We start from the raw sequence: 143,666 nt of genomic DNA on the forward strand, positions 1-143,666 counted from the left end.
AGTAATATAAGAAATGAAGTGTATTCCTATAGGGCAGTCTTACTTCAGACAGGTATTTGCAAGCAGAATTAAAAACAAATGAGAGAAACATTTTCAGTTGTCCTCACTTCACCCCCAGTTTCAGCAACAAAGCTGATATATTGCCAGTTACCCACTGGTAATCCCACTACCTGGGATTTGTCCATGTTGAGAACCTATTAGTGTTCTCATGTGAAGACAGGCTAAGCGAGTTGGGGTTGTTCAGTTTGGACAAGAGAGGGCTCTGGGGAGACCTTATAGCATGCTTCCAGTACCTAAAGGGGGCCTACAAGAAAGCTGGAGAGGGACTTTTTACAAGGGCATGTAGTGAAAGGACAAGGGGTAATGGCTTTAAACTGAAAGAGGGTAGATTTAGATTAGATGTAAGGAAGAAATTCTTCACTGTGAGGGTGGTGAGGCACTGGAAGAGGTTGCCCGGAGATGTTGTGGATGCCCCATCCCTGGAAGTGTTCAAGGCCAGGTTGGGTGGGCCTTTGAGCAACCTGGTCTGGTGGAAGGTGTCCCTGCCTATGGCAAGGGGGTTGGAACTAGATGATCTTTAAGGTCCTTTCCAACTCAAACCATTCTATGATTCGATGATTTGATGATTCTTATTTGAGGGAAGAGGGGGAGAAAGAGAGAACACAGCTTGTATAAATGAGATTAAAGTATTGACAACTCCTAAGCAATGCTCGTTCCAGGAACAAGCTCACTATGTGATAACGCTACTGCTATAAAAGAAGTGCATTTTGAATGCATGCCACTTTGCAAATACCTGGTGGGTCATGAGTTCTTGAGGCTTAGTTCCTAGAAGAGAAAACAGGATTGCTGGAAAAGTTAAATACTCTAGATGGAGATTATCCAAATTACTTACTTAATTAACAGAGAGTTAACAGCCACTGGACTTTGCTTTGATGATTCAGAACCATCTTGGGTCAGAGTAGAGTAGAAATTGTTACAGCTGATACAGACTAAATGAAAAAATCAGGGTCTTGACCCAGGCCTAGTAAGCAAAGAACTCCACCGTGTGCCATGATTAGTCTTGTCTTTGCACATTCAGTGGGAAGGGCATGGTTAAATGCGAACCTAGAAGAACAAAATCCTGTCTCTCCTCTCAGTGTGGTTGCTGGACGTCAGGACCATGAAATATTAATAGTGTGTGTTAAGAGTCCACCTCTCTGCCTGATCCACAGATGATGTGCATCTGTCTCTGCTTTCAGCCACAGAGCTCAGCTCAAGCTGCGGACGCTGGTGCTTTTCGCTTGGGAGCCCTCAATGCACCCAGCAGGAGGGCAGCTTTGCCACCGGTGTTGAGTCTGGGCTTGGCAGATGGCTCCAGCTTCCTGACTGTCACCCTGGCATCTTGCATCAGCACTAAAAACCCCTGTGTTATTTTTATTTGATACATTAGTCTTTTTTTTTTTTTTTTTTTTGCCGCAAAGCAGAACATGAGCAAAGGGTTGGAGGCGATGTGAGATGACCAGAGGAGGGATGGATAGCAGGGTACTAGGAAGGAAAGGGAAGAGCTACAGTTGCAAGCAGAGAGACCTTCAGTGGCTCTGCCAGTATCCCATCCCCTTTCCTCATCCCTCTTTCACATACACACACACACACACACACAGAGGGAGTAAAGCAGTGGCAGATGGGGAAAGAAAATAGATAAATAAAAGTGTCAGTAGGATGGATTGGTTTGCACTTCGTCTCCTCTCATCTCTCTGCATATGTCTGCTGGTATGTAAAGATCACACAACCAAGGGACTTGGCACTGACCCGGAAAATTTATACTACTGAACATAAAAATGAATCAAAAAGAAAAATGTAGGAAGGAGGTGGTCAGGGAAGAGAACAAAAGGAGATTAATTTTTTTTCCTGTATACATCAGGATTTTGTTGGGACAGCAATTTTGTGGGAGTACATATTGCCAATGCCACCGCAGGAGCAGCTCTGCCTCAAAGAAAAGAGACTGGGTGGGCAGTTTCCTGTGCTGAGATCCCTCATGTTTTTGATCCTTATCTGCCTAAACGAGGGCTCCCCAAAGGGCATCAGAGGTGGACAGGAGTGAGCTCAGCAGGAGAGACCCAACACATGACAACTTCAGACAGAAGGGATTCCACCTCCCTCTTCAAGGTCTTCTGATACCACACACTCAAACCACATCAGGGAGGGCAGGAGGAGGTTATATCTCAGGCTACTCTGGGCCAATACTCCTGTGATTTTCCAGTTTTCCAGTAAGCTGGTCTGTCCAGAGGAAACTCTTCCCCTCTGTGTAGTGCCACCATGTAACTGAAAAAGCAGCATCCCAAGGAAGAAATTGTTGGTCTACCTGCTTTGCCTTTTGCCTGGATGATCAGGACTCCAGCCACGGGCTTCATGTAGCATATGTCAGCAGCAGCTCCTCATTGTCATAATATGCATAAGCACAGTCATTCCTGCAGTCCTGCCAGCTTGTGATCTTCCTCCGGGTCTCATCAGACCCAGGCCCATTCCCAGAGTTACCATGAGTACCGGAACACCATGCCCTGCAGGTGGCAGAAGCTGGTCCTGCACTAGGCTAAGCCCACCTTACCCCATGCACCCTCCTGTGCAGGGAGCCTGGGCAGAGACCCATGACATGGCCACTGTGCTGGGGTAGGGTGATGGTTGGGAGCAGGGGAAACAATGGCCACCAGCTCCTCTGATGGGGCCACGGCAAGCCTGAATGCCGCACCCTGCTCCTCCAGGGGTAGGTGAGGATGATCTGGGGCACCATGCTGCCAGCTCTCCTGGCCTGTATGCCCAGCATAGGAGCCTTACCCAGGACCACAGGCCAGTTCAAGAGTTGGATGAGGTTGGAATTTGGCCTGTATGTGGAAACCTTCCTTTTTAGAACATGCTGGAAACTTTTTTCCTAAGGCACTATCTATCCTCCAGGGCACCCTTTCCTCCTTCTCATTGCTAGTTTCTACACAAATACAGGATCTTTGGTGCTTAGTCACTCTACCGTTCCTGCTGTTTATTGTCTCCAACGGGTGTAATTCTCTGCTTGGGAGACCTTTGCAAGTTGCTGTGGAGGAGCGGTGGGCTGTTGTCATCCTGTTTCCAGGGGGCAATAAACAGCAGCAGTCAAACTTCCATGGAACAAAGATTGTGTGATTATTCAGTCATAAAGAGAGGGAAGAAAACCAGATATATATTGTGTGTGTGCTTATTTGCACATCACACAAGGATGTGCAAATTGCTCTCAGAAGAGAGTCTTGCTATGAGGTAAAATAGGTCCCCATGTAGCACTTCACTGCTGACTGGAATAAGGGAATTCTCCTGCCTGTGCCTCAGTTTCCCTATGCAGATCAAAGGGCTTGTAGCTCTTCCCACGTAGCCTAAGTGCTTTCAGGGCCAGGACTTTATTTATGCCCTTACAGGGCAGGTCAGAAAGGCAGGGATGTGAAGTCAGGGGTGTTGCAGGGAGGGAAGTGTTTCCTGGGGTTAACAGGTTCTGTTTTCCCCCTCTTCTTGAATGAGAGCAAGCGTTTGTCTGGGAGGAAGATTCAGAGAAACCACATTAGTCTTAAGATGGAAAGGTCTGATATTAGAGCCAGCCCATCACAACAGTCACCTGCATCTGACGTGAGGGTTAAAAAACAATCACCACAGAGAGCTAAAGCCTATTAGGAAGGAAAAGCCCCTTTAACAGCAGGGAATTGCTGCCTGCATGCAGACACTGGCTCAGAAGCAAGTGCTTTTGAGGGTTTCCTTTAGGGGGCTGTGGGACTGAATGTTCTAGTGGTACTAAGTCATTAAGAGCTGCATGACCCCAAGGACCAGAGGGGATTTCCAGCTCATCAACAGTGAGGGTTCAGCCCATTGGGAAACCCATGCACTCAGCACGTTCGTGGAGATGTTTGGCACCTGGCAGCATCCATCCCTAAAATGCTGCCCCCACCATAAAATGTAATTAACAAAACCCTTTAACTACATAAACTTCTAAATCAATTAATTATCTTGGCAAGAAAATGTATATGGTTTTAAAATCTCCCTTTAATTAACATAAAGTCCGTTAGGAAGCAGTAGATCTAGGCCATTACTTTGACGTAACAGTCTCTCACTTCACATGCTCCTGAGGCCCTGGTAGTGCGTGTAAACATAACGCTCAAACTCCCTTCCAAATACTATGTCTGGGCCACATGCAAGGTCAAGACCTCCCTTTCAGAACAAAGTTTCCATTCTGAGGTACTATTGGGGGACCCTCCTTAGAAGCGCAACAGTCGAAAATCAACTCCTGTTTCCACTGCTGTAAATCCATTAACTTTTCCCACTCACTGCTCTTCCATTTCTCTCTGCTTTCATTGCCGGCAGCACTCCATCTCCGACAGCTCTGCCTTTAAATCCACACTTATCCTCTTATCTCTGTCTTATCTCTTCCTGAGAGAGCCCTCAGTTCTTTCACAGACAGACACTGTGCTTGTCCTTTGTGCAAAGGTGTGGGGAGAAGTCATCAAGGAGAGTGATACTTGCCAGTGAAATCTTCGCGCGCTTATTAGTGACAATTGTGAGCTTTCCTGTATTTCTGATGTGCATAGGAGCATATTCAGGGCAAGAGAGAGAGGCAACACAGTATCTTAACAGGCTGTAGGTTAGCCCAGTGTTTTGTAGCTGATATTTCCAGGCAGATCTCTGGAAACCTACTGACTGCTCCTGCTGTGAAAATGATGTGGAGCTGGTGCATGTGGTGGGTGCTTCTTCAGCACAAGGGAGAAACTAGGATGTCCTCCTATGGTGTTCTTCACTGTGTGCCTTTCTCTGATCTCCAGTGTCCCCTCCCTTCTCAAGACCCACTATATGCAATGAGGGTCACTTAGGAGGCAACTAAAATGGTCTTCTCCTCATGTCTGGACCTTGGCCTCTGCCAACATGGAAACTCATCTACTACTGATGAAACCAAGATTATCTGTCTGGCTTGTAAGTGACTTCACTGCCTGCATTGTATTTATGCAGTATGTGTATATTTGCCTGCTGATCCAGAAACAAGCTGCTGTAGCTGAGGAAGTTATCTGGGCAGCCTAAGATGTTAAATCCTAAAATACAGATTTGTAAGAATTGGAGGAAACAGTCTCAAGTGTTCAAAATGTTTATTATACTGAAGCAGAGTTGTAGCTCAGGAGGAATCTCAGCTCAGCACAGGATTCACCTCCTGAACATCCTGGCATGGGGTCACCATACATGGGTCCTCCTGAGGACAGATATTCAGTCTTCCCATACAAAGCTACTCCTGCTTCCTTAAGCTGAATATGGCAGTGTTGTGCCACAGTATAATCATGATGGTCCTAAGGGGAATATCATCAGTGTTACTGTGTCAGATCATGAATCCTGGTAGCTAAGCAAATGCCTGATGACATGCTAGATCCTCTCATTTCACCTTGGTTTGGAGAACACAGCATATCTCTCAGGATCAGCCCCTAATTGGCTTGTTTAACAACATTGTTTTCCTCTAAATCCCATGTCAGACAAGTGAGAGCTAGTTCTAGGACTGTTGCATGTCGCTAAAATAACATACATCCGAGAATGCAATTAGAGACTTGAAACAAATTTGACTTGACTCAGGAGAGTAGTGGAAATATCCAAGGGACCTGTGATTACATACTTTCTCTCTTTTTTTTTTTTTTTTTTTTTTTTAATGTCTAAATTCCAGGTCCTTTTAGGTTTGGTATTTCATGACAATTACTACATTCCTGGATAGTTAAGACTACTCAGCATTTGGCTAAATGCCTTCTGAAGATATCCTGAAATGCACCATCTATTGCAGCTGCTCTATTCAAGTCACAGTTCTGACTAGTCACCCAAGGGGACAAGGAATTCCTTTTGTAGGAGTTAGTGTAGGACTTGTTACCAGGAAAGCTCTATGTTTGCGGTTGTCTAGTCCTGAAGAGAAGTGCTGTGGCTTTGCAAGTTTGAATTTGAAATCCAAATCCTAAAGGAAGAAAGGTGGGGGCTGTCTTCATCAGCAATTGTATTGTCTCTCTCACATACTCCTGTAAATTGACTGGCCTCAAGACTGCTTGTAGACAAAGCTCAATAAAACAAAGACCTAGATTTCTTCCTAAACCCATGGAAAAAGATGTGCAGTTGTACTTCTTTGCTTGGGCACCTGTTGTGGGACATGCCTGATTTTTCAAAAAAGAACAATTCCTTCTCTTCCCTTAGCAGAGAGCAAGCTGCCATGGAAGCAGAAAAATTTGCTGTGTATCAACTCAGAGGCAGACTGTGATCCTCGCAGGAAGAGAGTGAGTGGAAGTTCAGTCCCTGCTTGGTGAGAAAGCAATAGCACAGGGACTCCCTGTGTGCAGAGTAACATGCTTTTTGCTCCAGCCCACTGCAGCAGATATACCAAGGCACAGCACTCCGGAAATTATTTTTGATCTCCTTTGATCATTCCAATCAATACATAGATTATTTCTGGATGCTTGGGGGATGCATAACCCCCACCTGCTGATCCCAGCTTCCCAGCAGCAGTGTCCTTTGCATCAGCACATTTGCAACTGCCCAGAAAGAAAGAAAGACCAAAGAAAATGTGACAGAGCTCCCTCCAGCCCCTGGCTGTGTCTGCCCACAAGCTTCATCAACTGAGTTATGATAATTACATCACTTGAGATTTATTTAATATCTCCATCCGGGAAAAAGAACCAGGAAGTCTGGCTGTGACAAGCAATCAGAGGGTACTCAACTGATGAGCAGCTCCCCATCACTAAGAGAGCAGTAGGAACCTTCAATGGATTGGATTTAAGTAATGGTTTGCCAGAGGGATGAGGCCCACACCACAGCAATCAAAGCTCCTCTGCACCATTAAGGAGATGCAAGTGGAGCAGGAGGCGCAGTGCAGCTATTGACCAAGTAGGTGGGCATGAAAATGGGTTTAGGTAACTGTTTACTTCCTGAGAGATGGAAAACACAAAGGGGTATTCCTCTGGCAGCTTTCTGGCTCTCTGATCCTGGCTGTCCACATCAGCATTTATATTGTCGGTCTCTTACATACTCATGCACAATGACCAGTATGCTGTGTTCAAGCTGTTCCGCAGCAGTCCACACAGAGCTTTCCTGCTTGCCTTCTTACTATCTCTTCCATTTTTTAAATCTCTGACCTAACAATATTTTTAAAAAAAAAAATTCTGATACGATTTTATATCAGACCACTATACAGGCAGATCAAGTATTGCTGCAGCTCCAGCCACCCTCTTTCTTCCTTCTTCCACCCCCTCTGCACTGAGCAATGGCTTGTACAGAGAGGTGAAGAGGAGACACATAAACAGCAATACTTTTTTTCCTCCTGGTTGAGGTGGTAGCTAAGGGCCAATGGGACCGCACTTTGTTCTAGAAGACCAGAGTTAGAATATCTGCCCTGAGAATGACCGGCAGCCTGACACCTGAGTCCATCCTGAGGCAGGATCTATAATAAACAGGCATGCAGGTCTGTGCTGAGATGCCTAGGCATTTCCCCTTCTGATTTCCCAGTCAGTAGCTCAGGAACCAGTTCTCCACTCTCAGCTGATGAATCCATGTTTTTTTCTTCCTCTTTCTGTACCTGAGGAGGGCAGGTTTAGTGTGTGCCAGAGCTGATGCCTCCCGTATGTTTCCTCCCTATGTTAACTGCATGACTATTAGTGGGCTCAAGAGACACGCCATCAGAACTCTCAGAGACAGGCCCTTCTGCAAAATGAGAAGGTATTGCCCAGCATTTGCTACACATTGCTTCCTGTGGAGTAAAGTTTGGAAGGCTGCATTGGCCTCCTGACAGCCCCCTGCTCTCACTGGGATCTCACCAAAGTGTCACGGGCCAGCTCTTTCCAGTGTGAGCATTTTAAGCAAGGCACCTTGATCCATACCAAGGGACCTGAATGCAGCATCCAAGTGTGAAAACATTGGCCGCTGTCCCATTTACCAAAAGAGGAATAATAGTACCCACTCACCTCTGGGAAGCATATGGAGCACCTCCGATTTATTATTTGTTTTATTTATTTTGTCACATTTATCAGCCATTCAACACTCTGGGCACACAGCCCATACATTAAAACCCAGAGTATAATACAAAGATCTCCTCTACCCTGAGCATATCCTTGCTGTAAAACCAGGCATGGGCAGGAGGGAAGGATGAAAGATGCTTTACACAAGCAAAGAATGACAACAATATATTTTTCTCCAGTTCCGTTATTGATGGAACCATTCTAAAAATGTTGGCGACATCAAGACAAGAAGATGAGGGCAATAAAAAGCAGGGGGGGTGGAAAGCCATCCTGGAGCACGGGCAGAGAGACTCAGCCTCTAGCCAGCCTGTCTCATGCTCAGGAAGTCCCTAAAATGCTTTTTTCCATTATTATTTCTCTAATGACCCCATTAAACACATGTGAAATTCTGAGAAGCCTAAAATATGTTGTAGAGAGCCACACTGGCAAATCTGCCCAGCTTTTCTGAGAAACGGCAGGCTGCTGTGATGAATGTTTTAGCTTTAGAGCATCCCGATGTGTAATTTATTTGCTGGAAATTAATTGCATGTGCTGGTTTCATTTTCCTGTAGCGAATAATCAGTTTTGCTCCCTTTTTAATTAGGTAACAACACAGATTCCTCTGCTGATCATGGCACAGTAGTTTATGCATGTCACGTCTTATTCTAAGAGAGACAATTTCAAATCGTTGTCTAGGGCCCAGCACAACTTTCGAGTGACATTAGATTGTCTATCAGCTGTAACTCCTGGGTCACTGCCAATGAAGTCCTCATGCACAAGACTGGCTAGAGAACCCAGCCTGGGCACTGGTGGATGCTATATCCTACTGAAGTAGGAGTTTGAGGAAACCCTATGGAGAAAGCAAATTAAGGAGCCTGAAATTTCAATGGCATTGACATGATGTCAGACCCAGGCCCAGCTTTGTGTCACCAAGAGGTGTCCCCCATCTGGCGGGTGTTCAGTGGTCCCTGAGCTGAGACACTGCACTGCCATTAGCTGGACTGCATAGACTAGAAGCCTTCAGATCATCTGTATCATTAGTACTTCAGGTCCACATCAGCACCTTTGTCAGCTGTTCCAGCCGGGGTGGCAAAGACAAAGTCCTAGTGGAGAGCTCACTTTCCCCTTGTATTTGGAGGCCGGATGGGGCTGCGTGGACACACACGGCGGGACAATGCGGAGAAAGCCACCCCTGCTGATGTTTGCAGAGAAAACCTAATGGACTCCAGCAGCTGCTACTTAAAATTTTCAGATAGGCTGAAGAGTGTAAGGACCATCAGCTTTGGCTGCCATTGGTTACTTTAGCAAATCTCTAATTAAGCCAGTGTTTGGTCATATTTACCCTTCACTGGGCTACAAGGAACCCATATTTCTACTGAAACACATGCTACTGAAACGAAACAAATCTATCAGCGAGCAAACGCTGCTGGAGTGAAATGAAAAAATATTGATTATCATAGCTATTAAGCCATGAAATCCTCTGCAGCTAATTAATCTGGTAGGGGAAAGTTTGTTAGTGGGATTTCGGCTTCCTGCTGGGAACCTGTAAAGCAGGCACCATTGCCCGAGAAATCACCAAACACTCGATCGCTGCCACCTGCCCCTGAAAGTTTCCTCCTTTCATAGGTCCCCGCAGCGGCTGGTGGGAGGTGAAAACCGGCCTGAAAACACGCCGGAGCGCAGAGCCTTCGCCTTCAGCAGGCTGCGGAGCCTCGCTGCCTTCCGGCTCCTCCGAGGCGGCGGGGCCGCCTCCGGCAGTGCCCGCGCTCGGCAGGGCCGGCTGCGGGGCCGCCCCCGGGGCCTGCCCGGCGGCGGGGGGCGGCGGGCCGGGGGCGCGCAGCGCAGCGCGGAGCAGCGCGGAGCCGCCGCGCCCCGCCCGCGCCCGGCGGAGCTGTCCGCGGCTCGTGGTGCTGAAGCCGCAGCGGCCGCCCCGCCCCTTCCCCCGCCCCTCCTCCCTTCCTCCCCGGCGTGGGCTCTTGCAGGCAGCCGGCAGCCCGGGGCATCAAAGCTCGGGGAGGGCCCCATTTCTCCCTTTGATTCTCCCCCCACCTCCCCCCCCCCCCCCTGCCTTTTTGCTTCTTTTTTTTTTTTCTTTTTTTTTCCTTTTTCCTTTTTTTTTTTTTTTTTAATGCCGGGGGAGGGAGGAGAGCGCGGCCACGTTACACCCCTCCCTTCCTGCAAATCCCCGCTTGCACTGCAAACAATCTGCCTTCCCCATTGCATCCAAGGGAGATAGCAACAGCAACATCATCACGGCAAGCCGGATGGGAGAGCGGAGAGGAGGCTGCTGCTGAGGGAGAAAGGCACACACGCACACACCAGCTCGATGTTGTCAAAGCGGTAGGAGCCGCACGAAAAATAAGCCATGCTGCCCCATGTGTCTGGCGCATTGTGCTCCATCCGAGCCTTTTAGGAGGAAGAAGAGAATTATCTGCTCCGATTTTTTTTTTTTTTTTTTCCTGCCAGCGAGAGTGCGACAGACTTGCGATGGTTGAATGTCAATGCCTGTGAGAGAGAACAACAGTCAGAGGAGGAGGAGGACAGAAGGGGAGGAAAATGAAGGTGGGGACGGTGGTGGAGAGAAAGAAGGAGTCTCGTCCAATGCATCAAAAGGAGGTCCCTGCAATTGCTGATAGAGCCCTGGCCGCCTCGCCATCCACAATGGTCTGTACAAGCTGCCAATGCGTTTGATGACGTTCCTGTTTTGTGAAAGGAGGAAAGGAAACGTGACCATGTAAGATCCACGTTTCCCCGGTCAATTACATGCGAAGAATAGATCCGATTTCGACGGGTTTTTTTGGTCCAGAGTGGTAACAGCTTAGGGAATAATACAGCCACCTTCCCTCACCAATTTTGCTCTGATTTTTTTGGTGTGGTCCAGACAGCTGCTGGAATAGAGAAGGTCAGAATATATAAATATATATAAAATATATATATTATATATATATAAATATATTTATCTCAGTACATCTGGGATTAAGCTCATTGAATGCTAATTATTTCTTTCAGGACTTTTAATATTTACAATGAAATCTTTTAAAGGCAACGGGGAAATCTGAAGCCACCTGGGAGTACAGTGTTGGAAACGTAGGGTGTTTTCCCACAAACAATGTGAAGGTCTTTTTTGTCAAAGAGGCAATTTTGATAATAACAACAGCTACCAATTTTGCATTTTAATAGCCAGACCGGCTGCTATTTTGTCTGGGTGCACACCGGGTCTCGTGCGATCGGGTTTTATTTTTTAATTGAAAAAAAAATTATTAAAAAATAGAAGAAAAAGGAAAATTACTTGAGATGCCAAATACTGTCGAGAGAACCATATTCTCCCTCCTCCCCACACCCACCGGAGACGTGGACCCTTCTTTTTTCCAGGCTTAGGAGTTGCGAGAGCCGACCAGGGGCTTTCTCCCGAGCCCGCCGCCCGCGCCCCCGGACCCTCGGGCGTGGGAGATTTATTTCCTCCTCCCGCTGATTTCTACACAAACTTGTGGAGGGGGGTTAAGAATCCCCCAGGAGCGCAGAGTCGGGTTTGGTTCGGGGCTTTTTTTTTTGGTGGTTTCTTTCTTTTTTTTTTTTCTTTTAATTGTCACCCTCGCCGGCTTTCACCGGGCTGCCGGGGATTTCACCCCCTCGCCCTCCGGCTCAGCTTTTGTCCCTTCCCCGCCGGCCAGCGCAGCCCCCCCCCCCCCCCCCCCCCCCCCCAGGCACTGAGGCCGCAGCGGAGCCCCCCCGGCCGCGGGGCGCCCGGCTCCTGCCCTTTTCTTTCCCACCCCGTCCCCGCCTGCCAAGGAAAGGCACATGTTAATACCACCCGGCGCGGTCATTTTCTGCTACTGCTGCTGCGGGCTCCTCCGTCCGAGACAGATGTTGCGAAACCAAGGCCTCCTCAAGTGCCGCTGCCGCATGCTCTTCAATGACCTGAAGGTCTTCCTGCTGCGGAGACCCCCCGCGCCGCCGCCGCCCTCCCCGCCGCCGCCGCTCCCCATGCCCGGCGGCGCAGAGGCGGCGGCGGCGGGCGGCCCGCCGGGGGCCGCACCGACCGGGGGGCGCGGGCCCGGCTGGCGGGCGGCGGCGGCGGCGGCGGCGGCGGCGGCGGCGGCGGGCGGCGGCGGCGGCGGCGGAGCGGGCAGCCCGGCCGCCGAGGAGTGGGGCAGCCCCGCCGGGGAGCCGCCCGCCTCCCTGCCCAGCAGCACCTCCTCGGATGACTTCGGCAAGGGCAAGGCCGAGGACCGCTACTCGCTGGGCAGCAGCGTCGACAGCGGCATCCGCACCCCGCTCTGCAGGATCTGCTTCCAGGGGCCCGAGCAGGTGAGCCCGCGGGGGGCGGGGGGCGCTGGGGCGGGGGGTCGGCTCGCCCGGTGGCAGCGGTGCTCCAGCCTGCGGGAACTGGGGCCTGCTGCTGGCCGGCGTCTCGGAACGGGACCCCAAAGGCCGAGGGGCTCTGCCCTCTGCCCGGGGCCCTGGGCTCCAGGATTTTGCGCCTCGGTGGTGTTTCCCGGGGAAAAGTGGGGTGGAGGCCAGCTCCGTCTTTCTCTGCCGGCCGGCAGGCAGCCTTGCCCCAGGCACCCGTGCCCGGCCTCAGAGCCGTGCAGCCGTGGCAAGGCAGGGACCCGCGGACCCCTTCGTGGAGCAGAGCGCATCTGGGCGAGGGGGGCTTTTTGTCGCCTCGTGGGTACCCAGTTGCCGTGATCCCAGAAGTGATGCAAAGGATGCGTTTAATGTGCTGTTTGCTTGTAAAAATACAACTTCAGTCTGTATAAACACGTGGCAGGAGGCAGCCCCACCTCATCGGTGGTTCCCAGGGGACGGCTAGTAGGAGCTCTGCGGGTTTGCCACCGCTCCCATGCTCCCAGTTGCACTGCTCCCATGCTCCCAGTTGCACTAGCTAGAGGAGGAAAACCGCTGGTTACAATTGTACCTGCTGGAGCTGCAGCCCTGAGATGGTCCTTGGTACAGACCGAGAGGTTAGGCCAGGGAAGTTTCCCGCCACCACACAGGAGAATGAAACAAACGCAACCTCTCTAGAACATAAGGTGCCACCCTGGGGCATTATTCTCCCTATTTAATGACAATTAAAAGCAGTTCGCGTATTTTCAGGATGGCAACTTCCTTACAGTGATATACACAGCAATATTTGTAGCTAACGTGACACAGCTGCAGGCGGCAAGGAAAGCTGCAGACCTCTGCTTGTGAGATCAAGCCCAGATACGCAGATAACCTTTATTACTCGGGGTGGTCCTGTTACCTGTGATAATAAGGGATCCTTGCATGAGAAAGGGTTGCGAGGTTCGACTTGGCCGGTACCCATTTCCATTTTAGGCAGAGATCCTGGCACGAAAGACGATACGTGGAAATCTTGAGCAAAACGGGTTTTGCCCCATGTCACCTTTCCCCTTCATGGACCTGTGTGCTCTGCTGAGGAAAGCCAGTGCTCATCTGAGAGTGGCCACGCTCTGGCAGATGTCCCGCCTGTCCCAAGGCTGCCCACGTCTGTAATGCAGTGATCGTGCCTTCCCTTGTGTCGGTCCGAGGACGGTGGTGATGGGGGTGGGGAGGTGGGGAATGGGCTCCCATTCTTCTCTGGGAGAAGCAGGGCCTGCCACCAACTCATCTAAAATACCCACAGCCCTGCTGGTTGTGTCATACCAAGGGTTTCATAGATCAGAGCTGGGTGCTCAATGGACTGTAGCCTTCTGTAATGGTTTATGCAGCTGACTGATAGCTGTGAGACACAATTTTCACCACAGGCTTTTAGGTTGGGGGTGGGGGAAATCATTCTTTTTCGGAGATGCTGTATGCCTTCCTCACTTGACTGTCTCCTCCCTGTCTTTTCTAAAAGTTGGAAGTCATGCAACTCTCTCCCTGGGAATTTGCATTATTCCACATTTCTAGTACTCTTCCCTGGCTTGCCATTCTGTCTGTGTACACAAGACGTAGTGCCTGCAAGATTGGCTTACGTGTGTGAGAAAATAGAGCCTGAGCAGAAATAAAATAGAGGTAACTTGCTTCCCTTGGAGAACATTAATGCTCAAAAATAATTGGATGCTAATTTTCACACTGAAAACCTGTGTAGGTTGCATTGTAAAAGTGAGACTATTTGCTGACCATCTGCCAGCCTACCTGAGTGAGAAGCTGAGCAGACGTGACTGGCATCTAATAGAGTTTCACCAGGATTTCTCTTTTTTGCTTCTCACGGTTTCTGACCAATATAATAAGACACTTACAGCTGGATTCTGCCACTCATCCTTGAGCAGTACCTTATTCCACAAATAATGTTTTCATCACCAGCATGGCTTGAGGAGTATCTGAAACCCTTTGCCCCGCAGCAGCTGGGAAGCACAAGTCATTATGGAGGCCCAAATCGTGGGGTTTTAAAGCACAGCCAGATCCTGACACAGCTTCCTAGAAGTACAGTTCAGAATAACTGAGAGCTGAATCAGTGCAGCTGATGTCAAGACCTGCAGTTTGGTTTATTTGGCCCTTACGTCAATAAAACTCCAACAGGGCTAAATCCCAAATTCCGTGTTCTTTTTTATTATGGTGGTTATTACTGGTTTAGCCTTTATTTCCCATTCGTTTTCCAACTCAACAGCTGAGCAAAGACCCTTCATGTTTTGGACCCTCACAACTATAAAAGTCATAGATGCACATTATTCTATACCACCCCTGCCAAGATCATCATGAAAATTTATCCACTTGGAAACAAAATGTAATTGCTAGTTCTTTACTCTGTGGATTAATAACAATGAGAGATATAAACAGTGTTTTATTTACCTGTCAAAAACATCTAAAACTGCTGCAGCTGTGGGCAAATTTGCAGGGCTGCATCACGGTACCAAGAACAAAAGCCTTCATTATAAATTGACTGTTAGGCGCTCTAAGCTTGTTTACCCAGATAAAATGACAGCAAGTCTCCAAAAGATGTTTTAATCCTGTTTTGATTTTAAAAAAAAAATAAAAAATTACAACAGCCAAAAAGATTTCTTACTAATCTGGCTTCGCAAGTAGGTTTTATTTAATATCTAATGCAAAACAAAATCAGTAGGGATTTTCACTTTAAATTTATGATTGCCCTACACACATGATACTTCGGGCTACTGAATTGCTTATATCTTAAGCTCCTCATGTTTTTTTGTGGCTCTTATGGGTAAGCTGATTCTTTCATTTAAAAATGTGCTGAGGACCGTAGGAAGGAGTAAAGCTCGTTATTGTAAAACTGTTCTGATCCTTGCATGTTACTCGAGAGAAACCAGTGGTGCGGACGAGAAAGATGGCCAGGTGATCACAGCATCTGGACTCCCGTTTTGAGGGCATGAAGAGCAAGCTTTGCTCAGGTCTGGCAGTTGAAAAAGTCAACTGCTTTTATTGAAAACAAGGGCTTAACATTGTGAAAGCTGATGAGCTGAACTCTGAGCTTGGTAGTGGCATTGCCTTTTGGGGGCTTGCTTGGCATTTTCAAAAGTTTCACTGAGTGAGCGTTCTGCACCATTGTGTCAGCTAATTCTGAGACCCTGGATTGAATGGCAAAGCTCTGGGGAGAAAGTGAGAAAGGAAGATGCTGGAGTATTTTCTTCTGTTTTGGTTAATGCTCAGCATTGGCAGAATTTTGTCTGCTTTCCTGGATCTCTGACAATGTTCTGCAAGAGAAAGAAACTGAGATGAGCTCCACTCTCACAAATGTTTCACAGTGCTTGGTATGGATCCAAGTTGAAAGCAAGTCTTGGAGAGCAGCAGGAAAAGGCATGGGTTAAAAGTCCTTTCACAACAGCAGATCAACTGTTTGCCCATGTCACAAGGTGTTAGCAGTACGGCAGGGTTTAGGAGCTCTGAGTTGGTGCTAGCTGTGCTGAAAATAAATAGAAAAGTGTTCTTAAATGAAACTGAGATAATTTGGAAATCAGTGTGTCTCAAGGATTGCTTGTTATATTGTCAGTTAGAGCATGCGTACATCTTTTCTTACCTGTCAGTTTCTGTCTGCGTTTTTCTATTTCTCTGTTCTGGGGAAAAATACTGTAAAGATGGAGATTTGAAAAGTCAGTGCAGATAGGATTGGTTGGCTCAGGAGGATCAGAGAGAACAGACTGTGGACTCTTTTGCCTGCAGGCTGCTGGCTTGGACTTAGTTCGGTATTCAATCGAAATGTTTGAAAATAGACTATTCTTCCCACTGAAGCCTCCTCCAGACTTTAGGGACACTAACTCAGTAATATGAGAACGTGAAGACCTTCAAGGAAATTGGAAGGGAAGACAACTTATAATGGATATTAGGACATGCATTTCCCTGTGATCTGTCATGAGGCTGTGGAGCTCCTTGTTGCAGGATGTTAGCAGGACAAAGAAGTTGACTAAGTTTAATAAAGGATTGCAAAGCCATGTGTTTATTAAGGATATCTAGAGTCATCACAATTAATGATAACTTTTCTGAAAGTAAAATTCATGCTTCAGGTCTGAAGCCAATCTAGAGATCAGGGTAACACTGAAGAGGAGCAAAGCCCTGGGGCTGGTCCCACAGCTCACCAGCCCCTGTGCATGGCCTGTGAGATCTGCCTCTCCAGGGGCATGTCTGGATTTCATCCACATGTATTGTAATGTCTTCAACATGTAGGCATCTGCCATGCTCAGGGCCTCTCTAATGCTAAGGTGGCCCTAAATTACTTGGATTAACACACCACTCTTGGCCACCCTATGTAGGCTCAGTGTATGGTTAGTACCATCAAATGGCTGGTCATTAGTGTGCGTTGCTTGAAAAAGCATGTCAGAATCTCAACTCCATTCCTGTTATAAATACAGAAACAGGCAAAAGCTGTCATTAGCTTCCTGCCCGGTAGTGTCTGCGGAGAAGGCATGAACTAAGCCAGGAAATACCGCCACTCTACAGATTGGTCTCTCAGCAGCAGGGGAGTGGAGGAAGTCTCTGGGATGCTTCATTTCTGATTTACAACGTCGTAGAATAGAGCAGAATCAGGTACCTCTTTTCTAGAGTGAGACAAAGAGGGAACGAGGTAGCCTGTGGCAGAATTCAGGGCACGAGCGTGACAATGAATGAGTGGAAGAAGAAACAACTGTGCAGCCAGCATCACAAGCACGTCCAGAGCCAGGGAAACTCAGGAAGGGAGATGCTGGTGTTTGGCGGGGTCTGACCAAATTGGCTAGACCATCAGCACACTGTTTTCAACCATATTGAATCACATAATGACAGTGCAGGCTTCCCATCCATGTACTTTTCATAGGTGTGTTCCCACAGGATTCATTTACTTGGTGTTAGAAGGAGAATCATTCATTGGAAAACAGCCAGTCCTGCTAAAACTGAAGAGTAAGAGATGCTGGGATGCAGCCCTTTAGATTTTAATCTGTATATTGTGATTTATGACAGAAAGGAAGGGAAGATGCTTCCTGTGACATTTGCAGTCTACCTCTCTGCCTTCCCATCTTTGAATCTTAACACCTCTATACCTAACTCTATCGTTTCATCTGTCCCAGGATCAAGTCTATACTGTGGAGGCAGAACATTTTTGGCTTCAGCAGAAGCTCTGCTTGAGCCATCAACTGAATGGAGCCTAGGATGTCATCTATTTTAGATTTAGACTCTGTTGCCACAGACTTGATTGGCAAAGTTCCCATTAACTTCAACAGCAAAAGGGTAGGCATCCAGTAGCAGAGACTTGACCCCTGTATTTCAATAATGTTGTGCACACAGCGGGTTTTCTATAAATAATAGTGAAGGCCACTAATCCCATTGACTTCTAATTGCTCCAGGAGACGGGGTTTTCACCTTTTGTGCCTGCTGAAACTCTGATGCCTGACCCATTTATTTCAGTGCCACTAGCTAGCCTGAGGAGCAGTTTTTCTTTTCTTTCACTTTTCCTCATGTAAAAGGCTTCATGAAGGAACTTGTCTGTGTTTGTCTCACTGTTTCTTAAATATACATTTCAGGCCATGATTAACAGTGGCTGATGTCAGTTAGTGACAGAACAAGCAATGCAAAAGCATGTAGCTCCATTGTTTGCATCTGTAGAGTCACTGTTCTTTCCACAAAGGCAACACTTGCTCCTGGAAGGGCTCTGTTTGTACAAAACTGACGTGCATTCAGGTTGTCTTTCAAGCAAAAATTCATTCCCTGCAAGGGCCTCCTCTGTGGCAGCCTTTTGCTCACATTCGTATTTTTCCATCTAAGGCTGACCCAGTCAAGAAGTCAGAAATATAGTTGTGCCAAAAATCTATGATGCTGTGTGTCCTATGTATGCGCTGCACATGTTTTCATCACTCCTAGGCCTGGAGTAAGATAATAAGATAGACTATAATTGTTATTGGTCCATATCTATGGCCACCCCATCCCTTTTATTGATGATTCTAAAGGAATAAAGCCATGTGACAGTGTTAGCTGTTAGAGTTGATGCTCATCCGCCCTCCTCTAAACCTATTGGCCAATTTCAGCCAGATTTGGCAGAAAATGGAGATCTGAAAGGCATTACATTTCTGCAAGTTTCATGAAAACTAGCTGGATGAAGAAGAGGAAACCTAAAAATGTCCTGTTGTGGGAGAGATCATAGCATTGGCTGTGCTACGCTCTGTAGAGTCCATGCATGACAGAACTTCAGCTGGAGCAAAAGCTTTAACAGGAATGTGTGTCCCATCAGATAAAAAAAACCCAAACCAACATGATATGGTTTCCATGGGAAACCAGACTCAAATAATACTCACAGAATAGCTTGTTAACTTTTTATCTTTCTCCTTTTCCTTTGTTAATCAGGGTTACTTGCCTAAAATGAATTGCTTGATGCTGAAGACTTTCTTAGCTTCCCCCATCTTTTCACAACTGACCTTTTATCCTTTTCTGATTTATCACTGGTTACAGTAGAACAGATTACATTGTTGGCAGTGGAGAGTGATGAGTGATAACTTTCTTCTGGTGAGTTAAAAAACAGCAAGACCTGGAAACCTATGTAGATAATAAATGGCTGTCCCCATGCCCTTCTGTGAAAAGTGATGAGATAAGGCAAAATGTTGGTGGGCAGACTGGTTCCAGTGACAGAGCCCAGATCCTGAAATCCTTACACATCTTTTCTTCTGTTGTGTCATTTCTTCTTCTTTATGCTATTTGGTGGTTTTCTCTCACCTCCTCTTCCTTCTGTTCTTCTTGGCCAAAGTCAAGTGACACATCAGACCTTGGTCCCACCCAGCCTATCTAGCTGTACTCTGCACAGGTTCTCCTATGGCCTGTGTACCATCTTATCCAAGCATCCTCTGTTTGCAGCTTGAACACTGGTGGCATCACTCACAACAGCCACATGAGTTTAAGCTACTTCCCTGGGTGGGAGTGAAGGAAGGGATGGTACAGAATGGGAGAATAATAAGCAAAAATATGCTTTACATGTTGTTTTATTCTTTCCTACATCTGGTGTGTTGTGTTTGGTGGAGAAAGCAGGCTTCCTTGGGGAAAACTGTGTGAACTCCATGGAGGATGGGGTAGTTCAATCTTGAACAGACTTCTGAGAAAGTTTTCTGTCCTCTGTAGAAGAACTTTGTGGGGAGCTCCGTTATGGTTGGAGAATAGGACTGTCAGCCGTACTTTTTACCATGGAGTCACAGACATTTTAGACCAGCAGGTCCACATACAGAACAACATTGCAGAACAGGAGAGAGAAAATGAATTTGATATTCTACCAGTTTGGGAGGCCAAAGACTGCTGCTATCTTTGTGGTGTCCGATTGTGTTATGTCACTCTTAGCAGAAGTTTATCAAGGGTTGCTTGATTGACAGGGTATTTATGTTTAAGGTAAGGCCATGAGGTCACCTTTTCCATGCAAAAAGTATGTGTCATTAGGTAAGAGATCCATGTAAGAAGCACCTTTAAAGTTTGTAGTGCATTGAGCACTTAGAGGTGTTTGCCCTCACTGGATGCAGACAGCCCCATAGCTGCAGCCTCTGTCAAGTTGTTCCCTGTGACCACCATGGTAACCTCTGGTACTATGTGGGTTTAGCTTCTGTTACTTAATCCATGCACTTATCACGCCCAAGCACTGGGCAATGTCCAGGTCTCAAGAGATCAATTATTCCACCCATCCAAAATCCTGACAGAGGCTGATCTAACCAGTTCTTAACGGTGATCATGGTTGGAGGCTCCATCTTTCCTGCTGCAGCCCATTTCTTCTTGCCCTGCCCATTAGGAGGACGGGAGGTTATTTTTACTGTTTCCTTTTATCCAAGCAGTAAGTAATTGAAGGTATTATCCAGTAGTTGCATGTAAATATAGCGAAAATTCATCCTCTAAGGAGTTTACAAGTTCAAGTGACAACTGAAGCCGTGACATTCCCTGTTCTTCTCTAGGCCAAACAATCCCAATTCTACCTTTGCTCTTATGACATGTTTTCTAGACCTCTAATCATCCTTGGTGTTATCCTCTGGACTTTCACCAAATGGTCCATATTTTGCTTTAAATGCACTGTCTAAAGTTGGAAACAATTATCCAGGTGAGTCCTTGTCAGTGCTGAGCAGTGCAGAAAGGTTTGAATCCTGCTTAACAGATAACAGATGCCATCCATTCCAGGGTGATGTTTGCCCTATTTATTTATTTATTTATGGAACAACAGAAAATTATTGATTGTTACTCAACTCATGATCCCATACAATCTCCATGTCCTTCAGAACTGCTTTCTGGCCAGTCCTCCTCCATCTTGGCTCTGTGCAGTTGGTGTTACTGCCTTGGTGGAGGAGCAGTACTTGGCCCTGCTGAATTGCATCCTTTTTTCCTCAGACCTCTCCTCCGCAGTAGCAGGCCCTTCCAGATGGGTCTGCAGATGCAGTGAGCATTAACTCTATTGAATCTTCCGTGTCATTAATGACTTGAGCTCTTCTGCCTTGATTTCTGAGGAGAGTTGGGAGGAAAAGGCTGAAGAAGCAGCTGTGCTTTTCTTTAAGGATCCCTTGGTGGCCAGAGATGAGACTTATGGCTGGGGCTGGTCCTGTCACTGCTCACTTACAGCCATGTGGAGGAGGAGAGAATGGATCCTGATTACTTCAGGTGTCTGCTCTTTGCCCCCAATTAAAGCTTCTCTCAGCAATGCTGAATATGACCTTTCCTGACAGATGCAGGCCTCCAGCCAGTCCTGCTTGAAATATTGCCCCTCCATCCCCCATTTCTCTCCTGCTTCTCCAATCACTTTATCATTGATGGGGTGGATCACATTTCCTCCACAATCCCCTAATGGTGTCCCACAAAGCTCCTTTCTCCTTGTCCTTCCCATCTTTCCCCAGCTCATCCACTTCCTCCGTTATGTCAGCCCTTAAGGCTGTTTCTGCAAGGTTGATTTTCTTCAGTCCAACCCCAGATCTCCTGTCTCCTAGGCATCTGTTACTGAATGCTCTGGCATCAGCTCAGATTTCTTGTATTCAACATTTTCCTCCATGTCCATCTTTTTTCTGCCTTCCTGTGCTACCACTGTCATTTGGGGCATTAACCCTACCGTCAACTTGAGCTTCTTTCCTCTCACTTCCCAGCTGTGTATTCGTGTTGTGCCCAGATCTTCATTTGCTTTCTTTTGGGTTGCACAGATACTTGCTCAGATCCTCATTTCTTGCCTTCATTTCTGTCATTCCTTCTTCTCCGCCTTCCCAGGACAGGCATTGCCCTGCTTCAGTTGAGTCAAAACCAAGGTGTGAAGATCAATTCTTGGAATGCTGTTTTGATGGAAGAAGTGGTTTCCCTGAGAACTTCGCCATGCATCTCCCCTCCCATCAGTGAGTGTTCCCTGTCCTTGCCCAGGTAGATCCTGGATAGCTTTTTACTCCAATACCCAGTCTTTGGGAGAGCCAAGAAAGCACTGTGGATGAATCTGATGAAGACAAAACACACAGCATTGGCATGCAGGATTCCTGCTGACACTTCACCCACATCACATCAGCACCTACCCTGGCAATTTCATGCAGGTGGTGAACTAAAGCTCAAAGGATGGTTTGCACTGTCTGCAAGTACAGGGCCATGGGCTAAACCTGCCCCTCCAAACACCCCAACACTTTTAGTTGTGTCAGGACTTTCCAGCCTGTCTGATACCCTGCATGACCTTGCCCTGTCTGATGAATGAAGCACTTTCCTTTTCTCCTTGTTGAGTGCACTAGGACCTGCTAGGATTAAAGGTACTGGAGAAGTACAAGCAGATTATTATCCCATTCCAACTGATATTAAAAGAACATTAAGACAGATCAGATGAGCATTCAAGAAAAGTAGGTAATAATAAAATACTATCTCAGAGAGAAATAGCAGTTAAGTAATTAAAGAGAGGGTTTGCACAAGAGACAGAAGTAAAGTTATGGGTGCTTCTGGCCTCTAGACCATTCTTTATTTTAATACTGTGGTAACCTTTAAAGGATGTCAGTATGTCAAGCATTGCACCAAGAAGTGAAGCAAAGGCTTTTCTTGCCCTAAAGAGTTCACATTTTAGGACATAAAACCCCAACATTTCCTTAACATTGAAGAGAGGTGAATTCTTACAAGATTTAGGGCCAGAGGGGGTTATTGGGCTAGTCTAGTCTGAACCTCTATAATAACAGTGAAATAAGTTCCCTCAATGAAATTCCCGCTTGAAGGTTAATAGCTGTGCAAGGACTGGAGAAGAAATATCCCATCTTGATTTTAAAATCTCCAACAATGGGAAATTGTTGCAGTGCCCAAGGAGAACGTCTGGGGAAACAAGGAACTGAAACTGTCTTTGCATATGAACTTTTGTCTTTTTTGTCACAGAAAGGACTGTGTACCGTGTGCATCCTTAGAAACCAGCTTCAGAAACCCTTGGGCTGGCTGGCAGAGAAGATTTCCCTCATGGAAAAAGTTCTGTGTTGAATACTGTTTTATTCCACATCAGATTGAAAGCAAGAAACTTTCAGCCTGGGAAAACATGCATGGGATTCAGCTAGTTAGGAAAAACCAGTTCATAGCCTCCTCTGACATATGAGAGAAGAAGTGCTGTCACCTACATTTAACCCACATTTGGAAAATTTTCTTCATAGACAGGATAGCTACAGCATTTCTAAGAAAAACATTTCTACAGCCCCAAAAGCCTGCAGTGAGGAGGACTCCTACATAAAATCCAGCTTGCTAAGCTGCCATAACCTGGCCCAGCTGCCATCGTTATTCTCTTTCCCAGTCCTTATGGATTCATTTCTTGCCCTTCTTGCAGACATGCGAAAATCTGCAGGAAAGCCCGTGGCCTTCCCATCCTGCAGCTATTCAAGAGATTTCTCTCACCTTTGTCTTGGTGTTGCCAGACAAGAACTTCATCTCTTTGGAGGTGTGCTCAGGCATGCGATGCAAATGTCAGGTGAAGGTGACAGTTCTGAGTGTTATAGGTCAGGTCAAACAAAATCACACAACCCCAGAATAATTTAGAATGCAAGGACCTCTGGAGGTCATCTTGTCCAACCCCTTACACAGGCAGATCCGACCAGATCAGGTTGCTCTGGGCCTTGCGCAGCTAAGAGCTGGATATCTCTAAGGACAGTTATTGCACTCACCTCTCTGGACCCCTGGTCCAATATTTGACCTCCCTTATGGTGAAAATGTTTTTTTTTTCTGATTTCTAATCAGAATTTCTTGTGTTCCAGATTGTGTCTGTTGCCTCTTGTCTTATAACCATGCATCTTTCAGAAGAGTCTGGCTCTCTTTGCTGTACCTTTCCATGAGGTGACTGAAGACAGCAATAAGCTCTCCCCTTAGCCTTTACAGTGATTTTAGGAGGAGCTATGCAAAAGACAGGATTAAATGTCTGCTCTAGCTCCCCAGAGTGGATTTGGACAGGGGCTGAGATTTTTGTAATAGTAGTCAGATAAATACCAAGGGAAAATAGCCGCCCAGCCATAGAGTGAAGAATGAGAACGAACATCGCTAATAATAGCAAAGGCTTAGATATTTCTGTTTGTCATAGCCAAGACACTTCTTGATCCAATAATCACTAAACCTCCAAGAGGTGATACTATTTCAAATCTGAGTCTTATAGAAATACTGGTTGTAGAAAAGCTTGATTGAACAAGAACTGTTTCTTTTTAAATTGAACAGAAGGATAAGCAAAAAGAGGTCTGTAACTAAGGTTTTGAACTTTGCAAAAGCAGATTTTGAAAAATTAGGAATCTTTAAAAATATGCAACATAGCAGAAATTTATTATATGTTGTCTAATGACTACCAAAACAGCCATTAGTCTCTTTATAACAAACAAAAGCATTCTGTTACAATTGCTGCTTTCTGGAAGCTCACAGTAATTCTCTCTTCTACAGGCTATTTTTGCTTTCTGCCTTCAATTAATTTGTCTAGAAAGCTGTTCACAACCTGTCCCAAGATGTACTTTAATAAAAATTGAAAATATTCTTTTCTCTCTTTCTAGCTTGCTTTCCTAAGCAACAGTACTTGTCCATGTAAGTTCTGTTTCTAAGTCCATGAGATACACTCAGTGACATTTAAACTTCTTTGCCAAATTCAGCCACCGTTGCTAAATAAATGCTGCAGAATTCTTAAGCTTTTGTGAGTTGCATGAAAATAAGTGGCCAAGTGGGGCATACTGCCCACATTGGGTTTGTGATGCCATGGAGGAGAACTGTCATAAGAGGTCCACCCCTGTTAGACATCAAAGAAGCCACCTTACTCCCAGGTACAAATAGGGGAAACCTAACTTTGTTTGGCTCCGTTGCTCTGAGAACTTCTGGTTTTTATTTTTTTGTTCTCTATTCTGTTTAAAAAAGGCAAGAAAAAGATCCATCTGCCAGCAGAGGCTGAGCCTAGCAAGTTCGAATGCAATACTAAGTATTTCAGAAAATTACACATTTAGGAAAACTGAGGAACCACATAGTAAAAGTTTTGGAGTCTTCTCCACTGATCACAGTGCAGGATCTGTTACTTCAGGCAGCCTCCTCCAAGGGCACTTCACAGCAGGGCAGTCACACCCAGCCAGAGGATGGTGTTTGCCCTTTAGGGAGTACGGGCATGGAGGGAGTTGATGTAGGGCTGTCCTAGGATGGCCTGAAAGCCTGAACCAACATCTTTTGTAGTTGGCTGATGGCAGCACCTCTTTCCCAAACCTGCAGAGCCCTGCTTGTCACCCTGTGTTTCATCTGATAGCTATAGTAAACCAGACTGGAGTGGAGAGCCAGGTGATTGCGGGAGCGATTGTAGACAGTTAAGTGAGCATGAACGGTGGGGAGAATATCAGAAATAATTCTGTGCAACTTAACGAGAGGAGGAGCTTCGATCAGAGGCAGCCAGAGTGCGTCGGTCAGTGGGAAAGCAAACTAAGCTGCTGGGACTCTTCAGAAGCTGTTAACTGTCATGGTAAGCCAAGGGGGATGCAGAGACAGCTACAGGCTTATGGATTTCCACAGAGCAGCCTCAGAGGCTCCACATCAGAGATTATTTGCAAACGCAAGGTGTACAAATGTGTGTGTGCATGTAACTGAGCTGCTCTGTCTGTGTTTAGGAGGATCAGAAACATGCCGGGCAAATGTTGCAATCTCTGAAGCTGGCAGGAGGTTTCCTACCATAGCATGTCTCTGTTTTCTGTTTGGGTTGGATCCACTTATTTTTCCCTGTAATGGATGCAAGAAGGCCACTGAGATAGGGTTTCTCTGATGAAACAGAAAGTGCAGTGGGATAATCTTGGGAGAGATGAAGCTGGAAAACACGTGCTTTGCTTCTGTGATCAGCACAAGGTTGTGTTGCACCTGATGGAGCCTGACTCGTTTGTTCCTGCAGGCGATCCCACCACCACCAAAAGAGCCCAATGACATTCATCTGCTTCTTGCTTCTTTGCATCACTCCCAGTTCTGCCTTTCCTCGCTTGTGTATCTCCTTCCATAGGATTTATAATTTCATCCCTCTCCAGATGATGTCTCTCCAATGGGAGAATGTAACTCTCTGCCTTTTCTCACCAGATAATCAATCCTCTGCCCCTAAACGCTGTGATTGGAGCAGCAGTACCAGCCCTCTTAGGCTACAGGGGAGGTTTTCACCTTCTCTAACTACATCCTGAATGTTCCCAGTTTTTCAGCATGCTCTGCATTTTGGCCTGATTAGGCTACTTGTTCTGTTGTATTGCAGAGACAAGGAGTGGTGCTTAGGCACAAGACAGTATGTTCTCTCTGTATCCTGTAAAATAAGAGAAAATTTGCTCAGCTGGAAATGAAGCAACCTGGAGTTCAAAACTCACTTCCACTGACAGCTGTTTTGCATTTTCATACACTTACCAGCCATCAGTACTGGCCAAGGTCTCTACCCCTAGGTAAATGTTCCTAAGGCGCTTAGCTATTTGTATGCTGGAAATGCTGATGACTCAAAAAGAGGCTGTACAAACACATGGAGATTGGGAAAAACATCCAGATCCCTGCCATTCAGCCTGCCTTAACCATGTATGGGACAAATATGCACCCCCTGAGTCCCCTTTCTCAGACTGCCCTGTGGTATTTGGTTCCCAGGGGTAAGATTAAAACCCATGAGTCCTCCTGGTTGACACTGTTTGGTAACCCTCTGACATAGCTTCAGGTATAATGGGTGAGCAGCAGGATGAATAATAGCCCTTCCCATGATTTATAACCTGTCAGGGCAGGGGGTGGGGGTGGGGGTGGTTTTGCCAGATATCTCTCTACCTATAAATGCATATGGCATAACTGCTGGGACACAGCTGCACTCACGTGTCTGTCTTTAATCCGTTTCCTTTTAAATCACTGTGTCTACATTGCCTTGAGCTGTTTTTCTTCCCTCCTGAAATGTGCATAGCAGCATTGGAGATAGGTATCTTCATTGCATTGCTCCACTCGGGGACTGCACACCCTCTGGGGCTTTCATGAGAGAGTTGGAGGACCACGGAGGTCAAGGACCTAGGTTCCCACTAACACACTCCCTGGCCCCACTGTCTTTGGAGGATTGGCATGATTTCCAAGCAACAGCCAGCCATCACACACTGCCGCAGCGTGCGCTGATCCCAACGCTCACTATTAGTCAGGGATCGGCTGTGCGCGTATCTGCTGCAGTGTGGTGGAAAGCAGGTGGCACGTGGCTGAGCCAAATTGGATAGAGAAGGAGATTAAGTGGTTACTTGTGGGTCAGCTTTTCCTGCGGAGAGCAGCTTGATGCCGTGGTGCACATCTGGACTGTTGAGCAGATGCAGCAGTTTCAGGCTGCTGCAAGGCGCTTTCCTGGAGGTCTCTCCTGAGCTCACTGCAGGGTTGGAGACACAACACAACAACCAAGAGCTCTCCCAGCCAGGGATGTTCCCGTGCAGAAAGTGGTCTTTGAAAGGTAACTACTCTTCACTGTTACTGGTATGTTTGTACTCACAGATGAGCACTTTGGCTGTTTCTCCCAGTCGCATGTGCATGGCATATCCAGCGCAGCATGGTGATTCGCAGGGTGTCAATGACTGGGCTGAATCACAGTGGCCCACAGATCAGGCCTGTGTGTCTTTTGTTTTTTCAATCCCCATACAAGTGCTCTGTGTCCACCCACTGAAAAAGATCTTTCCATCTGTCTGGTCAGCTATGAGGCTCACCAGGTGATGAAAGCAGGCTGACCTGGAAAGATCCAAGATATGAGGATGTTTCAGAAAGTCTTGGTTTAGGCTTGAGCACTTTAGATACTGGGATGTCAGGACTGTGACTGTGAAACAGTAGTGAGCCCTTGCTGGACAACACAAGTGGTAAAGAAAACTTCCTGGTCAGGGCAGTATTTAACCCATGTTAGAAGACCTCTGAGCAAACAGCATACTGTGATATGGAGGAAAATGACATGGCCTGCCTCCATGAATGCCTGGAGAGGGGCACTTCTGCTTTCTGCAGAGCCAGGGTTTGCCTTTCCGGCAGAGAAGAAGAAATAGGCTGAAGGATGCGGGGAACTGAGCAGCAAACACTGTCTTCTGAGATGAGAGTTATCCTAGAGATCAGTTTTAGCAAAACCCAGGTTTTAGAGTCAAGGTGACAGCTTGGTCACTGGATAACAAACGGGTCCCAACCCAGGCAGAAGGTTGCTCACTGGCCTTAAGGGAACACATTTAGAGTAGTTCCCCCATGGTGACAGCTTGACTAGAGGAGGTTCGTCTTCCAGTTCAAGTGGACGAAGGAGGATGAACAGCAACCCAGGGATCTCAGCTTCTCCTCTGAAACAACTGTGATCCTGGGTACATCCCTGAGGCGGAACGCAGCTGCGGATTGCAGACACCTCAATGCGAGTGTTGCAGCGTAGGTGTCTGCATGTGGACTGGGTGTCTAGGCAGTGAAAAATCAAGAGCTTGACTCATGCCCACACAATGATTTCTTAGTGGAAAACATCTCGAGGTAGGTAATCGTGCCCCTAGTCAATACAGTCAGTGGAGCTGGAGAGCTAGACACCTACATTTGCTCAGCTGACTCACTCTGGGGCTCCGCTGTCAACATTGACCAGACCTCCATCGATGATGTGGGAACACAGATACCCAAGTGTGCATATAGCTGCTACATCCAGATATAGTCTGTCTGGATCTGGATTCACCTGTAGTGATACATAGGGCCCTTTCATGCCACCATAAAGCAGGACTAGAATTCTTCCCTTCCTTCTAGGAAAGCTGTAAGGGATCCTTGCTCGACTATAAAACACCTAAACCACTTCAAAGCTAGGTGCTCTGCAAATGCCGAGTGTTCACATTATTATAACTAAACAGCAATTTGGAAATGCACGCACAACATTGCAGAGTAGTAAACAGATGGGAGAAGTTGCCAAGTAAGGCCACGCTGAAGCAGCAAGCAAAAATAAGTGTTAGAGACAGTCTGACGTTTTTATAGCAAGACAGACGCAGCCAGGATTTGAAGCATATAGCAATGAAATGGGGTCAAGGAGGTGAGCTGCCTTTTCTTGGCCAAGTTCTTCTCCTGTCGTGCAGTCCCTTCTGTGCTCAGACAGCAAACGCTCCTCGTTGCTGGCCTGGCTGGGAGTTTTCAAGATAATCACGGCACAACACAGTTGCAGTGGACAAGGCAGGAAAAGCAATATTGTTTATGATGAACTGCTGTGTAGGAGAAAAGAGGTTTTAAACACAGCCTTGAAGTCACTGGGTTACACCAGCACTGGGCTGAGTTGAACTAACAACTACTAATTACTGAGAGAAAAGTGACTCACTAAAACCCAATAATAATTGTCTTACATCTAATTAACATGGTTGATTTACAGTCAAATAGAAAACTACAGTCTTGGCATGGGGCAGATGCAGAATTTGATGGACAGCCTGCAGCCCCTCATATCTCTCATAAAAATAGAGTTCAAAAGTTGTGCAAGACATACTGTATTTTAATTAACCAAAGCCCAGAGAAGCTGTTCTGCAAACCTAGGCAGAAACTGCACAAGGACACCATTCTCCTGGCAAAACACTGAAAGTTCAGCCTGATGCTGCTAGCAGCAAAACTCGTCTGGCTTTCAAGGAGTCAATATTTTCCCCTTTCCAGTATCCAGGTGGAGCTGCTGCTGGAAACTCTCCTATGGGGAGGGGAGAGCATTGGTAGGGAGGGTCTCCTCAGAGAAACAGTGAGAGGGAGCAATTCTTGTGGACTGACATAGTAAACATGTGACAGGCACTTCTGAAAATTCTTATGTCTGTCAGAGACGTTAAAGCTATTTCCTGTTGGTGTGATAAAAATGTATGAAATATTTGTCGGGGTTTATACAAGCGTGGATTATAAGGAAAGCTCTTGTATTTTAGGGGATTACATACTTTATTACAGTATATGCTACCTAAGTAGAACTGAGAACTGTTCTCGTGTGTGTGTGCTACAAAGGAACAGTAAGCAAAAGGCAAATGGTTGTTGGTGGTCTCAGGTGTAATTTGGATGGACAGGCATGGTTTTCCTCTTTTTGGCATCCAGAATGATCTTTGCAACTCCATAAAGGGACCTGAAGTCAGTCTGAAATCTGAGCTGGTGTTGAGATGTTCCTCATTGGGGTGTACATGGGTCCACCACGCTTCTTGGGCATCAGAGCTCAGGGGATCTGTTTCTGGTTCCCAGCTCACTTTTTAACGGTAAGCAGGTTGTTTCTAATCTTTGTTTTGGGAGCGACAGCTCAGCAGACCTTGGTTCTGAATTTCAAGCTGCTGGGCCTACTTAGCAGACGGAGATGTCTGCTGGGGAACAAGGCAGTCAGCATCTCTGGATACAGCACTGTCAGTGCAATTTCATTTTTATTTAAGAAAAAGTTGGCTTGGTCGGCCTTTGCATTCCTGTTGCCTTCCCATGCATATGTTGATAATTCCTTGTTAATGGGTCATTTCTGTTTGTAAAGCACTTTAAGTACAGTTCCACACCAGTGTGGGACATGCTATTACCTAAGACAGCGGTGGCCTCCTGTTCGCCTCCCCTTCTCTTTTTCTCTCTCTCTTGCAATAGCTTGAAAGTTCCCTTGAGCCCTTGCTTAGCTGGTTCACCCTGGACTCAAAATAGTAACAGCCTTAATCCAGGGGACTTCTCTAATCCTGGGGTCGGGGTGGGAGGCATGAGTGATTGCTCTAAGCAGCAAACCCATTTATGCAAAGTGTTTCATTCTCTGAGCAGCATCGTTGAGGAAGGATGAGATTAGAAGGATATCACTGGCAAAGTGACTAAGAGATTTATCTTATTCATAGGCTTGGCTTGTATTTAAGGAATTTACATTATTGGGATTTTTCAAAATCTGAGCTGGCTGAATCTATCCTTCTTCCAGCAGTGTCACAGCTATCGAAGGCTTGTTGTTTCCTTTCTAGTTCATAACTTCCAGCACCAACACATTGCTCCCTTTGCTTTCTCTGTTGCTTTTCCACACTTGTTTTCAAATGCCAGGAGTACCACAGTCTCCCTCAAGTCCCTAAGAGTTTATCATAAGGTGATTCAAGCCATTTCAGCCTGGGGATTTTTTTGTTTAATTAATTTCTTCCTGATTTGTCTAGTTAATACCATTGGGAAGGATAAAGAGGGATGCATCTCCCTCTGACACTGACATGTCCAGATATTTATAATAAAGAAGAGTTAGATCTCCTTGAAACTTCCAGGTCAGAGATCCCCTCTAGAGAGGGAGCTGGGCCAGACTGTAGGATGGAGATAGATATTTCTGTATGTCTGTCCTGAGAGAAAGCCCTTGGGAGGACAGACCCCAGGGAGCCCTTACCCCAGCTGAGGCCGGGGATGCCAACACGAGGCCCCCAGCTCGCAACACTGAGGGACGTCCTGGAGTGCCTTTGCTCCACGAGGACTGTGTATTCAGCCAGACTGCTTGGGAAATGATATCAGCAAAACCCCACACTCCTTTGCTAATGAGGACTGACACCTTGCTGGGGGCTTCAGAGAGGTGACATGGCTGGGCTGGATGAGGAGTGGGGATGGCTGCGCTGGGCTAGCACAAACGAGTTGCTCTGGGGAAAGGCTGTGTGGAACAAGACAGGCTGTGCCAGAAGGCAAAACATCCATGATGAGAAAAGTCAGGCTAAAGTCAGTTCAGAAACTGTGTCCTCCCAGCACGGTATCTCTGTGCTCAGCAATTGAGCCAGGAGCAGCAGGGACATTCCCAAGGGGGAAAAAAAAAGGTGTCACTGAAAGAAGGCAAAGTCTAATCTACAGACCTTTCCTCAGTGTAAGGATGACTTTCCAGTCTCTTGGTGGTGTATGTTCATGAGCAAACTGAGCCAATCTAAGCCCATGCAGCTATAGCGAGCAGCAACCGCAACTCTGCATTTCCACCCTTTTCAAGCTCTAGCACCAGTGACCATGCAGCCAGGGACTTGATCCAACAGGAATCAACTTTTTAAAAATTTTGATTATCTTTCAGTTGGATCAGTTCCCTGATCTGACCACCCGGTCACCAACACAGCACCGGTGAAGGGGAAGGCAGCACACCCGGGAGGGCAAGGGGAAGGGGGAGATGGCAGCACAGACTTAGGCATAAACTGTGCATGGAATTGCATCCTGATACCAAGAATTTAGCAACTCCCTTCTAGCAACAATGAAGTATAAGGCATTTGAAGAGACACCACAGCAGTTTCAAAGGGATTATTCTAAATTCAGCCCACTGAGATAAAGCATACTTTGGGCTCAGCTCTTCAAGAAAACAAGCTCCCTGCCTGGCGTGACATGTGAGTATCTGTCCCAGGAGAGAGTCCCCTTCACCTCTGTAAAAGGAAAAAGAAAACCAGTGGCACTTTTAGGCACGGAGCCATGCCATTTTCATTCTCATACTCTGCAGTTTTTCCCAAGTGACACTGAAGTTGTTCACAGATTAGGGATGCAATGTCTTCTGGCCAACCTAGGAAGAAGGGCTGTACTAGGTCTGTATTAGGTGGTTGCAGGCTGCAATTTCAGAGATTTCTTTCTTAGTGCCCAAAGACCGCCCAGTACAAAAGAGAGATTGATGATCCAGGCTAGTCCAGTGGGGGCTGCTAAAATGGTGAAGGGGCAGAAGCACGTTATGTGTGAGGAGAGGTGGAGGGAGTTGGACTTGTTCAGTCTGGCAGCAAGAAGATGAAAGGGGAAATCTGTGTCTTCTGCTACTTAAAGTTGGATTATAGACACCAGAGAGCCAGAGGGACACAGCAAAGGACAAGAGGCAATGGCAGAAGTTGCAGCAAGGGAAATGCTCATTGGATATACAGAAACAAACCATCACAGTGAGAACAGTGCAGCCCTGAAACTAGGGCCCAGAGATATGGTAGGATCTCAGTCCTCAAAGATCTTCAGGGTTCAGCTAGATGAAGCCCTGAGCAACCTTGAAGCTAGCCCTGGTTTGAGCAGGAGGTTGGACTAAAGAAATCCAGCGACCTTTCCCAACATAAATTCTGCAACCCTATGAAAACCACAGAGTGAGAGGACTGAGAAGTGGTTGCAATGTCACTGCTCATACTTGTTCGGGGGGTGGGGGGGGTGGGGGGTGGAATTTTTATACACACAGAGATGTGCACCCACCCACTTGCTTGCCTGCCGACGCAAATGTGCCTGCAGCTGTCTCGGTGGTGTCCCAACTTCTGTCTTATTGACCTTTAAACAACGGAGCTGGCCCAGCATGAGAACCTGCCCTAATGAGCACAGCAAAGCCACGGCCTCTTGAACCGGTGGCAGCAGTCGGTGCATCACTCGTGCCTAGGAAGTGCCTGAGCCCAGCTTCCCACTCACGTCGGGAGGATTGCTAATGCCAGCCTTCACCTGCTGCACTTTTAAGATCAAATTAATGTAGAACCAGTGAAAACTGGAGCTGGAAAGGGCTGGATAGAACACTACCTGCCTTACCTGTACCTCTAACATGGCCCCTGCCCTATCGCCTGCGTAACTCAGGATCTCCTCTATCATCCTGCTTCTTTCCATGCCATGGCCCCCAGCTGATTCCCCACTAGTCACTTTTCTCCTTGTTTCCAAGCATGGCTCTCCTGCCTTTTTCCTCCTCTCTCCCTCAGACCTGGTGCTCTGACCTGGAAGGAAGGTCCCTTCTGTCCCTGGGGACGACAGCAGAGTGAGACTGGTGATGGAGCCACACTCTGAGGTCCGCTTAGCTCCTATGGTGAGACCACCCTCTGGTGAGCGTGAATCTGGGCTTGGTGCCTCTCTCTCCCGATCCCCTGCCTCCCAGCAGAGGTGGCAATAGTTTCCTCCAAGCCTGTCTCACTTAGGGGAACCTGGAGTGCCTGGAAAAACTGTGTGCCCATGCCCACCCCAGCACTGCTGCTGCCCTTTCTCCGTCAGGGAGCAAGGAGGGGAAAGCAGCCAGGAATGAGAAAGCGCTGCTTTGACCAACCTGGTTTACTGCAGGTTACGCCAGGTCCCTCCAGTGTAACAACAGACCCCTGATCCCCACATCATCAAGCCCTTTACTTTCAGTATTATTCCCCAGCCCATCGTGCTGGGGCATCCCAGTACCCCATCCCCAGTGACTGTCACCTGAGAGCCACACTTAGCAGCACCTCTCTTACACCCCTGTTTCCCAGAGCCCTTCCAAGCTCAGTAGTGCCAACTCATCACACCTGTGACTGTCCTCACAGATGGCTCTTTCCCTTCTGGCACATCCTCATCACTTTCACATCACCCTGCCTCTCCCAGTAGCTCTTCCAGCCCAGCCTCCAGAAATGGTCCTTCCAGGTACCCTCCATCTTCACCTTCCTCCCTGGCAGGAGTATGGAAGGAGAAGGCAGGCAAAACCTCTCCCCATAGAGTGGGCGTGCTTAATTTGGTGTTTGTTTTCAGTGCCGTCTGCTCAGTCACTGCTTAATGGAGTTCATTTGTGATGTTCAAAAAAAGAAAATTAAGAGTTAGATCCCTGCCTCACTGCAGCACCTTTTTTGAAGGGAAAATACCTTCCCTGTTTGCCCATGGATGCTGGTTTCTGTCTGTGACGTTCAGCTACCAAAAGGCTTGAGTGTAGTCACCTGAAGCATGCTTTGAAATGCTGTTTATTTTCTCCCTCAAGGGAGCAGGTGAAGGTTTTAAATCTGGTCGTGTTCTGCCAAGGGAGAAAGTGATGCCAAAATGCAGCCTGCCCCAGTGGAGGAGCTGGATGGAGAGGATGGCTCTGGAAAGGCAGCGTGGGCTCACCTGGCCAGGTCTGGCCATCACAGGCAACCTCAGTATCTCCTGAGCATACCCAGCACCAGAAGACAGGGAGTTTCTTCCCTACCTGCTTTTGCTGGGGACAGACCCCGAGCATCCTTGCGCTGGGGTGGGGCAGGAAATCTCGACTGATTTCTAGCCTGCCTGCAAGTCCAGGCTAATTGAGACCTATTTGGTTTTGTGTCCACAAAGTCCTTTATTTAACCAAAGTCAGGGCTTCAGCCTCCAGAAGTGTGAAATAGTTGATTCATATGCCTTTAAATTGCTATTAATTTCCTCTTTTAAAATTTCTCTCCCATTCTCCTACACTATCTGAGTTTGGATTAGGTGCCACAAGCAGCCTGTCTGTCCCTGGGCAGGGGCAGCTTTCCTGGCCTCCGCATGGGGTTTGGTACCAGACCACTGATTTGCAGAGGAGCCATTTTCCTGATTGTGGCATGGGCTTTGACCGACTCAAGCTGCTGTGAAAGGAGAGGCACTAGGGAATGGCTATGAGGTCTCCAGAGAGCCAGACCCAAGCAGAAGTGTGAAATGTTACTGTGCCGGCGGGTGAGAAGGAAGAAAGCGTGTTAATGCTTTCAAGAAGCACCGTCAGGCCACAGATTCATTTCTCAGCCATCCACCTCACTGCCCTATTCAGCAAACCGCAAATAGTAACACCTCCCTCGATCCCTTCTCCCTCCCAGGACCCGGGAGGCAAAATTAACTATTGCAAAGCCCACTGGGTGCATGAAACAGAGTCCAAAGTGTCCATGAAAAAGCCTTTCCACGATATAAATTCTAACTCGTGATGTATTTTAGGCTTTTCATAGAATTAAAAATAAAGCGAGATAAGCCTCCTCCCAGCGCTCAGAGCTGGGTATGTGTGCAAGGTGGATTTTGGCTGAGAGCAGGCGCTGCTCTCCACAGTGCGAGTGACTTGAAGGAGCAAGCCTGGCCTCGCATTGTGCTTTTAGCACAAAAGGATGGGGTTTGAGGCTTACTGCAAAGAAGTAGCACTGCCTTCCCCTGCCACCATGCTCCCACCTTCATTGCAGCAGAGCACGCTGCCAGGAGCAATTAGGCAGAACGAGTTTTGTTCTCTCTGAGAGCAAGAGCTCTCTGGTGGCGAGGTCGCTTCTCGCTGCTATAACGTGGCTTAGCTCAGGAATTTGCCGTGGTTTTTGAAGGGGTGTTGCCAGGCAGGGTAGGACCAACACATTTCATTAGAAAGAGGATGAATGCAAAGCCAGGGTGGGGCATACAGGCTGGCTAAAGGAAGGAAGGATGGATGGTGCTGAGATGAAACCTCTCACATGGCACTTGGAAGCCTGTGGTGTAAATCCCTGCTCCGCTGGAGACCTCCCAGCAAGTCTCTGCCTACACACCGGCTCCCACCCGGGCGCAGGAGACACCATGCTGTCCCTTCTCCCCAGGGAGACCATCAAGGTAAAGGCATCGACAATTACACAGCCCTCAGACAGTATGAAAAAAGGAGACACACATGCACATGCCCAAGATAGCCACTATTAACCTTGCCTCGTTTTATATATTTTTACAGCTGCAGCAGATGTCTCTGTCTCCCTGGAGGGACGTTAGGTACTTACAGCCCTTTCAGCGCAGACAGAGTTGCCTAGAGGAGCTGACGGCTTTGGCCCCGGCTCTGCGTGGCTCCCCTCCTCACAGGCAGGCTGATTGAAGTCGGTCAAATCGTCCCAGCCCTGAAAGGGACTTTTCTGCGAGAGCACGGCTGGGTTTCAGCAGCTGGGTCAGTGCCGGTAGCCGCTCGCCCAGATCTAATTGCAAGCTTGGGACATAAATAAGACAGAGGATAAATAAGAAAGGATGTGCTGGGAAGCCCCACAAGAGGAAATAAGGATATTATTATTGATTAATAAAGATAATAACAATAGTAGTTATCGACTCGATCTTGCAGCATCGGGCACACCAGCCATGTTGTGCTAATGCAGGAGAAGTGAGAGGTGCAGCAACCCCTGCACGCCAGTCACGCAGCTCGTTTGCCCTCACCGAGCTGAACCGGAGAGAGCACGTTTGTAAAATGTAGCCTGAATATCATAAGCTAAAGTGACCTGTAGGATTTTCCCACTACAATCACCTGGGGAGCTGTTGGCAACAGTAGTCCAGAAATATTTTTCCTTGGCATCAGCCCAGAGGGCATTGGCATTGCTGGGAAATGTGCTGAATTTGAGGAGCTGTGGAGCTGGCTGGAAGAGTCTTGCAGAAGACAGAGAGGAATTGGGTTTTGGTGTCAGGAAGTGCTGTCTCCCAGTCCCAGGCTCTGTAGCAAACTGGTCTCCCCCTTTAAGCACCCCACAAGGGAGTGCTGGGTGCAGAGAAACCTACCACCCACCTTCCTGGTGAGCTCTGCACATACTCATGGGGTGGAAGAAAACACCTGTGATTTTCACTTGTGATGTAGCCATCTCTGCTGTGGCCCAAAGTGATTATTTTTTCCCATCAAAGATTATTTACCTGTTCCTTCCTAGCTGCCTGCTGCTTGCCCGGCCCTGGCCAGGGTTCTCCCTCTACAGCACAGAGGTGATGTCTGAGCATTGCGTCTCTGGGCACCCTGGATGGTGGGTTAGCCTGGTTTTGAGTAGGGACTTGAAGCAGGCAGGAGCAGGACACCCTGATGGGCAGCTCCATCACCCCCTTGCCCTGCTCTCCATCCCACGCACAGCCCCAGCACAGGCTGCCCAGCCCAGTCCTGCCTCTCTGCTCTGCCTCCCCGTGTCCTCCCTGGCTTGGCTTGCAAATCGCTGGTAGCTACATGGAGATCCTCTGGTAAAGGGGCATTTCCCAGCTTCTGGAGTTGCTTAATAGGGCAGGTTTGGTTGCTGGAGGGCCAGTGTCCCTGGCACATCCTATCTCCCTGCAGTTTCCAGCTGCTCCCTTTGCCCTGCTTCTGCCTCATTTTCCCCATATATGAAGTTAAATGAGAGTAGCCAGTTCTGTCAGGTACTAGAATGCTTAATGTATTAAAGATCGCATGGCACCTGGATGAAAGCACATGGAAAACTGCTCCACATTTTTGTTAAATGCATTTTCTACCACTCATTCTGTGCTGCCTCCCCAAAGCCACTGAGTCCCCTGCAGGTGAGGCAGAAATTTCATACCGAGCAGCCAAGCCAGATACAGGGACCTGCTGGTGACAGGGCTGTCCCTGGGCTCCCCATAGCTCCCTGGGCTCAGGGCTGGCACAGCCATCCCTGGAAATGCTGTGTGGTGGGATGTATCCCTCCTGCCCCAGCTCAGCGTGCATAGCTGGATCCCCGGCCTTAGTGGCGAGGCAGGGGATGCTCTCCACGGAGCTAAACACTAAACGCATTGCTGTGCTCTGCTTCGTGGCCCCCCAGCCACTTCTCCACCTGGTCTCTTTGCAAGGCAGGTAGCTTTTAATTGGGGAAAGGACTACCAGGATGCTGCAACGGCTGCTGGCTTGGAAAAAAAAGTTACAAATGGCCCAAGTGAGAAAATGCAGAGCTCAGGTAACCCTCATCCACAGGGGCTGTCCGGTGGACGCAGCCCTGACCTGGGTAAGAGGCTTATGTGTGTTATGGCAAGCATGTGTCGCGCTGCACAGGAGCAGCGTACATTTACTTTGTCATCTCACCCCCTAAATCTGATTTAGGGTGGCCTCATCTATGAGGAAACCCCTTATTTCCCATTCCTTCAGTCTGTTTCAAATCACCCTGCTGGCCACCCTGCTAGTGTGCATTTGTATGTGTGTGTATAGGGGTGTTAAGCCCTTTAGAGCATGAAATGTGATAGCTTTCCGTGCACGCAGTGAACTGGGGCTGCGAAGGGAGATACAATTAATTGCACCAGCAGTAGAAGTTGATTGACAGTCAGTGTCGCGGTGGGGAGGTGAGTCTGCAAAGGGGTGAGCTTTATCAAAAAGCTGGGAATCAGCTTAATCAGGAGGGGATTTCTTCAGCTGGTAGCTGGGCAGAAAACACCTCTGTTGACATCAGTGCCTGAAGGCACCTGCTGGGTTGGAGGTGTGCGGCAGGGGAGCATGGCAGCCACTTGGGTGCGAGCCTGGGCTCCCCAAGGGAGCGGAGGAGGGCTCGTGGGAGAGCAGCCGGGATGTGCTGCGTGAGAAACCTCGTTTGATGTGACCATAGGAAAGGGGCCACAGACAAATTCCTGGGATACAGGTGTTAAGTGAGGGTTTGGGACTGATCTGAAATGCCAGATTTAAAAGTGAATTTTGGAGGTAGCAATTTTCAGAATTAGCTGCCCCTGGCAACTGAGTTGGAGGATAGGGGACATTTAGCTGCTCATCCTGTGTGAGATTCAGCCTGGCATCTCTGGTGCCAGAGCATGGAGCTACCATGAACCCGCTGTACCAGGGCAGGGTAAAGCACAGTGCCAGTCAAAGTTGTTTTTACTGTGCCGTAGGCAACACTGACGGCTGATCTCCAACCCCCTAGCTTGCTGTGGAAGACTTTATTAAACATCTCCATAAGCCCAAAACCACAATACAATGTACAATATCTAGTCAGTACTATATACTGATTCAGGGTCCTCACTAGGGCCAGATCCTCAGTGACTGCAACTTGGTGTCTTTCCCTCCTTGGTGCCATGGAGAGGTTTTATTGCATCCGTCCGAGATGTGACCACCCAGGCTGATCAGTCCAAGGCTGATAGTCACCATAATGACAAATTACCCCATGGCTCTGCCTTTTGTTACAGGGCTATTGCCACCATGTCCATGACATACAAATGAATCATTCTGCCCAGCGGTAACGCACAGCCTCCTCCAGAATGGCTGCTGGTTACTCATGCACAGCAGCAATATGTGCTGGCTTACTGCTCCAGGAGCGTCATCTCCAGCTGCTGCTTCAAAGTGCAAGAAGGGGGTGACTTAGACCTGCCCCATGCCGTAGCTGACTAGGGCTGAGCCCCTAGATGGGCAAAAAGAGGAGCAGCAAATTGTCCCTGTCCCTCTATGGAGAGCAGAGTTGCTCAGAGTCTCTACTGAGCATAAGGAAGAACCAGGATTTCCAGCCTCGCATAAAGTCATTTGAGCTGATCTCAGTGAGGGGCAGGGCTGGGCAGCAGTGCCCCTGAGCCCACTCTTCAGCTCATAGCTGATTCACCACCTGACATGGGAAAATGAACTAGGGCTTGTCTGCACCAGAGAATCCCCCTGCATCCCCCCACCCCCACCCCCCCCCCATGCTAATCTGGTCTGGCAGGGGAGGCAGAGTGAGATGCCAAAATGCTTTTTTTTTTTCCTTTTCCTTTTCATCCTTTTTTTAAGTAGCAGTTCAGCTGATGGGCAAAACACGGTCTAGAGTAGCATTTCAGGCAGCAGAAAATTAGTTCAGCTTTTACCCTCATTAGCTGATTGCCAGTAATTAACATTTTGTCATTAACTACAGATGTTTATGGCCTCGAAGAGAAGTTTGGGCGTCTCCACATATAGCTCTCAGAAATGCACTGATTATCTCCATTTAATTGGCTGCCTGTGCCTCAGTTTCCTTATCTGATAAGGGGAAAAAAAGGTTATAATGACTCACCCCTATCCTCTACTTTACATACCAGCCTATAAGGGCTTTCAAAGGAGAACGTGCTGCCTTTAGATATGGGTCTTTTTAGGAAGTTCAGCTTCAGGAAATGCAGTTTTTCACTCTCACTAGCTTGCCAGCCCTTCCCTTTAATGAGCCTCATTGTCCAATAGATCATAATCTCCTTGGCATTAAGTGACTCTTCATTGTGTCCTGGAGCTTTATTCAAACTGTTCTTCTTCAAGTAAGTGTGGATGCCTACAAGTGCATTCATGCCTGTTTTTTGATGCACCTGGTTCTTTTGCAGCTGATTATCCTAAGGTGTCTTAAAGAACCATAGCTGGGGCCTAGATGGGCGATTCCATCCTGAAGACCCTGCTCCTGGTCTGAAAAAGCAGATATAGCCCACCACTTGGGTCCCAAACCCAGTGGCAACTGGGGATGGCTAGCATTCATGTCATCCTCATGCCCTCTCCCTTTCTGACAAGCTTCTGTATCTCCCTGGGTTTCAGAACAAATCCTTCCATACTGCTTGTTTTCTCATTAAAAAATGCATTTATGTAGCAACCTCTTCTGGAGGAGTAACCCCACAGTAGCAAATTCGTGTGTGCAGCCTGGCATTTCAGAGCAACGATGTAATGGGAAATAAAGCCAGCTGGAGTTTCGTCAGGAGAGCTGAAAGAGAGCTCCCTATCCCCGCTCCTCCTGCCTGGGGCACTGAGCATGGCCCCAGCAACATCAAGTGGTTGTGGCTCTCCTCCTCTCCTATTCCCACTGCAGCTGCGGTGGCCCCAGAAAACATGAAAGGCAGCAGCACTCGGTGAAAAACGTGTTTCCAGGAGGCTGCTGCAAGTGTCACTGAGTGAACAGGGAGTCTGGGTAGGTAGGAAGAACTGGAAAATCATGCACAATGCACTGCCAGTTTGCCTTTGAAAGTCATTCCTGTTTATCTCCCCAGCACACCCCTCTCCCGTTCCTCCTGCTGCTGCTGGGAGCCTCAGTGCTCCCTGCTTACCAGCCGTTCCTCCTCCTTCGCCTATGTAGCAATCACCACCTTTTGATGCTCTTTCTCTGAGCGGGAGGGCGCAAAGCGGGGATTGACAGCGAGAGTTCAAAGGCCCTGGGGATCAAGCAGTGCCGCTTTCTCGCTGCTGCAGTGACTCCGAGTCTGGTTCTGGTGGCTCTGTGTACAGGGTCGTACACCAGTGCCTCTCCCACATATAGCTATGGTCTCTGCGGGCTGAGACAAAGGCTTTGGCTGTATCTGGAGATAGGGGCAGTCTTCGATAGGAGGGAGTGTAGGTTTTCAGCAGAGCTAAAGGCAGCTGGGTGGTTTCTGGTTCACACAGCAGGCCCGGAGCTCAGCTGCTCTCTGCATGGGCAGAGCGAGTTTGCATGTGCCAGCGAAATGCACATCGATGCAGCCTCGCACACCAACCCCTCCCGTGCAGCAGCTTTGGCTGCCGATGCGGTCCCTGCTGTATTTATATCCCAGCAGTGTCTGAGCTGTGCCGTTAATAGGTGTCGGCATCAGCACAAGCAGATTTGACGGTCACTGGGGAGAGCTTGTCTGAAGGATAGGGACATGAGGGCATTGCAGTATCGAGGCTGGAGCTGCTCAAGCACAGGATGGGAGTACTGGTGTTGCAGTCTGGGCACAGGCTGTTGTGCTGAGGGCAGGAGAAATGGGGTTCGTGCACTAATGCCCACCGCTTGCGTTTTCTTGCCCTCACACCTGCTTAGTTTCCTCTCCTCTGAGGATGTCACCAGCTGAGTCTTTGACCCTGCTTTTCTGTGTGGCGTGCCTCAGCTTTGCACAGATTAAACCCAAGCATGGCTGAAAACCTGCAGGGCAGCACTGGGAAAGCACAACAGCGCAGAGAGCACCATCCCAGGAGCAGCCAAGACAAGGGAGTTACTGGGGATCTGGATAAATCCAAGGAGGAGCCCAAGGATTGGCCTCCAGCAGGGCCAGTGTGTAGCCAAAAGCCATGTCACAGCCACAGGTAATGCCAGGTCATTACGAAGGAACAGGACTCCAGTAGCTGTCCAAGCTGTGCAGAGCGTGTCTGCACGCAGTGGGAGCTGCATGTCTTGGAGCGCTCTGTGCTCTCCGCATCCCAGTCAGGCTGGGGGCATGGTACAGTCACACCTGATCTAGTGTCAGGGCAATTACCCCGTTGGGATGACTTGTAAGTCCCAGTAGCTGTATTAGCTCTCGCTGGACCCGTTGCTCAGCTCTCCAGCTCTGCCCTGCGAGCATTGTCCCGCTGGGGTGGCTTTGCACAGTCCCTGGATTTCCCTCTGCTCTTGGCAGACGGGCTTTCCTCATGTAGTAAAACCTCCAAACACCTACGGGATCCCTGTGGAGGGAAAACTCCCCTTGTCTCTTTCGGTGAAGTCTCTGCCTTCTCTGCTCCTCAGCACAGCACCTAGTCACCCGAGGTGACATAGCTGCTTTGCAGGCAGAGAGGGAACTCCAGAGGAACCCGGAAAATGTGCTTTTCCTGCTTGTTAGATGTCTTCAAGTTGGGAGAATCCTCCACCAACAGCCTCAGCAAACATTGTCTCCAGTGCTGGCACCCTGGTCCTAGCTCTGTGGTTTCCAGGAGGGAAAGACCCTGGGTCTTCAGTGGCAGTCTTGAAGAAAAGGGTGGATCAAGGCTGATCAAGACTGCTTTCCTCTGTGCCTTGCAGTCAAATCTCTGGTGCTTAATCATGTGAACTGAAGCAATTTCCAGGATACCAGGGCATTTCTGACACTTCTCTTTGTGTTCTCTCCATCTTGTGTGGATACTTTACTCCAGACTCTAACAAGGAATATAACTCAGTCTATTGATTTTTCTACATTGGCGGGTTTTAGTAAGGTTTCTGTCTTCTATGCATTTATTTTCAAGAAACATAAGCAAATTTATTATCTTGGAGCCCTCCAATCCTTGCCAAATTTGGCTGAAAGTGGCCAATGACTTAACAATGAGTTACCAGCCATGTGGTCTCGTAAACCCCATTCCCATTACAAACCATGCTGAAAAGGCAAACAGCAAAACCTGGTGGGACCCCCTGATATCTGATGAGATGAGGAAAGTCATGATGGGGGGAGATGCGATACTATAGAGATGGCAGTGATGACAGAGCAGAGGTGGGGTTAGTACTGACTGCAGGAGAGAGGGAAGAATTAAATTCAGCAGTGCTGTGGAAATGATGGGATGTATCTGACATACGCTGGCCAAAGCATGTGCTGGGTTAATCCAAAAGACTGCAGTTCTGACTAAAGGTTGATACTTCAGGTGTGACTGAGCTTTGGTTTGAATGCCTCCATGCTAAGATCTTGTGGATTTCCTAGAGTTCAACCTAGAGAAGCGGACAGACCATTGGTGATCACTGGGAAAATTGGGGCAGGGCAGGAATTGGTGAATGCATTTCTGCCCACATTAGTCTACAAGTGAGTTGTGCCCTGGGGAAGGGCTTCAGGGCTGGACAGCTGGACTGCCAAAGTGTCTCAAAGGATTAGGACAAGAAAGTCTCTGGCAAGTGCTCAGCATGCCAGTGAGAATGGAAAAAAGCCCATGGGACATGTCATTGCCGTGACTGTGGTAACTAGGAGAGAAAGACCTTGATTCTCTCGACAGGACTCGTGTGGCCCTTTGGTCACCAGATGGATGCCAGCAAGACCATTTTGCTTGTGGGAACTTTTTCAGTTATTCAGAGTTTAGCAGCTTGGCGAGAACAACTGCTTCCAGGTGGGGACTAGAGAGGCATCTGGGGCTCGGCGTGAGCCTGAGCAGCGCAGAGATCCTCCTCATGCCCCAGCAAGCATGAAAATGGGGGGCAACACATTTCCAAACCAGGAGACAGATGTTCTGGCTGGGTTGAGATGCATTTGCAGCCTCTGAGTGGATCCAGGGAAGAGGCAGGGAATGTCTGTGCCCAAGAGATGCAGGAAGAAAACTGCGAGAAGAGAGCATGGGGGTGGGCTGCAAGAGGAGGCAGGTTACTCTGGGCATGTATAGGTGTGGAGCAGAGGTCACGGTTACCATAGAGCCCTTGAAAACTGAAGTGGGAGCATGTGCAAGTGATTAAGAGCCTGATTAACATTCTCCTGTGGAGAATGTGTGTAACTGCATGATGCACAACTCATGGCTGGAAGGCAACAGCTATTAAACAATCAGAAGTCTTTAGGAAGCAAAGGTAAATTCATGGTTTTTGGTTTTTTTTTAAGTGTGTCTTTTGTAAACCAGCTATTTTGGTTTCTCTGTGGTGTGAAATTCTAGCAGGTTCCCTTCATTTCAGACCCAGTGACGCCTATCATTTCAAACATAACCAGATTTTGTTTAAGACTTCAGGAGCTGAGGGACCTAGTGCACCTCTCCATAGGTTCTTTAATGGCTAATTGCTTTCACCGTTTCAAAAAAAGTGCACTTCATTTCTAGACTGCATGTGCCTGCCTTCATCTTCCATCCACTGGATCTCATTCAGCCTGTCTACCAGATTAAAAGCACTCCAATGTTAAAAGCCTTCTTCCAGTGGTAGTACTTGACAGATTGCAGTCGCGTCACATCTTCACCTTCTCTTCATTAAGCTAAGCAGATTAAGCTTCTCTCTGCAGTCACCAGAGAGGCAGGTTTTCCCAAACATAGACTCACAGTTCTGCTTTTCACCTCTGAAATTGTGGGAGGGTTGTGGGGAGTCAGGGTACACGCCAGATGGTCCAGATGACCAGACTAACTTCAGGACGTGATGATAAGATAAGGTGGAGGCTCTGTTTGAGAGGTTGAACATGCTGTGTCTGAGATGCTGATTTGCCAGACCCTGGTCCATGGAGATAAAATACAGTGCGGTATGGTCTTGGATACCTCTCCTCTTCACTGTATCCCCTTCCAGGATATATCTACAGGAACTGGAGGTAAAAGAACATTTCTTAACTTTGCCAACTTATAGCAGCTCCTCTCTGCATCTGGCAGTCCTTGGGTTAATCTTGCACTTGGAAGTTTACTGATTTGCAGAAATGTCCTGTTTATTTCTTGTGTACACTTCGTTAAGGGTAGGCCCATATGTCCTGTCTGCTCATCTAGCATGAAGAGGATTGACACAAACGAATGGTGCCATCCACAGCCTGATCATACTTGGCATCCTTGCATTTGGCAGAGGCTGTGGAGCTAGTTTTAAAAAAGAAGAAAGAAAAAAAAAACGTAAGAAGCTGTCAACTCTGCTTTCCTAAAGGGCTTATTAGAAAGTGTGTTGTAAGAATCTGCTCAGCATTTTTGTGATTTGATGAAGAGTACCCAGGAGGGATGAGTGAAGCAATCTGGAAGGAATAAGAATTGATCCAAAGCTCAGCCTGAAACTTACTGCAAGTTTGTAAGTTTCAGCAGCTTCATGTAACTGTTCCCATTGCTCGTACCTTGCTAACACTGGGACCAGGGTCCTGAATAACAGAACTGCTCTAAAGCCAGGACATGTCCTGCCTGACCAGGCATGCCAAGTCTTGAAGAGGATCTCTGCCTCTGGATTTCTGGCAGAGCCACACTCCTCAATCGCATGTTCCTCCCTCAGTGTAAATGCACGGTTTCTCATCCTGGCAGTCTGAGAACAAGCTGTCACTGCTGCCACCCGGGAGCAGTGGTTGGGATAGGCCTCTGAGCTGGGGACTGAAAGATGTCCAATCCTGTATCTTTGCATGCTGCTTGTGTTATTGTCTGTGAAACATGAATCCGTTATGAGCTGATTTGTTTTAATGCACTTAGATTGCTTTGTGTCAGGTCCCCAAAGCCTTTCCCATCCTCTTCTCTCTGGTTTGCGAAGAACCAGGAAAGGGATGTCCAGCTGACCAAACTGTGCCAAGGACTGAAGGTCCTGAAGACTCAGAAGTCCTTAAGATGACACAGAAAGGTTTAGTGGGGGAGAACACTAAGCAGAAAACAGCTCCAAGTTTCAGGTGGGTAGGAAGAAGAGTAATTATTGGAAGTGATCCCAGCATCACCACAATGGGTCTGCCTGCTGCTTGGGGACCCTTCCAGTCCAGACCCAATGGACTGCCCGGAGCAGTGTTAGTTAAGGAGATATCTCCCACCTGTCCCTGGTCCCCCGTGTAATGCTGGGGCTTGTGTTTGTCTCAAGAAGCTTGCTTTCACTCAGAATGGCGGTGCCTCTTCCCACTGGCAGGCCTGAAAGTTCTTATGGTGCTTTTGGAAAGGGCATCCAAACAACAGTGTCCTGGCAAAAGGACATCCAAACAGGTGTCTGGGCCACTCGCCAGGCTGGGGAAATCACTGCTCCTGTAGTCTGCCTGGATCTTTCCTTAGAGTTATTAAATTGTGGTAGGGCTGCCAACTCTTGTGGCATTGAGGGTAAATTACTACTTTTAGTGGCAGATAGGCAGAGATTAGGGCTTTGGGCCCTAATCTCCCACATTTCCAGTTACCTATTGACATATGTACACCTCCTCTTCATGTGTCAAGTAGGTGAGTTGTACACTGAGCAGTAAATTTGATGCCTTCTGGTGACACTGGACTTTCCAGAGCAACTGAACTTTTCCAGAGGAAGAATCTGCTTTCCCAGGAGGTGATACGGTGGTGGTTGGGCGGCAGCCCAGGAAACGGCTCCAGCGTGTCACACCATGCGATGGAGAAGTGATTGCGGGTTTTCATGCTTAGTGCATGAAGCTTAGCAGATACAAGGGTACATGTTAATGGTGGAGTTGTGCAAATACTACGTGCATAACGGGGACCCAGTTCCCTTTCTGTCCTGTTAGTACAGCGGAAGCGAAGGGTCTGAGGTAGGAGATACACTCAGTTACAACATTCAGACTAAAAATAATTAATCCTTATGCATGCTAAGAAAGAGTTTAAGGAGCCGCCTGCCTATTTGGTTATAAATCCCAAGTAAATGCATTTACCACAGTCAGTCAAACAGGTAACTTAACACTGATTAAATTTCTTAGTAAGCAAGGAGATTATTAGCTGTCTGGGCAGGAAGAGTGGATCAGAGTGTTGATCCTTAGAAGTCAGTGCCCCTGTAGTGGATAAAATGTCCCCTCTGTGTCCCCCTGGGCTTCCACAAAACACACAGGATAGGATGTTTAACTATGTGTACTTAAGGTCACGTGTACTTAAGCTCACAGGTGATAACTTCAAGCCTCAGGGGACCTGTGAACACTGAACCCACTAAGACTACAGAAGGGACTCTTCAGCACGGAGGAAATCTTCCATGCAAAGATCCTTTTCCATGCAGCAATCATGGGTGTTCACAGTATATACAGGTATGGATTCACATTCCTTTTTGCCCCTTAAAAACAAAGAATATGAGAAGGTTGGGAAAACACAAGGTATAAAAATAAAAGATAAGAAAAAAGGAAAAGAAAAAAAATTATGTGTGACAGAAAGAGAGCAGCAATCTCTCCAGCTTTCTCCATCTGTGGACACTTCCAGAATAAGCACCAGAATTGCAGTCCCTGCACTGCTAGCACAGCCCTAGCCATGGCTGCTGGCATGGTGGGTTTTGCTTATCAGGTTTCCCGAGGGGCAGAGAAAGCCTGATTGAAGGACAGAGTGGCTTGGTGGGCTATTACAGGAATATGCTAATGAAATCTGCTGATGACATGAGGTTCAGAGGCATCGGCCGTGGAGAGGAAAAGGAGAGTCTCAGCTTTGGATTACTCTGGGTAATAGAAATGACATGAAATGGAGTAGAGCTACAGGGAATAACAGCCTGGAATTCCAGTGTTGCATCTGGAAAGGGCAATGCTGAACCTAGAAGGCCAGGTGTTTCCTGCAGAGACAGGTAAATCATGACCATGGCACTGGCAAGTCCTCCTGGGGAGGCCTAGGCAGAGCAGGGTTTCTGGGATGGCCATAGGCGTGGAGACCCCATCGGACGAGAGGAAGACACCAGCTGTGTGTTTAGCCTAAGCAGGCAAAATCTGAAAGAGAAATGCTGGGCTATTCTAGCTCTGCTGGGGGTGGGAATGCAGCGCAAAGGAGCGATGTATGCTAGTGGTCAGCACTGGTTCTCAAATGAGAGAAATTCAGAAACAGCCTCTCAGTAGGAATAACAAGAAGAAAACTACTTGTAAGAGGAGCCTGAGTCCTTTATTTGGGATTGAGGCTTGCCTTGGAGTCATGTGACTTCACCTACCTAAGTTCAAAGTGTCCCCTATAACAACAGTCAGTTCAGAAAAGTCTTGCATAAATCACACACCATTTAATGTCCCAGAGTCTGTAACCCTGCTGTTCTTCACACACCCAGCACCCATTTGCCAAAAATGATAAATAAGATGGCTACAGGTAAGAAGAAGGTGGCATGAAGTTTTACCTGGGAGAGGCGGATTTGAGATTCCAACATTAGGTATACAATTCTATACATACAGCTGGTTAAACGGGGCTGCATTTGTTTGGTTTAGTCATTTGAGACTCATCCACTAGCAAAAATAAAAATGACTTTGAACTTATGACTGTTTCATTATCTCTGGTTTCTTCTCCATGGTCCAAAACTAGAGCTATAAATCAGACAGTTCATCTTTGTAATGTACATTCCCTTAAAGAAATGTTATCCTAGCCTCCTTTGAACACAGAATATTAAATTTGGGAAAGGTTTAGATCTCCACACACACTCTTCATCCCCCCCTAAGCAGGCAGGTCTGCTGTCAGGAGGCATAGAGAGGAGATTTGCTTTGGTCCAGCTCCTACTCTCATAAACAAGGGCACAGCAAGCACAGACACCAAGACCTTGTCTCGGCTTTGTCTCAGCTCTCATGGCTTTGTAAAGAGAGATAAGATGCAAATGATTCAGGTCAGTATTTAAACTTCCACTCACTGTCCAGCTGGTGGTCTGTCAAGGCATGGCTATCTGAGGACAACCCCAACTGATCAGCAGGCAACTGGGTTTGGCATTAGCTGTAGCTAATTACCTGTAGCTAGTGCAGGCTCTTCAGAGGTAGCCTCCGGTGACAGTCCCATTGTACTTCGCCCATCTGTGCCAGGCAGTGCAACCTCTCCAGCACCTGTGGTTATGAACATACCTAATGCTTTCTGCTAGGAGAAAACTCGAACACTCCTAGGAAGTGCAGCTGGGAATCAAGCTCCCTCCCTGGGCCTGACTGAGGGGCAACAGACTTTCCAGCTGGTGTTCAGAGGACTTAGAGAGACTGTATTTTTCCACTGAGAAATTGCAAGGTCCGCTTTAAAGTGGTAGCTTCAGCTTTCCTGAGATCTCATGAAAACGTGGCAAGAATGAACTGAGACAGTCATTGGGGAGGCTGGTCTCTATGGAAAGCAGTCTCCTGTTGCCTCACACAATGGGGCAGACCCTTCCACCTAGAAGTATCTCTAGGCACCGCACAGCCCCACAAATCACAGTCCAAAAATGGTGGCAGGAGGGCAGCTGAGCAAGGCAGAGTCTGACCACGCATGCTGGTCCATCCCAGAGCGACCGCTTTGCATTTCTCTTTCACTCAGAGGAGGTTGCTGGCCTTCGTCAGCCCCAAAGCAAATTTTGTATGCAATTATTCCTTCAGCCTTCCTTCAAACGTGGTAGGAGATCACATAGACTCTTCAAATGCTCCTCACTCAGTGTTCTCCTGTAACATCCTTTGTCCTGGTCCTATTTACACCCTGTGCATAAGACTCCCAGCTCGTGCTGGGGGTCTCCAGCCCTGCTCCTGCCCTGCCGGCGCTGCCTTCCCAGGGCACGGCAGACCTGCTGCACAGGCTGCTTTGTTCACCATCAAAAAACAGTTCCCAACTTGCTTCGTCATGGCCCCAGTGTAGGTAGAAAACCTCCCCTGCAGCCCCAGTGGGCCTGGGAAAGGGCCTTTAGTTCTTCACAGCTGAAAACGTGGTGGGTTTGAACACACCCTCCCTGAGCAACCTGCCCCGAGACCGTGCTGTGGAGAGGCACAAATTACCCAGCTCCTACCGGCTGAACAGAGAGCATTAAATGACTCACTAGGCTTTTCTGCCAATTTGTTGGGGGTTTTTATTTTTTCTATTATTATTTAGCCTCCAAAAGCATTTTTCATATCCTCTCATCTGCTTTTAATGGAATGCATTTAGTCGTCTTTTTTTTTTTTTACCCAAGACTAAGGCATGATTTTCTGTTTTGAAACCTGGGCTGGTCATTATCTCTGTCAAAGTTTTTGGTATGGCTGGGGTTTCTTTTCTGTGTGCATTAGGGAGAGCAGGACTTGAAGCAAGAATAGACGTCTTACATTTATTCACTGTGCCTGCCATGAAAACTGTTCCTGTTTGAAATGAAGTCTTATTATCTCAAGGATGCCTCTTACTTCTGCGGTGGCAGCTGCCAGAGAAAATGCATTACCCTTCCAGCTTGTGCAGGGCGTTGTGGCTGTGTGTGTGGGAAGGGAGGAGCGTTTTTTTCTGGAAGGACCCTTTACCCAAGTGCAGATGCCTTTCCAGCACAAAATTCGTGCTCCTGGGATGAGGGACGCCAGGAGAAGATGGAGTTTGCTCCTCGGGCAAACATGGGAAGAGCAATTGAGATGAGTGGTGTGAGCGTGTTGCATTTTTAGGGAGACTCTATGGTCACTCGGCTCTGCCGAAGGCTAACGTGCTTCTCTGGTGGAGCAGAGGGCCTCTGAGAGGAGCAGCGCAGCCCTCACTGCCCACCTACACAACAGCACATCAAGGTCTCAATCCCAGCCTTTTCCAAAGCCTTTGCCAGCCCTGGAGATGGAGGCGTGTGTGGATGAGACGGGTGCCTCTCAGAGCAGCTCTCCAAATTACATCACTGGAGAAAAAACAAGGAATACAGGCAGGGCACAGGGAAGAGGGAGGGAGAGCAAACTGGAAGGGTGGACCCAGAAGCAGGCAGGGGAGAGGAGAATGGCAGGACCCCAGAAGCAGAGGCAAAAAGAAAGCTCAATGCTATCATCAACCCAAGAGGATCAGGCGAAGAGCATGGGCGTCCTGAGGACTGTGTGTGGCTGTGCTGGGACGTGTGGGTGTGTTTGCTATCTGGCAGAGATTGCACAGCAGCTTCATCATCCCTATCTAATATATTGATTGTGATTAATGCTGTTACATGGCATATCTGATTAATTACAATGGCTTCCCACTTGTGACTGCTACTAGCCCAGCAAGTGTGTCAGCTCTCGCCTGGCAGATGCTGGCACTGGTATTGCCAGTCCCAACAGTGGGGCTCCACGCAGCCCACCGAGGGAGCACCGTGTCCAGGGCACTACCAAAAGGGCTGGAGGAGACGTGCGAAAGGACCGTGTTGGTTAGCAAACCAAGCTTTGTCACAGGCAGAGCGGGGTGGCCCATTGTGCCAGCAGAAATGATAGCAGAGGGGAGGATGTTCATCTGGTCAGATGGAGCAGGAGGCTTGGAGAAGTCAGAGTTGCCCCTGTGCAGGGCCTTCAGGCTCCCCACAGCCCCAGTTCCCAACCATGAGGCTGTAGGCTTTGATCTCCCTCCAAATGGAGGGCTCAGCACTATTTGGAGAGGAGGGTTTGAGGCTCTTCATTGCCTCCCTTCTCCTCCTTCTATGGTATCAGTTGTTTTTCCTCCCCTATGAAGTTCTCCAGCCTTGACAGGGAAAAGGCACTACGGGAACCTCCTCGCCCTGACCTCCATGGCAGGAGAGATCAGGAGCCTGCGCATCTACATCTCCTCTCTCCTGTGCTCAAAAGCTATCTTGATCTGCCGCCGGTTGGCACCTGCACAGGAACCAAAGGAGAGTGGTGGATATTTGCAGCCTCTTCTACGTGGAGGACAGCTCTCTGCCTGCCTTACCCCTCATCCAAAGGGCAAAGCCACCCTTTGGCATCCTCTTCTCTGCTGTGTGTCCGTCCTCCTCCTGCCCCACTTGCCATCTCTCCTTGTGATATCTTTTTCATGGATGGTATTTGATAGCTGATAACCTGTTACCATGACAACCGGCCTCTGTTGTGACTTCGGTCTTGAAACAAGCACAGGCTGATGGTTTTCAAAGTTCCCGCACGTCTCAAGCGGTCAGAAGGCTCCCTTTGTGCCCTCCGTTCATCCCTGGCATGCCTCCGAGGCCAAGAGGAGGAGGGTAAAGTTTCCCTCTAATGAGAGCAGTGGGTGCCTGGCTACATTTTTATGTATTAGTGAACCAGAGAGAGATTAAAGGAAAGAGGCTCCACTAAAGGATTAGCAGATTTGGGTATTCAACTATCTCTTTAAATTATTATCCCTAATTATGAGTATGATGAAAGTCCACTTGGTGAGGGATTAGAAAAGAGTCAGATGCAGCTCTTGGGGCTCTTGTGCTAGCGCCTGGCTCTGGGGAAGAGCTCCTTGTCGTGCTTTTGTGTGTTCCACTCTGCTCTTTCTTGTTCGGGTGGAGAACAACTCGCGTAAGGTCCTGGTGTTCCCTTTCCTCCCCTGTGAACCCAGTGCGATGTCCCATGTGTAGGAGAAGACAAAGGTGAGCAGGACCCCCGTCCGCTTCCTGGCTCCTCACCATCTCCCTTTGCTTCCATTTCTGATTGGACATGGTTTCTTTGTCTCCCCACATCACAACATGATGAGAGCTTCACCATCATTTGCAAAACCCTTTGGGGTCCTCACATATGCTCCAGACAGGAAAATTATTAGTATTTAAAATCCACTCAATCTTTGCTACGTATAGACCTTTTGCATCTGCTACATTATTTTCCACTTAAACGGCTCCAAAGCAGTTTGCAAGGACAAGACATGGGTTCCTGCTGCTGATGGGACTTGTGGTGGGAGGGAAGAAGGTGTCTGTCAGCAAAGACACAACAGCTCAAATGGGGCCAGACACTGGAAGTGCTCAGGAAGGAGGTGAGCTGAAGGACAGGGACTTCTTCGTAGGAAGAAAGCTGAAATTTGGGCAGGAGATGGGGACTAACCAACCCACCTATGCCTGCAAAGTGCATACAGAGAAGTTTTAGGTCATTTGGGATATAATTTTGGGAGTGCTGAGCAGCCATTTTCCCGACAAGCTTGCACACTCCTTCCTGGCAGCCTGTGGGGTCTGGAGTGAGAGTCAGCCACGATGCAGAGCTGAGCATTGGGGACCAGAAAGGGGTCTAAGCTCACGGGTTGAACTAATTAAGCTCAAACACCCTCTGGGGAAGGGTGAGGCTGAACAAGACTGGGGAGGGGGAGAAGCAGCTGGCGTCCATGAGCCTGGGTTTTGTCAGAGCATTGGTGGTACTAATCCCATGGGAAGAGCAGACCTTGCTGGCAGCTGGGAGAAGGACCCTACAACCCTGTGTGAACCATGCCTTGGGACAGCTCTTCCAGAGCCCCAAACCCAGCTGCAGCAGCCTGGGCTCTCTTGTGGCTGCAGTGTCACACTACAGATTTGACTGAATAATTTCTTTTTTGGGTGTTGGGTGTTTGGGGATGGGGGAGGGGAGAGTAAAGTGCTGGCAAGAATTTGAAACACAGCAATTAATAGGATTAAAGTGTCATGTTTTACAGGACTGTGTACACAATTTACAATGATGGGAATTGTAATTATAAGTTCTCCCAACTGACGGGGAAGGCACAGCTTTGCGAGTCAGAGTGCCTTATCCGGCACACCACAGCACCTCTTTGGGCTGGGGAAGAAATGAGCAGCAGCAGTGCTTAGGAATGGCATCATTTTGGGGGAGGAGTCATTATATAGGCTTGTAGAGGAAACCTGAGTGGTCCCAGGTGGGGAATGGAAACCACATCCAAACCAAACATCATCATCACTATCAGGGTTGCAGAGCTCCAAGTTATGTCCTGGTAACCACGGCAGTATTGCCCCAAACAGCGATAACCATGGCTTTGCTGAGCTTCTTGCTGAGAAGAGGGGAGGAGGAGATCAGAGAGGAGGTGAGAAATCACGTTTTGATCACTATGGCTCAGTGGAGATATGTGCTCTGCCGGTTTCTCTACAGCGATGACCTTAGGTTTGTGGATCTGGTGGAATAAGACTGAATGATGTGCAAGGAGCTCTCTGCATAGCAAGGGCAGCAGTGTGGTGAGTTGAAAGGGCTCCTTGTGCAGGGCTAGGGCCAGTGCCCCAGACATCTGCCTGCCTCTGTCACTGCCCTGTCTGCAAGGCATGGTGGCTCCATGGTCCGTGTCTCAAAGGGAAGGTCTTTGGGGCGTGCTCTGGGTGGTTAATTAGTAACATAATCATGAGCCAAGAAGTGTCAGTAATTGGGCTCTGCCACTTCATTTCATCTGCAGCACGTAAACTTGGGGTTTCCCAGCACAGGGAGATCGGTGCCAAGCAGGGCTGGATTTTTGCAGGGTTTCTGTGTTGGGGACCTCTCTGAGGTTGGCTGCAACATGAGCTCTTCTTGGACCCCTGCATGTGGCTGGCACCCAAAACTGTTTCTCCTGCACTTCCATGGCCATGGGCTCAGCTGCTTCCCAGCAGGCAGGAGGAGACCCAGGCTCTGCATAATTACCTGGGTAAATAGTGCATCCTGAGCAATGCTGTGTTGTCCCCAGCCTGGCTGGTGTGGGAAGCACCAGCTGGATAAATAAACTAAGAAGCCTGCAGAGGTGATCTGACCACTGTTTCTACAAGCTTCATCTCACACCATTAACAACAGAAGCTGAATTTTACCTGTTAGTTTGCAGTCCTAGGGGCTGGTTTTGCAGTGCTGTCATGTGGTAGCAGGTTCAGATTCAGCTGGGCTGACGGAACCAAGCCCCTGTGCTCCACAGCATCATGATGGTTTAGACCAGCTCCAGTGTCAGCATCGTGGGAGCAAGCACATTCACGTGGGATCTGCCACTTTTCTTTGTCTACCAGAAAGCAGTGGAGCTTCCCATGAATTCTCCCCTTACTGCCACATAGTTATAGTCCAAAAAGGTCTCACTTTTCCAGAAAAGAAGCCAGGATTAGGTTCTCCATAAAGATCAGCCTTGGCATCACCAGGTCTCCAGTGGAAAATAGGGTCAAGTCAGTCTCTACAGTGTCCAGTACACCAGAGCTGTGACCTCTTGTTCAACAGTTCCCAAGTTAAGGGTCCTTTTTAGCCAGCGGGATCACAGACCTCTTGGAAATACACTCCTAGAAATAGGGCTATAAAATGAACCCAGTGGTATTCTAGGAAGTGGATCATCCATGAGAAAGTCTGGATGCAACAGGGCTAGAAACTGCCACCACAAAGAAAGCTGAGATTGTTACTGAGGGGAGGTGGCACAAAATCTGTTTCCTTTAATTTCCATGGGAGGCACCCACTGTAGACAGGAGCAAAAAATCTGTTCTTCACCTGACACTAATTGGCAGTTACCAGGTTCTTTATATAAGGATCTACACAAAGGCACTGCAATATATGGGGGATGCCAGCAGCAGAGGGTGGGCTAGATTTACTCAAACCCAATTTAGGAGAGATTTTTGTACGTGTTGACTCTGAAATTCACAGCAAGGACAGAACAAAGCATATACAACATGAAGGCCTCACAGGAGAAAAAAAACCAAACCACCAAGTAGTGAGCAGCTCAGCATGGGGGATTAATTCCCTATTGTCAAGGAAAGCTGGAAAGCAAACCTCCTCCAGCTCGTGGTGTGCCCACCGTCCTGCCGGGCTGGCCTGTAAAGTCTCTGCCCACAGCCGAGACTCCTCCTAGCTCCGTGCAGTTATTGTTCCTGCAACATTTCAACCTGGACCTCTTATGTCATTTTTACAAGGTGCTGATGGAAACCTGATTCATAGCTCTCAGCTGAGGAGCTGGGTCTGTGTTTAATGAAAAGCAAGAGTTCAGAGCAAAAGTTGCCTTGGACGAGATCAGCTGTTACAGGTTTACCTTCTTTTCAGCTAGATTTATACCTTGTCCAGCCCCACTCCGTGTCTGGGGGTTACTGCTGCAAATAATTAATAAATAAGTGAAAAGCTGGGCTGAGAATCCTGCATTTAAGCAGAAACCCACTTCGTTTTGGGCTAGTTTTCTGATGGCCAGCAAGGAACAGAACAACCCCAAACTCCCTGTCCGTTTAGCTGAAGGCTTTTCTACTGTGTTTCAGTAATAGCATTCAAAGTCACCCTCTTACTGATTTAAATGTTTCACAGCTTGCAGGGCCTTAAATGAGTTGTGTATTGTGAACAATAAATTACATCACAGCATGTGCAATTGGGTTCAGCCTAAACATGAAACACTTCTTTTCCTGAGTCAGCGAGTTTTCCCAGATAACTTTTAAGACCATTCGTGTTTAAATGTCATCTGTGCAGAGGATCTGGGACCTGTCTCTTTGAATGCTGAGGTCAATAACTGCCTACTGAATGCCAGTAAGAGCAATGAGGATTTTAGTTATCCACACTCCTTTTGCCAGGGAGAGTATTGTTTTGTTCACAGAAGTTGTGTGTGGTTGCGGGTATTGTAGGGGACTGCAAAATATGCCAGGAGGCTGCAGTGTTTGATGGCTGGAGCTCTGTGCTGGGTCTTGTGTCCTGGGTTTGACTCTTAAGTCCATATACAGTCCCCTGAGCCATCTGCCCTTCCTGTGCCTCAGTTTCCCCAGCAGTAAATTTGAGACAGTGGCTCCCCCTCCCTATAAAGTGCTATGAAGTAATCCTGAAAAACAACTCATATGAGAGGGGTTATATTTTCAATACGGTGTTAATAAATACTGCAATACGAATCATTCGGTAGCCTTACATATAATTATATACCCTTGTTAATTATTGAGCAGATGCTTTAATAAAACATGCAACAAATAATTCAAAATCTATTCAAGGAAAAAGATGTGCAAAAATTCTTCCTGTAAATATGTACAAAAAATAATTCGTGTATTATTTAAAAATCAGAGCAGTCCTTTGCTCTATCTACAGAGAATAATTGAATAGAAAAATATTGAAGTTAGTAAACAGCAAATTAATAATTCACATAGTATTTACAGTCACAGTACACCATATTTTCCACCAAGTGCATGTTCTCTTTTTGCCAATTGACCAAAGAGATGCTACAGTCTCAGGCACTTGTGTCTGGGCAATTTTGTGAGCTGTTTAGTGACTGGGGGATGCTGCTGTGACTGACCTGTCAAGTTGTCCAGCTGACATTGGGGCTGATGAAAACATGCCAAGACGGAAAGCCAACCCCTGACTAGAGGTCTGCAACATTTCAGCTCCAGCTTCCGGAGCATCGTACAACCCCTGCTTCATGTGAGGACTAATGATCTCATTTGCATGCTCTGCATCCTGGTCCCATTATCACAGACTGAATCCAGTTTATGGCACACAAAGAAATTGATTTTAAATTATTTTCCTTGCTCCTAGCTCTGCAATGGTCAGTTTTGGAGGTGACTGTCCTATGTTAACATTTATTCTTCTTTGGAATTGTCTGAAAATCTATTGCTTGGCCTATACCAAAATCTGTGTGTTGCTCAGGAGAAACAAGAAGTCGTTTAGGGTTCTCATTTAAAGAAGAAATGGGGGTAGAAACCAAATTTTGCCACAGACCTCCTGTGGGATGTTGGTGAATCACTCAAAACCAACCTGAAACTGTCACTACAGTGGGCAAATTTTGGGGAAAAAGGACCAATTGGGGTCACTCGGTCTCCTGAGCTCCCTCTGCCTGCCCCCCTGGGGGGCAGTGCCGAGAGGCGTGTACCCTCAGTACCCAGATATTGGGTGCTCAGGGCTCCTCGGCGTTGAATCAGCACCACTATGGGGATGGTTTGAAAGCAACTGGTCATCATGGAAACATGAGATGGTGTCTCTGGAGCAGCTTGTAGACAACCAGGTTGTACCCCCAAAAGCAGCCCCATCCATCAGTGGGGGCACCACCTCTCCATCCCTGTCCCTAGCTGTGACACGAGGGAAGGTGTCCTCACAGCTCGCACACAGCAATGCAGGAGGAGACATCCCCAGGGCAGCGCTGGGCCAACCTCCACAGGCAGCTGTGACTCAGCTGCCAGACACCAGGCTGGGGGTGTCGGCACCTGCCTGCAACCCCCCCGTTAAATCAACCCCCCACAGCTACTGCCAGGGGGGCATTTGCTATGGGTCAGACCTTTGCTTTCAGCTCCCATCCCTACAAGAGGCTGAAGACTAAGAGTCAGACAGATTTAGGGTGGGCAGCCTCCGGCGGGGGGGGGGAGGTCAGGCTGAACTCGGCAGTTTTTGGGCCACTTTGGTTCAGGTTGGCTCCAACCTTCCACTTTTTCTAACAACAGTGCCCAGGGCATGTCTCTTGAGTTCAGTGCATTTAAAAGCATTTTTTTTTTCTAGTGCTAAATCTTGAGGGAGAAGACATTTTCAGAGGCTCTTTGAACAGGTTTTTCTAAGATCTAGATTTCTATTGTGTCCCTTCCCTTCCTTCAGATCTGAAAATTAAGAGCTGCCTGACTTCTCCAGAAGTCTATCCCCAGAGCAGTCAGATGTTGCTTCCTTTCTGAAAACCCAGAGCATTCACAGTATCCGTGAGCTCAGGGGGCTGGAATTGGGGGAAATAAGTGGTTTTTTCCTTTCTAGCTCACTGGTCTAAATCCTGGTCAGTGAAGGCCCACATGGGGTGGTCTTGTCGGGGAAAGAGCTGAACCTTGTTTCTTGTCCTGAGCCCTGGACAGGGCGGCTTCAAAGGAGCGAGATGCCAAGACGTGCTGACAGCTATGTGTTAAGTGGGGCTGGGATGGAGTCAGGGAGCCTTTGGGGGAGTCGGGAGTTTTGGGGAAAGTGGAGCAAGTGGTAGGTGGCTCTGCAGCATGGGCCATGCTCAAGGAGAGGCCAGGAGCAAGGGAACAAGCCTTCAGCCAGGAGTTAAGAGTGCTAAACCCAAAAGGGTGGAGGTGTCTGTGCTGAACGGGGAGAGAAGGAGCCACAGAAGCGTTTGCATGACTTGGAGACATCAGCCCTCAGGGGTGCATCTGGATCTGCTGATGAGGGTGGGGAGGGGAGTCACCCGAGATCTGCATCGGGGGTTATTTCTTCAGTCAGGTTCCTCTTGCATTTCCTCCTGGGATCCCCTGACTGACAGCTCTCCAGCAGGGATTCGTGCAGTGCTGTCAGTCATTCATTACTGCCAGAGACGTTACATGCTGACGGCAGCCACTGATGGGACTGCAAAGGAGAGGGGGGTGTCTGAGGGACAGGAGGTACATTTTACTCCATCGATCATTTCCCTTCCTTGCTGGGGCTCATGTGACTTCATATCTGACAAAGACAGGGGTATTATCTTCAGCTCTGTGACCAGGTTTTAATGAGGCAATTCTTTTATTTCTGCTTTATATTCATTGAATGCCTGGATGCAGCAAGGAGGCATTGCACAAGGATTAAACCATTATCAAACCTGCCAGCAGTGGTAAGCCAGAGCTGCCGTCCACGTTTCCTGTCCCAAATCTCCCACAGAGGCTGTGACGGCCACCTTGCCTCAGCCCACAGTCAGGAATTTCAGCAGGGGATGATCAGGCAGTGTGGGGTGAAAGTTGCTCATGAAAACCAACTTCTTACCCTTCAGGGTTAAGACTCTAAGACCACGGAGCATAAAAGGCAGCCATGGATTTCACAAATGTTGCTTTTCCATCCCATCAGGTGAAGGGTCTGAGTACAGGTGGTGACTGGACACTCCACTGGGGGCTCTTACATGGTGAGTTCTGGTGGGGCTGAGTGTAGAGATGCGGTCAAGCGTCCAGCGATGCCAGCAGGGACTGGCCCTAGACTGCCTCAGAAGAGAGCAGGGAACGTGGGTTACCCTGAGGGTGCAGCGTGGGTGTAGGTCAGGTACATTCTGGCCAAAATGACCCCTTTCATTCATCTCTTTTCATGCACTTTCTTGGACACTCACAACCACATTAGGGAAAGCAGAGGAAAGTGAAATGGTGTGATTCACATGGCAACACCTGCCATTTTCACTTCTCCACCCTCTCCCACATTTTTTGGTTCCCATCATCTCTAACTGCCTGCTCGGGCGAGGCCCTCAGTCACCGTCTTGCCTTGGTCACAAAGCAGTGCTTGGAGAGAGGTGCTGCAGGTTTTGTGCGGTTTGCCTCTCCTGGCACCCCTGCAGTTCTCCGCTCCTGGGTGTAGTCCTGGCATTGTCCCACTCTTTGGGTCGCACATTGGCAGGTGTCTAAAGTTAGGGGCTGGCTGTTCCTGGCAGCAATATCTGTTGTACTATCCAGGTGGAACCTTCCCTTTTTTCAAGGGGATGCTCTACTCCTTTATAGTTTTATCACTGGAGATAGACCCCATTGCTACCATGAGTAAGGACCCTTTTCTGTGCCTTTGGCTTATATTCAATATATTTAGCATCTGTTTCATGCTAATGCTGCCGTTTTCTTTTGCTTATGAGAACACCAGAAGAAGAACTGAAGTGAGATTTAGATTATTTTCTTCTTCATTCTCCCCAAAATATAAAAGGCATTATTCACAGTAAAGATACATTTAAATCAACTTAAACAGAAAGTCTGTCTCCCCCTCTATATTCATATAATTTCAACTACAATTTAAAAATTATGAAAGTTATCCCTATAAAAGCTAATTATATTCAAAGACAATTAGTGTAAATGAGACATCAACTGATCAAAAATATTTTTGCATTTATAAAAAATTTTAACTTCCAGTCAGCCTGATTGTACAGGAAAAAACCTAAAAATATCACATCTCAGATTTCTTGAGACAGAATTTCTGCCACTGAGATCGAAGAAGAGAAAATTCCAGGTATGCAGAGGAAGGTGAGCACACTGGACCCTATAGACCCTATATACCTCCAGAAATTTCTCGAAACCAAGCGCTATCCCTATGGATTAATAACGGATGTGGTACAGTGAGGAAATGTCAAGACCAACTCATTGGTCATGGCTGGTTAATGGTTACTACTATGGCTCCCAGCCTGAGGCTCTTGCTTAACGTTGGTGTTATCACATCAAAAAGCAGGTGTCCACATCTGCCTCAGCCTCCATTAGAGACAGTGGGCTGTAGGGCAGGCATCATCTCACCCCAAATGAGCCAAACAAATCCTGCCCTCTCTCACCTGTGTTGACTAGCCCCTAAACCAGGAGGGCAGGGAGACAACCTCAGATGGAGATGTCTGCATAGGAGCACTGCAGGTTGGATGTCATAAATCCCACCCTCAAGTGTCTCTCAGTTGAAGTGTTTCTCTTGCTGTCAGTGCTTTTCTCAATGTTCCTCTCCATTTCAGGTTTTTAAAAAGGCTGATGTTGCTGCTATCTACACATTATGCCAATAAAATGTCAATTTTTTTCCCCAAAAATGTACCACCTTCCTTTGCTGTGTTTCTAGAGAGGAAGAAGCTAATAACTAGCTCACCTTGGCTTGGCGAAGGAATTACGGTGGGGATTATAGGGTAGAAATCTACAAAATCCAGAACAGACTGGAGGACAAGAACAGGGAACAATTAATGGTTGACCGCTTCTTCCAATCCAGGAATCAAAGGGTGCCCAGTTAACTGATAACAGGTCAAAAGTCAGCAAAAGGAAGGTGTTCCCACACAATGCATCAGCTGGGCAGTTTGTTTCTTCAGGGTGTTGCAGGAAGAAAAAGAATAAAACACCTGAAAAAGGGATTAAGAGTTATTAAACTCAGTGGTCCAGAAGTGACCTCTTTCAATGAACCTTCGGTCTGACACTGTTCTTATGAAGACTGCTGGTGTGAAACATTAACCCCAACCACTGTTGCAACCCCAGGAGGAATACTAATTAAAACACAGTTGTCCAGTCCAGGGCAGACAGTGCCCAGAGGTGATGGGAGGAGATTCAACAGATACTGGTGGCTTTAGAGGCAATATCATCTTCTGTCAAAAAGCAAAGGAGCCCAGCTGGACTCTAGGAAATGGGTATCTGATCTGCTGCATGGCCACAGGCAAATAATTTCCTTGGTATTGCTCCTGACCCTGGTCTGTCTTACTAATATGATGGTCACCCCTGTAGGGCAGGAACAATCTTTTACTATTTGTCTGTTCAGTTCTCTAGAGAAATCAGCCCATCTCTCAGGCAGCGCCTCTCATTGTGCTTGCAAGAGACACCCAAATTGGCAATAATTATGTCTATTATGGAAAAAAAAATTTCCATTCCACTGTGTATTTTACTCTGCATATTCAAAGCTGTTCCATTTACAGACACCCTCCATGTGTCCACTTATGGACACTGATGCAGATGGTCCAATTATTTATTAATATGGGTTTAAAATATCCTCACAGTGTTTCAGTAGGAGACACTTTCTTCAAGGTCCCAATTTCATCAGTCAATAAGAATTTTGCTGTTGAATTTGCTGGAAAGCAGGATTGAGGCTTCTTTTGTACTCTCTGACCTTCCCTTTCACATACTACCAACATCTTAGACCTGGGAGAGGCAGTTACGCTTGCGGTGCATTCATATTTTTAAAATGTCTGAAATTGAAGGGATTATGTCTTAAATCTTTGCCTGCATCCCTAGAGTGCCTTCATACTCTCACAAGCCATGGCAGCATGGATAAGAAAAAGCATAAAAATGTCTGTGAATTAAGTGTTAGAGCTGGGGGGCACGTGGTGGTTTGGGTTTTGGTGTGTGGTTGGCTTCCCCCCCCCCCCCCCTTTCTGCCACATGTCCCAGAAGATTTAGGACATCTGGGATGTTGGCTGCAGGCCTGAATGAACTGGTTTTAGTGGCAGCTCATTGGATTTTGCTGCCCCTCTTTATGAGTCTATGAAGCAGACCAGGTGATTCATCCAACCCAGGCACCGCAGCTGAGTTGGACATCACCATGACTCAGACTTTTCTCTTGCCCTGACATAGAAGATGTCTCACTGCACAGTAAGCTGATCTCCATTAGCCAGCCATTGAGCTAGCCACCAGCTGCATTCATGGGCTAGGGCACGTGGGCTGCACTGAAATCCAAAGGCCAAATTTACCCAAGCCATGGGGGACTTCAAACGTCAGCTCGGGGATTGTGCTCGTCCTCCACAAAAACAGAGGAAAAGTGCTAGGAAACACATTTACTGCCTTGTTGCTTTTCCAGCACCCGTAGTTGAGCATCATTGCTGATGTGCTCGTGGGGGGTGATGTACCAAAGGGCACCCGAAAGCACTCCGAGATCTGTGCCTGCAACCTTCCACTGGCTTCACAGGATGACATCTGAAAATAACCATAGCCTTCAAAAGATCACACCAGAAAATAACACGCACAAGGCTTTCCTCTTGTGCATCCTGTGAACCTGAGGTTGTGGTACAACACTGCTATTGCCACAGCCAGCCTGAGCATACCTGGGAGGACTGCCTTATACTGAATGGCACCGAGTGCCTTTTAGAGGTCTGAACCTCTGCCTCCAGAACCTCTGCAGGAACAGCTGGAGAGGCATAGAGGAACGGGGCAGCAGGTTTCCCCAGGATGGGTCCTTATTTGGCCTCATATCCTGACCTGCATCTCAAAAGTACCTGTCATTCAAATCCCATCATTGCAAGGTTAAGCTCCCTTTTGTTGCACCAAGTAAATTTAGAAACAGTTAATCAGTGTATTTGTCTTATGCCTATTAAATTACAGTGCAGCAAAAAAGGTTTCCCGGGAATAAAACAATTATTGTGGAAAATGAAAGGACCTGTTTGTTCAATTCCCTTTTGTAATGAATTGTTTGGACAATGCAACATTTGAACTGATGAGCAGGAAACAAAGGAATTCTGCCATTAAAGAGAAGTGGAAGTCTTCCCAGCGCTGGCACTGATGGGGCAATCATTCCCCTCTGAGCTCCACAGCTTGGAGCGTCACTGTGTGAAAGTACTTACTGCACCCTGGGTCTTGCAGGGAAACACAGACAAGAGGGACACTGAGGGCTACCGCTTTGCTGAAGGAAACCTGCAGCTCATCTGGGCTTTTGCTGCTGTGCCCCTTCATGGTTTTCCTCCATATTTTTTGGCTTTTTGTAGCCAGGGGTTTGTGTCATTTAGAGACCCTTTGGCTTTAGGAGTAGCTCAGATCCTTGCCCTGCCACTAAAGCAGGCAGGGTGTGAGGGAGCAACATGGGGTTTAGTCCCAGACGAGACTTGGGCAGGTCTCGAGCTGATCTAGGATGGAGCAATGCCAAAGGCGTGGCATCTTATTATAAAATGTCTCAGTCCCTAATGCGTAAGTATTAGAAATTTGATAAACTTGTGAGGCTTCTATCTCAAACAGGCTCGTCTCACAAGGCTCCAATATATGCCTTCTAGTACAAGTAATATTCCTACACTTGCTGCTATAAAGTCCTGCACATATCAGAAGGAGAAAGATGTATGTTTCCTTGGGTCTGACACCTCTGTCCCTAGAACAGAGCGAAGGTAACTGAGTTCCTTGAGGAATCTGGTACCTGTGTGTCTGTACCTCAAAGACTTGGCGTTGTCACTGAACATATGATGATTTTGAATGACCAGGGTGCTTCTGGCCTGAAAAAGACAAACATAATCCTGCAACACCATGGAAAACAGTCTCCCCACCACCTCTCATGCAATATTGATACCTCTGTGTCTGGCTGCAGGAAGGGCTGGACTGGGATAGCACGAGGAGCAGACCACTCATGCTTAAAAGGGAGGCCTTCAACCCAGAAGCAGCACAGAAACAGGCTACACACATAACCACAGCGAGGTGGTCTCATGAGAAGGAGCTCAGGAGTCCAGGAGAAAGAAACAGTTGACAGAGGACCTGATTTATCCCTGTAAATACACAAGAGAGGGGGAACTCTGGGGAGGGAAAAAGCTGTTCAAGCCCCCAGAATTATGTTAAATATTCCTGCTGCAAAATAGGTAGAGCTGGAATGAATTTAGGGTGAAAATCATAAGCAAGTTTAAGTGACCACATAGGGAGGTTTTGAAGGAGCTTTCCAGAAGGAGTTGGAGCATTAAATTGAACTGATTTTATAATGGAGCAGAGCACGTTTGCAAGCAAATTTATATGACATGCAATAACAGGAGGCTGGAGCTGGCTGCTGAAGTGATCTCTTCAATCTTACAGCTGTCTGTTGAAAGCAGGCTCCAATTTTTTAACATAAAGGCATTTACCTCAGTTAGCAAGGGAAGACGTGTGGCTCGGCGCTGGCCGATGGGCCTCTCCCTGTAGCTCAGATGTGCTTCCCATGGTTTGCTCTCTGTGGTTGGGCTGGAGGCTTGCAGTTCTTGGTCTATGAAGATATCATCAAACTGCAGCACAAGGCAACAAAAACTTCTGCACCAAAGAAACTCCTTCCTCTAAAGTCAAACCCAGTTGTGCTCTCTTTCTGGAAGAGCCTCTCTTGAATGCTTTTAGGCTTTTTGCTCTGGCTACAAGGATAAAGGTATGTTATTCCAAATACAGAAGCAATCCAGAAAAGGCATCCACAGAATGGTAGCAATGTTGTGGCTCATGACACATGAAGGCTAGAACAGACTCAATGCAAGGGGAAGACCCTTCGCAGCCCAGGAGACCATCATCCAGGCTAAGGTGGACCCTTGTCCCGGGGGGGATTTTTGTTCACTTTCTCCCATTGCTTCTACTTGAACTTGGCTAAATAATCACTCTCCCTCTCTGACCTTGCAGCTTTCAGCAGGCCATACACACAATGGGGCTACCTGTCCCTTTCTGGCCTTTTTGCTGACTTCTAACGTGCATATTCCCCTGTGCTAAACCCCCTTTGGGTTTTGTGTATCTGAATTGGGACAAGCCATCCTCTAATCGGCCACAATCACTGAAAGCAACCAGCTCCAAACTCACACACACGTGAGGGAACAAATTGGTAAACAGCTTATTGCTCATTTAATATTATCACTCAGCAAAGCTCCCAGTTTGCTAATACACCTGGGTTATCTTGTTACAATTACTGTTGAATTGTGGAGGAGCATCCTCCAAAATAGTTCCAGGTAGATAGCACTTGCCTGGCAGACAGCTCTGAGTATCTCCCAAGTGAAATAAGTACTGTTTCCACCTAAATAGGATCTAACGAGCCATTCAGAGGAATAAAAAAAAAAAAAAAAAAAGTCTTTGCCCTGAGGAAAAGCATCCCAAAGAACTCAACAGCATCTCCAGCCTTCTGCTGGCAGTGCTTCTCATTTCTCAGATAACACAAGCTAAGATAGTTTTCTTAAAGTGTGAAGGAAAAACCAGAATTAGGTGGAAGAAGTAGGGGTCTTTGAGGTACAGATTTCATAGTTGTTTCCAAGAGTTTGGTCTTCAGTTTCACAGTATCTTATCCTGTCACACTTGCAAAAAAGGTCATTAAAGATGCATTGTGGTGGTCCCAGAGACTGCTCCCTGCCTTTGCAGAGAGCCCAAGACAACAGGTCAGAACTAAGTGATGGCTCATCCCAGGTTTGCAGTAGTGCAGGTAGCAGTGTCAGCGCTGCCAACGACCACTTCACAACTCACAAAAGCACGGAATTACAGCAAAATCACAGAAAAGAAGTGAATGCCTACCTGAAAGGCTGCTGGGTTGTGATGGCATGTTTCTGTGAGCCTGGGGGTAGGGCAGGGAGATGTAGCTCTCCATGCAGTCCCATAGTCCACAGCAAGGTTTGCAGACAGCAATAATGGCTTTCATCAGCTAAGCTGATCCAGGTGAAAAACTGGCTTAGCCCCCAGAAAAGTCTGTGTCAAGTACAGGCCAGATACAGAAGCTCTGGATTAATCTGATTGTACAGAAAGAGGTGAGGGTGGGCAGCTCTAGGTGGTAGCAGGGTGTTAGAGAGAAGGGAAAGGCTGCAAGACCCAAATGGAGAGGGAAGGATGCCAAACACCACTTGAAACCAGGGGTAAGCAGCCCCATTATTGTGGGCCTTAAACCTGAGAGAAAGAGTGGTTCATGGACAGAAAACAGATTTTCTGGTTTTCAGATCATATCAAACTCTTGAGGATCAGGGAAGAAAAAAAAAGCTGGATCAGCTCTCTGGTGAAAAAACATTCCCTTCCCATTGACTGGGTGTCTCTGTTCAGGTTCATGGGAGAGGGGACAAGTCTGGAGCCTAAAACACAGCAAGGGTGAGGCAAGTTAGACATAACCTACCATGCTTTATATCTATGGCTGACGTGCGGAAAACAGACTCCATAATCAGTGAGATTGTAAAGTAGGTATGTTCATTCAGCGCTGGGCAGCACGGGGGGTAGTCCCACCAAAGTCGTGCGCGCCTGATTTGGGAGTTAACTTTACATTTATACAGTCAAGTGTTACATATACATAGAGTTTCACAATACACCTATACATAGGCATTACCTATCCCCGCTTCATATTAAAATTGGCTCTAGGAAGTCATTTCCATAGCCTCCTCTCAACTGCGCTTGCGCAGTGCCTCCTTATGGTGGTCATGAAGGCTGTATGTCTTCTTCACGGTGAACTCTTAACCTTCTGTCCCTGCGCAGACTCAGTTGTCCCTTGGCATTTGTCCAAATCACAAGGTCGGTCTTAGCTGGTTCTTGGAGCCACTGCTGCTTCTTATCAGGGACTATCTCCTGTCCCAGCCAGCCTCAACAATGCAAGCGTTAAACATCGCTTCTCATCCCCTTGGGCCATGTCTACCTCTTATTGAAACTTCTTTAGCTTCATTATAAGCTAGATAATTATTAAACAATTCCTATCTACATTCGTATATCTACTAAGGTTTCTTTGGTTTCTCGTCTCATGGCAGTCCTATTTTCTAGTCCTTTCTAGCAGAAAGTCTCCCCTAGGGACTGGAGAACTGTGAGGGGCTTCTGAATCATGGAAGCTTAAAGATAAAAATGTGTTTAGCATCAGGTTAAAAAGCTCATGCCAGCTCCCTGCTCCCATTCAGCCATTAATCTACTCTTGAGACATTTTGTACCCAAGAAACATGCAGAGAGTTGAGGTGGATGCAGGAGAAATCCCAGTCAGATCAGTTCAGAGCTCATATTTCCATTTGCACCGGGCTGCATTGTGGACCAGGACCAACAAATCTGTTCCCAAAGGCTCCAAAGTGACCTCTGGGGCTTCCCAGCCCAGGGGGGCAAATTCCTTGATGAGAAGGTGGGCTTAGGTGTTTTCTGATCACCACAGGCTGCCAGGTGACTTTTTCTTGCCCATGACAATAGCTGTGATTTAGGAATAAAGTTAGTTTCTATTTTGCTATTAAACACTTAAAATACATGCCTGGGAATGAGCTCACAGAGCGCAGGCACTGTATGCCCACTCAGAGGCAAGGGAAAGGGAGGCTGAGAAAAATGGATGGTACCTGCTCTCCCTGCGACCCCAAGATCAGTAAACTAATCCTTCTAGGAGGGAGGTGCAGACTAACACTATCACTCTACTGGGGAAACCAATCCTATATAACTCAGAATAATGTATCACAACCCACTGAAGCCAAATCAAGGCCATAACATTGCTGCCTAAAAGGGAGCACAGCCTCCTTCTACTCTGCTTCCCAGGACAGGTTCCCTTTTATGTATTTATCCCCTCCCTGGCCCCACCAAATACTTCAGTTTTTCCCAGGTTGGTTTTCAGCCAGATGAGCAGAGCTGGCCAAGTGCACATCCACCAAGTACTAGCAGCAGTACCAGACAACCAGCAAAAACTTCCCAGATGCCTATGAAACCAATAGTAAACCCATACCCAGCCACCTCTCTGCTTTTATAGAGACTCGAGAAGTACCTCCTCACAGCTACTCTGAGAAGCAATTCAGTAATGGAGGCTTCACTCCTGATGACCCTGGCATTGTTCACGGGAAGGTAGTCCAAGACTCCCCAAGAGAAGACCCTGCTGCCTTATCTAAGCCAGCCTTGCCTTCCACTCTTAAAGGGTGCACACAGCTCAGGTGTGTCTCATAACAAGGGACAGGACTGTGGAGATGAGCCCAATTGCTTTCTACGGGTGTCTTTAGGAACCAAATTAAAGAGAAGGCTTGGGCAGGAGAAGTCCTGGGCTGCTTTTTAGAGAGAGATCATGTTGCAGCAGCTGTAGGTAGGCTGGGATGCTGTGTGGTGTCAACTGAGGAGGTCTGAGCTGGAGAAGCCCCAGCTTCTCCCCAGGCTGTATTTTAGAAAGTTGGGCTCCTGGAAATGTTTTCTATTTTAGCCAGGATGCTTTTAGTTTTAATTCAATATTAATACTTCAAAAGAAAGTGTTTCATGTTCCAGGGCACTTTAGGATTCTCCCCCTGCTGCCCAGTGGGAACAGGGAAGCTTTTCTATGTGTGATAATCTCCATAACTGAGTATCAATGTGCAAAAAGCCTGGGTACCCCTGCACCAATGATGGATAATGGCATTTCCCTTGTAGGCCTTTGTTCTCTGTGTCTGTCTCCAGATCTTTCCCCCGTCATCTTTCAAGGCTGTACCATTTGACGTTTCTCCTGAGAGAACAGTGCAGGTGGACGTGACGTAGCAGCTGTCTATTGCCATCTCCTGATAGTCTGGGATGAAAAAGGAGAAATCAGTGTATGTAGAGAAGTCATGTAAAGAGCAGACAGGGAGGAAAGGAAAGGTTATGGCAGAGTCAGTCAGACAGGTTTAAGTGACCGCCTTTGCATATCTGAGCTTGTTTCATAGTTAGTGCAGGGAAAATACTGTGTTTGCTTCTGGAAAACAATGTGCAAGGGTCTGTACAAAGCTGGGGACAGTGCAAGGCCCTGCTCTGAAGGCACATCCTTGTGCCCCAGGATGATGAGCAGGTCATCGGCCCTGAGGTGCCCCTGCCTGAAATCCCACGGCGCGAAGCAGATAGGCAAAGCGTCACCCAGGTCAAGGCAGCGCTGGATCTGCTGGCAGTCTCGAGGCGGCATGACTTCGACACATTCAGTCCTAGCAGCGGTTTATCCCCGCATCGTAGGGAAAACCAAATAACAAATCTCCTGGGGTTGCTGCCTCGCTGTTTCTGCACGGCCAGCACCGTTATCGACTGCGGCCAGCGTGCAGGCAGCACCAGGCAGGGCTCAGCGCGTGCTGCCAGCCTGTGTTTACTCCTCGCACCACAGCTCTCCGTGTCTCTGTTTCCTTTGCAGCTTCACACCTCGCTCCCTTTCATCACATTACGCCGAGGTGACCGCTTCCCCTCTGCCTTCCCTGTCGCGCGCTCCAGCCCAAGTGCTGAGCATTGCCTTCGCATGCCCGAGTTACCTGCAGGCTGTGCAAATAAAATCATTCCCGTGGTGACAAACGTGCCTGTATTTCTGGCTCACCTTGGGGAAACTCTCACTCGGCTTATATCCCTGTTTCCTTGCAATCTAATCAGCTAAGGGGGGAGGCGAGCTCCCCTCTGTAACAATTGGCAATCTAATAGTTGCAGGCTTGGGCTATTATTTTTTTTTTCCTATCAAGCAATGAATTTAACCAGAAAACAAGCTGGTCAGGAGCGACCTGGGCACCCTGTTCTCTGTAATACAGCCAGCCCTGAAACACGTGGCAGTGCAGCAGAGCATGTTTCAAGACCTGCCCCCTGTGTGCTCACATTCATCAGCGCTGTTACCAGGCAGACTTTCATCTCTGACATCTCCAAAGAAATTAAAGAAAATAAATTAAATTAAAAATTCAAAAACTGTCGCTCTCTTCCCAGCAGCAGGAGGGCAAAATTGCTAGAGATCCTGGACAGTGAAGCCTAAGACACAGGTCCCAATCAGAGATCCCACTCAGCTTCCCTGGCTGCTGGCAGAGCCCAGGGACGGTGACCAAGCACAAGAAGGAGAGGATCTGGAGGACACAGAAGGAGTGTTTCCACCTGCCAGGTCCTGGGGCTGTTAGAAGTCCTCCAACTTCTCGGGGTGATTGCAAGTACCCTTGCCGGCAGGCACCACCGGTTTCATTTCCCACTCGCTGTCCCTCAAAAAAAAATCTCCGAGCGAATTTACCGCCTGTGGAAATGCATGGATACAAGAGATGAAGGCAGACATGGCTTGGGCAGGAGCCATGGATGCAGGCGCCCTGTCTCTGCCAAGGCACCTCGACCCCGCTCTGCCATCCCTGCAGCCAGGGACCTCGCTGAGCACCAGCACTTCACACAGGCTTGCGTGGTAGCTGGAGGTACTCGTTTTTGGAAATGAAGTTAAAAACAATCATCTCCCACTGCCCATTCCTTTCAGCAAGGACACAGAAGTCAGACTGAGGATTTGTGTGTAAACCTATTGAATAAGAGAAGGCCCCTGACTAGGTGGATATGCAGTAGAAGGATAATTTCTTTTCCTTCAAAGGCTCTGTTTGCTTTCACATAATGCTGGCAGGGGGATCTGAAGGACACCTTCCACTTAAACACCCCTGCGGGTGGACAGGACTGCTGCAAGGGATGTGACCTTCCTCCAGAGCAGACACGGGCTGCCCCAGTGCTCAAGGCTGGGACACGCTCCAACTGCCAGAGGAGCAAAGGCACACCAGTGAAGATCAATGTCCATGCAGACCGCTGGCCAGCCACGTTTAATCATTTGCTCTTCAACAGCCTTGTTTATTCAAGATCTTAAAGCCCTCGACGAATGCAGATAAATGAAGTCTCTGGCTGGCCATGTGCGGTGGATAAGAGTCTTTGATACACAGAGCAAAGATCCCAGCGTGGAGATTGCCCCAAACCCAACAGCGTGTCATCAGCGGAGCTGCAAGAGGGAGAGCTGAGGCTGGGATCTGCTCTGCCCATGCCGACCTCAGGCAGCCGTGCTTCCCAGTGCACTGCAGCCCACTAGGAGCATCTGCGGCTGCCACAGATATTTCCCATTCCTGGAGCGTCGCTGTGAAGGGTGATGGCTGGGTAATGAGTTTCTTTAGTCTTGCCTGAATGCTTTCAGCTCTGCAGGCACAACTTCTCAGCATTCAGCACCAAAGCGCAGATGAGTAGCTGATTACACACTACCCTGCCCTGAACACAAATCTCAACAATTAGTGGGACTTCTTCCAGGTAATACGCATCCGTGAATAGTGATCATTTCTGTGCTCATCCCTCTACCAACCCCAGTTCTGCAAAGGCAAGAAAAAAACCCAGGAACTTTCAAAAACCTCTTATAATCTTCCTGGCTTATCAAAGCCCAGGAGCGCTGCACTGAAAGATCTCAGCTCTTGGGACTTCCAGCCCTGAGCACTTTGCACCCATGACACCAAGGGCAAAGCAATGAGAACAAGCATCCCTCTTTCCTCTTCTCTCTCTGATGGCCCAGCTGGTGACCCTCTTGCATCCCAGCTGCTTGCAGCATGAACGATAGTGAAGGAGTAACTAGTCCTGCCAGAAGACAGCAGGTCATTGTCAGGGAAATGGGCCGGCCAAGCACCACATTTCCATGTTGCTCTTAGCTTGTTGCACCAGGGAGTGGAGTAGAGTAGCTGGGTGGATACAAGGGACGATCCCATCCTAAAAGCTGACTGCAGATTAGAAAGACGATAAAATCTCCACCACTGGAGAGAGTGGTGGAGCGATGTCTTTGTGCACCTCGAGTGGCTGAAGCCTGTGGCTGGTGCACACCAACTTTTTGTTCTTAACACTGCCCAAGAGCAGGTCTAGCACCAGTTTCATTGCTTGTGCCTTCGGCTTCATTAACAAGGCAAAAGAAAAGCCCGTCCAGAAACAGGCATTTGACCCTTCCTGTGCAGAGACACCACTTGCTAAGGGAACTGTAAGTTGTTACGGAGGAGATGTGTTGCTTCAGAGGAAGGCAGCCTACCCCCTAGCTAAAGGAGGATGCTGGAAGCCCTGTCACAGCCCAGGCTGACCGGACGTAGTTCACCAAGTTAAATAACCTAATCCAGGTGTGGTAGGAGGAACCTCGTGGCAGAAACAGGTTCTGTATCTGATACAGCAAATCCCATGGGGAGGGAGCAGGAGAAGCAGTCTGACAAAGCACAATAAAGACCAACAACGGAGAGGGTAATAATTCATATTTCAATAGGGCACCTTTTTGTGCTGAAGGATACAAATGATTTGGCAACCATTTGAAATTCAGCCACCGCTGGAATGGAACACGGCCGTGCATAACATCTGATATTGCCTCGGTGTTGATGTATTTGTTAATATGCAAATTGCCAATCAGTGTATCTTCAAAAGGTTATTGCAGAGTCAGATAATAAATCAGCCCTATGTAATGTTTAATATCTTTACACTGACAGTGCTGAAACTTCAGAGCCCTGGCACTGTTTATACATACACGTCTCTGTGTATGTATTCACAATAAACCTGATGTTGTTCGTGTACAAAAGGAAGACCAAAAGAAAAAAATAGAAAATGGCCTCTGTAGCCCACTTTACTGATGTTACAGCTATTCTTACATTTATTTCTACCTTTTCTCCTCTCTATTTTATACTCTGCCTGTGAAAGGGAAAGCTGGATTCCCCAGCTGGAGCAGGAAAACACAACAAGGCTTTTTCACCAGGAGGCATATGCAGGCAAAGACTGAAACACATGGATTCATGCAGCTTCTTATACAGGAGGCCTTTGGCCAGGGCAACATTGGAAACTCAGAATTAATGTCATGCAGCTTCCCTCGGGGACAGTGTAGCCAGTGCCGCTGATACCTTTGGCTCTATCCTCTTGAGCTGCTCTTTGCTGGGAAGTTGTCACGCAAGGCAAAGGGATTTGGGGATTAAGCTGCCTGTTCTCCTTTCCCATGGTTTATGTTGGCTGCACTTCAACTAAGTGGACCTGTGGTTTTACGAGCTCTGGACCACACTCCCGCAGTGAGGGGAGAGGGTGGTGCTGAGAGTCGGCAGGAGCGCGCTCGCCCGCCCGCTTCCTAATCCCAGCCTTTCCCCAGGGGACTTCACCTACTTTTCTAGCACCCAGGATGCCTTCAAAGTAGAAAACAAGTGAAGGGGCAACGTGACCGCTCTTGCCATGGCCAAGTGGTTTGAGACTCCCTCCTTTTATCCCCTTTCCTTATCCCATCACTTGCTTCCACTGCTCCATGCTGCCGCTGGCTCTCTCCCATCTAATTTGCAGCCCCCTGACTCCCCCAGGCGTGACCCTGAGCTGCCAGCCCTGCAGACACCTCCCACCTCAGCCCTGTGGGTCCTTCCCCAGATCCCACTGGAGAAGTATTACTGGTGGTGGTTGGTTTGGCGTGTTGGGGTTCCTGGGCAGCGTCCGTCATTTGGTGCACGAGTGCGTCCTGCAGGCAGCTGCTCTGCTGCTGCTCCACCCGCTGCCTTGGCAGATACCTGCTGAAGAAACACTTCATATTTATGGCTGGGTTTTAGCTCACTGCCAGTAAAGGCAGTTCAGACTAACTCTGTAACTGCATCATTTCCAAAGGAGGTGCCTCTGCCTCCAGCGCACGTTTGTGCCAGCAAGCATTTTGACTTTCCGCCAAACATTTAAGTGACCTTATGGCAGGATTGGAAGGCAAGGCTCTGGAGCTCCACCACCCGCGGTCCCTGAGGGCTGTATTCTCCCCTCCGCTGCCTCCTTCGTATATTTTTGTTCAGCATCTCTGCTTGCAGAGTTGCCGGAGATGTTAAAAAGAAACGCTTTCCCCACTAAGACAGTCTGTAGTAATAAGGAACTTGATCTCACATAAATTGGGATGTTCTGAGAACCATTTTAATTTCTGCTAATCGGCAGATGAAAAATGAATTACTTCAGATGTCATGTCCTACTGCACGAGTCTCATAAGGTTTGGAAAAGCCGTAACAGAGTTACCCAGTAATTGAAGGGCTCTACATGAGTGAACTTTGTAATTGCGTATTCTTCTCCTCAAGTCTGGGAAGCAGAAAGGAAAAGCAGTTCAGGCCACGTCTTAATGAAACGGCTCAGTCCAGCAGCGCTACCGAAGCTAAAAGTAAACAAACCGCACTCATTATTTTATATCGCGGCTCCCCAGCCACCGCAGCAGCCCTGTGTGGGATGTGCTGTCTCCCACTTCACTGCCCCTTCGCCAATTCTGCTTTCAGCCCACGCTGGGCTGCCCTCGGCCCCAGCGGCAGCCTTCACCCCGGGTGCCCCCGAGGCCAGCGGCTGCCCCCGGCCCAGCGCTACCCCACGTGGCAGGAGACATAAGTGGCTTAGGAGACACAAATGGCTTTGGAGACAGACATGGCTTTGGAAGGTTTCTACCTCTGAGCTGCCAGTCCTCACTGGCCCGGGTGGAGCGGGAAAAGCTCCTGCATAGCCATCCCTATCCAGAGCTGTTGGGACAACCCCTCCTGCCAAATCCCCATCTCTGCTCCCAGCTGGGGATCGCTGCCTTTGAGTACTGAAGACATGCTCCGTGTTTCTGTCTGCACCTTGTTATTGGCTTCCACTTAGCGAACGTGCACACAGCTCCCCCAGTTCCCCACCCCGCTGCCCTCCGTCCTGCCTGGGGGTCACTTGAGGGTACTGTGGCAAATGGGAACCCCTAAATCCTGCAGTACTGTCTTTTCCACTCCCTTCCATTGCTGAGCTGATGGCACCAGCACAAAGCAGCTCTGGAGTAGTTGCTGCACTTTCGGATGAAGCATCTCACTGCTGTAAGGCTGCCAACAGCACCTGGCCATTTTCTCATTCGTGAAGAAAGTGGGAAGATGAGGTAAATATTACAGACTAAAGATTTTTCTCAGCTCTTATGTTGAAGGGTTTTTCAGCTTTCTCGGGGAAAAAAAGAAAAGTCTATTGCTCTGTTTGTTTCACTACCTTTAAAAGTGGGATCTATCATCTGGAGAGGTAAACCAGCATCCATTTCTGTGGATTTTCCATGGCTGCTTCTCAGTGGCTGATGGCATAATGTTTTCTGAAATGGCCATTAGCTGCGTATCTTATGAACAGCTTCCCAGGGAAGTAGCTGCAAAGTTCAATTTGCTGAATTATGAGCACATCTCTGATAAGAATTACATTACATGGTACTTGCATGCTGAAAGCATTAACTTTATACTTTGGACTTTTAAAATACTCATTGATGGATCTGATGAGGACCGAAGAAGTAGAAAGGTGAAGGTCCCCAAGGATTAGAGATAATAAGGAATAATTGCTATCTTTTTTTTCCTTGAAAAAGAAGCGGTATATTTAGAAGAATTCTATTTAGCTGAGGCTTTTTCACTAGAAAAAGCCATTTGTACCAAAAGAAAAAATTAATGGAAAACCTCTTGAATTGGTTGAAAATTTATTACAACAAGCCATAACTTAAGGGCACTTGATTTGTGCTGAAGAGCCGTTTGGCTTCATGGAGTCGCATCAGATTTACCCCAGCAGCCTAGGGAGCAAAACTGAGCTCACTCTTGTATCTCACACAGAATAAATCTAAGATTGTCTGAAATACTTTTCTTTTTTAATTAAGAAGAACCAGAGTGAATCAACAGTGGATTTCTCTTTCAGAAGGGACTAGATTGTTCTAGCTCACAAAATGGATGTGGTCTACAGTAAATCTCCAGAAGTTTAAAGCCTCGATACTTTGGGTGAAAGCCCAAGAGCTACAGACTAGGACACTTCTTCTCTGGGATGCTGAGACAGTTCTGCTCTGTATTCAGGACAAGTCTGGAGCTGAACTCACTCTGACACCCTAGTGCTCAGGGATATTCAGGTATCTTGATTTCACATGCACAGTGCTGTGATTTCTATGCACTGAAGGCTCTTCACTTAATCGGTGCTATTATCACACCTGATGAGGCACAGCAGGTGATATTTGAGATGCTTGCCTTTTGATTCCTTGCAACTGAGCAACATTTAGTAAGAATTACTTAAATCAGCTAATCAAAAACATGTTCAATGACATTAGGATGAAGTGGGCTCTGGAACACCTAAGTAAAGTTATTTTTCTTGTGGAAATCCTTCTGTAGAGAGAAAAGCAAATAAATCCCAATGTGATCTATATATGGTAAGCTGTCTGCTCCTTGGGCTATTGATAAGTAATTCCTGAAAATCCTTTGTTATTCCATATTTCAGGCAAGGTTCAGCTTTGTTCTGGTGGAATAGGTTTTCACAAACCTTTTCTACTCATATTTTGATGGCATAGCTGAGACTGGCCAAGAGCCTGTGTGATAGCTGGTGGAACAAGGGCACACAGCGGTACAGCTGGGCTGCAGCTGGTCACTGCGAGTGCAGCCAGGACAGCCTGGTGTCTGCCTCCCTGTGCCAGGGAAACGGGATGGTGGGGCCATTTGCAGATGCGATTTTGATGGTGGTGCGTGCAGGCAGTGGCATGGTCCTTTGCAGTGCTGGTCCTCCAGTTGCCATTTCTATTGAGTTAGGTTTTCATCCCCTAGGAAGGGTGTTGTACCACTTTCGGAAATTAATTTGCATGGAGTTCGGCTACCCAAAAGGGCTGATGCTGAAAGGACAAGACGGCAGAGCTGTAAAGGTGCAAAGTACGAAGCTTGGTTCAATGGGCAGAGCAGGGAGCAATTTGCCTCCAACCTCCGGTCACTTGGGAGCTGGGCGAGCTCCTGTCCATGCAGAGGGGACCGCAATGCTTTGTGCCGCGGAGGCGTGAGGGCCTGATCGGCTACGGTGGGGAGACCCCACCTAACTGCCCAGAGTCTGCAAACTGAGGGCTTCCATTTTGCTGAGAAATTAAGCCAGGGACACTGCTGGCACAAACTTCTGGAGAAAAACAGCTGCAGGAAGTCAGGGCCCATATTTTCTCCTCTCTGAAAACTCTCTCAGTAGAACCCTTCTGCTGTATTGCACAATGCAGAACTGCCCAGTCTGCTGGGCACAGGGCAGGATCAGTCCCGACTTCTTTTTCTTGGGTTCAGTGGTGGCAGCAGCAGCATGGCAGGAGTGCTTGCAGGCTCCTGTGCTTGCTGTGTTATTTGCTCTGAGGACAACTGGTGGGTCAGGATTCCTGCTCAGAAGAATCTCCCCCTAGAAGGGCCCATCTGCTGGCAAGACCCACATGCAGAGATGGAGTTTAGCATCTTCCCTCTCAGTTAAAGGGACCCTTAGGGTCTGTCTTCCCCTCTCACTTACCCAGCAGTGGCTGTCCCAGGTGAGAACCAGCCCCTAGCATCCCTTTCCGTACTGTCCCTTTCATAGCCGAGTGGGACTTAACATCGTAGGGCACTCTGCCCTTCACCTTTCACTGGCCTGAAACCAGCTGTTAAAATCCTCTGTAGCCCATTGCACAAAAAATATCCTCTGATTTTCTGTTTCTCGCAAAAATGTATGCTTTCTGCTCCTTTAAAGTACTTTCCCTTAAAGGAAATTGATGTTAAGCCATGAGACACTTGGTCCTACCTGTACCAGCTCCCTTTGGCCTTTACCAGTGGTGGCAGGGATGTGCCCAGAGCTGGTGGATTGTGCCTGCTTGTGGGCAAATGCATGGGCAAGTTACCGTCAGCTAAATATTGAAAGTCCTAGCCTAGATTAAGCCCTTTTTTTTCCTTTTTTTTTAATGGGAAGGGATAGGGCTATGTCCAAATATTTCACATTCAACTCCGCAACATTCCTGCTTTGCTTTTCTGTTTTCGAGGCGTTGCGCAAAGTTGGGAGAGCTCACATTAAGCTCGGTGGAGCTGCATTCAATCACCTTCCCCTGGAAATCAGTGAAGGAGCGAGGGCAGAGCCGTGTGGCAGAGCCACTGCTCCAGACTGCTCCGAGGATGAGTCACTGCAGAGAAGGCTCCTGTCTGAGGGAGGCAGAGCCGCTGATGTGCTGGGCTTTCTGCACCGAAGACTTCTCAAGCCTCTTCCTCCTCCTTTCTTTTCTTCTTGAGTTTTTATTCCTTGTCTTCATTTGCCTCTCGCCTCCCCTTCTGCCCTGCAGTGTTCTTTAAGGTTTTAGCAATTAAAGGGGGGAAAAAAGCCATCCTTTTTTCTGCTCCCTGGTGGGGCCAAAAGCTGATCTGTGTGCAAAGGAGACCCATCCCTCCTCCTGCTCAGCTGAGTCTGTTGCAGTATTGCTTACCCCGGGGGAAAGGTGGAGTACAGAGGTTGACCTCACACTTTTTCGACGTGGCAGTCATCCCTGTTAATAAGCGGTGGGGATCCCACAGGGGCACACGGGCAGCGCTGTGGGTATCTTGCTTTTGAACATCCACTCAGAGGTGGCAGAGGAGGAGCAGGGCAATTTGGTAAAGAGGGCAGTCAATGCTGTGGTGCAGCTCAGGACCCTTTTGGGGCTTTCCTGTGCTCTGCTGACCAGGGCATAGCCCTGGGATGGGGACCGGCCAGACGCCTCTCCCCCAAATCCCTGCACTGCTGTTGGGCATGGGGGCACAGGGGTTTTACCTGCTGTCTGCCTCCAACACAGCTGAGCCTCCTGAGTCATCTGCTTTAACCAAAAAAGCCATCTTTTGGCCTAAATCATGGGCAAGCTTCGCTGATGCCCTGGTGAGCAGGTTAGATGGGGTGATGGTCCCTTATCTCTGCAGTGACAAAGAGTCCCCATGGGGATTGGTAAGGCTCAGAAAAAAGAAAGTCTCCCTTCCTTCCTCCTTCTCCATCTCACTCCCAAATTCTGAGCTGCCGCCTCTGGCGCTGTCTGTCCATCCTTCTGTCTGTCCCAGCGGCAGTGACAGGCATAAAACACTAGAGATGGGAAGGAGCAGAGGTCACTTAAAATTCCCCTTGGCCATGGTAAAGCTGAAGGCTGTGGGCAGAGGCTGCTCAGCCAGAAAGTCACGTCACTTGTGGTAGCAGTGGGATGCATTTTCCTGCCGAAGGAGGCTGCGGAGCCTCCCCCCTGCTGCGGCTGCAGCCTTTCATATTTTCATCGGAGAGGTGCAGAAAAAGCCTGAGCAGGGTGGCAGCCTCGGCACTCCTCGCAGGTGCCCCAGCAGCAGCCTCCATGGGTGGCAAGGCAACTTGTGCTGGTTTTGGAGGATCGGGAGCTCTGCAGACATGATGGCTTTTCAGACAGGACTCACTCTGGAACAAACATTGGGTCTCAGCTGAAGAACACGTGAGACATATCCCTCTCCTGACCAGCACCCATGTTTCCAGACATTGCCAAAATGTGCCTGATGGTCCCGGAGGAGTGTGTGGTGGTTTTGCTGGGTGCATTAAAGCAGAGCTGCCTTTCTGCTCGCACCCAGCCCGTAGGCAGAAGGATGCCTGTGTTTTGTTGCTAGATTAGTCATCGCCTTGTCGGAGATAAGTGCCCCATTCGCAGGGCTGCCAGAACAGCTAATATCCATGGAAAATTGCAGAAAACCACAAAAAAAGGAGAGCTGTACCCCCCTGCACCCATCTCAGAGCCCCCCAGGCTGCCATGCCCAGCTGTGGCTGCTCACTCATACTGCTGTGGGGATGAGGAGCCCCAGAGGGGGACCCACACTTCTACCATGCCAGAGCCCCGCAGAGATGTGGTCCTGCCCCAGGGAGCTGCCAGGCCAAGATCCCACACCAAAAACTTCAGCCAGGCAGCCGCAGGCTTAAGGCCACGGCTGAGCAACAGAAATAACTGTCCAGAGCTGGATTTTTCACCATTTCTTTATGGGTCTGCATTTTCTCATGCTGTTGGGGTAGGGGGTGCTCATTGCAACCCAGGGCACACAGATCTTGCCTGGCATGGGGCAGCATTGCCTCTGCGTGCTGCCGGGATGCCTGGTCTTGCAGGGGAGCTGTCCTGGTCACGGAGGTGGCATGGCAGCAGTGGTGGCACCTGGGGCAGGGAAGGGAGCTGCAAGGAGTCTGGGTGATTTCTTTTTATAATCACTCGCATAGATTTTCCTATATGTTCCCCAGTTTTTAGGGAGCTGCCCCATTGGGGGATCCCCCCCAAGGAAAGTCTCTCAGCAGACTGCTGCCAAGATGGAGACTGGAGTCAGCCCCCAGCTCTGCCGGGGTGCCTGTGGAGATGCCACCCCACCACAGAGCCCGGTACATAACCATGTCCTGTGCTGTCCCAACACCACAGGAGATGTAAGCCCACTCCTCTCTGGGCCCACACTCTGCATCACTCTGCCTCAGTGCTGGAGAATTTCATGCAATATACATATATATATGTATCCATAGATACTTATTACATGTTCCTTGTTGTCTGTTGCTGGCTGGCACAGTGCTCGCACACGGGAGGGTACTCATGGGAATCATTTGAGATGCTGATAGTAATGTGTGTGTTTAGTTTAAAAGGATGAAGGGGGCAGTTCTTTTAAGTGTGTGTGAAAACAGAGTGATCATTAGTACATGTTTATTGGAGTTTACCAGCTCTGTAACAATGGGTTTCTCTTTGCCATTGGACTTAATTCCTCTGTAATTATGTTCCTAATAGAGAAATCATTTGGCATTTATTTGCCATAATAAAACTTCCCATTGCATTTAAATTAAATGTGAAGATTTAAGTATATTTAGAAGACTCAGTGGAAGACCTGAAATTAAATATTCCTGGTTTCCTTTTCCAAACAAGACAAACTGAAATAAATGCTAGCAGTCAAGTCCATGTGTGCAACTACTCCCAGGAGCAGTGGCAGCTGCATGTGCATACCCAGAGAGAGATGGTAGCCCTTGTGATGAGGACGACTCTTTCAGCTTCTTCTCACTGCCCCGCTCTGGTCCAGAGCACTGGTCCTGTAGGTGATGCCGATGACTGATGCTACTTTGTACACCCGAGCAGGGAAAACAGACAGTTGAGGAAAAACTGCAGGTGTTAAGATCGCCATCAGCCATCCTGGTTTGCTGTACAGCTTGCACTGGTTTTCAAAATGTTTGCTTTAATAGTTGTGGTAGCAGGATGTTGCTAATGTGGCTCTTTCCAGCTGAGCTGGTCCTCAGGAGCAGCCCAGGCAGCAGACGTAGGTCAGCACAGCTGGAGCTGGGAGAGCCCAGAACATCACATCCTGGCCCAGTGACACCATCGTTCCCAGCCTTGCATGTTCAAAGGAGACCGGGTGGGCAAATTTGCTATACTTAGTTTATAGTTAAAAGAACAGGGCCTGGGAAACACATCCCATGACTGTCTGCTGGGGGGATGAGAACCTGCAGCTTTGGGAACAGTGTGTGGATGGGCTCCCAGCACTCATAAATGACAGATAAAATGGCCGGGTGAAACTCTGACACCAGCATGCAACAGGGGTGATGCTGCTCCTAACGCCATTATTTTCTCCCTAGATATACCGAGCATCAGAAGCACGTGCTGGCCATATTTATTTTTTTTATCCTTTCTCAGAACTCCTCCCAGCAGGCTTAAAATAGCGGGGCCCAGATAATCATTAACCACTTTGATGTATTGCAACAGGCACAGATTGGGAATTCGTAAGGAGAGGACAGAGCTGGAACAGACCTGCACACCTAGTTTGTCTCCAGCAGTATTGTCCTCCACAGGGTAAAGCTAGTTCAGCCTGGCCTTGCCCTTGCTGCTCCTAGAGACAAGCTCCCAGCACAGCCAGAAATGGGAAAGAATATTATATATAATTGCTTAATATATTACTCTTCCCAGAAGTAGGGAAGAGTAATATAGAGAGAAGAGTACTTCATCCATACGTTGAGAGGGTTATGACTGAAGCCAGAGTACCATTCCCTTTTTGTTAACTCTGGTTTTCCACCTTTGACGTGAACCCTGATTTAGACTTGGATAACAACAACAAAAAAAGGCAGGTGCCCTGAATCCAAAGCCCACTTGGTTGTTTCAGGGGAACAAGATAGTATGGAGCAAGCTGAGGATGGAGATTGCAGCCAGGCAGCATTTCTCCACTAGTTGCTGACAAAGCAGAAATGCTGCTTAGGCTGATCCAAGTGTTGGGATGTAATTCTACAAAGGAACATTGCAAAAATAAATGTTGGGAAGTAGACCCTTCAAAGGGTCTTTGGAGAGCAGTCCCCGAAGGGAATTGGTGGGAACGCTGTTGTTTGAAGCACTGGAAAATATGTTGTGCAGAGCCATCTTCTACAAACCTACAGAAATGGGTATGGGGATTTAATTGCCATCTCTAATTGCTGTGATATGCACCTCATTTTGGGCTTGCTTTTGTGTGCATGTAGCTTTTAGCAGAGGTCTCTGCACAGCAAATCCTTCATGTGTATCACAGCCAATGGACTCTTCCTGAGTTCGCTGTACAGCCAGCAATGAGGCTCCTTCTCCTTTGCTGTACAAAGGATTTATTCCTTTAATATGCCCCTGGTGTTTACTTTTCTGCTGGTACAGGAGTGCATGTGCGCATGTGTGCATGTGGCAGTGTTTTACGAATGCCTGCTGTGGACAGAATTGGGCTTCACAGTATGCAAAAATAGCTGTGCACCACATGCATGGATATAATATTTCACACGGCTGGAGAAAATGTGATAAATCAGGTTTTTGCTGGACTTGCAAAAATCAAGAAACTGTGGGATTCATCTCCACAGTTGAGTCCTGAGCTTTTGCAGGAGCTTGCCAGACTGTCTGGGTTGGAGCCTCCCAATTAGGGAAGGGGGACTGGGTCCCCATGGCAATGTAGGACGTCTATGAACATCTCTTGGCTCTGAAGAGACAAGTTCAGATTTCATAGATTCATTTATTACAGAGCCCAAGAAGCCAATGTGTGTCCAGGCTGCAGCTACAGCTTTTCTCCTCTGCCTTTGCCTGGAGGTTGTTGCTCTTAGGTCCTGCTCCGTTCTGCCCTGTTCCTGATCCCTCATCACCGGTGCCTCCAGCTGCTCGTTAGACAAAACCCAGGTCTCTCACTCACCATTTTGAGCCCTGCAGGAGACCCCTGTGTGCGGCGAGGTGGAAAGGCAGGGATGCTGTAGAGCTGGGAGGTTTCTGCATTACCTGTTTGGTGCTGGGATCACATTTGTGTGCTGGGGAGTGAAGCTGTTGAGAAAATAAAGCACCAGGGACTGAGATGAGGAGAGTAGACCAGAGGCACAGAGCAGTGGTCCTTGTACCAGGCTAGCTCTTGGTGTGGAAGCAGTTTGGTGAGCAGGGGAGCTGTGCTAAGCCCTGATCCCTCTCCTTTTGCATCCTAGCTGGCAGTACGTGCTCATGCAGGTTCCTTATCCCACTTGCACTTTCCCACCCCAGTCCCAGCAAGCCAAACCCGAGCCCCTCAAACTGCACCTCACACAGGGAGTTTGAATGGCAAATGTCAGTGCTCCTTCGCACATGCACCTTACTCCCATCTAATCCTTCCCTGCTTCCCTTTTTGTGGCTTGCCCTGTCACACCTTTCCAGGTGAAAAAGGTTCACAGATCCTACAACCCTCCTTGTTCCTTCTCTCCCTTTGCATCCCCTCCAGTGTGTAATGAAAACCAGTGACAGGTAGAGCTGAGCCTAGTTTTGTAACAAAAACAGTTATTTACAGTTTTGCTAAAATTTCATGGAAGATGACATTTTTAGGTCACCTAGCTGAAGCAAAGGAAATGATTAACATGTTTGCATTAGGTTTCATTAAAAAAAGTATCACTCTTGTCCAGCGTGGTGCTCAGTTCCTCAGGTCCTGTGACCTAATGTGGTACTCTGAAAACTAAGACAGTTTCCCACCAGGGTTAGCAAGAGCAGTATCTGGTTTCCTAACCCAAGGCAGCTGGGATGGACGTCTTTTACTGTGTCCAGCAGCCTCAGATGCCAGGGTCTGTTATCCTGGTGCTTTATCAGTGGTAATGACGGGGCTGATCTAGGGCTGTAAGAGGAAATATCCTCTCCCCAACACTGAAAGTATGATGCCAGCCTTCCCCGTCCTGTAGATATTCTCATTCTGCCTTTAAAAGAGTTTAAATCTTGGAACGCAGCTAAATACATTATTGGGGTCTATACTGTGGCTTTTAAACACTAAGAGGTGGGGAGTAAAATGTAATGGCTCTGTTCTTCCCTAAATAAGCGATGGCAAATGACTGTAAAATGAACTCCTGAGTCTGTGTGTGCAGACAGGAATTTAGTCCCATGGTGAACAGGATGATAGCAGATGGATCAGAATAATATTGGGTTTTCCTGGATACCCTGTTTAAAGCCATACCAGAAACAAGGGAGCAAGCCAGGAGGTTCAGTGTTTCGGCCACCACTCATAAATGTCTGCGTGTCACAAGCCAGGACACAATTTGTTCTCCATCTTGCTTGCTTCTAGGGTGGAAATAGCCAGCTGGACAGGCTAGGCATCAGTATGACTCACTTTTGGGACAGACTGTCTGGGGGAAGTGGATAAGGTTGTGAAATTTGAGGACCTTTTCCCTGCTGGGCTAGCGGTACACAAAGATCTAGACCGAAAGCACACACCTGCCACCCACAGTCAGGTCCATCCCTCCTGGTCCGGGAGCACTGGAAAAGGAGAGTCCTGTGTCTAGCACTTGCAGACGCCCACTGCCTGGCAAGTCCTGGGAGATACCACATGGCGCTGGGCTCGGTCCAGCTCCCGGGGAGGACCACCACCTCCACGGCTGGCACGAGCTGGCCTGCGCAGAGAGTCCAAGGGCCACCGTGTCTGTGCTCCCCCTCCTGCCTGGCTGGGCTCCAGGAAGCCCCCCTGGGCTGAGCGGGACACCAGCCTGCAGCAGAGGCTGTCTCTCAGCTATCCCCACCACCAGCCTTGCTTTCTAAAATGGGTAGCAGAGAGACAGAAACCTGAGCAGTGAAACAGTGGCATCTGGTTGCCAACAGAGCTGTGTCCACTGGTTGTGGTCTAGTGTGGGTCCTCTGGTGTCTAGTAAGAGTTGTGCTCATCTCGTTTTTCCTTCAGCGGTGATATTAGGCATCTCTTACCTACCCAGCTGTCTCTTTCCACAAAAAAAAAGTAGGACCCAAGTATCTGAGACTGTTACATCCCTGTCAAACTCTGTTCACATCAGCCAAGAATTATTAGAGGGAAAATGGATGGAGGCAGCACAATTACCTAAGCCAAACCAGGTAAAAAGGAACAAAGAGCAAATGGGTGGATGATGGAGCTTCTGCCACGCCATGCTGTGCCATGCCTGTGGGAGGAGGGGAGCCTTGCTGATGCTGTCTCTCTTTTTCAGGGGGAGTTGCTGAGCCCGTGTCGATGCGATGGATCGGTGAAGTGCACGCACCAGCCATGTCTGATCAAATGGATTAGCGAGAGAGGCTGCTGGAGCTGTGAGCTGTGTTACTACAAGTATCACGTCATTGCCATAAGCACAAAGAACCCTCTGCAGGTAAAGGTACTAGAGACATTTCAAAGTCTATTTATTCTCGTTTCTATTTTTTGTTTCTGGGAGCAAGTGGATTTTACCTGCCTGGGTTTTCCTTCCCTGCACACAGTGATCCATAGGTCTGAGACGCTTAGAAAAGGGTTTGGGGGGCTAGTCCAAAGAGGCCCCATGTTCTGCTCGGTGGTACTGGGGGCATCCCTCGGGAGTCTGCTTTTTCTGTCTTTTGACAATTCCCACATTCACTTGCCTCCTGTTGAAAATGCCAGTGTGACCACAATAGTGCTGTAGCACCTCACAGCCCTTCAGATGTGTTCATCCACTGGAGACCACGGGAATGGCACTGTCCCCAGGGGCAGACGGGGACGAAGCAGTTATGGGATTTGCTACAGCAGAGCATTAGTCTGGGACAGAGCAGTACCTTGAGACTCCACATGTCTATAGTTGTGCCATTAACCCTAGTCTTCTCGTGCTGAGCCTCCCCTGTGTTGGCATGAAGGACGGAGGAGGCAGATGGAGGGCTTTTACAGGTCTCCTCTCTGATCCTGCCACCCTTTTCACTTTACTGCTCCCCCATGATCAAATACATCCTGTCATGGCAAAGAGGTGTTGGCTCTGATGCTCTGGTCTCTCCAAGCCTGATTCTCAGTCGACATGTGCAGATGCGCACACAACAGGTTAAGCACATCTTCATGTAAGTGGCTGTGAAAGGCATCAGAGGACTCACCTTCTTTCTCTTCCGAGTTCAAAAGCACTGTGGTTTAATAAGCCCCACTGCAGGCTGGTAATTTAAAATCAAGTTTCAGAATGGGGAAAACTGTGACTGTTAAAAATGGGATAAATTATCCTTAATAGCTATTGATTTATTGCGGGGGCAACACCTGAAGATGGATTAATTGCTGCATGCCTTTGCTGAGCACCCTTAGTGCTTCAGATGTAAGGAAGCACATTATATCCAGGCACTACTGCTTAATTAGCATCATCTGGACTAGAGAGACATTACAGCAGCGTGCTGCGGTATAGAGACCGGGGCAATGTCTGCGAGGATGTTGGTCTGTCCAGCACGTGGTGGAGGGCTTTGGCTGTCTCCTGGTCACTCTGCTCTCTAACAGGAGGCAAGGACTTTGCTAGTGATGGTACCCAGCTGTACGGGGGTGGAGGGAAAGGTGAACTCAGTGCAGTCTCTGTGTGTCTTTCTCCAGGCCTGAGGTCACTACCACAGTGAGGAAACAGGGGACAGTCCTTTAGGACTCCAGACTTAAATGAAGTAGTGAAATTAGTAGGGCATCGGGGGAAATTTTGCTGAGGGGAAGGAAAAAGACTGCCTGCTCTCTGCAAGTCCCTACAGCTTTTGATTCAATTTTCCGTGTGCCATGGGCTAGAGAGATCAGTAGTTTCAACCCAAGCCCCAGACCTATGGTGTTTTAATTTCTTGGCTCTAGTATTTCTGAGCAGATTGAAACACAGGAGGGGAGATGTGGACAAAACAGCGTTTGTTTATCTCTGGAAAGCTGGTCCATGAGTGCCCTAATGTTTCCTGTGTCTCAGATCGGGGGTGCAATGCTGAGCAGCGCTGAAGGTTTGTGGGTGCAGATTAGTGAGCCTGTGTGTAGCCAGCACTGCCTTTAATGAATGACCTCCAAGTGCTCTACACCTTCAGGTAGCTCAGGGCAATGGGTCAGTGACTTTCCTCCTGCTTCTCACTCAGCTAAAATTTGTTGGAACTATTCACAAACAAGCTCCCCTCTCACACACACATTTCAAAAGCCTGTGCAAAGCATTGGTCTTTCTGGGCTCCCCTGTTAGAAAGTGGCCTGATCTGCTGGCCTTTGCCATGAACACAAAAACCGAGTGGCAGGAGCAACCAAGTTAGAGAGCTCAGCTCCGGGAGTGAGGGTCCCAGAGGACCGTGCAGACCCTGGGCTCAGAGGCTTCATGTTGCTGGCTTAGACTTCACAGCACTTCTCGCAGAAGCACTGGGAGATTTGGAGGGTGAGAAGAAGCAACTGGAGCGAAAAGCCACTTGGTCTGAAATAAATGCAGTGTGTGTGGAGTTACAGCTGCGTGGCCGGGCATCCTGTCTGGTGCCAGCACAAGGGCACATCTGGGAAGCAGATGTTACACTAGCACGAGTATGTGAAATCCCATGGGAAGCAGCTGATGTACCAGGACTTCCCACAAGGACTAAGGGCTTGGGCCTCCCGTGAGCCACCACCTCCACACATGCCTCGGTCCTCAGCGGCTCTCACCATCCTCTGACGCTGGGAAAGGGAAGCAGAGAGGACCCAGGGGCTGCAATGCCCTGACACTATGTGCCATAACAATGTGGCACAGCCTATGCAGGTGGGAAGAGCATCCTTTCTGCTCAGTCTTCACCCCACACGTGGATAACGGGGGCCACCTGGACATACAAGCACGTCTCTACATAAAGCAATAGTCCCTGGCCTTTCTTCTCAGGGTCTGCTGGAACTTCTGCACAGCTTTATTCTTACTAGAAAGCTCTGAATTTCTCAAGCACAGGTTTTGTAGGGCAAATGGTGTAGGAAGTCGTGGTCATCTGTTTATTCCAGACCAAGCATAATACAGGCAAGGACCACACAAACTTCACCCCCTTGTCAAATAAAACCTGTTTGGGTGACGCTCTGAACCTGGCTAGATTTTAACCAGCAACATGGCCTAGCTACCCCCTGTGTCCTCTCATGTGACAGACCACTGGAAGGCCAAATCCAGGCAGCTGGCAGGCCCTGGGCTCCCTGAAGCATGTCCAATTGGTCCAAGCAGAGCAGCATATCCAACACCCACATGTTCCCCAGGATCTGCATGTTTCTCTGCCCATTTTGACATCTGCTGCACATGTTTTGGAGTGCCTAGGAGCACAGCATGGGCTAGATGTGTGTGGAGACTCGTGGTGTGGGCAGAGAAGTTACAGCCGGGGAAACATGGTTCATACATAATTAACACAGACTCCTTCCAGCCTCCAGGCTGTTATGATGTCTCATACCAGAGAGGCCTTTAGTCTGGTATTTTGGCAGAATGAATCTCTATAAATTAACACACACACACCCTCATCCCTGGATTGCAGGCATTTAAAAGCAAAGGTCTTAAAGCAGCAACACTGCAAACCTGCTGAGACTGGGGGATTAAAGATGTTGGACAGCATGGCACGTGTCCTGCCAAGCAGCACTCAGGCAGCAAATGAGCAAAAATATCCCACCAGCTGTGAGCAACCAGAAGATCCAGAGCTTTTGTCCATCCATCCATCCATCCATCCTCCTGCTCTCCAGTCTGCCAGTCATCGAGACAGGAGTCATGGTTAAATGCTCCTCTCCATTGCAATATCTGTGCAAAGCCCATGAATTTAAAAAGGCCCTGAAGACAAAGGGTTTTAGAAGCACGTGAAAATACTGCAGGCACCCTGGTGCTCATACATAGTAGAATAGGTATCTGCTGTGATGGGACTCGGCAGTGGATTTCATCTATGCAGCTCCTTTGTAGCTGCTCCTGAGCCACATCCGCTCTGATGCTCTGATTTTAGCAAATACAAAATCTGTTTGAACCAGCCTTCCCAGACCTATAACTGTCTGCAGTCTCAGGGAGTTCAACTCTGCTTTACAGTTATCTCTGACTCTTCCTGTATTGTGGGTTGTTTCAGCTCCAAAGATCCTGTTCTCCAGTGCTGGGATTGGGATCCAGTCCCAGTTCTTCTCTGGCTCTATTTTGACTGTGGTGGTGCTCTGTTAAGAGCTGATGAGTGTTTGTTTACGTGGCCTCTTCACCAGGACACCCACATCTGCAAGAAAAGTGGCCAGGGTCCCAGGGTATTTGAACTTCAGCCTGACCTCCTGAGCTAAAAAGCTTGAGGCAAGTTCACTGGCATCTCCTGGTTGTCCCAACTTGCTGAATCACTTGTGTTGAATATGAGCTTTGGCTGGTCCCTGCTGAGCTCCAGCTGCAGCCTGCAGCCTGCAAGCAATGGGTGCAATCACGGCAAGAGAGGCTTGATGGCCTGTGCCTTATAACGGGGGCTTTCTAGGATACCAATACTGTAGCCTGAGTCTCACCAGATGCTCTGGCACATGGAGCAGAGGGGGTTTCATCACTGCGCATTTCCATTACATGGCCCTAGTGGACCCTCATTCCTCCCTGCTGCCTTTCCAGTATCTGAATAAGCCATAGCATCTGTAAAAGTACAGCAGGGAAGCTATCACAGTAGTAGCATAACTTTGCTTGGTGAATTTACAAAAAGAAAAGCCATCCTCCAAAAGATAATTGAGGAAGATGGCCAGGGCCCCGGGACAGCAGCGAGGGGAGAGCCAGACCTAAGCAGTGCTGGGAATGGTCCACTCCAACCTTCTAGGAAAAACCTCCACTTGCTTGTGATCCTGTGTCTGAAAATTAAATTGTTGACTAGCACAGCTCAGGATGTTAATGATACGTACTAAGGGGACGTGTCAGATACAGCAATAAAAATAAACTGAACTGCCTGAGGCAGGCATGGAGGAGCTCTCAGAGGAATGTAGGAAGGCTTTTCCAGCAAGCAAGTCTTCTTTGCAAGCTGCTGCAGTAAGACATAGATATCTTCTGCAGGCAAATATCTGCCTTGGATCTGCTCATGCTGGTACTTGGGAACCTTTGGAGACTGCTGGTGCCAAAGAAAGGGAGATACGGATCAGGCCTTAAATACCATAGTAATGACATTATTAATCCATGTTACATTAGCAGTGGGAGTTTTCACTCACAAGCCTCTGAGCAGAAGCACTGAAGCAAACAGGGAAACAGGTTTGTCCCAAGTACAACACACAGGTTACGAAACAGTACAAGAGAACAAGAGTGACAAGACTGGCAGGCACCAGTCCCGGCTTGGCCCCTAGCTAAGGTCATCGCAAATGTCAGACCTGGGCTCCTACGAAACCCTTTCTGAGGCATCTAGGTTGCAAAGCTTTGGGATTTGGGGAAAATGGGGAAATGGGGACAATCAGTCCAAGAGAGCGAGGTGTTTTGCACATGCACATCTGGGTGGTGTGCCACGCACTAGGCCGGGGGGAAGGTAGCAGAGGACAGACAGACAGCTCCTGAGTGAGTGAGGACATTTCTTCAGAATGGTCTGGAGGGACGGAGCCCTTTTTCCAGCGCGGGTGGAAAAGCCATCGCAGAGAGCTGCTTGGGCATGCTCCGAAGCCATTGGAAGCCTGGAGCTCTCAAAGCTTCTCCTGTTATCCTGCAGAAGCCTTTAAAGCTTTCTGGTACCACCAAGTCCTTAGTTCTGCCCTGTTCAGCGCTGGCAGAGCATCTGTAGAGCTTTCTACCTGCCTAAAGGTCATATTCCTGATTGACAACCTGGGTGAGCTGCTCGTTGTTAAAGGTGCATTTCAGTACAGCTCAGCAGCTACCTGGGACTCAACGGTCATTAGCAGCTGAGGAAAGAAGGGCTCGGTTTTAGGTCTCTATCCTCAAGATAGGATTGCTTGACACTGTGACCTTGCTGGAGCTTGAATGTTTGAGCTGGAGATTTGGAGGGAGGGGGCTGTGTCTGCAGCCAGGCATTCAGACAAAGAGCTTTGGGGGTTTCAGATGTGCCAGTAAAGGGACTCTGCAGCACTGCTGAGACCTTTCTTTGCAGCTCTAGTGGTGACCCAAGGACAATAGGATCACCCACCAAATCCCTGGTCTGCTGGCCATAATGATGGTGGAGAGGGGTTAGGAAAACAGGTGATTTTCTAAGGGCTGTTATGAAACCTGGAAGGCACAGCGCTGTGATTGAGGTGGGCTCCTGAGGCCACTGGTGTAGGGATGCATCAGGCCCAGCTCCTGCAGCTGAAATTCATCAGCACGTTCCTCCTCTGAACAGCTCTTGGACCCTTCTGTCTCTGCTCTCACTGGGTAACATGCTTTATCCTCTTTCACCCCTTTTCTTCTCTCTGTGCAAACCTCATACCCTAAGATGTGTAGCAAAATGGAATTAAAAGATGAAAAATAGTGACTCCAGTTATTGGTGGCTCAGGCTAGATGTGGGATGCTAAATTGCACTTCTCAGGGTTGCCAGAGAGGAAATACAACATTTATTACTTACTTTTTTTTTTCTTTTTCTGGAAAATATTAAATTCTTCTGCAAGCTGGTTATTTTCCCCAGTGTTCAGCTCTGACCCATTTACCTCCTTGCCAGAGGGTAATCACACCCCAGTGCCACCTCCTGAACAGTCAGGACTGCTGCTGCGTGTGTCACTGTCACTTAGTGCCAGATGCCGGGGGAGAGTCTCCTACTCCCTGGCACGGCCGACGGACTCCAGCCTCTTCATTATCGCCACAGTGAACTTCCTGGCAGCTGCTGCCAGCTGAGCAGCGTCAGGCAGTGTCCCTGCTCGTGTTTCAGCCTCTCTGTTCCCAACCAAAGGGAGCAGGGTTTGAAGTTTGCTCTCAGGTGTAACTTCCCTTTGACAGTATATTTAGTACTACACCTAAGACTCCCCGTCTCTGGAAGGCAGTGGTGCTAGTTGGATGTGGCTGCTAGTTGTAGAAAACAGCTCCTTCTTTTTCTATCTTTAATTGCTACCTTGGAAAGACCTGTTGCCACCACAGGCCTTGCAGTGTGCCAGACAGATGGTGAGGAGCCAGTCCATTACCTCCTCGAGAGAGAGAAATGATGCAGAATGATTTGGCTGGCACAGGCGCACAAGGGTCAGCGTGAGGGACCTGCAGTAAAACCTTCACATGCAGCACCGGGCTGTGCACCGGGCTCCCTGCACTCCCGTCTCCTTGGTGTTTGCCAGAGTTAGTGGAAGGAGAGATGAGGTCTGGTGAAAGCTGCAGGGGTGAAAGTGCAACCCCACACACATACCCAAACCCCCTCCCCACCACTTGCCTCTAGTCCTGGAGCTCTGAGCTGATGGCACCGGTTGCAGATTTGTCCTGCATCTGCTTATGGTGCTGTTGAGAATGAACCTGAAGAGCTGACGGGAGGAGAGCATAGCTGCTGATCCCACCCTCCAAACCCAAATTTGAGGGCAATGGGTGCTGGGTGGCCTTTGCTCTGTCTTAGGAGATGAGTTGCACAGTTGTGCACCTCCTGTGGACTCCAGCACCCCTGCATCTAGCCTTGACCCGTTGCGACTGGCACCAAGCTTCAGCCATAAGAGGAGGGCGGTTCACTACCTCAGCTTCTTCATGGCACAAAGGGGCCACTTGTGAGGCTGGATGTGGTGGAGGTGTGGAGCAGGTTGGGCTATGGCAGAGTGGGAGTGGGCTGTTGAAGACATCACTGAGTGTCCCCAGTGCTCCGTGTCTGCTTTTGGCTGGACCAGCTGCTGGAGCGGATGGCAGAAAGGGGATTGGGGTTAGCTGAGCCCAGAAAGGGGATAGGGGTTAGCTGAGCCCAGTCCTGCTTCAGCAGGGAACAAGCTCTCTGCTCAGCAGCTTTATGGCCATCTACTCTGTGGCCAACTATGAAATAAGCTGGTACTACCCACGTCACTGACACTGCACATCCCTGACATGCAATTTGAGGGCTGTCTGCCCTTGCAGGATGTAAGCCAAGGAGCAAGGCTGGCAGAGGCAGACACTTCAGCTCACCTCTGAGCCAAGCCAGGCAATCTTCTTCCAGTTGCAACCTGCAGACCTCAGCCTCAGGCTGAAGCTCTCATCTGTTCCTCTCCAAAGGCAGCCCTTTGCAGGGGAGTGCATTCAGTTCAGGGGTTTGGTCATTGGACTGGTAGCAATACCATGCATGCCTGTACCAGCACAAGTCACCTGTCATCCTTCTTGCCCTTCAATCAGGGTTCAAACTCTTCCTTACCTCCCCAAAAACGCTGGTAACTCCTGGCTGGCCTGGGCATTAAAGAGGGACCCAGCAACTAAACTCCCTTCTTGCCCTGCAAAAAGGATGAGACAAGGCTTGACAGGTGACCCGGCTGTCCCAGGATATGTTTGACAAACATGCAGGGTGCTAAGGGCCCGCCAGAGATGCCGCTTCACAGGGACACTGAATTTGGGCTGAATCCAGGCTAAACGTTTTCAGTTCCTCTGAATCCTCTATCCCTGCAGGAGGTTGAAGTCTGCCTTTATTTATCCTTCTGCCAGTCCCACTGAGAATTCAAGGGCATGTATCTCACAGCTAGAGGTGGCCTATATACTTCAATGCCAGGAGAGACTGTCTCTCCCCAGCCTGTTTATGCATTTGATTTCTGATTTGCGGGAAGGACTATGGACCATGTCCCCAAGTCTTGTCAAAGAAAGCAATTTCTGCTCTTGGATTTTACAGAGCAGTTCTCTCAGCAGCGTAAATCTGAGTGGGGAGTTTTTATGCTGGATGACAGAGAGGAGTCCGGGCTTAGGATATTTTTACCATAGCTTATACAAAGCTATTTGACATAGTGAATGGATTTGGGGGAGTTATTTCTATTTTTTTCTTCTTCTGAGGAAGAAGCATTGACGTTTACCTTGGAAGACAGCCTGAACATGTCATCACCTAAAGGCAGGGTGTCCTGACCACAGCAACTTGTGTTGTTTGTAACAAGTTTTGTGGGTTGTGCATTGCTGCTGTGAGATCCTACCTAGTGCTGTGATCCTGTCAGATCTCACAAAGCGGCACAGAGCCAGCTTCCTCATGGAAGGCCTCTGAAGGAAAGCTTGGCTCTCTGAGACACTTCTTCTCATGGTAATAGGACGCCCTGGCTGAGGATGCTGCCTGGCATCTATTTGAGGTAGCAACTGAATGTCCTGGTTTGTGATGGCCATCACAGACCTACTGTCATGGGGGTGTTATTTTTGGTGTCTTTCCCCCAGTCCATCCTGCATCCCTCAGGTCTCTGTGCTTTCCTGGTGAGATGCAGGATTCCTCCCCATTGCAATGCTGTCAGGAAATATGGGGCCATGCACTATTGAACAACTGCCATGCTCCACCCCAGATGCGGACCAGGTAAAAGTTCCTATGCTCATAGGTGCTCTTTGAGATCTCCAAAACCACCACAATGATGTAAAACAGCAAAGTGCCCCAAGTAACTAATCTCTTCTCTTTTTCTTTCCTCCCTCCCCCTTGTCCCCTCTCCTCTCCCTGTTGCCTCCCCTTGCAGTGGCAGGCCATCTCTCTGACAGTCATTGAGAAGGTTCAGATAGCAGCGGCCATCCTGGGTTCACTCTTCCTCATCGCCAGTATCTCGTGGCTCATCTGGTCGACCTTCAGTCCTTCGGCCAAATGGCAGCGCCAGGACCTGCTCTTCCAGATCTGCTATGGAATGTACGGCTTCATGGACATTGTCTGTATAGGTGGGTGATCGTATCTCACGGCACGGCCAAGGTCGCCCGCGCACTCACACGCGGAGAGGAGCGGGAGACAGCGTGGAGAGCCAGCCAGTGCAGCTCAGCTCGGATTGAGCCTCCCTGGCTTTTTTCCACCCCTTTGCTTTCGCGGCACCTTTTTTACAGTCCTCTCTGCTCGTCTGGGCAGCCCCAGGGTGTCTCCTTGGCTGGGCTGGCAGAGGGACCTGCAGCAACCCCAGAGAGGAACAAATCTCTCTTCAGAGCAAGAAGAGGGTGGGAAGGTCTCAGGGAGGCTGGGGATGGTAAGGCTTTTGAGAAACTCCTTCCTTTCTGGAACAGCTAATTTAGGGACTGCCCCAGGGCTGGGTACGGCAGAGTCTCTCCACTCACAACTCCTTGCCTCTCCAGCCTGGTCTCTTTGCTGGGCAGGGGTGGCTGCCCCTTCTTCGGCCCACCCTGGAGCTGCAAGTCCCAACCAGCCCAGGCCATGGCCCAGCCTGCGGTCCTTGTCAGGTTGCTCTGAGGACAAAGCTGCCCCACACTGAGCAAGCCCAGACAGCAAAGCAGATGCTGGCAGCCTGGCCCCAGCAGGGTCTCCCTGAGAGCTTGAGCTGTAGTCCCAGCGCAGGTCTGCAGGATGGGGGGACGTAGCTGACGATACCTGCAGGCAGAGGCACTCACCAGCCAGGCCGTTGAAAGAGCAGTGGTTACCAAAACAGACAAGTGAACACCAGCCACCTCCAAACGTGCTCCTGAGCAGTGTCCACCCAAGCACAGGCCACCAGATAACGTCAGTTCAAGTGACCCTTCCAGGAAGCAAAGAGGGTCCCAGAGAGCTCTTCGTGTCTGGGTCCTTCCATCATTGGTATAAAGGCAGAAGGAGCCTCGCAGAAACTCGGTGGGACAAGGCAGACCTCTTGACTTGGTAGATACGAGTTTTGTGCGGGTAAAGCCACTCCAGAGGGAAGGAGCATGGCCTCCAGTTCAGCCCTCAGGTTGGAGCAGGTCAGACTATATCACAGAGCAGCAGTTGGTGAAATTGGGGTACAGAAGTAAAACAAACCCAGCGGGAGGGACAGAGGTCTGGACCGCACACCCTGGTATCTGAGCTCAAATGGCTCTTGGCTTCAGCATCCTTCCAGCACAGGAGTTGGGCCTGCTGAAACCCAGGCCAGTTCCTCCCACACTTGCCACCACTGTGCTGACAATGGGAGGTGAGCTTGGCCTGTAGAGATCATCCTGCTCCTTCATGAGATGCTGGTGGAGCTACCACATCTCTCCAGGAACAAAGGGTGGCAAAGGGGGTGAAAGAGAAATGGGCAGCACCCACATGTTGGCACAAGAGCCACTGGTGACATCCTTTTGCTGGTGGAACTGAGAGTGGAAAAAAAATTATCCCTATGTGTGTGTGATGTGTGTTTGTGTTGCCTTGTTGGCAGAGGACAGAAGTGGAGAGCCCTGGCCTGGGCGGACATCAGTAACATGATTAACTGGCTTTGCTAAAGCTTCAAGAGCTGAGGGGAACTGATTAGCTCATCTGTCAATAGAGCTAAATCCTCCCACATGGCAGAGAACAAACCGCGCCAGCCATGAACTGAAGGGGAGCTGGGTAGACAGATTCAGATTTGAGGTTCTTTGTTTCTTTCTTATTAATTTTTTTAAGGGTCTGGCCTCTATTTTTCTTTTCCAGCTTCTCTGAGAACAAAAAAAGCCCCTTTGCATCTTCACTGATGCCACCATTAAGCTTAACGCCCCAAGCTGGGAGCTTTGATTTTTTTCCAGGCAAAGAGCAAGCAGCCATCCCATTCCCAGGAACATTTCAGAGTTGTGGCTTGGGGCAGCCCCTGTCTCACAGTCCTCCCTGTGCAGTTGGCAGTCCTAGCGGGCCAGGCATGCTGGCTTTCCCAAAACTCAAAAGCAAGTGGGAAGCATTATAGATGCAGTGAGTTAACATGTCTGTATGTGGCTTCTCTTGCCCAGCACCTCAGAAACTACCCAGAGATGGCTCCACTTGTGCTGTGTGCAGCCTGTCTGCCTGTGCTGCCAGGCAGCCCACCCATGCTCGACCAGGAGAGATGATGTTCTGGACCATGTGAGCTTTTGTATACATTTCCCTAGAAAAGCTTATATGTGCATGCACCCAGCCCTCTGCCCCTGCCACGCTCCAGTGTAAAACTTGCTTGTATTGTGGATCAGTACCCTTTGCAATCCCAGCTGCTGCCACTCCGGGCCTGCAGTGGAGGGGAAGGGAGCTCTGAGCAGTGCTAGCTAGGATCTGGTGTTCACTCTCCTCCCCACCTCCTCCTCCTCCTCCTCCTCCTCCTCCTCCTCCTCTTCTTTCTCTGCCCAGGTTGAACCAAGTGACAAATGAGGTCTTCACGGGGGGCTGTGACTCCCTGGCTGTCAATGCAGTAGGTCTCTCCTCTGAGGGACTTCTCTCAGCCCTGCTGATTTCAGGGGCTGCACCAGCGCTAGCCAAAAGGCTGGTCCGTATGGTGGAGAGACCGGGCCAGATCAGGCCAGCAGAAGGGGCTGATCAAAGGGACTGCCCAACTGGGTTTAATTCCTCATTCATTGTAGCTTTGCTTGACTGTGATGGATGCAGCAATGCCAGCTCCCTAGAAGACTCGCAGTGAGTTCCTCACTGTGGAACCGCTATTCTCCCTCTCTTTATCCATCTCCCAAAACTTGCAGCCTCGCACAGGGTCTTTGATCTCAGCTGGGCAAAGCTGGCCTCAGAGATTCAGAGTTCTGCTACTAACTGCCAGTATGGCCTGAAGGCCTCTTGTTACTCCTCCCTGGGCTTTAGTTCCACTTCTGCAAGTTCTGGATAAAACCTCTCATGGATAATTGCAGTGACAACGGTTCTTGAAATACCAGGGTGCTGTCTGTGCATTTCGGTGTCTCCTCCTCCGCAGTCCAGCCCTTTTTGCCTTTTGCTTTCCAGCCTGTGGGTGGGTAGGAAAGACTTAGGAACTAAGAAATGCTCAGTGATGGGGAAAGAGCAGGACATTAAGTGCACTCAGGTCTACCGCATTTGTTTTTTTCAGCTAATGAAACACACACATGGTCTGTGCATCCTTTGGTAACAGGCTGGGCAGCTTTAGCTAGCAGAATGCTATACTGTACGTCCTACACTAATTGTATGAATTCCAATTGTTCCTTCCCCCAGTTTGACCCCAAGTTTTGCTTTCACCGGCAGAGTAGCAGAGATTTGAAAGACAAGGTATTTACTAAAGAGCAGATGTGCTGAAGCAGAGCTGCACTGTAGTTCCTGCCAGTTCCCACTTTGGTTGTCTCATGTCCATTGAGTAGCCAGTGACATTTGTCCAGGAGGCCAGATTACACACCCTGTCACTGGAGGTTCTCAGCAGGACACTTCCTCTGGCACCGTAGAGTCTCAAAGCTGGAAAAGACACCAAGTCTGCAGAGATCCTGACTATCGTCAGACAGGGCATATGCACCTAGTCAGCAACTGCCTAGCTGTTTTGTGTGATCTCCTCGCTACCAAGTCATTAGGGATTTAGGTAGCAATTTGCCAGGACAGAGGTATCTGTAGCAATTTGCATAGGCAATCCCATGGCAGCACCGGTCTTTCCAATGTGGAGTCAAAGGTGAGGGCATGAGTACTCACTTGCACGTGTAGCTCCCTAAGCACAAATCATTTTGTTGTTATCCTCACTTGAGCTGTACTTAATCTGAAACAGTCAGATCACCTCCAAACTGAGCTCTCAAAATGTGGCTGTTAATTCAGAGACTATTGATCCATGTATCAAAATCCAGGAGTCTTGGGTTTGACCCTCAGCAACTCACATTCAGTAATACACTAGTTTTCTTTGGACTTTGCTAGAGTCTAGCATGCTCCACAAAAACAGTTGTAAGGGACAGACACCATTTGCTACGCCTTCACCCACCATGGAAACAAATCCACAACCAAAGTAAAATGAATCCGCTCCTTGCGACCAGCGGGACAGATGGTATGGCCCCAAGTACCAGAAGCTACGTCCATCTGGGCAAGATGTGCAAGATGGTCTTTCAACATTGTTGTCCCCCTTGCTCTCAGACATCTAACAGGAGGGCAGGAAGCACTGGAAAGGATTGCTTGGGATTTGTGGGAGTCTCCAATACTGGGGTTTTTTTAAGAACCTGTTAGAAAACATATGTCAGGAACAGGTTGTGGAGAGATGATCCCAGATTGTGAAGGAGGAACAGACTAAATGCTTCTTGATATCCAGCCAGCCCCAACGTCTTTGATTCTGATCTCTCTCTCTTTTACGTGTGCTATCTCTGGTCATGTCTGTAGGACAGATATGAGAGTTGGATTAAACTAGAAACTGGTAATGGTGCCAGCATAGGTATTACTCTGCTATGAAGCCATCTACAACACAGACATTTGAGATCAACAACCAGGAAGTGACTGAAAAGTGAGATGGGGACTGTTCATTTGATTAACTGCTCTCTCCATGGGTCCCTGAGAGGCAAATCCACAAAGCTAGCATAGAGAGGGATTAGCAGAAATGCAGTTATCGAAATGCAGAGATAAATGGAGTGAGCTTTCATAGGCCTGAGTTACTGAGTAGGGAGAGTAGCAGCTTAGAGCTGGGCTGTAAATCCTGAGAGATACCTGCCTGTTAATTAAGTGACAGTCCTTGGAGGGGGAAGGAGGGGTTTGCCTCTCTCTCTGTCAAGGTGCAATTAGGGAAAGTCAGCGTTTGTAGATTAAGGTGTCATTTGGGGTCAGGAGGACGGGGAAACCATCTCCTGTTAAACAAGGACCAACTCTGCCAGTTAATGAGAGCGTGTCACATTCCAGGCTGAGGCATCACCAGATCGGCTCCAAGGGGGAAGCGCGTCTCAGGAAGGCCGTTAGCAGGCTGTGTGCGCAGGGCTGTCACTGTTATGGTTTGTGTGTGCTGTCCCGCTTGTGCTCACACAGGGGTATGGCTGTGGCTGGCATGCTGGGGGGTTTATTCTCAGTGATGCAAAAGCAATCTGATCTGCATCTCCTTGGATCGCTGTCTGGTGGGGACTGTTTCTTTGCCCATGCCCACCCAGTCCTTGCTCTCTGACTCACCCTGCCTTGGTGCTGACAGCCGCGCACTTTCGCAAGCACTAAATCCTCATGCTCTTTGAAGCTTTTCCCTCGCTTTCCTTGGCAGCCAGTCCCTGAGGATATTTGCCTTCACAACAGTAACTGCACTGCAGCTCAATAGCACAAGAGACAGGCAAAGCAGGACCATTCATCCTGCCAACGATTTTTGTTGGCACACCGTGGCAATCCATTACAGATCAGGAAGTGTGTGCCCGCTGTTTTTAATCCCAGCTGCCAGCAAGAATAATCAAAAGCATCCAGTATGTCTGACGGCATCTCAGCACAACCATAGGTAATAACATAAGAAATCAATAGCCAATTAAAACTGATCCACAGCATTTGATCTTTCATAGTGCAATGGGAACAGTAATTAATGGAGTTTCCTTGAGACAGTCACAATTCAAACTTCCTGCCAAGACTAATGTGGTTTTCTTTTAAATGAGCTTTGCTTCCTAGAAGAAATGCCAGGCTGAGGTAGCTTCAGGCTGTTTTCTGGCCAGGTCACTCAGGCCCTCAGCATTCAAAGGATTTAGGAGTCAAAGTCCCAATCAAATAAAGAGAAACTGAGAAATTAAGTGTCTTCACGGTCTTCATCTGTATTGATCTGATTCTTAAAAGGAAAGCAGATGTTTTCGTTCAGGTCTGCATAGTCCCCCAAGGTGCAAAGTAGGAAGAACTGCTACAGCAGTAGGGAATCAGTTCTGGGGAAGTACCAAGCCTATGCTTTGGCTTGACGACACCCTAAAGACAAAGCACAAGGCAGAGAAGTTCAGCAAATGTCTTCAGAGGAGAAACCTGAGACCAACCCAGACAGCAAATGTGCATGGCTTCAACATACCTGGAAGAGACCCATGAGAGTATGCAGAAGTCTTCTGGGTCCTTCAGCTTAATGCATTGCTTGCCACGCTGTTCATGCATTTCTAGCCCAGTTTGCCTGCAAACTGGAGCTACCAGGAGCTAACTGGAGTGACCAGGTCCAGGCCCCATCATCAGAGCAGGCAGTTGGGATAAAGTCAAGTAGCCAATTCACTTTTTTTACACTGTGAAACCTGGTTTGCATACATTCAGCCACAACGTGCATGCTTGAAAAATCACTGAGCAAATCATTGATTTATCAGCTGTAAAGGGGGGTGTGGAGTCAGGCATATTCCCCACAGCGTGTGTTGTGGGGCTCTCAATCCAACTGGGCAGGGACCGTCCCGCAAGAGCAGTCCTTGAGGGCCCTGTACCTGGTCCAGCAGCAGGAGCAGCGACGCTGCACAGCCGCTGTGCCGACCGACTTCTTGGCAGCTATCCAGGAACAGCGGGCGCTCGGCAAAGCCGAGACATGCCACCCCTCTGTTCCTGAAAGATGGGACCTATTTTTGCCTAATGCTGCATTGATTATTCAATAAGAGAGCAGAGTGGGCCAGCCGGCATGCATGCATTTGTGCTGCTTTCACCAGTGGGCATTTCTGCAGAGGCTCAGCGCGCCTGCTGAACTCCAGTGCAGCTCCAGCAGCTCTCCACAGAACAAGCACGTCGCTGCTGAGCAAAGAGCCACGGGGTTTGGGCCTGGCTCTGAACCCCCTCCCTTTTTGCAGGGAAGGAGCTTGGCTTCCAGCACAGCCAGAGCAGCACCTGGCCTTTCACACATGTCCTTTCAACTCCACAATCCTTCACCACATCCATCTCCGTGCAGTTTCCCACTGTTGCAACAGGGCTCCGGAGATGTATTTTGTCATGAATAACCATATGGTGCTCTTTGCTCCAGTGGATCAATGTGTTTAGCATTTAACGAGGGCAACATAATTAACATTTTCTGAGGGGGAAAAGAAATCCTTTTACCTTGCGAACTGCATCTTGTGATGTCGAGGGTGATACATTATAATCAGAACGATGCTTCCCTGTCACTAAACCCCGTGGTGGAATTAAGTGCCTGGTGTTCCTGGGTTAATATCCCATCCATGGGCAGAGGCAGAAGCACTCACCTGTCTGTCACAGCTTCTACACCACAGCAGGAGATTCCCTTGTAGGCAGCTGGTAGGACCTCCTGCACCAGCTGCATAAATTGTACTGTCTAGTAAAGGCTGGAAGAAGTCCTCAGCTTTGTGCCAGGCTGTGTTTTTCCAACTGCCTTCTGTCCCGTTGATCCTCCTACTACAGCCTCCATTCCCACAGACATGTTACTCCTGGAGGTGAGAGGCTGTGGTCCATGGCATGCTGTTGTGGCAGTAGCAAGAGAAGTCAACTCCATAATCAAAGATGAGACTGCAGGGGAGTCATCCCCTGTGCAGAGTGGATGAGGCTGCTTTTGTGTGTCCTCAGCTCTGTAGGGAGACAGAGACAGAGGTAAGAAGAGAACATGAAGCCACATTAATCCGGTTCTGGGATTGCTTCTTAAAGTAGCGACTGATCGGTTCTTCTCCTGGAGGCATGGCTACCTACCAACAAAGCCATCTTTCAGACCCAGATACAAAAGTCTGTAAGCAAGAACAGTGCAAACAGGCTCATGGGTGACCTTAGGTCAAGCAGTGCAGGTTTCCCTCACTGACGGGAACAAGTCTTGGCTTTGCTAAACTTATTCTGCCTGGAATTTACTCCGTGAAGCAGTGCTTTTCTTCCTGAACCAAGATGCACTGATGGCAGCCACAGCCTGAGTCCCTCTGCCCCATGGCACAGCTGGATCCACAATATCCATATGACCATGCAGTGTTTGGCAGAAGTTGTTCAATAGGATTAAATAATGTCAAAGATCCTGTGCCCAGTAGTCCAGCCAGCACTTTACTTTCTTGGAAGAGGTCCAGCCAGCATACAAAACCACAGCAATGACACTCAGACAGGGCCAATGTGGAGTGGGCAGTCATCACTACCTGCTGAATGTGGAGAAGCCTGAAGAGCCAAAGGTCCGGGCATTTACTATGCCAGGTGGGGCAATTCACTGTGCCCAGCCACGGCCACATCACAGACCTCCCTGTGTCCTACAAGACTCAGGTCTCACCCAGACCTTTGCTGCAGGCTTAGCCACTCTCAGTTCCTTTCACTGCTTTCATTCTTGTCAGCTCAGCGTTGATGGATCCCATAAGCATACATGAACTCTTACCTGCTGCTTTCAGGCCTGCATCAGCATTCACTGAGCTGGGTATTGCAGTCCATAAAGGTCTTCAGCTGTAGTGGAAGAACCTTGTATACCCAGAGCAGAAAGGCTTTCCCAGGGATCCTAGCTAGTGATGGATCAGAAATAATAGACCTTGTCCTCTTGCCACTTTCCTTAGTTTTGAATCGTGCCCCTGTATGAGAGGTGAAGACATTTGCAGGGGAGAGAAAGCGGGGTGAGACCTGCAGGGACACTGTGGGGGAGCAGAGAGGAAAGGCTGCAGCACCCAAGGTGGAAGGCTCCTGGAAATCTCACAGAAATCCTGGGGTCTGCAATGACAGCTGTGGAGGACAAAGCAGCCAAACAGACTGCACCATAGTGTGTCCTAGGGATACATTTATCCCAACAAAAGGCTGGCCAAAGAGCACCAGGAGCACCTTCTACCTCACGTCCTTGGGCTGCCTTCCTGCACGGCGGAGGGGAAAGATGCCCGCATCTCACTCCCACAAGGGTATAGAAGCAATTGCGACACACACACCAACCTGTAAGTTCAGAGGCGCTTCCAGGTCCATTACTAGTTTATGTGCCTCACGTTACCTTGGAAAATGCTCTCTTAAGGGTGATCTGTACTCACCTTTCTGTCTCTCCTAACTGGTCCCTATTCCTGTTAGTGAAAGAGCACTTAGGTGGCTGGAGCAGTCTGCAGGGATTGGGCTCAGGCAGGACCCACATCCCTTAGAAAATGAAAAACTGTGAAACTCTACCCATTTTTTCTTACAGAATTTCATTTGCTAATAAAAGCAGAGAGGGAGGCACTAGTTCTACCTTCAATAAGCAAATGTCATGTTTTGATCAGTATTGAACAAAGCATTTTGATTTAGCATTTAGAGATGACTGCTCATGCTGAGTATTTTAAATTCAGTGTCAGAACTAGAATACAATATTAAAAAAACTTCAAGTCCAAATGAAACAGTCTCACCTGTCTGAAAATACGTATGTATTCTTCCATTCTGGGGGACAGCATGACTTTCAAGTCTCACTCCAAGCGAGTGTGAAGCCATATTTCCAAGCCCTACACAAACAGTGCTGCTTTAAAGAAATGTCCCAGGAATGGCTGAGGATGCAGCATGACTGCACAGGCAGCCCTTTGGTTGAAGTACCATTAGCTGTAGGATAGAAAGGTTCAGGACCCAGACCTGGAGGACTGACTGCTGTGGTACAAGTGTAGTGAAATGGAAGCCGTGCTTTTTCTCTCCTCAACACGAGTGTCCACCTCCATTGACTTCTGTCAGGGAATGTCTGGAAACAGAGACCCAGCGACTAGGGTGTGCATTTGACCAGTGCTCTGTTCAATCCAGTTTGAAGTGATTTTCTGCTCCCTTCTTTTAAAGACCTAAGAGTATGCACACCTGCACAGAACAAGTGACTCTCACCTCTCGTGCACAAAGTCCTTTCAAGATGTGGGGTGTTGTTCCCATCTCCATTTTAAATTGGGGGGAAAAAGGCACTGAGAGAGTCTATACAATCCTAGTTACAAAGCAAGGAGGGGAAACTTTAAGGGGGCAAGGAAGTATATGGGTAAGGCCTCCAAGCCCTGTCCTTCCTATACTGGCACAGTTATGGGTAGACTCACAAGTGGGGAATGATGCTGGAGATGTATGATTCAGAAGCAAGGCTGTTCTGCTGGTGGAGTTCCAGCCTTCATTTATTTATTTGCTCTTTCCAGGAAGAGTCTCATTTATTGCTGCCTGCATAGCTAGAGACTGCCCTTTAATCCTCTGCTTTATCATGCACTGTGAGTTAAATACCACAGGACTACAAGAGCCCTTAAGGGCACAACATCCATTTTGCTGTAGCTGTCCACAGCCAGCTGAGTTTACAGGAGTACTTTTTTATATGGTTTATCTATTGCCTGAGCAAGGATTTCTCTGGGTTTTATTTTACCTATTTTTGCTGTTATTTCTTGGTTTTGCGGGGGGTTTTTGTCCCAGTTTTGAGGCAGGATGTAAAAGTGCTAGTCTGGGCAGGGCAAGAAAAAGCTGTGGTGGTTGGTAGCTTCTGTGCTTACAGCTGAAAATACTGTGGCATTTCCAGAGCGATGGTGCTGCAGTGTGCTGTTTGCCAGGGTCAGCCCAGCTCCTCTGTCACAGATGGCATCTTGAAGACAGCTGATGCTGTTTTCCCATTGCAAACAAACCATGTGGGAGTGCTGAATGAAAAGGAATTTCCTGTCCCTTGGACACCTCCTATCAGCTCCTTAATTTTGCCAGTCTTTCCTCATTTGGGGCTTTACCAGCTCAGCCCTACAGGGCCCAGCCCACGTGTTGTAGAGGAATGTGAGGGTGGGCAGAGGACAGAAATGAGGATGGCTGCCCTGGGACGAAGGCAGCACCTCGCAGAGAAGCTGGCATCTACCTGGCACCCATAAAAGCTCCCCCAATGCTCCTACAACATACTGCCCCCACCTCCCGCCAGCTCCCCGAGGCCAATGACTGGCAGTCCTACCTGTCCTCTCAATTCATCCCACTGGATAAAGCGTTCCTCCTCCCCCAGCTATAAAAGCCATGTATGTGGGAAGGACTGCTCCTGCTTCCGAGAGGAACCCATAGCACCCTATGCACACGGGAATCACCGCCACATACTTGTGTTACATGAACCCATGACGTGCTGCAGTGTCACGACCTGGAAATCGTCTCCTGCTGTATAGCTCAGCAGCATCCTGCAAAATCACAGCGCTGCTTGGAGGAGAGATGCTGCCGGCTGTCACGCCAAGAACTCCCATCGGTAATAAAAGAGCTGCCTCCTTTCCCTGGCTCCGCATGCTCAGCCCCTGTGTGACAGAGGCAAGGTCTACCACGATCGCTCACCTGGTGGAACAGCAGCTGTGGGGACCCTCTGAGATGCCGGCATGCTGGATCCGTCCCCCACCTGGCAAGGCTCTCACTGAGCCTGGAGGCGGTTGTTAATGGCTGCAGAGAGCTTGGGGCATAGCGTAACCACCTGCCCAGATGGGACCTGCTGCTCCTGTTGCTCTGCCAGATGGAGCAGAGGAGGCAGGGAAGGAGAAGGACTCTTGTTGCCTCTGGGGGGGGTCCTGGCCCACCTGGGGCTGAGGAAGCTTTGAGGCAGAGCCGTCCTTGAACCCCAGCTTGCATGAGAGGAGGCAAACCGTAATAAGCACAAGGTTTGCCTGTTAGTCAGCAGTTGAAGGCTTGGGGAGCAGCCTGTTTGTGCTGTTAATGACCCAAAATGGAAGAGCCCATACGTCCATAAAATACCTCCCCAAGACAGCTGGGAGCAGCTTTTCTGCATACACTGGTGGGGGCTCTGCCCAGGCCATGGAGGTCTCACCCTTTGAGGGGCTCAGTTTCAGTTCCGCTGGAGTTGCGGCCCCTGTGGCCTGAGGAAAGCCAAGCGTGGCGTACACCTCGGTGTGAAAGCTGCCTGCCGGTGGAGCGCCATCACAGCAAATGCACTTAAAGGGCATTGAGCAGAAGAAGGAGTGGTTTGTATTTCCCAGACCCATGGGCTCCATGACAGCACCTGTCATCCAGTGGTCAACAGCACTCAACAGGGTCCAGCTGGCCTGGTTCTGCCGAGCCAAAACACAGCCCAGCTTTGTACATATTTAATCAGTTCTTTAGATATTAAAAAATGTGCGTGGAGAATGATTGATAAGAAAATGCCTGATTATAATCAGCGAATTATTTTTTCCATATGCTAAGCATTCACTTGAGCTCTAATCATTATGAATACATTTTCAGTTTATGCTATATGTCATTCTGTGCTGGACATTTCTCAGCTTGCACACCTTCCTTGTACAGTTCCAGCATTATTCAGAGGAGACCTTTGCTAGATGTCTTGTGGACTGGAGACATCCTGCTCACTGGTCCAGTGTCTTGCCAGTCTAAAAGACATCAGGGGTCCCAAGTTACCCACTGGACTTCTGTGTGCAGGTTAGACTGTTCACTAAGCTCTCGAAACATTTTGGGGACAAAGTTAATATTTTGGAAAGCAGAGATAACAGTTATGAAGGAGTCTATACTTCCTATTTGAATTCATCTGAAAGCAAAGAATCCCTGAAAATGTGTGTAGCAGTAGTTTGTATGAAAAGTGATTGTGCGATGAAAGCATTCCTGAGATGAAGAAAAGTATGATGTGAGGATAATGGACTCCAGAAAAGCAGCGGCAGCAGCCTCAGGGGACCAGAGCAGGGAGTGTCTCCTGGGAAGGGAATCTGAAGGATAAAAGAACTGCGAACAGCTCGCGGCTGCCAAAAGGGATGATACTAAAGGCACAACAGCAAACTGTGCCTGTGCAGGGGAAAAGCTCAGAAGCGTGGGAAGAGAGCACTGAGGCTGCAGCAGGAGCTCTTTGAGGACCCAAAAATCAGAAGAGGCAATCACACAAAAGGCAGAAAGAAGAGCCTGCAACTAATGAAAAGGTGTCTAGAAATCACACAGGCATGGGGAGCCATCAGAGCTGAACCCCAGGTTGACCACCCAGAAATACAAAAGGCAACAAGAAATGGGTCCATAAACATATGTAAAGTAAGAAGAATAACAAGGCAAGTCTAAGAGCTCAAATAATATTTGATACAAAAAGGGCCAAAGAGTTAAATGTTGCCTTTGTTTCAATCTTCAAAACTTAAGCGAAATAATTTTAATGAGGAGAAAGGAGCCCAGGGCAGAATCAGAAAAGAACAGACTCAAAAATATTCAAATGAGTTAGCTCTGTCCTTGTCAGCATGTCCTAATGAACTTCAGAAGAAGCTGCAGGAACAGCCTCTGACCCATGAGCATTTCATCATCAGGAACTTGGGGAGGATGCAGGAGGTGCCAGGCAGCTGGGGAAATGCAAGCAGAGTACCTAGCTTTAAATACAATATCTATCATTAAAGAAGGTAGGAACTGAGGATCAGGGAAATGAAGGGCAAATCAGCTTAACTGATTCACAGAAAGATATTAGCGTGATTTTTTTAACGAAGCAATTGATGAGCATGAGAGTATAACCGTATCTAATTTGGGAGGGGAATTGTCCTAGTGGCTAAGGACGAAGCAGTCTGATATTCCGTGACTTGGGCAATGCTTTTGGTGCTTTGGCTTAAGATTCTCCTAAATAAACCAGAGAAATGTGGTCTAGACTAAATAACTGTAACACAGGTGTACAGCCAATTGAAAAACTGCTTTCTCAGTAGTTGTCAGTGGTGGACTGCAAACTGGAAACACATTTCAAGTAGGACTGTTTTGGACTCTGCTCTTCAATATTTTTATTAATGGCTTAGATAATGAAATAGGAAGTGCTGTTATAAAATTCACAGATGACACCAAGCTTGGAAAGGCTGCAAACACTCTGGAGGATCAGATCAGCATTTGAAATGATCTTGGCAAATTGGAGAAATCAACAAGATGGAATCGAATAAAGAGAAGTGCAAAGCACTACCCTTAGGAAGGAGAAATCAGAATCCCAAACACAAGCTGGACCAGGCAGTCACACTGCTGAAGAGTGTGATTCTGTGACATATCAGTTTATTTCATTAGGGCATCGAAAGCAAAGTGGGGGTGTACAGTGCTGATTCTGCATCTCTCTGCACTAGGGACTGCACCTTCCTGGGGAGTTCACTTGCAGAAAAAGGGGGGCAGGATGAAGAGGTTCTACAGATGATGAACAGAAGTGAGGAGAGAGAGGGCATTACCTGATTCCCCACCTGATCAGCTCCGATGTTCACATCTCCTCTCCCAAATCAGCCCAAGTGCGGAGTCCCACTGGTGCCACAGCATAACTTTCAATTATGAATCCACCTCTTCCCACTCCCTCGTTCACCCTCTTCCCCATTGCCTGTAGAGCACAGCTCTGCAGCCTTGAGTCTTGGCCACTGGAGGATTTAAAGGTGCTAGGTTGTGTAAAGAACTTGTCATATTCAGCTGGAACTCACCCTGCCACAATGTTGAGGGATGTCACATACTAAGTGTCCCTTTCCCAGCCTGTATTTGCAGGAAAAGGTCCCTCTGGCTCTCTTTTCCCAGTTTATCACCAAGGACTATCTTGCATCATGGATGAGGAATAAAGTGCAGGGGATTGGATTGAAAAGCAGTATGAGTTGGAAGGGTCCAGTGGGAGCTCGGTGACTCATCTCCCACATACTGTGAGGTACTTGTGAAGCTGGGGTGAGGCAGAGATTCACGGTTATTTCTAAAGAGCTTTTTGGAGTAGAATGATCTCATGGGGACTATGAGAATTTGGGAAGTGGCAGGGCAGCCTAACTCAAGCAAATGCAGAGCGCAGAGCAAAAGTCAGGACACTTTACTGTGCTACACTAGAAACCCATGGTTGGAGAACATAGCTGAGCCTAAAGAGACCATCTGTGGCTAGCTATGTCCCCTACAGTGTGCAGATCCCATCAGGGAAACATCACTCTTCTGGCTTTTTTTTCACACCCTTTCTTGTACTTTTGGCCACTGCTGGAGGCAGGATGCTATGATAGACAGAGTCCTTGTCTGAACCAGTGCAGCCACTTTCCTGCTCTTAGGTTAAGATAAAAGGCAGATAAGGATGGAGTGTATAGGATGAGATTAAGGCAAAGAGATAAGTGAGGCCTGAGCTGCTGGAGCTTTGGAAACAAAAGTGGTGGAGTTGGAGATTGCCACAAAAGCTGAAAGAATTTACAGAATGGGAAGGAAGGGTTTGTGTACGCAATGGTGTCAATAGAGGGAAAGCCCGGCAATGAAAGTGTTATCTCCCAGGAGGATTGGTTTGCCTTGGCCTGAGCCATCGCTGCTGTGGATGCAAACATTAAGCTTTGATCATAGCTGCCGGAATCTTCCCCTGACACCCAGCAAGGAAAGCAATAGAAACAGGCTAAAGCGTGGCAGCTGTCTGGCTGAGGTGAAACTGCATTTGGAAAGGAAACCGAAGGGGAAAGTGCTGCTGAAGGTGAAAACAAGAAGTGACAGCTCAGGTGGCAGGACAAGGGCTTTATGAGAAGCAGGACGGAGTAACTGGCTGGAATGGACTGTGATTTTTTCCTCCTGTAGATAATGTGAGTGACAGCGCAGGGGCGATGTACCACTCACTGTCAGCAGAAGCCTTGTTTTGGTGGTTTCTTTACTGGCAAACAGGAGAAACAGTTCCTGCCCCAAGAATTTACCTGTCTCTTTCAAGAAAATGCATGGCAAGTGTTGGAATAAGAGGAAGGTTAATTAGAGGCTGAAAGTCCTGGTGAAAAGATCACTTGGTGGCAGTGGCTGACAATGTGCAGAAGGTGACTGCTTGTCATTTCTGGGAAACTGCTGCTCCAAAGTTGCCTTAAATTGGAGGTTCACAACTGCTCGGGTTAATCTCACAGGATGACAGTGTGCCAGCTGATCCTCCCTTGCCCATCCAGAGGCACAAACGCAGTTGTCCTTGTCGCGTCCATGTTCTTCCAACAGTCCTTCTAGCCATTGGGCTGAGGACCTCTCTCGTGACCAACGGGCTCACTGATGGCAATACACCTCTGTCCCAACTAATCCCAAGAGACAAAAGGCCACCTGCAGCACACAGCCCATATGTGTCCACCCTCCGCACCAGGAACATTTCCTTGCAGAGAGACTGCCCACGTGGATTGTGATATGGTGTGGGCAGGTATTGCAAGGCTCAGAGGAATCCTACAGTGACAGGAGCCTTACCGCTGGGCCATGATACTCACCCTTGGTCATGCTGCACCTCGATCATCTGGAAAAGAAACAGTCCAGTTATTCTTACTCCGGAATGAAAATGAGCGCGAGGGTGGGGGTTAAATGGAAGAGGTAAGTCTTCCCCCAGAGTTAGCAGTTGTCAGCTTGCTCTCCCAGATGCTGTGAGCATGCACTGATTGGGTATGCAGCTGCACTGACACAACCCTTGCCTAGCCAACCTGTATTGACATTGCTGACCTGTTGCTTTAAATCCAGTGTGGAACCAGGCTCTGTGCTCTTTGGGGCTGGGTCACTTACAGTGATAGTTTTGCAGAAGAGCAGTATTTAGGTGCTGGGTACTCTCCCATATATAATAACTGAAAGGAAGTATAAGATACCAGCATAAGCCATGTGTACAGTTTTGGTATAACCTATTGCCAAGGTATTGTTGTGTTTGCCTGTGCTGTGAAGCACAAAGCAGCTTCTCAGCTCTGGGAAGTCATCCCTGCACCCAGGATAATCACTAGTCCCTCCTGCCTGGACTCTACAGACCTCCACAGGGCTGACCATGATCTGATCGTCTGCATGGACTCAATAATAATAAAGCCACAGAGAAAGAGCAAAAAAGGCTAATATATGGAAAGAGTGAACACAGTGAAAAGAGATCAGTATTGTTTCCTGTACATATTGTTCCAGATTCAGCATGTTTTAATTTGGAGCACTGCAGTGGGTTAGCCCTACCATGTTAGCTCAGAGATACTATGTCTTGTCCTGGCAACAGCATAGCCACATCAATGTGGCAATGCAAGCAGAGGCATTAGAAATTTTTTTGTTGTAGAATTTGCTGTCAGGTTAATGACCCCATCACATAATATGGGCTGTCTCCAGCTCCAGAGCCATCTAGAAAATCTTTTCATGGCACAAACCAGTAGAAATGTCTAAAAATGTAAGAATGGCCAAGGCTCCATCTAGCCAGCTGCCCTGTTTCCATCAATGGCCACAAACAGACATAAGAGTGAAATAAGAACAAGACAAGTGTATATTATAGTTCCCCTGAATACTTCTTCCAGCATTCAACAATTTTCAGCACAAGGAATTTCTTCTGATGCTGGTCCAGCCAGATCTATACATGAGAAAATGGGAATGAGAACGGCACATCTTCAGTGACCATGTTCCATAGGAGTTTCATTTCACCAATGCCACAAACAAGGGATTTCGTGGACCGGGCAACAATCTGGACCAACACATTTTGCATGAAACTCACAGACGTTTTCCTTCCAAAGAGGTTGGTTTTAACAGAGGATCCGTTGAGAACAGATTTTGTGAAGAAGTAGAAGAGGGCAAGATAAACTTGGGAGCAGTGGAAAAAGACAAGGCCATTACCGGAATCCATCTGAAATTCTCATATAGACATTTCTGCATTAAAAAGAGGGAAGGGCACAAAGAGAGGAGTTCACACCAACCTGCTCTCTTCCCCACATAAACAGGATTTGGCTTGTGGAATAATTGCTTCTAGCTGGACACTTCTAGTTGAATACAGTTCTTCCTGAAGGATTTCCCACTTAAGTCTGGCCTTTAATTGGAAAGTTTCACCTCTAAACAAGAATGATCCTCGAGGGAGGAGTGTTTCTGTAAGGAGATGCACAGAGCTGAACATAGGAATTCCAATCCTAATTTATCTTAGGCAGACAAAATTTGTTTCGATGGGAGCATTAGGCGTCCTGCAGCTTGATATAAACTGATGGACTCTTGCTTACTCTTGGCATTTGCTCTTGCAAATGAATCACTGTTACTTCCGCCTCCCTGCCCACCCCTCCACTTGGTTTCTTTTTAATTTTACAGCTTCCTGAGCTTGACACTGGGAAATCGATAAGTAATTTAGAGCACAGTAAATACAGACGAAAACAAGTTATTTTGTACTTTTATAAATATTTGGAAACCAAAATTATCTAAGAAAACAGGTGCTCAGTTGACTCAGCAACCCATCCATCAGCATCACACAGTTAATTGCATAAGATCATAAACATTTATAATTAGAAGGCAAACAAACAAGAATTTTATAAACAGCCCTCTTGAATCAGGCTGCGCATTAAATATTTGTGATAAGGTAATTAAGAATAGATTTACAATCCTGGCGCAGTGTTTAATACTTCGGAGAATGGATTTGATTCTGCGGAGAATGTTCTACAGCCAAGGAGAAAACATTCAATTTCGGCTCTTTTATCCGAGGCTTAAAGTGGTCTCAGAGAAACATTGGCTCTGTCATTGATCAGAGTGGAATTTCATTCATTACAGATCAGACAGCTCATTTAAATATATGTCTAATGTCCCTTGTCATGGGCTGATCCACTTCAGGCCTGCTTCAAAGCTCTGTCTCCATGGCTGGATCTGCAGGCTTTCCCTAAGTCCTGCTTTTTATGGTTGATACTTTGATCAGAAGATGTCAGAATTCTCAACCGTGTTTCAAAGGAGGGAAGAAAACCCACATTTTTCTATTATGACATCATGGTGCTTGGTTATGAAAAGCTGGCATCACTACAGGATTACAGCTGTGCAATCTCAGTGGTCTATGGGAACCAGAGGGAAGATCTCTCTTGTACTGTAGAGCCCAACACCATTCCCTGTCCCAAAATAGCCAGATCTGCATACTTAATCTATCCAATGTAATTACTTCTACAGCCAGTAAGCAGGCTCAGCACCCAATTACAATGAATGCGAGAGTCCCCCTGAAGCTAATCGGTGCTCAAGTCAGCAGGACTTCTAGTTATACTTAGAACCAGAGAGGCTAGAAACTCCATCTGAACTGAAGCTAGGGCTTAAACTATGTAAAATCAGATGCAGACCCTAAGAAACCTGGTGGCTGCATGCCATCAGTGAGTAATGGGGAGATCAGCCCTAAAGGGTAGGAAGACCTTCAGATATTTGGGGTTTTGATATAGCACAGGTTTACTTTGGTAATTATCTGCCATCAGAAACTAGAACAGTCTGGAAGAGGTGGGTGGAGGGTAAAGCTGTAGCATTTGATTCATCAGGGATAACCATAAACCACTTGATTCTGTGCTGACCTCCACACATTGCTAGTCAAGGCAACTTCCTCATTTAGGCATGATTTTGCTTCTTATTTCTTGGGGGTCTTTTGTTCTTTGCTCTTGCATTTATATGCTTGCAACAGGCAGGCAAGGGAACTGCTCTTCCTAGAAATGTTTCTGATAATCTTGATCCTGACCAAGAATGGTGAAGTGATCCTTATCAAGAACAATGAAGCTCTCCATGTGCTGACTCACCCAGTTCTACCTGCTGCTCTGGCTTCAGTTACATGGGACACAAAGGCACTTTCCTAACAGACAGATTGCTGCAAAACAAGGAGACTTGGACCAACCCCCCGCCCTCATTCTGCATAAATCCCACTCTCTGACAAAGCTTGTTAATTATATTACAGTGTGTCAGCTAAGCCAGTCTACGTGAGATGGTGCAGCTTCCTCCAGCCTCAGTGGAGAAGAACAACACAGTGTTGCAGTCACTGCTAGACCTAGTGCTTTCGAAGGATCTAGCCACAGCCTGGCAGCTTGAATAATAACAGAGCTTAATACTCAAGTACTGTCATTGTCTAAACAACTTCTAGCATTATTTAATCCTTCAATCCTCTTGCAAGGGCGGGAGGATGAGAGAGACCACTGGGAGGTGAGCTAACTGCTGGGTGAGCAGAGAGTGAGCTCCTCACTCTCTTTCCAATGCAGAGACCATTAGAAGTCAGATGTCCTGCAGCCCAGTGCCATGCCCCAGCCACCAGCTCTGGTATACGCAGACGGGTAGCAGGACACGTGCATTACATGCACGCTCGGCGCACACGTACGGTGTGAGCTCATCTGCCCTTCCTTTCAAGTGTGGTGTTCTCCCCCTTGGCAGGGAGCAATGACGTACGATGAGGTACCTGCTCTGCAGATGAGCAAACTTTTGCCTAGGATGACAAGCCATTTACAGGTGTAGACAGACCCTTTTTTTTGCTTGATTGCCGCCTCTGGCCTCCATGTGCGTGTCTGCTCTGCTGCGGGGTGTGTGGGGAGAGACTCGGGCTGTGCACACACGTGACGTTGGTGCAGCAGACGTCACCAGCACGTCAGATCCAGTTACACCCCCTCCAAACACACGCCGTTAGCTGGGTGAATCATGCCTATGCAGCATGCAAAACCAGTCCAGTGATAGATAAACCTCGGGCGTTTATTGGTAAACAGATACTGTTTTGCTCTAAGAGCATAACTCGCTCAGCTGCATTTACGATCTGTTTATTGATTGCTGAGATAAAGCTGTAATCCTTTTAATTCAGGGGAAAAGGGATCCAGCAGAGCAGGAGCACCGGTGCTCTGCCAGTCGGTAATTAAAATACATGATTTATCGTTGAATAAACACTAGCTGAGGGAGAGCTGAGCTAACCAGCTATCTGGGGGCAGGACGCTGGGGTAGGTTTATGGTTCTTTCTAAAGTTTTGTTTCTGTTTTATGTTTATTTCTTTCCCCCTTCCCTCCAGGTCTAATAATACACGAAGGGCCCTCGGTTTACCGGATTTTTAAACGGTGGCAGGCGGTCAATCAGCAGTGGAAAGTGCTGAACTATGACAAAACAAAGGACATGGAGGAACAAAAAACAGGGACCAGGACAAATCAGCGCCCCTCCTCCCAAACCACCCACTCGTCCTCCACTGGTGGTACAGCCACTAACTCCGCTCCAGCCGACAGCGGGGCACGGGCTGCCGGCCATGCCACAGGCACCCTCTCTGACCACCACTGTGCTTATACCATCCTGCATATACTCAGCCACCTGAGGCCTCACGAACAGAGGAGTCAGTCTAGTAGTAACAGAGAGCTCGTCATGAGGGTCACGACGGTCTGAGCCGAGGAATTCAGGAGGCCTTAACGTGAAGCGGAGGAGACAAAGAACTCATAAAGCGGAGGAGCATGGTGTGCCTTTTTCTTTCTCTTTCCTTTTCTTTTTTTCTTTTTTTTTTCCTCCTCCTCTCCTTTTCTTTTTCGGTAACTGCACAACATATAAGAGGCGGCACCTGGCCAGCTGAGGAAAAAAAGCAGGTGGAGGGAGAGCTGCACACTCATGCTAAAGAGGTTAATGTTTTCCAGCCAGTTTAAAAAAAAAAAAAAAAAAAGAAAAAGAAAAAAAAAAACAACAACACAAATCACAAAAAAAACCAACAAAACAAGTGCAATACAGACTACAAACTGAGTAGGCAGAGTTCTGGGGAAGCAGAGGAACAGGCGGCTTAGCATGTCTTACAAATCCTATTACCTGGAATAGGTAATGCTCTGTACACATCCCCCGTACACACACGCATGTGCACACAAACACACACACACACACACAGTGTGAGATTTATAAAAACAAGGAAGGGAACAAAATATTTGGAGTATTTTTATTGTCCAGACTCTGATTAACCAGGGCTATGAGTTGTTTTGTTTCCTGAGTCACTCTGGAGCCTTGTTCGATTTACCATAAGATTCCTGAAGTGAAATGGCTGGGGATTTTTCAGTATTGATTTACAGAAAGAGAGATTGAATCATGCCACCAAGAAAATCTAACAAAACCCAGGCATACCCAAATTTCACCAAAAATCCTGTTTTTTCATAATGATCCTGACAAGGGGTTTGTGAGGGTGGAATTGGGAGGGGGGAGGGCACTCCATGAACTTTATTCGACATATAGGCATTTTTGGCAAATTTTGTACAAACACTCAGCAGGTGTTTCAAGCACAAGTATTGGTGTGATTTATGCCTTCATAACCCCAAATCCAGCATCCAAATCTTGCCACTCACACACATCATTTTCCATGCAGACATTCCAGATTAATTTCCTTTCATTTTACTCCGATCACAAGAAGCTGACCCCTCTTGCTGGGTTTCCGCTTCCTTGCTGATTCAGACACTCATGCATTAGAGATGTACATCTTTTTTTTGGTGTCTGTATCCCTGCTGCTCAATTTGCCACAGTCTCACTCAGTCTTGTAGGCTGAGCCTTTCACATCCAGTCTGTTAGTTTATTACAGAGTCTATTCCATTCAATCATTCAAGAGAGAGTTAGTCTGAAGAGGGAGCATAGTTGCTGATTGAATATGTAACACTTCTAATAAGTCTCCTTCTCTGGGATATGTCCTCGAAGGTACCGGTTGCTCTTCAGGAACATTCTCTTTCAATGCACAATGACTGAATCATCTGTGGATATTAAAGGGACACTGTCAAGTACTTTTAAAATAGTTTTTAGGGTTTGGGCTTTTTTTACTCTCCATTGTTTGTAATATTCTCTTACAAGCTTGAAAATAAAATTTCTTTCCCTACCGATTTTGTCCTTCTCCATTTGGGCACGTATCGTTCTCTCCACTCAACCCATTCCTTTCACCATCCCTGTCCTTCCCCTCCCCACCTTTCTTTTGCAACAGGAGGAAATCCATGTTACTGATTTCCTGCTGACTGTCCTCGCTCTATGGAGGGTATGTCCGAGCTCTATGGGGTTGAGCTGTTTTGCCAGTGTAACTGCCACAAAGGAAGCATAAGAGCAGGAACGCTAAAAAAAAAATGGAGATTAGCTAATTGAGGAGCAACAGCTCAGCAATCCCAAAACAATGAACCTATAGTGATCAAGCCTGAACCCGGCTCCCTCCAAAATTAAGATAAGGACTTCAGCCAAACTGCATCCATTTAGCAGCAGTGCTGAGTAACGTTGCACAATGGCTGTGTCTAACCGCCCTCCGTCATCGTACCAGCACCTCTCGCAGCTTCTGCTGGAGCCAGGGCAAACACAAGCTACCAGCCATCATGGGTCAGGACCAGAGAAGGTGTCAAACTTCCGCCTCCGGGTTTGAACACACCAGCCATTCTGCAACGTTGAAGACGGAGGTTAGCATCTTAAGGCAGGTCATATTTTTCACCTCGATTACTTGACAGTGTCCCTTTGAATATCAGAATGCAACAGAACAGGTACTTTCTCTGACAGAGAATGTGGGAGGTGAAACACCGGCCAAGAAAGCTGACTTACTGAGGACCCATGTGAAACAGCATGGCTTCTGAGGCCACTGTACCTTTATCTGACCAATCTTACTATCTACCAAAGAGTGCTTTTGGAAGAGGGGAGGGAAGGGATGTTGGTGGGCAGAGGGAGAGGGAAGAGCATCTCTAAAAGCAGCTACCCCCAGAATGAAGGTGTTGCAACGAATGGTCTCTGGAAGAACTGCTTCTGATTCACAGTAGAGAGAAACCTGGCCAAAGCAAGCAAACCCAGCAGCCTCTCGCCCCCATGCCTGTCCTGGAAGCTGTCCTCATTCCAAGAGATGAGTAATTATGGTGGTTTGGGGAAAGGGGAAGCACACACAGATGAAGGGACAGCTGTCAGACATGATGTTGTTTCCCTCCCTGCCCTCCACTCCTTTAATATGGAGAAGTCAAACTCCTTTAATTTGGCTAACGGCTAAAAGTTTATGAGGTCAGAAGCACAACTTGCCGTGAAAGAGTGGTGTGATCTAGTACTCTGAGCACACAGGACTCTGCATACTCTCACTCCAGCTCTGCCACCGACTCTGTAGCCTTGGGCTGTTTGGCTCAGTCCCCCTCCACGCAAAGGGGGAATAACAATACGTACCTACCTCACAGGGGTGTTGTGAGAATCCACGTTGGTAAAGCCTGTCGAAGTGCTAAGTCTACCACCGGTAGTCACAAAGCGTGTGGTGGGGGTGAGCAGCGCCGCCCTTTTGCTGGTTACAGTCCGAATCACTCAGCGGGAGTCCCACCGGCCCTCTCCTGCTTGGAGATCCTCCTTGATCCGAAGCGGAGGGTGTCGTCCGAGTGCCCTCTCCTCCATTGCATGACATTTTAAGCGGCTGTGAGGTGCAGGGTAGTGACAGACATGATGTCCTACTTGACCAGGGATTTGCTACAACGTTTTCTATATCTGTGGGGTTTGTTGGTTTGGTTTTTCCATATATTGTGCTTAGAAATAAACTTTCCACTTAGGGCTGGCGGTTCGGGGTCTCTTCTGTTGCATGGCAATGTATACAAGTCTTATTGTCTGTCTTACTGTGCAAATGACCCTGCAGCCCGATTTCAGAGATGGGTATGGTCTGAGCCTTTTCATAGTGGCATAAGACTCAAAAGCCTGTCTAGACTGTTTAATATTTAAACAACACTATGAACTTGTCAATTGTATGTGTTCTGTGCAATACGAAGCATGTCATTAGCTGGCTTGATGGGCAGAGGGGATAAAGGAAGGTCAAAACTTGTTCAAAGAGCTTCATACATGTGCCAGCATGGAGCCGAAGGGCTGCCACCAGCAAAGCAAACTCGGGGAAGCCACTGGAAACTGTTTTCAGAACAGTTTACTCCAGAACAAGGTACTTCTGAGTTTATCAACTTCTAGGCTGCCAGCCTGAGAGAACAAGTGCAAATTTAGTGTGGGGTTTGGGGGTTTGGATTCTCTTTTTTCTTTCCTCCCCGAAGTATTGATGGCAGAAATACTGATGAGGGTCTCTTGCTTCCATAGCACAGTTCTCTCGTCTCCCACAATCTCCTTGTGCCATCCCCTTTGTGCTACTACTATGCAGGACTTTAAAAGGTGCAAATGGAGAGAGTACGCTCCTGAGACATGCAAAATACATTGTGTATTGGGGGATTCTAGCGGACAGAAGAGATGGGGCAGAGCTATGCTACAGAAGGCATTTCTTCCTCCCCACATCTTTCCTCTAGTCTTGTCTGCTGGGTACCTGAAGAGACGTTCTCTGTATTTTGTTACAAAGCAGTCAGATCAGCTTCCACCGACAAACAAAGCTTGCGGAGTTTGGCAGCTGTTTCTCCCAGTGGAGAAAATACCAGGTCCTATCACTGTGGAGACCCCTCAGTTCTTGGGCTTTGTGATCCTCCAACACCGTTCAGGGGTGGTCAGCGTGGAGGACTGTGTTCAGCCATCATCAGAGATTGTGCGTGTGTGGTCCTGCTCATTCTTGTGATTTCTGCTAGTCCCCTGATTTTCCGTCAGTTTTGACATGTCTTTCTGGTAATGCTCTTCTGGTTATGCTCTTCAGAGGTGTTTTGCTCTGTGTCAGTTGCCAATGCTGTTCTTGCCTACTGAAACATCAGTGCTGACCTCCAGCTTCCACAGCTCTTCCATTCTTGCCATCCAGTCTCTTGGTAAATACCCACTGCCACATTCAGACCCTCTTCCTCTGTGCCTGCAATGGCTCAAGCACATGTACTAACCCAAGCGTCATCAGAGAACACAGGGACCATTAAGAGTCTGTATCAATAGTCGGACTCCGTAACCATCTGTCAGTCCTCTTTGATATATATTCACTTGACCAGTCCCAGTGCCTGCTGTTAATTGGTTGCCAGAAAAATCCCGTAATACTAGCAAAACCCATATACCCATCTAATGCTTGGTTTCCAAGTTCAAATGTCAGAAGTGATGGACTGTTTTTCAAGTAAATCAGATGTGTTCCCTGTTGTGGTTTTCCAAGGAAGGTGCTGAAGAGGTCGATGTCTTACCTCACCATGATGGGCAACCCATGGAAAGGGCAAGCCAGCAGCATAGATTTGAGTCAAGAGGCGCGTCGGCTGTTCACTATGTTTTCACTTGGGGAGACAGGAAAATAGCGCTCATGTCTGCCAGGTCCCCGACCCTTCTCAAAGCTGTTTTATCTGGCAGCAGTAAAACATCAGAGCCAATGGCTGTAGATGGAGGAAAATTCTGAAGACTTTCCAGTTCTGAAGACCATCCCCTGCCCACGTGTGCTGCTCAGTCACTCAAGCATCTTTTCTTTGTTTTCCTCAAGAGAAAAAAGATTATTTTGACTAAGCAAAGTACTACTACTCTTCTGTGTAGGAGAAGGCTGCACCATTAGCACTTCCAACCTGTGGTTCATTCACCAGGACTCCTGCACATCTCCTTTTGAGACGGCATGGCCAGAAGACCTATTCCTTCCTCTTACTATTATATGTCAGTCAAGCACTTGGAGGGAAATAGTCAGCAGTGCAATTGCCTTAGTGACTACTGGCTGAGTATCCTAACCTGCCCTCCACTATCACCTCATCTGTGACTGTTCCTTCTCGTTCCTGAGCCAACAGATGCCTCATCCCCTCTGCCATGTCTAAACTCCAGCCCTGAAGATCTACTGAGCAGACAGACACAGGATTCCTCACAGCCTAGTTTTAGAGTCTTCTGCATCCTTCGTATGTATCCAAACAGGCAAATTCATTTCATTGATAGACAATGGCATATTTGAATCTTGAGAGGAGAAACAAATGGAGAAGCTTATTGCATTGACCTTCACCTCTTCTTCCATGTTGAAGGAGATATAGTGAAAACATCAGTTGGTTTCCATACGACAGCAATGAGCTGATGGCTCTAAGAATATTTCCCTCAGTAATGCAAGTCTGACATGCTGCAGTTACTGAAGGCAGCCTTTGATCCCACATCTGTTACGCTGGATACAAGGAGAACAGAATCTGACAATTTTGTGGCATTTACACAAATACCAAAACTATCTTAGTTCATTATTCAAATTACCTCCAGGTCAGTGGGTGAATTTCTCCTTTGATGAAAGAATGATGTTTTCTTTTCCGTAACTGGAATTGCAAGATAAAATATATGTACACATATACATATAGATTTATAATTGTTATCCTGAAAACATAAAGAAAAGAAAAAAAACCCTGAAATAAACCTGAAAGAATATTTAGCTGTATCGAGTAAGGATTGACAGGAGGTAGGGAGTTGCTGCATGGAAAGTACAACATATGATTTGACTTCAGGCAAGGAGAAGACAGAACAGGAAAAAGCTTTTATGTGACCTCTGGCCTGTCTCTGGTTCATGCTCATTATTGTGTAGCATTTAATTAATGCAGAAAACATGTGGAAAACAGACGCTCAGCTCCAGCAGCAGGAAACAGACTGAAGACCCCTCAAACTTACCTGAGCCATACTCAAACAAGCACAATGCTGCAAAAGCACAAACACCTGCCATCACAACTGTTTGAGAAGAGATGGATTTCTGAACAGAGACAAGGACTTACAGAGACATTCTTTTCCAAGACACACTGACAGTATTTTTCCCAGCTTGTTTACTTCTTATTATTAACCCCTTTTCTTTCCAAGCATCTTAGGGGGAAAAAAAAGAAAAGAAAAAAAGGATTCTGATACCCAGGACTTAAAGAATTAAATAAAGCAGAGAAAAGGTACTAAGGGAAGATGTTCCTTTATATGTTGTGTTACACATCAAGATGTGTTTTACCAGAGTTAGGACATCACATTCAGTTCCCTCCTTGCTCAAAGACAGTCTGAGTGATTGAGTCTGCTCATAATCAAGGAAGCTTCCCAGAGACTAGCCTTCTACAGGGGACCACAGCTTCCCTCTGGATGGGACAGCCAGCATCAGGCAGAGATGTTTTGACTCCAGTTGCATCCGTCTGTGGCAGGATGACAACCTGTTGTTAGCAGGTTGTTAGCAAGTCAATGTTGGGCAGTGGGAGCATCTATCAGCTTATATAAGTTTTTATATTAATAATTACAAGAATTACACAGGCCCAGTGTGCTCCTGCAAGTGACCTATCTCATCCTTTCACAGTGCAAGTTGGTGACAGAGCTACTCTGCTCTTTGCTCTTCATTACAAGACAGCTTTCTTTTAAAATCCACCCTGCCACCCTTCTCTGGGAGTTTTTCCACTGCACATTACAGAGGTTCAGTTTAGTCCTTTTTCCTAGAAGGATGAACAGACCTCTACCTAACCCACCTGATCTTCCTTCCCAGCTAGAGAGACAAAAATTGATGTTCTCTGAACAGCTGATCTCAGTACCTATGTTCTTATGACATTATATTCCCCCTCCCCTTTCACTCGCTACTCCATAATCTTCACTTTTCTTTGGAAAGGGGTGATTCATTGCTACTAAATGGTAGAGCATCTTTCTGAGACAGGATTGTGGACAGCCCTTCTACTCCTTGCTAACAGGCACACAAACCTTCCTCCCATCCCTCTAGACTGGTGTGGCCAGCAGAACCCTTTTTCATGGAGTTTAGCTTCTTGATCCAGAAGAGCAAATGCTTTCAAGCATCTCCTTCACTGCTATCAAGCTGTGGGATAATGGCATGGAGAATCTTTTGTGTCTTAGCCTCAGGGTAACTAGAGTGGATGTTGCACCTGAGCCAAAAACACAGTGAGGACAAAGCACTTGTGTTTTTAGATGGTAGTAAAACTGGGTGAGGTCTGCCCTGATGACAGGGGAGCAAGAATCTTTGTCAGATTTATACAGCAACAAAGAAAAATGGCCTTGTCCCTCATGTTTTTAGCTCATACACATCAGCTCTCCATTATTAACAAACCCTCTGTAGGCAATGCAGGCCAGGCTTGGGGAGGAAATCTTCCTCATTCCAGAAGCACAACCAGCCCATAGCTATGCATCAACCCCTTCAGGACTGTTGCCCCAGAGAGGCTGAGAGTAAGAAGGAGGTAGCTAGCGGGGATGGCAAGAACACTTCCCTGGATCTTCATCCCCAGTGGGCAAAGTCCCCAAGAAGGCTAATTCTGCATCTCCTCACGTGAGTCCCCTTTGAAATCACTCCCAAGGACTATGGTCTGATCCTTCACTACTACAGGGTCTGCCCAGGAGAGGAAGCAGTGTCTCTGCATGGATCTCCAAGGTCTGTTGGTAGGGTCCTGAGTTGGGCCTGGAAGAAATCACTATGTTCACTGAGGGATGAGATGAGTCAATGGCGTGTCCATGCAGAAATACTCTCTTTGAGACTTCTACAGAGATGTCTGTGGGGTTGGGAGGGGGGGGTTGGTTTTGTTCAGGGCAGGAAGCACGGGGAAGGGAAGGCTGCAATGTAAGAAACAATCAATCAGCCACAAGGGAGGGGTTGACTAAGAGGAATGACCATGTCGACTGTGTTACTGTCCCGTCATTCTCCTGAACCCAGAATGGAAACTTCCAAGTGCTCTTCATGAGCTTACATTTATTAGAAAACTATTCCTGGGTGATCAAGGTTGTTTTCTAATGAAAATATACATAATAAAAAAAGGAAATGAACGACTCTTGTTAATCTTTTCCTCTCCTCTGTTAACCTGTAACACACACTGTGAAACTTACCTCCTTCCCTGTTTGTTTACTACCATTCCTGGTCAATAAAATCTCTTTCTTTCTGGTCATGATCCACACAGGGCCTTATGCAGTAAGCTTTCATCTTCTGCCTACACATCAGAGGTCAAGACTTCACGTAAGGGATTTGAATAAAATGCCATGGCTTAGCATACATAACACAATGTGTTAGCATTTTGACTTATCATTTGTTTACAGCATTAAGCAGCAAAGATCGTTTACCAAACATCACTATAAGGTTCATGTGTAGCGCCTTCCCTGTGTGCAAGAGAGAAGCTTGAGGCAACCATGGCAAGTACAGGCAAGCACTGAACAATGCTGTTATTTTCACAGTACCCACTCTGGTGTGCTAGGTCCTTCCCAGGGACAATACAGAACTATCCTTGACAATGAACATCTCCCATCTAAGCGGTACTGGAGTCAGCCCTTGCTCCAGGGCTTTATCTTCTACAAATTGCTCTGTGAACTTCAAGACACAGGGCATGCTCAGAGCAAGCTTGCACAGAGAAAGTGAGGACCATGGAAGCAGTCACCAATGCCATGGTAGGAAGGGGCTGGTAAAGAGCTAGGCTAGATCCGCAGCTCCTCTCCTGAATGCTGGGCACATGACAGCAAGCTGTACCCCAGAACACCTTTTGAGGCTGCCCCTTGTTTCTGTAGTGCCCACTGAATGCCTAGAGTGTCACTTTTCAAGGTGATGTGCCTAGAAGCCCAGTGCAACCAGCTGCACAGCCTTCCTGTCTGAGGAAAGCAGGGGCAGCGTTTCACCAGGCAAACATAGACTTCACAAAAGACGGTCACAAGAAGCTCTGAAAACTCTTCTTCTGCCAAAGGGTCACAGAACTTTCCCATGCTTGCACATGTGAGGATCCTGCCCTGAAGGAACAGGCAGACTCTGTTCCTCATCCTTCCCCTGGAAACCAGATAAGTCCTTTTCTTCTCTTTCTCTTTTACTCTTTTTTTTTTTTAATATAGGTCTATTCCAATAAGTCTATTGAAATACACAGAGAGACAGAGAGGGACGAGGGGACAAATGGAGAAAAGGAAACGGGCAAGACAAGGAGCTGCTTGGAAAGAAACAGCTCTGCTGATCAGAAATGGAGGACAAAACACATGGGGAGGGGATATGACAGTGGAAGCAGTGGCTGGGAGCAGAAGATAGGGAGCAGGGGTAGGACTGGCAGAAAGAAGGGAGACATCTGGTGTGAAGAGGCTGGTGGCAACTGTTGATTACTGCAGCAATAACATCGACGGTTTGGAGAAAAGAGGGCAAGACACGCCCTAGAGGATCCTCAGGGAAAGGAGGAAGGAGCCATGAAACACTGGCAGACAGGACTTCAGAGTCCTTCTCCAACCAACCTCTCTATGAGCCCAGGACCAAAACCGGGTCTTTCACAGACTACAGCCTCACAAACAACCCTCTTGTTAGATTATATCCCCCGATTAACAAAAAGCTGCATCACCCAGGCTAGGCAAACACAAATTACTGCGCACGTCATCTTACTTGTAACTCAATTATTCTTACCAATATGTATTATTCCTAATTCAAGGTGGCCTCCCAGGGCTTGTTTTATTCTGTGCACGCAGCTACGTTGCTAAAAACCATAATGTGCCCTGCCCACTCAGACCAAAAGTAATTTCCTACACCAGCCAGCCAGGGCTCTGCTGAATTGTAGCAGCTATAACACACTGTGGTCTTTGCCAGCTCAGTGGATTTCAGGAGAAATGGGATGCTGAAACGCTGGGTTGCTCTGGAGAGACAGAAGATTGTCTGTAAAACAAGGAGGTTTGAGTGATACTGCAGCCTGGATTCCCTCACACACAGGCAGGAGTGTTGCCAAAACATAGGGATTTGAGCTCAAGCTGCAAAATTCACAGCAGAATTGCAAAAATCACAAGCTTGAGAGTAAAAAGCATTTCAGGCAAGGTGGTGGCAGGAAGAAATTTTAACCACTGGGAATGTGAAACTATTTCGGTTTAGGAAAGGGTGAGAATTTCAAAACCTAACCTACAATGAATGTAGATGTATCTGCATGGGGAATATATTTACCTTATTTATCTTAAAGAGAAAATAATCTGGTTTGAGAATTTCAACAGCAAACAAGTGTCTCCCATCCAGAAGTTACTGGCCACTTCCAGAAGTGATACAACAACTGTCTGCTCAATGGCCAGCAGATGCTAATCCCTGAAGAAGGCGGCTAACAACTGTCTGCAATTACACTGATAAAATTCCCAATGTAATACAGGTCTATAAGACAACTAGTTTATTAATTCTGAACGAGATCACCTAAGGACCTCACATAAACCTGACTGAAGTCAGCAGGATTTTTCCTCAGGCTTGAGTGGGCACACAGGATCAGGACTGTGCCCTTGGGGTATTTCATGCTCTCAGCTCCTCAGTACTCTCATCTTCTGGTTTTACGATCCAGAAGCAAGAGCACAGGAGAGCAGCAAGTGGATCATGTCTGCGAGGCCAATGGAGACAGTCTTACTGCAGGATTTGCAAAGGTCACTATTTTTACCATCCACCACCAAAACAACCTCATCTCCCAGTGAATTAATAGCCATTAATCTTAAAGCATCATCTTTGCAACAAAGTTTGCGTGAATCTGCACACTTGTGTCCAGTCAAGCTTACAGGTGTAAATACATGCCTGTGTGAGATGGCACTCAAACTGCTATGGGCACACACAGTTACTGCAAGGCAAGCCCAGGGACGTCCACCAGCTGCGCTGTGATGACTCCTGATGTGCATGGTCTTACCACCCAATAAACTGGCAGTCAAAGTGGAAATGTAGTTAGTTATCTTGCGTCTACAGGGGAAAAGAGCCTATTCACAGGCAGTGATGGTAGGTTAGCTGAAACATTGCGAGTTCATTACCAAGAGCAGTTACTCATACATCTGTAAACAAGGCCTAACATCCCCCAAAACAGCCAACAGTAGCCCCATGCATCTGGGCAAGACACAGTCAAAGAGTTGCACATCTTACAAAAAATAAAGTGTTCCCCTCCCTCTCATTTTGAATTTAGCTGGGAGTAACAAGCGCTGATTACTTAATGTAAACAGTGCCCTGGTTATTGAATGCACTAAATAACAATAGACATCCATAAACTCACTTATTTTATATACTTTTTAAATGCCCACAGCCTTCTCTAGTTTGTGAATGCTGTGAACTTTATTGCATCACTAAAGCCTTATTGAATGTTGGAGCAGTCTCAGGTCAGAGCATAATGGATCATTTTCAAGGCTATAAGCAGAGTAAAGGGAGGCTAAATCATTTCACTAAATTCCCACTTTCACACACAGTCCATGTGTTTGTCCCTTCCATTCAGACAAGGTTTCATGGTGGTGAAAGATGCCAGATCTGGAGTTGTTTCTGTTCACAGCACATGGAGTGACCCTGAAAGCTATGTCTGTCCTCAGTCTCCAGTAACACCCATTGAGCAATGCTTAAGGCCATATATTTCAACCTGCCTTTGTGTGTATTTAACAGAGGCATCTGCAGCTCACCCAAATTTATACATCTAAAGGCCACTTGTCAAATTCTAAGCTGCCTTAGTAATCATCAGAGAAAAATAGGTACCTCCTAGGAATTATTCATCCCAATTGTATTCAGCACCGAACTGCCTACACAGTTGTCTAGTATGACTTGAGATGCTTGACTGGCCTCCAGTGTCTCAATTTTAAATTGACACCCATCTCTAAAGTTAGGAAAAAAGCACCCACCCCTATTTTGCATGTATGGGGTAGCCAGCAGTCGAATTAGTCATGTTTCCCCTGATTTTATTAATCTGAGGAAGTAAGTTAGGCTGCCCAGGCTGAATACAAGATGTGGTCCCCAAAAAACTGCTTTCTTCACTCATCTTACTGAAAAAGGGAAAAGGAACCTAAGGGATTTGTGAGGTTCTCCTACCATCCACAGTCAGTATGAGACTCCAACCACCACAGGTCTTAGCCCTGCAGTTAATTGTGCTTATGGTCTACAGTTTGTTACATCTGTTACTTGCAACCTGTCTCCTATTCTCAACTTTTGTTCTGAATTCGCAAAAAAGATGAAGTAATTAATGGTGTTCAATTCAGGGGATTTTTTGAAGTGGAATCCCAAAAGAACACTGTTCAACTTTTCCTAAAAGTAAAAAACCTACTTTCTAGGCAAATTTAGGGGCCCCAAATTACTGCTACCTCCTGAAAATGCAGGCCTGAATTTCTAAACTCTAAGGAGAAAACCAGCACTTTTTAAACGGCAAACTCTGCAAGGCTGCGAATGAAGCCTGGCAAAAAGCTGTTCTCTGAACAGCCAGGCACCTAGTCCTACGACTGTCACCATTTGTGACTCGTGATACTGCGGAGAGCTCTCATCATTACAGTGCATCTTGTACCAGAAGCATCTTTCAGAGCTTTGGGGAATTGTTTGTTTTCTTGTTTAAAGACTGTCGTAGGGGGAAAAAAATCCTGAGAAAACAGAAAAGGGAAGGTAGCGAGAGGCTGAGTACCCAGGCGGAATGGAGCAACTACAGACACCATAGTCAACAAGCTGACCTGATGGAAAGCATAGCCTCATGCTAAAGGGCAGCCCCTGGATTAGAAATCATCCCTGAAAATGTTTAACTAAGGCATTTGCCCGACAGTGAAAGCAAACAAGAAGCAGCATACAGGGGTGCTTGAGGCTTTAAAACTCTTATTTGCAAGGTTGAAGGAGATCAGGGGCTCAACAAGCCAAAGCTGTTGGTGTCCATTATATTTTCCAAAGTAACAGATCTATGAAAGGAAATCACTCGTGACCCCACACAACAAGCAGTTGATGTTTTACAGGGAGAGGTCCACACCCAGGAGACATTCCTTGGACTGCCTTTCTCAGCTACCCAAACAGCAGTGCTCCTCTCCCATCCCTTGACCTGCAGCCTGTCTCAGTCTCCCCTTCTGGAAAGCCAAGACTTGCTTTTCTTCTGCAGAGCAGGGGCAGATGTCAGTGGCTTCCCATCAGCACTCCATCCCCACCAGCAAGTGGGCCACTGGGCCAGAGCTCACAAGCACCAGCAGCTATGGTGGGATCACCCCTACACTTCATAGGGACATCATCAAAGGGGACCAGCAATTCTGTTCCTTATCCTGGGCTTGATTTGAACAAGTCATGTTACACTAAAACTACAGCCCAGGAGGCATTTGAAACACTCACAGCACATTTCCAAGCACACTGTTTCTGAACGTGTGTAAAAAAATCCCATTACTTTACCTCTCCAGAAAAAAAAGTCCACTGCTGCCTTTGGCATCTGCCTCCACACTTCTTCCACACTTTTCTTTGGGCTTGTGGTGGTGGTGGTATTTGCTGCTGTTACTGAGATGCACGAGATTATGCAACTGTCTAGCATTTTGATTTAATCAGCTAGGGGAAAAAAACTGTTCCAAATTCTATTAATAACTGGCAGCCAGCTTCCTCCTTCCCTCCCTCCCCAAATTCCCACAGAGGGAGGATCACAGACAGATCCCTGCAAGCACAAACTAGCAGTCTGACTGGATCAATAACATCCATGGAGCCAGAGAATTGCAATGAATTCTGGGTAATTAATCTGCCAGGGAAAGACAATCTTAATTAAGAAAAGCCAAGCTGTTCTTTTCCCAAACCTTTTGATTAATAAAGCCACAGTATTGGTTTGGCTGAGTATTTTGGTCTAAATTTTAATGGGTTTTGTGTTCCTACCTCATGTTCTGAAAGCAACCATGCAAGCAGCAGTAGAATCCTCAAGCAGCAGTCAGAGATGTAAACGCTTTACTTTGCCTTCTTGAAACCACATTAAAGGTGAATGATCTCATTATTTAGGATGGACTCAGTGCTGGGGAGAAGCACTGGCTTCGCAGCTTGGATGGACAGTGCCATGGAGAGGTTGCCCCCATCCTCATGTAAAGGGGCTACACTTGAGTTAAGACTGGGACTCTCCCTCCCCTTCTTCTCAGGAAGAGCATCCAGGACAAAAGGTTTCCTCAGAAGGCCAAAGCTCCTGCTTTTACAACCCTTTCAGTCAATCCTGGAAATATCATTTGGAAGCAAAGGCAGCTTGCCAGCACCCATATTAGGTTGCAAGCAGCCATTTGGATATGAACAGCTGTACAGGTCACTCCAAAGTTCCTGAAGCAGCTGTTGTCATGAGGCAGTCATGAGTCCTTCCAGCACCACATTGAGAGTTAGGAGTATTGGGTATATTTCAGAGACATGGGATTTAAGTTCTTTGTTCTTTTGCTTCTGGTTCTACTTCAAACTCCTCATTTCATGTGTGATATGTATCTATGGCAACACCTATCCTAGTATGCTCAGTGTGCTCAGGACCTTTCTCTGGTGCTGATGTCAATTGGTACAGACTCAGCCAAGTCCAAACTCTTATTCCTCAGGACAAAAAAAGGCCAAAGGGTGGCCACATCCAAACCATCTATTGCTCCCAAACTGTGTTAACTCCTGAACCGCGCTGAGTACTCTCACGGAGACAGCCTAGGTGAAAAGCATGTCAAAAGCCATACTAACAACTCACCAAGACAACTCCAGTGCCCGGGAGGGTTTCCTGGGCATCCATTCATGATGGAGGACGTGTCTCAAACCACTTTGGTAGGGCATATTCAGAAAGACCCAAGAAACTCCCTCCAAAGTGGCACTATTCCCCAGCATGGACTTGATCAGCTGCGAGCAAAACCCTCCTGCGGGAATTTTCACATCCAGTTTTGAGGTCCTGAGAAGATGTATTCTTTTTATTTCCCCAAGGTAAGAAGGCTGTTTTGGTCTGTGAAGCATGTGATAGTTGATCACATTTCTGTCCTGACACAGCACAAAGGGCCAGGAGACCAGACAGTTCAGGACACCGATGTGTCTGGAGGCACTGGGTGAATCACAAAGAAATTCCAGAGACTTTCAAAAGGAACTTTAATCTCACCAGCCCCCCTCATCTTTGCAGGTCAACCTCTACTCACCTGTCTGAAGCCAAGGAGGGCCTACATATTTATTGACAAAAATTAGCATTTTCCCTAATGGTATCCTGGATACAGGGTAATTATGGTAAAGACTGATGAAAATCATTTAACTCCTGCTATGGGGACAGCATGATGGCAGCTAGATTAAAGATGTCTTTTATAAACCATCACAGAGCAAGAGAATGTGATAATGAATGAGTTAATTACACCAGCATTTGAGGCTGATACTACCCATCTGCCACTTTGATTAATTAAAACTCTGATGGACAACAATGAGGCTCTTCTCAGGTCTGAAAGCAATTAATTGCCAAAGTCCTCAATAAATCTAACGGCATCACTGGCTGAACTGGCAGAAAAGACCACTTCGAACAGTCCCAGAACAGAGGCAGCAAAGCAGATTATGGAGTTTGAAGCATCCCCAACATGATGCATTAATCTTTTAATGTAACACTGGGAGCTGGGGCCTAGTAATTTCAACTTCTTGTTTAATCTCCTTCTCTCTCCCCTTTCTTTCTTTCCTCTCAAGATCAGGGGAAGCGGCAGTCTCAGTAAAGGACATGAACTGCTGAGGACATTGTTAAGGAGACATTGGCCCTTTTTATTCCTTGTCCAGACTCTCCAAGCTGTTATGAATGGGTTAAATATTTGCTGTTGAACGTCTGTTCTCCTTGGACCAGTTGTAACCAGTCCTGACAAAGCCAGATTTTTGGAAATGCAATGGACAGCCAAACTCTTCCAAGGCTTTCCCTGTTCATCATTCAAAGAATGACAAAAAGCAACAGCAGTTGCCCAGAAAGTGGTGGCAAATCAAATCCCTCTATGGGCAGGTTAAGGAAAGGCTCTGAGAACCAGACACAGACCATGGGGGTCAGGAGCAAAGGCAGGGCATGAGGAACAGAAGATGAAGCTGATCAAAGGACTTTCTACTGTGAGAAATCCTAGATTTCAGAACCACTTTCCAAGGTAGGTAAAAGGGTAAAGCCCTAGCACCCTATCATTCAAGAGCAAAAAATGTTGTCAATGTACTGCAGGGGAAAATGGCCACAGCCAGCAAAGAGGGGAGGAATTAATACTTTTCACTTTTTGCCCTCTGTCTACACTGAACATCAGTCTTGCAAACTAAGCCCAGCTGGGACACAACAGGATTTTGAGGGAACACCATGAAAGACCACTTTCTTTTGCAGCAAACAGGGCTAGAGGACACCAGACCATCTTCAAAGCCAGTGCAGCTCAAACATGTAGTCTGGAGACCTTGCACTACAAAGTGCTGCTTTTTCAGAGAGATGGGGAAAAAAAAGCCTTTCCTTCCATTTTCATCCTACTTATGCATTGTTAAGCAGCTCTTACATTTCACCTCGAACAGTTACAATTGAGGAACTAAAGCTTCTTCATACTACAGATCCAAGACAATGATTAATAACAATTATCAGCAGTGATTAGTTAATATGACCATAATACAACAATCCCACTGCCTGCCAGTCAATTGCAGGCATCAGCACATTGAAGCATGACAGCTGTTCTCATTAAACACTGCCTCGCTCCTGAGGACAAGAGGAGAAGCCTCTGCAGCAGCAGCAGCAGCCTCAGCCGAGTGTGATGTGGGCTGCAACTTCCCATGCTGGAATGGGGCAGGGAAAGTGAGTTTAGACATGTTGAAGTCAATGCAGAGATCATTGCTCTATAATCACGTTAGAGAGAGAGTAATTATATCCTGGGTGCATGGCTCCTGCTTATTGCTGGGTCTTTGGTTCAGTAATTGGAAAGGAACCATGTATGTAAGGGTAAAACAGGGGTAAGTAAGCAGAGCACAACAAAAGGCTATTTACAGGGCTCCTGTTTCAAATTACAGAAGTTGGTTCTTCATGTGTTGCAAAAGGGTTCACTACAGAAAGGAATTTTTAACATGCAAGTAGCGTAAACAACAGACCCCTTTTCCAGTTACAGAAGAAGAGGAAACCAGTCAAGGAAAGAAATGGACCTGAAAGCAGGATGGTAGGAAGGTACTTTCCAACAGATGAAGTGGCTGTTTGCAAATACTAATAACTCTGTGTCTACTGCCTAAACAAAGGAGGGTGAGAGACAGATGCCACATACATACCTAGATTTCCCAGGAGAAGAGAAATTAGGACAGACCAGATGTTCAAGAATTAAAATTTTTGAAGAGTAACTGAAACACACAAGGAGCTGTTATTGCTCAAGTGAGCTCCAGCTGCCTGAAGGTATGTCTAGATCATGCAGTACAGAACCATGCAGATATGCCCGAGGCATCTCAAAAAACCCAGCTAGGTCAGAGTCATGCAACTATCTCTTCAGAGCACCATGCTCCCCTGAGCCCAAAGGGTGAGAGGAGACTAATGTTCTGCCAGTGCATTTTAAGCCATCTTCAGGAAGCAGATAATGCAGCACATCTCTGCAGATCAGTTGATGTGACAGATATGTACAGACATGTGCATCTACTGTGGAGTGAATCCATCATTCAACCTAATATTTGGGTCAGATTTTCTGACTCCACCTGCAACTCAACTGAAGACCACTCAAAAAAACAGAGGGAAAAGGAGAGGGGGGGGTGTGGTGTGGTGTGTGTTTCACATGTTTTTGCTTTCTGTCCCTTCCAAGTATCACACATTTAACTCGTCTCACTCTCCAAAACTCCTCTCCCTGTTGCCCAGCCCCAAAAGACTGCACATTCAGGAGAGGAACTAAGAAACCACTCTGCAAGGGCAGGGATTCTTTGTCCCAGTTTCAGGTTTAAGCCCATTTCACATATTGACTTTTAATGTTAAAGCCATAGCTCCCTCCAAAAAATCAGGTTAGAAGAAACAACTTTTTTAAACAACATTAAAACCTTACAGCATACTGCAAGAAGAACCATCGTTCCAAGCTCCCTGCAGTTTTTGGCCATTGCAAGGTAAGATGGGGATGTGGGTATAACTTTAGCTTCGAATTTCTTTCTTACCACTATCAATTCAAGGTAAGCACCGATGTTATTTTTATCCAGCATGTAGACCAGGTGCTACAGAAGTACTTGGTGTAACCTGCTACGCTGCAATACAAGTGTCATAGTGAATTAGCAGTTCTCTACTACATTCTGCCCTGTTCCTCCACAAACAAATGTGTAGTTGAAGTGTAATCCAAAAAAACCATATCACTTTCTAACTCCTATTTTGTAAACCAACTAATACCTCCACTTACATAGCATTATTGTCATGGATAGTCAAGAGAAGCACTAATTAGACTGGCACATTAGACACTTGTTAATTACATTCTCAGTTCTCAATGTCAGGAGAGTCTCATTTGTACCTTTAGAAGCTGTGAGAGGAGGAAGAGGGGAAAACAAAAACTCTGAGGCTGTGTAGTTCTTGAGTTGGCTAACCAGCTACTGCAGTGTAGCTGCCTTATTTTTGTCACAGACCAATGTATGCATCTGGATATGCAGATGGACTGATTTTATCCACAAGAATATACAAAATAAGCATCTCTCTGCTGAATGAAACTGTATTGGTATGTAAACTGGCAAAAATAAAATCAAAATGCAACACATCACTCCCAGCATTTTGATCTTGGTCTGCGATCTGCATTCACAGATGTTTCAATGTATTCACGATGTTTGGAGTTGAGCATTCAGTTTGGTCCAGTTCAGCTGATAAGACCTCAGTTCAAGAGACAAAAACACCATCTAGGTTTGAAGGAATTAGAGCTAATATTTTTGTCTCAGGCTCAACTCTGATTTGAACTGACTTTCCCCTCACCCATGTATATGGAACATCTTTTAACATCTTCCTCTCCAACAAAATTGTTACACTTTTCTCACACCTCTCCATCTCATGTACTTAACACTGCATTTTCACAGCTCTTTCACAGGCGGCCTCTGAGCCAAATATCCCTTCTTAAGCACAGAAAGGGGAAGGATGCCTGTCCAAGAAAGTGTAAAAGATGTGTTGAATCTACCAAAGGGCTCAAGAACTGACCAGGAAGTTGGTCTCAAACAAGGGAGCGCTGAAAGGAGTAAGAATCTAGGACTAGAGTCAACATCCCTCTTGCACAAAAACTGAACAAAAAGTGAAGGGTGTAGCAGCAACAACAGGCAAGGTCACATGCTGAGCAGCACTGAAAATTGCAGTTAAAATCTTGCTCAAAGCTCTGCTCAATTGACCTGAACTACTAGCCCCTGGGGGTAGAGGGAGAACTCACAGCAAAACTAAAAGTAGAACCCAGAAGCCCTAATCACAGGTATCACGAATTAACTACCAGCACACAAAATATGGCATGTAAGATCTTCGATCTGCTTTCATATGCTTTGATTGGCCAGGCAGAGAGCAACACCAACTCTGAGGACACATCCCCACATTGTCTTCTCTGTCAGCCAAGCTGCAGCAGACAGCAAAGAGCACACCAACAACCTCTTGCACCAAAGTACTTGTGTCTGGAGCCCTCTTGCAAGCTCCCACAGAATTAAGCATAAGTAGATTATTAGATTCCTTTGATAGTTTTGGAAATGTTCTTTTAGGCATTTTAAAAAGCAATCAAGGGAGCGCAGGCCTAGTTGAAAGGGAGTATGTTTGTTCCCTTTGGAGCAAGGATCACAGGGAGCTGCATGAGACAGCAAACCCCTACACACCGGGCTACAGCAGTCACCAGGGAGCAGCCACACAGTGAATTGCCCTGAGCAGAAAGCAATACGGGCTTTCTGTACCTCTTGCTTTTTAACTGCTGCATCTTTCCTGAGAGAAAAGGGCCACACACATGTTGGCTTCTGCTAACACAGCAATCCACTTAAGATGCTTTACAAAGGATCAGTGAACCTACCTTGAACAACAGTGAAACGCTTTTTCTTTCTCCATTGATAGCGTGGGGGAAAAGTTGCCCTTTCCCCAAGTTCAAGAGTTTGCATTAGTCTCAGCCAATCCATGCCAGTGAAGGGGATGAAAGTATTGTTCTATCTCACACAAGAGATCTGAGGCAAAAGAAACTGCTTAACACCTCCCATCCTCCTTCCACGCTTTAGCGTGCAAGCAAAAGTTTGTGCAGAGTCATGGATTTCTAACCCCAGAAGCAATAACTGGATCATTTGTTCTGACTTCTCCCACACCCCTTAGCTCCTTTGACTAATCGTGAATTTCCCAGAAAGCTATCCATAGCACTGATTCAAAGGCTTCAGGACATGGGAAAATCCATCCATTTCCTCAAGATTTTGATCTAAACTGCCAGAGCAGGGAAGCAGGTCTGCTGCTGTTGCTGCGCTTAATTATGTGACCTGGAGCAAATTACTTAACTACACATTACAGACCTCAAAACCAGGGCAAAAAGGTTACTACCAGTCCACCAAAGTGCAGTGAGATCGTCACAAGAAACATGGTGCCGATTAAAAGCAGATTGTCTAGAGTTCAAGCACTGCCTGCAAAGTGAATCAAAACTTAAAGATGTTACTACAAACACATATGCTTAAAACCAAAATTTCTCTGGCTATGTCAACTGCCTGTCTCCATAACAGCCTATATTTAACAAGGGATGCAGCAAGCCATGCTTACTTTCAAAGTGCATTTCATGAGAATTTGCTATGCCATCCCCAGTATAGGTGCTTAGATAGCAGCAACAAGGTGAGTTTGTAGAAAAGTTTGGCTTATATTAGGCTCAGTAAGATTAGATTGGAGAGTTATCGAAGGCTGGATTTTGACAGGAGATGACAGGACAATGCTAGTCTCAATGCAGGCACATTCTGAACCCACAGAGATACGTTCTGCTACCAGGAACAGCAAGGGTATTTTTGGAGTCATTCAGAATCTGCCTTGTAGCATGTCTCATCATGCTCCTCTTCAGCCTCCCACGCTTTCTCTACCTTTTCTCCCACCCTGCAGTGCAGGTAAAAGTCTGGATTTTTTGCATCATTTGCACCCCTGAGGGCACAAGGTTTTCCAGTTGCTGCTTTCTGCAGCTTTCCACTGAGAAACCAGCACTGCAAAGCATTTGCTGGTAGAGCAAAGCCCACCGCTAAACACCATGACCCCAGAGAAAGGGTTCCAGAAATGGGCCAGTTGCTCGTCTTTTACAGTCCAAATGGACCTCAAAACGCCCCTTGGGGCTCTTGTCACCACATTTGATGTTGGGCCAGGTATGGCTCTGCACCAGTGGCACACAGGAAGACATGTCACCAATGTCGCTTCCCCACTGGCTTTGACTTGCCCAGCTCAAGTGTGCAGAGCCAGTCCACAAAGATCTGCGGCAGGGCCATGACTTCTCTTTGCCAGCCTAGAGCCCTACCTGAAGGCTGCACCTTCCTTCCCCTAATAGGTACAGCTGTAATAACAGTTGCTCAGGATGACAGTGCTGAAGCTGTGTCTAGACCTGGATTTTACAGACCCCCAGCTGTTGCTTGTACCACTGAGTTGTGCACAAGCCGACTTGGTGCCAAAAAACAAGGAGAGTCCTACATAAAGTTTTCTTAGGATACCAGACCTCCACCTCGTGCATGGCTTGATCGACCAAGTGCAGGTGCTTTCTTAGCCACACTACACAAATTCTGACACAGCTGCTTCCAGGCAACACAGTGACCCCAAAAGCCTCAGTGGCATGGGCTCAGCTCAGTGCTATCTCTGTTGCAGCGTAGGTGGAGCCAGCATCAGATGAGCTGGCTGGAGCTTTTTCTTTAGGATCAAGATCCTAAGTTGGCTTCTTTGCAGCCTGCGCTAGCTTTTGGTCTTGAAAGCTTACATGGGTGATGCTCATTCCTTCCTCCTGCTGATCTACAGATCAATATGAACCTCTTTATTCATTTAATTATAGCTGTAGGGGGCTCTTCACAGCTAAAGTACATCTGTCTCCCTGTGATGTTAATACAATCAGGCAGAAAGATCACTTCATTAAAAGATCATCTATGCTTGATCTTATTTGAGCTATAAAAATCACTCCTTTGTCATACAAACTGTATGGTGAAAAGTGCAAAGCTGGATGACTCGCTTTGGCCCAGGGAGCAGAGTTCAGCTCCAAAGAGCAGCTGGAAGAGAAACTGTCACCAAGTAAATGCAGCACTTCCACCACGATTCAGATGGAGCTACAGGCACCGCGCTCCAAGCCCCAGTTAGCTTTCTACTTAAGGCCCCAACTCCACCAGTATGTTGGCACTATTTCAGTGTTCATTTAAGACACTGCTGCCTGCCTTGTGCTTGAGTTGGTGGGACAGGAATGTAAGCATCCCTCAAAGCCAGCCAGCAGAGGTGACTGAACTAGCCTGGCTGGCTTTGCAAAGCAATGAGCTAGGTCGCACCTCCCGCATCTTTTCTACCACAGAGCTGCTGGTGGGAAGGACAAGCCTCCAGCGAAGCAGCAGTCCCATAACAAAGCAGCAGCAGCAGTCTTCAGCCACCTTAGCTGACTCCAGGAAGGACACCCGTCTCTGCTCAACAGTACTCAGCCACTGCATAGATAAATGGGCACTCTGCAATCGGGTGGTGGTGGGTGGAACGAGGAGTACATTCAATGTAAGGTGCAGAGTATATGTGGCAGAACCCAGAACAGAGTCTAGCTCTCCTGTACTGTAAAATGATGTTCTTTTTTTTTTCAGTCCACCCCCTCCACCTTCCTACTACGTATCCCTCCCAAAATGCAAAGTATATTTATTTATAGTGCAGTCAGACAGACACTGTCCTCAGACCAAAGCAGCTCTTTTCTAAGTAGCTGGTGGCCTAGCAGGGATGTTGTCTGCAAAGGAGGCTGAGAATGTCCCAGCCAGTGCAGCTCTAGGTTGGTACTTAGCAGTCGCCTGACAGATGTAGCTTCCAGCTGGTCACCCAGTAAATATTACACTTATACAAAAGAACACATATTCAGCAGTAAAGACTAAGATTCGAGACTAACAGCCAAGAGGAATCAGGTAGAGGAAGGATTTTGATTTGAGACTCCAATATTGCCAGAAAACGATTTAGCCTCTTGACTAGGACAGACAATAAGGGGGTAAGGGAACAGCACAACCAGCCTGTCTCCACTAGATTTTTTTCAGATGTAACCTATTTTTGCAGACATCATCTGAGGACACCTACCCTCAGGCCTGTGGGCAAAGAACACTTTGTTAATTCTGCAAGGAAAGGAATGCAGCCTTGGGACATTCAGGCAAGCACACAGGATACGCAGGCAGAGCACAGCCTTTGCCGCTGACTGTGCCCTAGTCCAAAAATGACATCTTCAAAATCCTCTACTGAAATTATCTTGCCTTGCCAACATCTACATTTCTACCAGTACTGACCCATCTGTGTGGATATTGCCTCTCTACATTATAAATCACTCAACTGAAAAATAGGAGCAACACTTAATGTTCTTTTGAAAACCTCAGGATGAAAGTAAGCTATTACAGCACTCTTTGTGCCACCAAGTTATTAATAAACACACAAAGTCCTGAAATCTTTTAAGCAGATTCTCACTGAAAAAAAACCCCCACCTGTACATGCTAGAAATTCAGCAGCACAGGAAAACCCGAGTTCTTTGTTCATCATTCACAGAAATTTCTGGAAACTAATTAAACACATATGCTTAATGCCAGAAGTGCTCATATAGCAGCACCATAATGCAAGTTCTTCTCACCTTAATGGCCAGAATGATATTCTGGAACTATTGATCACAGGAAAATTCAGAGCGAGGTAATTACAGGTCACCAGGTTGACACTGGCCCCAGAAAGCAGAGATTAGTTGTACAGCAGGAACAAGATGAAAAACTATAATGGAGCAACTTAGCACTAAAGAGGACAAATTGGCAAGAGGTCTACCACACAACACTGGAGAAATAGATATGACTCCAAAGAATGGTGGTTTGAAGCCTCTTGGTACCTTTCCGGAGAGGTGAATTTTGGAAAGCCATTAAGTCAGAAGGGTTTGAGATGTCCCATTCCCGTCCCCCAGAAGTCAGAATCAGATGGCAAGTTCCTGCAACCAGTGGTTGTACCTCCCAAATCTGGAAGTGCCGCAGACAGTGCTGATTTCTGCTAAAGGTAAGAGCTGAGAATGAAGCACAGCAGCAAAACAGACTGGAGGGAGCTGGAATTGGAGCTGGAAACAGCCAAAAAGGCAAAAGTAAGAGTAAGTGAGCAAAACTAGATGGACACCCAAAACCACGCAGCCAAGTTCAGAAGTGCTTTGTAGGCAGTGCACATTGCACATGAAGGAGGCAGGGGAACACACCGAGAAGGCGCAGTGCACAAAAAGAGACAAAAAAAGAAAAGTTACAGCACTTCCATGTGGGGTCCCCTCCCCAGAAACCATCGTGTCTGCTCCCTGCTGACCAGCAAGGTGGTGTTGGTAACACCGTGAGCCTCCATACACTCAGCCTACGGCAGTTCGTAAACCGGTCATCGCTTCTTATCCCAAATTACAGTTAGAGGATGTGTGCATTCTGAAACGCATATGCAAAAGCAGTGTGCAGCAGTTGTACAAGGGGCCTAATGTGCTGACCATAACAGGTACGTTGGGCAGACCCACGGCAATGGTAAGGAAGGGAAGAGAAGACATTAGAGACTCAGCACACAGAGCTGGGCCAGCTCACTCCCAACACACCTCTGCTAGTTTGGTATTTTCCTGTCCCTTCACATTAAAGCACTAAAGACTGGAGCTGCTCAACACCAGCTAACAAACCCACTGTCACTCAACACATCGCTTCTCCTTTACAATCTCACAGAGAAGTATCATCCAGTCAAAGGGGTTGCTTTGTTGTCTGTTCCATGCACAAGAGGCAAAGTACATGAGCACATTTTGTGCCCAAAGGCCTGCTGAGCTTGAGATAAGTGAGACTGTATCTCTGAGTTCTGTTAGTAAATATAAAATATGCATTTCCTCCCAGGATATTAACAGTCAGCTGGTCAGCAAATGAGCTTGTTAATGATGTCAGGGCACCAGTAAAAAAAGAAAAATCATACACTCAGCCTATGGCACCTTATAAACCACTCATTGCTTCCTACCCCAGATTACAATAGCATGCAAAGACAGGAGAAGGGTATAACCCATCTATTTCACGTTTTAAAAATTAATTTGGGGGATGTCAGTGTTTCTGTTCTGTGCTGCTATGGAGCTGTGTGCTTGTCACGTGCACACGCGCATTCTCACGTCCACAGACATCACCACCATAGAGGCAACCTTTCCCAAAGGAAATGAAGAAGAAACTGAGAACCTGACTCTGGGTTGCCAAAAAGTTCCCACCCTACTGAACTCAGAAAAAACCAACTGCACAGGGAGCAAAGGCTGTTTACATCTTCATTCTGATAAACCTTTTTCTTTATGTTAGTCTTGTCTTGCTGTAAGTCCAGCTTCCCAAGGATGGCTGCACAGGCAGGCTGGAGGGACAACCATGCTAGCGGCAGCAGGCCATCAGCACCATGACACAAAGCTACAGGATTCCTCAGCCCTGATACCCCACCCTGGATCCCCACACCTGCACCCTTGATACAAACAGACCAGGTGCACCTTTTAAGGCTTCTACAGCAATGCTAGCAGAAGTGACAAACTTGCCTTGAATTAGCCAACTGAATAAATGCAAGAGGATGGAGCTGTCTGGTCCAGAAAGCATGACTGCTTCTGAAAAGTCCAATGTATTAGAGAAATTGTGTAGCTCTATGTTGTGACTTTTTTTTGCAAAACGCTCTCAGTAAGCAATGCAAGCCTGGGTAATCGTTGTTAAAAGATCCCATTAAGGGACAGCAACTCTAGGATGCATGGGTGTTATCTACAAACAGCTAACATACATTAATACAGACTAGTTTATACATGACAAATATTGACAAGCTCCATGCATAGCTGCTGTAAGAACTGTCTATCATCAAGTAGCATTTTGAGCTGATGACACACAGCTAAATCCCAAAAGCCATGCAAAGTCCAAGAAAGAACGTATTTTTTTCTGCAGTACTGTGCTCCTTAGGGCCTGCATGTGCCCATTTAAATGAATCCTAAGGGAATATGCTTATTGATATGATTTGCTCACTTCTCATACTAAATATTATGCCCTTATCTATTCGATTTCCTTCCTCCTTGCCTTGAAGCACTATTTTTTTCAGCTAATCTCTGATCCCAAACTGTGTGCATGTGTTTTGAGTTACTTCTCCCTTCTCCTCCCTCAGTTCCCTTGATGCCTTTGATTCATGCAGGGAACAATTTGTGCTCCACAGACATGGCTGGCTTGTTGGGTACCCAACAAATCCCCAAATGAGCACAGAGGAACAGCATTCACAGCGATGGCACAAGCTTCCCTGCACCCTGCATTTTGAACCTAAGCAACTGGGCTGCCAATTCTAGGCATACCTGGTGATTTTGCCACAGCATCCTCTGTGCAGTCATTGCTATCCAGAGGAAAACTGATGCTGCCCGAGATAACTATGGTGCAATGAAGACATCAACTTCTGCCCCATCGGCTGGTTTCGTGAAATCTCTGAGAGAACACAGGAAATCTTCAGAGACTTCAGGACGTCTTTGTACAATGAAGACTACAGACATGGGTAAATTGTCTTCAGAGGCATTTGCTCTTCTAGGATATAGAAAGTGGGGTTGATTGTTTCTTTAAAGCTAAACAAAATACAGAATTGCACCCCAACAACTCTGCAGCTACCAAGAGAATCATAGAAGCTTATTTTCTTCAGTTTCACTCATCCTGTGGTTTTTGTACCAGTCTGAAACCATTTGCAGCCTGGCCTAGAGTAATTTTCAAGACCAGATACTGGCAACTTAAAGGCCAGATCCCATCACATGGGAATTCCTGCACAAAAACTTAAGCAGTTAAACTTAAGAGAAGGAAACAATTTGCTTTGACTCCCTAACATATGCTTCTTCATGTAGCTGTGATTTGCCTTTCAATTCTCTTTACTGCACAGTAAATCTCTGAAACTGCCCACAGCTCTTCCACGAAGAACTAGATTATGCAGAATAATCTTCCCTTGAAGAATAATACAGCTGTCCAGAAGGTGAAGCTGGTCCTGCCTTCCAGCACACACTCACTCTGTAACATATATGCAATGTTTTGTTTCCCTTGATTTCTAGTGGTCCGTCCCCTTGCTTATGTATTGCTCTTGTATTTCAAGTTACAGTGACCTGTTGTAGGAAAAGGTCATTCCTGTGTGTTTTTCTCTCTCATGGTTTGTTCTTTTTCACATCCTCTGTCCCACTGCAGTTCTTGCATCTGAGTCATCATCAGCTTTGGGTTAATGGGGATTATATGCAATCTCATGTGTAAACCTCCAGCCGTGAGTCATTCAAATGCTAAAGCCTCTATTGCTCCCATCTCCTGATGACTGCAGAGAAATCTCTCGCAGACAAGCTACAACCCAGTTACATATTGTCTTGCTGGACTAACCCTATCCCTTCTACATTGATTTTGTCAGTGCTGCCTGAAGGGAATTTTATGACCATTTGCATTTTTAAATAGGTCAGTGTGTGTGTGTCTGGGAGAACAGTAAGTAAATGTTCATTACGTAAAACAGCTCATTCTTTCTGGATTGTGAAAGAGATATAGAAGGGCTGTTCTTTCCAATAATAAGCTTTGAAACCTCATCTGTTTCCTCTCCTTGCTTTTCAAAGTCATTAAGTGGAATAACTGATTGTCCATTTCTCCAGGATACCTCGGTCTTTGTCTGTTTAATGTCTGCCTTTCACATATTCCTGCTGCCTGTGAGACACTTAATGGAATTCCCACTGCTCCACTTTCTCCTCAAGACTACTGATCATGTTCTCCTCATGTCCCAGGGAGCATCACAATAACCTGCTTTTTGTCTTCATTTACTTCCC

The 143,666-nt window shown here is 47.6% G+C and overlaps 1 protein-coding gene across 2 annotated transcripts; it reads left to right on the plus strand.

Moving 5' to 3' along the window:
- The first annotated feature begins 11,670 nt into the window (after positions 1 to 11,670).
- On the plus strand, positions 11,671 to 116,006 carry MARCHF4 (membrane associated ring-CH-type finger 4). 2 transcript variants are annotated; one of them, XM_049810980.1, is made up of 4 exons: positions 11,671 to 12,296; positions 85,604 to 85,765; positions 94,819 to 95,011; positions 115,354 to 116,006. In XM_049810980.1, exons 1-4 carry the CDS (start codon positions 11,787 to 11,789, stop codon positions 115,713 to 115,715), a joined length of 1,227 nt encoding a protein of 408 aa, XP_049666937.1. In that variant the 5' UTR covers positions 11,671 to 11,786; the 3' UTR covers positions 115,716 to 116,006. The 2 variants fall into 2 exon arrangements, with proteins under 2 accessions (XP_049666937.1, XP_049666945.1); XM_049810988.1 differs by having other exon boundaries at positions 85,604 to 85,759.
- The last annotated feature ends 27,660 nt before the right edge of the window (positions 116,007 to 143,666 follow it).

This window comes from Accipiter gentilis, chromosome 1 (assembly GCF_929443795.1).
Source record: "Accipiter gentilis chromosome 1, bAccGen1.1, whole genome shotgun sequence".
In the NCBI taxonomy this organism is placed as follows: Eukaryota; Metazoa; Chordata; class Aves; order Accipitriformes; family Accipitridae; genus Astur; species Astur gentilis.

What these genes read in the sequence shown, in the direction of transcription:
- MARCHF4 (XM_049810980.1), top strand. Translation starts at nt 11,787, where the DNA reads ATGTTAATACCACCCGGCGCGGTCATTTTCTGCTACTGCTGCTGCGGG. An exon ending in GCTTCCAGGGGCCCGAGCAG is followed by an intron (nt 12,297 to 85,603) that starts GTGAGCCCGCGG and finishes TCTCTTTTTCAG; the next exon opens with GGGGAGTTGCTGAGCCCGTG. An exon ending in AGAACCCTCTGCAGGTAAAG is followed by an intron (nt 85,766 to 94,818) that starts GTACTAGAGACA and finishes CTCCCCTTGCAG; the next exon opens with TGGCAGGCCATCTCTCTGAC.